Raw genomic sequence first — 144,179 nt, 5'->3', positions numbered from 1 at the left:
AATATTGGAATTCTTGATGTTAAGTCACGTATATTAAAAACACAGAAACGTATCAATATTTACCAATCACTAGTTCACATCCAAAACACACATAAATTTAAGAGTATTAATTTACAGTGTGTGAATAATATAAGAAATAATAGTGACATCAATGAATTAAATAAATATTTAATTAGCTTACAAGATAACTTAATTGATAGAGAAAACTGTATAAAGGAAACAGTAAAAGTTGTAAAAAATGTGTATTAACGAATAGTCTTTTAATATTTTACTTGTTTTATTTTCATTTGAAACAGATTTTTTTTATCTGATTTGTCAAAATGACAAGTATGCATAATGATTTTATTGTTATAAATCAAATCCCAAAGCCCACTATAACTCATTATGTAGAAGCCAAAGCACTATTTTTTTTAAATATCTCTTTGTGAATATCTAGACACAGATGTTTGATACCATATGCATATGTCGTTATAATTAAATCTTGACCATTTATCTTTCACTTGTTTATCAAAGGGTACAACTGTCAACTTTGCTCAAGTCAGTAAACCCTTGCAATGCATAAAATGTAGCTTTACAATAAATATACCCTCAGGGGTTCACGCAAAAAACGGTGTATAACACGCCTATTTCCATTCGTATTAGTCCTTCCAAGTAGGTCAACCTTAAATTACTGTCGACATACGTGGAAGGCCTGTTACGAATGATTCCGACAATAGAAATAGGCGTGTTATATACCATTTTGTAGATAATTTAATGTAGATTTACTTCATAGCAAATTCCAGTGGGATAGACAACTGCAGAATCGAAATAGAACTGAAGTTCGCGACCTGGTGACATTTCCCAAATATACGAGTTAGGTACCTCCTGTTAAATTAAAGTGTAGATGTAATTTTTTTCAGAGACAAGTGCCTGTGATACGGACATCGAGGAAAATAACCTTTCCTGGTATTAATACTTTTGAATATTAATTTTTCATGAACACCATAATTGTATATTTTTAAATACAGGGAAATTTTGCTCTTTTCTTTTCTTGGATTGACAATAATTTAATGTGATATCGGTGACTTTTCTTTTATTGAGAGACAGTAATCTTACTATTTTAAAATGAATAATTGGTCTTTACATATATTCTATATTTAAACGTATTCTCATAAAAACTAATGTGTATAAGCTGGTGCGCTTAAGTGTAGTGGAAAAAGTTTCTATTTTTACAACGTACTATCCTAAGCTGGGATAATTTATTCCCGTTGCACGTTATGTCGAACCCTATCTGTGTCCCGACCCCGGCCGGCAGAGGCACTTTTTCTGTTTACTTTATCATACTACGGCCGGCGCAGGCACTTGGTCTCTGAACAAAATTTCCTATATTATTTAATATCGACTCCTTTAAGATCCCCCAAAGGCGACTGGGGTATAGAAATATGGTCACTACTATTCTTCTTCTAATCAACAATAAAACCCTTGCAATGTGGGGCGTCCGTTAGGCGGTGCGGGATGTACAAGTACACAGCCACGTGCGGTCAGAATGGGGATGTTATATCCGATGACTCGTGTAGAGAGAGCGCCGCGCTCTCTGCACGTTAAGAACCCCTGCAACAACTCTTTGAGGGGTCATGTTGCAAGGCTAAATACTGTCACTATCCAATATACCTTCATTTTCCAGTGTTTATCTAAATTTTCCCAACCTACGGCCTCTATTACAGGACCTACCTGGAATTAATTGATTATTTGTTCTCGTCCTGAATGTGCATGAAATATTTGCCATTGGACGTTAAGCAACCAACAACCACCACTCTATACGACATACGATATAGAGACGCACACACAAGGACAATCTTGAATATTATACAGATCCTGTTTTATAAAATAATTATCATGTCAAAAATAAAATCTCCACAATCAGTGTAAAATATAGCATTGCAGCTAATTTGATTTAGGAACAAGGACTGTTCCCATGTGCAAGTGTTTTTAATTTTTCACTTTATAGATACACAGGAGGACACAAGTCTTACCAACAAAAAACTTAAATATTGGACTTGCCTGTAATACAGTCTGTGCCAAACTCTTTTGATTTCTTTCGTTTAGACAGTGTTGTAGGTTTTGTCTGACGAAACAGATGTTTCTTTGTCCGAAAAAAAAATCTATTAATTAAGCTTATTGTGTTGTTTATGTTTTTAAATGTACCGTGTTTTTATGATGACATTCATGGTAAAATTTGTATTTTAAGAAAGCAGTTGATAAATTTTATTAAATAATTATAATTGTTATAGTATACCTGTATTTTCTTATTGATTTACCAGCTTCTGACAGTTTAATTTCAGCTGGTGTTCTTGATTTTGCTGATATTATTCCTGCTGCAATCACATGGGACATACACTTTCGTGATCTGTTACTGCAGACATTCTAAAATTAGAGCAGCCTGTGATGAAAGTGTTTTGAATTCTCGAATTTTGAGATACATTTGCGCTGTTTATATCATAATGACTTGTGCAAACTTCACATGACGTCAGGTTCCTTATGTCGTCGAACTTCAGCTATGGTCTATTGACCTTCCATTCATTATTGAATTTTCTCTGGTCTGTGCTCCTCATATTTGTGTCATGATTGCTTCCTTGTTCAGTCAAGTTACGATTCAAGGCCTTAATGGGGATAGCTCCTTGAAAATACTTCAGAATAAACATTTTACCCGGAAGTTTTCATTTCTATCGATCTGTGCGCACGCATATCAAAATACAATAATAAGTCACAGAACCGAGACGATGAAAACACCGGACATACGGACTGGAATTGACATACGATTTGGCGGACCGACGGCGTATGGCACAGACTGCTGTAATATGTGTATTTCTTTAATTTTACAGATGAAATTACTGCTGTTTCGAATAAGCAGTAACTTTATTTGTCGTTTCTGCTTCTATCACATTATTGTGTTGTTCAAATCATCATGTTGTTTTGTTGTTATCTTGATTTATATTTAAACAAAAACTCCTTAAATATATCAGGCATTTTATTTTGAACACCAGACGCGCGTTTCGACTACAAGTACTATTAGTGAACCTCGAATCAAAAATTGTAAAAGGCCAAACAAAGTACCAAATTGCAGACAGAGCATTGAGAACAAAATGCCGAAAGGTTTATTTATATTAATAAAAAAAAATTACCACAGATACGAGGCTAATAATTTTGCACGTCAGACGCTCGTTTCGTTTTCAAAAGACCCATTAGTGACGCTCGAATAAAAAAAGTGCAAAGGCCAATTCAATTATGAAGCTGAAGGACCCAACATTCTGAATGGTTTTGCCATATACAGCTTAAGTAATATATTTCTGCGGTAGAAAATAATTTGTATTTCGAACAAGTCAAAGTTTTGTAAACAGTTATAAATATGGCCATGCATATTAATGATGTGTCGTGTCAAAACAGCAGTGCTGATTACCGGGCTGGTGATACCCTTGGATGGAAACTTTCACCAGCAGTGGTATCGTCCATTGTATAGTTTCCAATTCAGTTTTGTTCTCACAAAAATACATATGAAATTGATTGATGGTTGTTGATTTTTAACGTCCAGTGTCAAATATTTCATACACGTTCAGGACGATATATGAAATTGAAATAAACGCTAAATGTCTGTACGATATTGTGGTGATATGCATCTGTTCGGTAGAAGAAATCAAGCATACTCATTTCATTGTTAATGATCAAAATAGATTGAGCTGGAATATATACTGTGCACCAAAATGCCGGTTATAAGTCTTTATTGTTCTTTGTATTCTTAATGCAAGATAATCCTAATCAGGAAGAAAAGCATACCAATAACATGAACATATAAGATTTTTCTTTTCCTATTGTTAATTTACCTTTTGTAGGACGGTGATGTTCCTTTGGCGCCGTCTTGTGGTATTTATATATCCCAATTCGTTTGCTATTCCCGTGTCTGTAGTGACCTTTTGGATTTCAATTTCAATGAGCGTAATATATGTATTACTAGTAAATTATAAAGTCAGTGATTTCGTAAATATAAACTACTATAAACCTTTACTTTATTCTCCCATAGATGCAAAGATTTGGTTTGTAAGTTTGGCTGTGCCAGTAGAAAACTAATTTCAAACGAAATAGCTAATCACAATTTTTGGGGTGATATTAACGAACCCGGAAATTTAGATCCTGTTTAGCTTATCAATTCTTCAAATAAACTTATTCTTAAAGGTTACTAAGGCAACACTGCAATTAGATCTTTGAATATTGTTTAATTGGTATACATATTGATTTTGTTATCAGTAAATTAAGACCATACTAAATATTATTGTTGTACACACATTCACGGTATTTCAGTCTGTTGATACCCATATTTTAACATTGCACAAGGTCAAGTTTTACTCTGACTGTTAATGACGTCTTTACACTAAATCCATTGGATGTTGGATGTGTACTAATTGATATTTTAGTCTTAAGATACATGATTTTTTTATTAGTTTTTATTGGCTTTGAGCTAGCTGTCAGTAACACTGGTAGTGTCTATCTTGTTGTGAGGAATGAATAAATACTCTGCCACGTCCGGTCTGTGTTTTTTGGTAGATGTTTTTCTCCTTTTTATCGATCTATCGAGTTAAGCCCTTTTCAACTGATTTTTATTTGTTCTTATGTTGTACTTTTATACCACTATCCCAGGTAAGGGGATGGTTAGCGCCTTAAAACATTTTAAACCCCGCCACATTATATATGTGCATTTCCCAAGTCAGGACCATGTAGTTCAGTGGGTGTCGTTGGCTCATGTCTGCTATATTAGTTTTTCGTTATTTGTTTTATTATACATTAGCCCATTAGTTTTCTCAATTGAACTGTTTCATATTGTTAAATCCTGGGCCTTTTAAAGCCATACGGTTGCCTATAACTGCTTGCATTTGCTTCATTTAAACTTTGGTGTATAGTTGTCTCATAAACAATCATACCACACCTCCTTATTATACGCCAGTTTGCGGTACGTATTATGGTATACCGTCCGTCCGTCAACATGTCGGATAATAACTCACAAACGATTTAACCAATATTCATGGAACTTTTATGAATTGTTTATATCTATTCTGATTTTACATTTTGGAGTAGTGGGACTTTAATCATAAAAAGGGGGAGGGGTTCCAGTTTTCGGACAATAACTCAAAAATGTTTTGAGCAGTTTTCATGAAACGTTGGTGACTGGTTTATATCTGTTATCTGTTAAGCTCCCTTTAGTTTTTTTTTATAAATTTATATGAAATTGAGGAGTTATAGAACTTTTTTTCGTTGAAACGGAAACGAACGTGCGTATCATGGCGCAGCTTTTTACTTTGATAATGAAATATGACAAGATAGATGAAGTTATAATACTAGTTTGTTATTAGTTAGTACCAGTTGGTATTACTACGTAAAAATATTATTCTCTCGCCTATTCAAGGAAACTCATCCCGTTTCAGAATAAAACCTATAATGTCGCATCAGTTGTGCTTTGTTGGATGTACAAATACTAAGCCACGTCCAACATACCCTCATTTTCCAGTGGCAGTCCTAATTCCCGTCCTTCACCCTGGTCGGCTCCTGTAGAACTTACCTATGACATACGTTGGTAATTTGTTCTCGTCCTTAATATGATTCACACTCATTACACAGGTTTTCCACACTTTGAACTTGATAACTTTAAGGGTAACTACGGGTTTCTTCCGACCGGCAGTAAAACCCTTCTAATCTGTTCTGGATGTAGAAGTATGCAGCCACGTTCGGTCAGAACGGGGTCGTTAAATGCGATGCATCGTGAAGAGACAGTGCCACGCTCTTTGCACGTATAGAACCCTTGCAACAGTTCTTTGAGGGGGTGACCTGCTGCAAACACCCTCATTTTCAAGTGGAAGTCCAAATTTGTTCGTATTGATTTATATTGTTGTTGTCGTTTGAACTAGAGTTTTTACTAGAAGTGTGTATTTTCTTGTGTCTGGAACCCTTTCCGAAACACTGAACTTTTGCAAAAATACTTTGACGTTAATTGTACTGGATTCCTTTACCAGTTACATAAATAAAATACAGTTCTTAGAATTATGTTTTACTATGTGAACAGAATATTGAAGTTAAACTGGCGTAAAATTGTTTGAACAAATGAAACCGCAAAATCGGCTTCGGCACAGTGCTTCTGCAAAATGCAACAATGTACTAATTTTCTGAACTAGATAAATATTTGTACTTTCGTTGGTTTATGTAGATATAGAACCATCATTATTGGTTTACCCTTGTCTGTACGTCCGTCTCGTACGTCCCCAAAATTGGTTTCCGTTCTCTAACTGTAGTTTGCCTCAACCTAATGTTATAAAACTTATACACAATTCTTATTACCACAAAACACAGATCAAGTTCGAAATCGGGTGGCGTCACTTTTACCGTTCATGAGTTATGCTCCTTTATAAACATAAAAACTGCTGACCGTTCTCTAACTTTAGTTTGCCTCAACCAAATGTTATGAAACTTATAACAATGCTTATTACCACAAATAAAATCAAGTTTAAAATTGGGTGACGTCACTTTTACCGTTCTTGAATTATGCCCCTTTATAAATGGAAAAATTGCTAAATCTGTCGTTTCCGTTCTCTAACTTTAGTTTGCCTCAACAAAATGTTATGAAACTTATACACAATGATTATAATCACAAAACGGTCTTAACTACGCGATTCCTGCATCTGTATGTGGAAGTTGACATGCATATTTACACGCGAGGGCATATATGGCCCATAGACACATTCTCCATTTATTTTACATTTTAGATATTGAAACCTTTACCAAATGTAAAGTAAATTATCATTATGCTTACCTTCTAAAGAGTAAATCCTTGATTTTAGGAACGTCTTGGCACAAAATGTCGTAAACTCGATCATTTTCGACCTTAATACTTGTACTTGAAATTTTCAACCACACAAGCAAATGCAAGTTTATACAATAACGCAATTGAAATCATTAGCGAATTTTTGACTTCCGTCGCTCTGAAATGGTGATTTAATTAAAAAAAAAAGATCAAAATCACTCTAAGTAATTAAATATTTCATGTAAATTTTTATCCATATGTGAAATAAAATATTAAATTCTTTACAATAAGCTAAAAATAATCTTGACCTTCAGGAAATGAGCAGCTATTCATAGCAGGTGCTTGCCGGTCAACGAATTTATTAACAAATTATGCGGTAAATGACCAATACAATCTTATTTTTATTAAAATATTAAAAATCATTAACATTATAGTTTGTCATATATCAATTATATGTACAGAATAAAAGTCATAAAAATAATCCTGAACCTTCAACTCATTGTTGAATGAAATTGGCATACAAATACCAGTTTAGAATATGAAGAAAAGGTTAACAAACTGGTATCCGTCTAAATATCCCCTTTGTAGAATGTGTGTCCATAGAAATTGATAATGGTGAGACAAAAAAAAACAATTGTATTTGTGAAAAAAAATAATGCATTAAAAATATAACATTGAATTTTTTTGTTTTACTCAATATCCATCCAAAATCAAATCATTACCTGACTTGCAATTTTTCAAGAAAAATATTGAATTGACATTATCTTACATTAACAAGGATTCAGAATAATTTACGTTACCTATGTTTTTTATATTGAGGATAAATTTACAATGTTTACTAAATACGAACTAATGTTCAATCCTTTTCGGAACCGTGTTTTGACATCGGGGTAACACTTCTATTTCTGGATTCTGCACTGGAGGGAAATTAAACGTTACGGGTATTGGTACGGGATGCGGATGCATGGAGAAGACGGATGTCCTGGCTGCGGTCGTGAACACCTGAACGTAGCTCAGCTACTTATCTTGTCAGCCGTTTAATTTCCTGACTCATGCCCTCCATCTGCTCGGAAACTTAAGCTGAGTAAATGGAAACATGTGCGGACAGTCAAATAGTAGCTTGTGTGAACACTCGCATGAAATGTTGATGATTTAGACGCCGCCTTCCCAGCTGCCAGTTTTGGCACCACAGTCCACTTCTCTGACGGATAGTTAGTGTTCTGTTGATCATGTTGATCTCCCGAATCAAACAGAAACTCATCGGACTCAGCATCGCTGGTTTTTTTTTCAACGGCCTTATCTCATTCTACAATTCGGCGAACCGGAGAACAAATATCTGTTGACTATAGAGGATCTTCCATCAGGTATTGGCTTGTGGCTTGGGCAGGCCACCACTTGCTCTTCATATTCCTGTACAACAACTGTGTATTGATGGCGTGGGCCTAAGAGTTGGTTGATTAGTCACCTTGGTAACACTGCTCATCGGTTTTGTTCTTTAAAGGGATTCCCGGCGGGTTATCTTTTCTAGGTCTAGACCTTGTTTTGTCTGGTATGGCAGGAGGCTGTCCTTTATATAGAACTTGTCTGCTTGGTACATACCCCTGCGCACCATTTCATCTTTTTGTAGTTGTGGTCTGAAATGTAGTACGTGCCTGAGTATGTCACTCTCCTTTCCACATATATATTTAAACACGGGGTGCAATACAATAGTATCACCTTTAATGGGACGTTGAGCTTCCAGATATGTCCTTTAATCCTTTGCCTCTGACGCACGTATCCTTCATCATTATACTTAAAACATCGGTATAAACTTCTGATTAGCTTATTCTGTAGATCATAAAAAGTATGTAGCAATGCACTGTATAAAAAATCTTTCTGGGATTATGTACCTAACATATAAGGTTCCAAATATAATGTTTTGACCCGTCCGTCAGTCCTGTTCTTGTCATCTCAACTCCTCTGAAACCACACAACAGAATTTTATGAAACTTTGTAGATAATAAGGACATACTATGAAGATGTGCATATCAACAGGAAATTATGATTCTTTTTTTTTTCTTTCTAAGAGTTGAGCCACTTTGAACTTAGAATTTTTGCCTAAATATTCTACTGCAACAGTTTGTCATAGCAACTTCTCTGAAACTTAAACAACAGAATTTTATGAAACTTTGTAGATAATTGGGACATTATATGAAGATCTGCATATCCACATGAAATTTTTATCATTTGACTTTAGTAGAAATTCTGATAATAATTTAACTTAGGAATCTAGTGAGATTGTGTTTGCCCAGTGACAATGTGGGGGCGTGGGGAATGTGAGCGTGCTCACAAAGGTTCTTTAATTCTTTTTAAGATTGTATCGTTTATAATTTATGACCGAAATTGCGTATTTCTTTACTTTCATCTGCTTGTTTTCCATCCCAAAAACAAAAACATCTTTGTTGAGACTGTGTTTTAGCTTGCTTTGGATAAAAACGAGTGTCTCAAAATGTGACCAATAGAAATTTACAACAGTTGGCAACTAACAAACATAATTATTTTCCTATATTAACAAATATTTAATGTTTTATTTATAGTTTTTTTTATGCTACTAACAATAACTTTAATGTTGTTCTAGTTCAAATTGATTTATTTGTATTTTTGTTGTTTATTGAAAAAGAGTGTACTAGTTTCCTTCACTAGTACATTTGTATTTTTAATGAGTCTGAAACCGTTACTTTAACGCTGATTTTCCTGATTGAAAAACCGATATAGCTAGATAATACTATTAATTATCTAATTACTACCACATTTTATATTAATTAGCATTGTAATTTTCATTGTTATTAATAAATGTTATATGAGTATTATAAACCAAATCTTGAATTCTATCCTAATTATATCCTATTTTGGGGAAATTTCAGAAATTCAAATGTGACGTCACTTTTTTTGCGTTGATCACTTTGGCTAACTCGGCTGTGGAGTTTTATGTGCTGGTTTATGTTGTTTTATGTATCCGTTTTTATTCTGTAGTTAGTCACCACTTCGGTGTTATCATGTATTATCATGTATATCTATTATATAGTCATTTTTATAAATTTACTGTTTGCAAAAGTATGAATTATTCTAAATACTAAGGATTTTCTTATCCCAGACATACAACCTTAGCCGTATTTGGCACAACTTTTTGGAACTTTTGGTCCTCAATGCTATTCAACTTTGTACTTGTTTTGGCTTTCGTACTTTTTTTATCTGAGCGTCACTGGTTAGTCTTGTGTGGACGAAACGCGTGTCTTACATTTATTTGTATTGTAGTCCTGTCATGTAATGTTGTCATTTTAATGTTATATTTAACATTGCCATAAAAGCGGGAGGTTTGCCTAGCCACAAAACCAGGTTCAACCCACCATTTTTTTCTTAAAATGTCCTGTACCAAGTCAGGAAAATGGCCATTGTTATATTATAGTTCGTTTGTGTGTGTGTTACATTTTAATGTTGTGTTTCTGTTGTGTCGTACAAATGTAGTTCTCCTCTTATATTTGATGTGTTTCCCTCAGTTTTAGTTTGTAACCCGGATTTGTTTTTTTCTCAATCGATTTATGAATTTCAAACAGCGGTAAACTACTGTTGGCTTTATATTTGGCAAAATTAAGTTGATATTTTTTCTGACATTGTCTTAATATGGTTTTCATACTGCAGCTAAAATTTGCTATAAATATAGTTTTGAAAATATTAACACAAAGAGAAAACTCATTCCTAAGTGAATCAAAATTGTGAAGTAAAGTGTCGTGATATGAAAACGGCATTGCACAAAATATCCCTTTGTGACTATATTTGGTAGATAGAGGCAGCAGGAATTGTTAAGCTCCAGTTTAAAAAATTAACAGTAATTCGGACATATCCCAAACCATTTGGTCCTGCCATTTTTTCCTTAGTTCTCAAATGGAAGCTGTAAATTAATAAATAAATTAAAGATTCTTATTAACCCTGTGTCTCGCCGGATAATTCTGCTGTCAGTGTAAAAGCGTAAATTAGATGTTGACTGACTGTACATTAACCGGTACACTTAACGGAAGAAACATGTTTTTCTGTAGATGCTTTTATTTTGATCTTGAAGAATAACTCCTATACAAGTTTTATAACAATTCATGGAGGTTTACAAATTTATCATGTCAAAACAGTTTAATTCGGTAATATTTAATGCATTAAAACAACCTTATATAGAAATAAAGAAATGTGGTGTGATTGCCAATGAGACAACTCTCAACCACGTGCACATACCAAATTTCGAGTTGAACTTCGAGTTTTAGTCACATTTAAAGATAGAGTTCCGAATTACAATTGGAGTTCAACTTTAAATTTGAGCCACCTTTTGAAGTAGAGTTCGAGGTAAACCCTTATTTGAGTCTCATTTAGATTAAGATTAAGAGTTGAAATTCGAGTTATCTAATATGAGTTCTATTTTTTTTTATTGTGGATCAAGGGCTTTTGCTCGAGCTTTCGAAAAGAGGGTTCAGGGGTAGGTATGCGTACAAAAGATAAACAATTTTACAGCATACAAAACACAATATAGAAATTGAAATAAAGTTAGATGTGGTGTGATTGCCAATGAGAAAATTACCCACCACAGTTTAAATGCAGTGGATGTAAGCAATCATAGGCAACCGTACAGCCTTCAACACACCGTATAGTCGGCTACAAAAGGCCACCACGTCAAAATGTAAAACATTTCAAACGAGAAAACTAACGGTCTAGTTTATAGCTAAACAATCTACGAATAAACATGAGCGCATGATACGCACGTCGTCTTGTGTTTGATTTTTTATGCAATAATCATAAATAGTTTCTGACATACGGCGCGACATGCGAAACATCCCCCTTTTTTTTTACAAAAAACTCAATATTTCTAAACTAAAATTTTGAAAAAAAACCAAAAAGTATACAGATCTTTAGATTAATATAACTAAGAAGTGTGTAAAATTTTAAGCAATAATCATAAATCGTTTTTGAGATACGGCGCGACATGTGAAAACCCCCCTTTTAAAAAAAAAGTCAATATCTCTAAAATAAAATTTTGAATCAAAACCAAGAAGTATACAGATCTTTAGAATAATATAAATAAAAAGTGTATAAAATTTTAAGCAATAATCATAAATCGTTTTTGAGATATGGCGCGACATGTGAAAAACCCATCCCCCTTTGTTTTTACAAAATACTCAATAACTCAAAAATAAAATTTTGAATCATCACCAAAAAGTATACAGATCTTAAGATTAATATAACTAAGAAGTGTATAAAATTTTAAGCAATAATCATAAATTGTTTTTGAGATACCGCGCGACATGTGAAAATAACCACACACACCTGTTTTAGTTACTAAGTCCCGTAACTCAAAAAGTTTTAATCTTATTTTCACCAAAAAGTATACAGATCGTTTGACCATCATTAGAAACAACTATGTTAAGTTTCATGAAATTTGGATAAGTCGTTCTCAAGTTACGGTGCGACATGTTTACGCCGGACAGACAGACGGAAAGACGGATAGACGACATTTGTATACCATAATACGTCCCGTCAAAATTTTGACGGGCGTATAAAAACAAATATGACACACATGAAACAACGACAACCATTGAACTACAGGTTCCTGACTTTGGGCAGGCATTTAAAGAAAGTGCACGCGGCGGAGTTTAACATGTATGTAAGCGCTAATCCCTATCCTAACCTATAGTGTATCATAGCACAGCAAAAGAAGAAAATGTAAAGACAGTTTTGATTGGCTCAACTAAATAGATCCGTATGACTGGGTAACATAAATCCATCAGCGTGATCTCGGGTGCTTTGGAAGGGTAAGCGGATTCTGCTTAACTTGTGGCACCCGTCGTGTTATTCGTGAAAGTACAAACCCAGTGATTTGGTTTTATTTGGTAGTTTACATTCTAGGAAAAGATGACGGGATTGTGGTTACGACAACTGGAACCTATTCGTCGTCACCTGTTAAACAGATATTTCAAAAAGTTTTTTTTGTTTTTTTTTAATTAGTGCATGGTATTTTAGAAACTGCAATTAAATAAACAAAGTTTAATATTCGTATGTTCAAATGAACATACACACTTAAAAATCTTGAGAATTCCTATTTCATAGAATTGATGCTTTGTTGCTTAGCCCCCACCCCCATTTCCCTTTAACTTTAGTGCAAGTTGATTTAAAGTGTCTCATTTGTTGAAAATACAATACAAGTCTTTTGATTTGTGTCGTACCTGCGACAATAATGTAGTGACAGTGAGATACAACAATCCTATATGCCGTCGTCGGTAGTATCGTCGGCGTCTTCATCATTTAGGTTTCTAGTTTGAACTGTTTTTATATTCTTAATTTCGAGACCTTTTTAAACTTACTATGTGGTATGAATTTTGCTCATTCTTAAAGACCATACAGTCACACATATATGTTAACTTCTACGTCATTTGGTATGTGGTTGAGAGTTGTCTCATTGGCAATCATACCACATTTTTTTTTATTTCTATGTAAGGTGTTTTTTTTTGCATTGAATATTACCGAATTAAACTATTTTGACATGATAAGTTTGTAAACCTCCATGAATTGTTATAAAACTTGTATAGGAGTTATTCTTCAAGACCAAGATAAAGCAGTGTTCCTTGGAATCATTTACGAATTTATTATAATACTGCTTCCATTTGAGAACTAAGGAAAAACCGGCAAGTGGTTTTGGGATATCACCCTTAAGTCCGAATTACTGTAAATGTTTTAGTACTTTTTTTCTCAATTTTGTCTGTCGTTCCCCTTTTTCATACCAAATAACTATAAACAACAACTTGAACTTTAATTTGAACTTTAACTTAATGAATAGGGTACTCATCCAAAGCGCATTACACAAATGACATATTGAAATCGGTCTAAAAATAGAATATATTTTTTCCAAAATGGTCACGTGGTTTTACCTCGTAGTAGTAATGGGATAACCACAACAAAGAATGACATGACCACATCAAATACTGAAACAAACACATCATGTAGTGTAAAATCGTCAAATTTTGAAACATCATTACGTAATGTTAAAACCATATAAAGAATTGGCAAATCATCATTACGAAATAACAAACCCACATCATGTAATGAAACAACTACATTACGTCAAGTCACATACACATCAAGTAATGTTAAAACCAAAAAATGACACAACCACATTAAATAATGGTGAAACCACATCGAGAAATGACAAAACCATATTAAGTAATGACAAAACTATATCAAGTCAATACGAAACCATATCATGTAATATCGGAATATCATTAAGTAATGACTTTTCCATATTGAGTTATATCAAAACATCATTACGTAATGTCAAAATCATATTATATAAAGACAAACTATCATCAAGTAATAATAGAACAACATAGCGTAATATCAGAGTTCAACATAAGACAGCTGTGGCGTTCCATACCCAATGTATTTGTTTACGCAAAATGGTTAACATGAGAATACCTTCGTATAAGAATATCTTTTTTGAGGTTGGGTTGTGCTCTACATTTTATATTAAGTACGTGTTATACCATTTCGTTTCCGTGTTATTTCGACATAATTTTTAATTCATGTACAGCAAGAATTGTATACACGTTTTTCATGCGGAAAACAGGCTTTCATGCATGTAAGAAACGTATAAATTACGCATGTTAACACACTTAAAACGTGCGTTAAATGATCATGTATAACGCCTGCTAATTTATGAAAATCATTTGTTTACTGTTATTTGTTTGTTGTTGTTTTATTTTTTGTCCCCAAACACATGTTATATGTTTATTTGTTATTCCTCATTACCCGTTTTACGTAAGATTTTGTGTTCTTATTTACATATGTTTGTTTGTCCACACCGTTATACCTATGGGTTTTTGGTGTTTTTGGAAACTACAAACTGACAATTTACACCCAACCACAGTACTGTTATTTGGTTTCTTTTGCAAGGGAATTTGAAATCACTATAGCTCAAATGTTAAATCCTTTCACATTAGCTTAACTCAATTTCAACAGCATTTTCTTTTCTTCTTCAAAATATGTTACTGGGTTCCTTTCCAATATATAGAAAGAAATCATCCACTTGAAAATGAAGGAAACAAAGAAAAGGTTACATCCATAAGGATTTCATATGTAATGTCTCAATTGAAAGTAATTATTTCTTATGTGTTTTTGAAATAGTTCTTGAAACTATTTGTAGATGCTAGTTGATATACATTAAATATTGCTTTTAAACTTATTAATTTGTATTACTGCTTTATCTTTTGTACTGATGTTATTTGTAGTATCAACAGTTATCCTCTTTTATAAACATGTCAATACTTAATGTGACTTATACTGGATTTGTATTGACATTGATTAACATGACAGTAATATTATTATTTTTGGGCCTACAAACCTTTCTGTCTTGTTATTCTTTAGTCAAGGGCGCTCAGAGTTTCCCATTTATCATATTTTGAGCTTATCTGAATTTTAAACTCCTCATAATAATCTTTTAAAAAATCCAGAAGTCTACAGTCATTTCCAACGTGATACTATTTTGTGATTACATGCCTTTTGCTAATAAAAAAAAAATGATCGCTGTAAAATTAAAAACAATTATTTGTTGATATAGTAATAAAAAATAATATTGAAAAAAAGACTATCAAATCATAAATACTTAAACGATGTTACACATTGTGCATAAAAATATTACAATAACATAATCTATTATTACCAGAAGTACAATTTGTGTATAGTCCAGAAAAGTTTGTATGTTTGAATATAATAGATTTCATAGCAAAAAGATAACTTGCTACCCTCTACATGCGTAAAACCCCAATAGTAGAAAATTTTGTTATGTTAATATCCCACATTACCATGGAGCCCATTATATATAATGGTTGTTGTTGATTGCTGTTTATAAATTACTTGATTTTTGTTTATTGTTTCAGCATTAATTAGTACTATTTTTCATTTATGAACTGTTTTTTATGTTGTGATCTAAGTACACTTTATAGCTTATTAATTACTATAGGTTTACTCATTGTTCAAGGTCGTATGTTGACCTTTGTAATCAAGCTGTACAATGTTCTTCTAATAGCAATGATCCTAAAAAGTATAGCTCCAAATTTAAAATATTTTCTACCTTTAAAATGTATTGAGATAATACCATGATATCATGTTGTAATTAGGTCCTGCATTGGGATAATACTGTTGGCGTTGTTCAAATCCTTTCGTGTAAGGTTGTCTAACTGGTATTCATACCACATGTCCGACTTTTTTTCCGTTACGTTCAGCAATACTGCAAGCAAAAATTTAATTTGACAAAACAATTTTAAATTATTTCTATTTTCTAAACTTGATAATTTTCAATTTCAAGGTACTAAACATACCTTGTGTTTTTCAGTCGAGTAGAGTTGGTATGCCATAATGCAATAAGCATACATCATTGATCTTGCCTCGGGAATAGCATTTAACATATTATCGATGATCTTTCATTCTTAAGGAAGTTTCTGTGGTTCATTTTTGCAATAATTTCTTAGAATTGCCATCCGTTATCTTAAATAGTACATGATAAAATGACCTACACTATATAAATAATAAACTCACTGAAAAATGTTCTTTTATTATCGTTAATCTAACTAGTAAAAAGGCACAGCTCTATCCGCTCTATTGTATTGACCTCGACACCAAACCTGCAGCACCACATGATACATTTGCCATACTACTGCTAAATCTTGTTTTTTTTTTCATTTCTGGAACAATAAAAAAAACAAAAAAAATCAGAAAACCAATGATTAATCCTGTCTTGAAATTCTGCGGTGTTGATTTCTGTTATCTATATATCTCCCTGAAGACAAGGTGATTACTTGCTTGAAAGCCATTGTATCGGTTGTATATACATCTGCATTTAAATGTCTGTTTAATTCAATCTATACAGTGACAATAAAATACAAATGCAAAAAATATATTTGTTTAAGTAACTTAAAATAAATGAATATATGCTATGTCTGATCATACATACAATGTATATTCATTATTTAAGCTGCACAATCAACTTTTTCAATCAATCAATCTTATTGTTTTCTTATTGGTTCACAACTTCATATACTTGTAGACTTTAAATCAAAATAATATATTTTTTTAATTGTAAGGATATTTGGCTGCTAACATACTGGAATCTATGTTCCTATTTTACAACTCTAGTGTACACATAATTGTATTCCTTACTAAGGTCAATGTATCTTAACACTGTGATTAGACAAAAAAGACAGCATCTCGGAATATATTTTTCCAAGCTGAGGGATGAATCAAGTATAGAAAAATATACAAAAAATTAACATACAGGTAAAAATGAATTTTTGAGACTTTTGCATTCACTGCCTGTTAAAAGGCAGTAAAGCACCAATGACCTTGGGTGTATAGAAAATTCAGAAAAAGAGGACGGTCATCATGCAAATTCACATTTATTTCTGAATATTAAAATGTAAGTGCTTCAGTTAACTGTGTGAGTAGGTTCTGGGTCAGTGGTAGAATGTGGTGAAAATTCTAAATAAAAAGGCTAACATTTTTCCTATGGGCAAAGGCATACAGTCTGTCCAACCTTTCAGATACAAGCATTTCTTTTTGCGAAAACTGGAATGTTTGTTTGGAAAAGAATTGTACACATTCTAAGTAACCTAGCTGTTCTAAGTGAAATTGTTCCCCCCAAAATATATTTGAGATAATCAATGTATAGTTATTCAATTTCAAAAATATAAATAAACTGCTGACAGAGATATGTCTCACTTTTTGATATTTTGATAGTATAATGCAAATGTTGAATCTAAATGACATTATTTAAACATGTGGAAATAAAATCAAGTCAATGAACCATTACTAAAGGTCCAAGGCCAAATGACCCGATACATGTGTAACTGCATGGAAATGTGAACTGTCAAATCTTCAGAATCTGCATACCAAATACCATCGACAATAAACCATGACAAGGAGCATATAATATCCATGGAAATTAGACTTGCAAATGTTAACACAACTGCAAACCAAATATGAGTGTTTCATCTTAAACTGTAATAATATCAAACTTTAACATATAAACTAGTTAAAATATTCAAAGTCAATAGATCATGTCTGAAGGGGGGAGCAAATAATTCCCATGTAATAGCATTGTTGAATAAGCCATAGTAAGGAAATACTGTAACGAATCTACTAAACACTCGACTGTTCTCGTAATGGAATATTCTTTCGTTCCTGACGTCATCTTGTTTTTTTTTTCATATATGTCACTATTTTTTATGAATTATTCCTTTATGTTTGTTTCAAGATACTTCCTTAATTTACTATGTCTTCATAAATATGATAGCCTGGTCAGGTTCACATTCAACTGATGATTGTGTTTACTCATTGAACTGCTCGAAAGGTTTATTTCTCACAAAAGTCGTTATAAATGAAGAAATTTACAGATACAGGCTTAAAATATTGTTTGTTCAATTATGAGTTTTATAAATATAAATAAATAGGGTTAAAACTAATTCATTGACGTTTTCAACATATTCACCAGAAAGGGTCATCAATGATTTTCACGTATTATATCAACGTTTTACTTACCTTTTCAGATTATTTCTTTAATTTGATGATCCGAAGAACACACAGTCATAATTTTTCAGCGTGGTATTTCATCTGTATTAATTGTTACTACTCATAAATATCTATCTTGATAGTATTGGCCATATTTTCACTGAGTCACAACTGTTGACGTCAATAGACATGATGTGTACATTAATTTTACTTTACTGCCCTTATATGCCTTTAATGTTGTTTAAGTAGTATAAATAGGGCCGATTTCATAACTTGTATGACTCCCGAGGATATTCATCCTCTTTTCAGGACTTTTTGCCCGGGTCCTCCACCAAAATTATCAGGACTTTATTTGTCTCGTAAGTTTTAGACGGACCTGTTAATTTTTGCCGTAGTTTGGCTTAGGGTGGGACTGGCTTGGCTGTTAAGAATAGAAACGAAGTTACTGATGTGATTTTTATAAAATATTTGCCTCAACACCGAAGTCATATAATACAATTTACAATACATAATGATATATACAAACATAGAAAATATAGTCAAAGAATAATTGAAGAGCTCTTCATTAATATTAGATAAATACGCGCTTGACCTTATGAGGTTAATATCCTGAATTATGTAAATAAGTTGTCTATTTAAACTTGATAATAGAAAGACAATTTCTGTCGTGTTTATATCATTAAACATTACATTAATTTATTGTTTATTACACTGCCACAACTTTGCGTAAACATTTAAACCAAGTAATTTTATGATTTGAATTAACTTGGCTTTTGAATGAATAATATTATACAAATACTTTATCTTTATAGAGTAAATAAAAAATGTAATAAAAAATACTATACCTTCATGTGCTACTTTTAGAGATAAATGAGGTCGAAATTTTAGACATTTACTGGACATTTCGGTTTCTTGGACATTTCTTTTCTTTGAAAAGACACAACTAACTTTTTTGTTTAAAACGATAAACGCAAGCGGATTTTTGTAAAAACATTTGGAATATCTTCTCTAGATAAGTGTGTTTTGAATTTGTGTAACAATTCTTTGGAAATAACTCATGTTTTCACATTTTCATTATTGAAGTAAAAAAATTTATCTAATTTAAAAAAATTTCCGATCGGTGAAATGTTCATAAAAATTAGCATACACAATCAAGCCAAGTTTCATATTTAAAAAGAGGGGTCCATGAACTCGTTTTTAAGTTAAATCAGTTGAAAAATGCATCTTTTCTCGATATGTAACAGTTTGACGTCGCGAAAAAAAACATTTTACGTTAGCAACGTCCCTACCTCCCCTGTAACTGTATCGTATGCCATTAAAGCGAGTTGCGACGTATGATCAATTCCGTTCGGACATCAACGTTTTGAGCAGAAATGATAGATATACAAATCTTGGTTCAACAATAACAAATTGAGAAGACGACCTTACGCTTTTGGGGTCATTACATATAGGTCAAATGTTATTACAACAAGTATAATTGATATTGACGGAAATTTTAGCATAAGTCTGGTTTTCTGATAATAATGTTTGAACCACATGTTCAACTTGCACCAAACTTGGTTTCCAAAATCAAAAATTGTTTTAGAATTTCAAAAACATAAATTTAGGCGACAGTGGTGTACCGATGTTTAAATTTTGTAAATTGTTTGAGAAGAGACAAATCAAGGTAGACATAAAAACTGAGGTAATCGCATGAACTTTTAGAAGGTTCTGTGTGAATATTGCTTCATATGAGTGCAAAAAGAAATCTGCCAGTAGTTCTGCACATTGAAAAACCGACCGTCTGCCGTCAATCCACCTAACCCAACAAATATGTTGTCGATCAAAAAGTCTAGCATTTTGATGATATAAGCTTTGGTGTATTTGTTGTTGGAATCAGTGTGGTTCTTCACATAGTAAGATTTTTCATGACCCAAACAATATCTGCAATATCTCGCCTCCTATCTGCCTTATCTTTGAAACCCGTATTATCTACGGTTATACATTATTTCCATTTAATCTGTTTTGAATAAGAAAGAAAAAAAATGTTTGCTTTCTGTGTTAAGCACGTCATGGTAACACTTCTGCAGATGTGTCATTGCTGAAACTATAACTGTGATATCCAATATATTATATATATTCATAAATATATAGCAACCTTGTTAAAAAAAAATATGACATGGTTCTATGTGTAAACTATCAAATAAATAAAATATGTAAGATAGAACACGACATAGGTAGGCAAACTGCAAATACTTTTATGAATCGAAAATATATTACCTGATGCCGAATATTGCATTCTGGAATAACTCGTTAATATGTTCTGAAATGTAATGAAGGGCCTGAGTGGATATCTTGATACTGCCGTTAAGTAAACCCTAATCGTTCTTTTTATCATTGTATAATATTTAAGAGATACAAAAAGAGTGAACTTTACCAATATACATGATTTGTTTACAAATACTCCCAGGTACATTTACTTTAATATATTGAAATAGGACAAATGTCCTCGCCTAATGCGCAATGATAAGTGTTTTAATTGTATATGTCAGAAACTGTTCTAATAATTGCTGCAAGCTTTTGATCTTAGATATAGTCTTTATCTTTTCACATTCTCAACAGTATTGACATAAAATGTATGACAGAACAGAGTTCTAATGTCCGCCGCGTTGCACCTACTTTATCTATCCAAGGGCAATAACTAATAAAACTTTTTTTTTTGGTCTTTAAAAACGTTTTACAACTATCTTAAAGAAAAGAAAGCTTAAGAGCTAATACAATGCAATTTCGAAAATAATTTAGATTCCCAAAGGCATAACTCTTTTAAAAATATTAGATCAGCACTGATTTTTTAAATTATCCGAGACATTGTTGATATAAACCTTTGATATTTAAAATCTTGCAAGAATTGTACACATGAGAGCGCTAACAAAGCAATTTTCCATATAAACAATATTTCCAAGGGGCATAACTCTTTTAAAAATAATTTATCGACACTGATTTTCGAACTAGCCCGAAACATTCCTGATATATACAATGAAATTTTCCATACCATTTCTATTTCCAAGGGGCATCACTCTTTTAAAAATATTTGATCGGCACTGATTTTCAAACTTGTTGGAGACATTGCTGATATTAACCTAAAATATAAGTTTTATAAAAATACGACAAGAATTGTACTCATGAGAGCACTAACAAGACCGGATGGACCGATAGACAGACGCGTCGCGCGGGGGACAAAAAAAACTCAATTCAACAGTACACAACTTTAAAACGGATATGTTTTGATTTTTTGATTGTATTGCCTCCTTCATGGACAATTTCATGAGTACAGCTTGCATTACATGATTTCTCGGGAGCTTAAACTTCAAACCATTCTATGACTGCAAATATTTTTTCCACTCAATTATTTTCTCTTTTAATCGGAATTTAGTATACATAGTGCTCTTAACAGAGCATTGTTATTAACATCTGAAGAAACAAATGTTTCATCCATAAATACACATATTACATAAAAACAACAAACATTACATGCTAGCAATAGAAAATAACGGCCGGAAAACACATTATTTCTTTAGAAAATGTATGTCGTTCTTATATTTATGTATTATACATGAACATCTAAAACTTAAATATAATTTAATGACACAGATTTCATGTTTTTAATCTATTCATTGAAAATGAGATTTTACATGTTAAAACAATGTTTGAATAGAATCATCTATTTCGTAGATTTAAAAGGAAGAGGATTCCAAACCTTCAATTAAATTTCAATCGAAAAAACAAAAACAACACACTTTATAAATGTCATGCGTCTGGAGCACTTTTTTGGGATTTACCTTCATCAGGAACGCTCCAAGCAGAATATTTGAAAGCCAATGATGTGTAAGAACAGAAACAGTTGGAGAAGAATGGCCAACGTAGATATAAATATCTTAGGGAGGGACAAATCGTACTTTGTAAAAAATCAATCTGATTCCAACAAAAAATTCTCTGAAACTGACATTATCAAAATACTTGATTTCTTGTTTGACAACATATTTGTTCTTGTTTGACAACATATGTGTTATGTAATGAGGACGTGTTTTTCAACAGACACTCGAAATTCCCATGGGAACCAACTATGTTTCTCTTCTTGTCGACTTGTTCCTTTATTTGTATGGGACTGATTTCATGAGTATTTGGCACTACTTTTTTGAACTTTTGGTCTTCAATGCTCTTCAACTTTGTACTTGTTTTGGCTTTCGAACTTTTTTGATCTGAGCGTCACTGGTTAGTCTTGTTCGGACGAAACGCGCGTCTTGCGTATTAAATTTTAAACCTGGTACCTTTTGTTAGCTAATATGCGTCTGTTTCTCTGTCCTATATGTTCTCCCATTTATTTGTATTGTAGTCCTGTCATGTAATGTTGTTATTGTGATGTTATATTTAACATTGCCATAAAAGCGGGAGGTTTGGCTAGCCACAAAACAAGGTTCAACCCACCATTTTGTTCTTTAAATGTCCTGTACCAAGTCAGGAAAATGGCCATTGTTATATTATAGTTCGTTTCTGTGTGTGTTACATTTTAATGTTGTGTTTCTGTTGTGTCGTAGTTCTCTTATATTTGATGTGTTTCCCTCGGTTTTAGTTGTAACCCGGATTTGTTTTTTTCTCAATCGATTTATGAATTTCGAACAGCGGTTTACTACTGTTGCCTTTATTTATTCATACAGGAGCTCCTAAAGAAGAAAAAAATAGAAGTAAGCATTATCCTTTAACTTCCCTTTCCGCTATATAGATTATGTTCTCTCACTAAATAATTCAAAGTTTAGTGACTATGCTGAACGCATCTATCTCATCGAATTTGAGATAAAGGACTACAGGTTCCAATTGTCGTAACCACAATCCCGTCCTCTTTTTTCCGAATTTGACCTACCGAATTACACCGAATTAGACTTATCACCAGGTTTTTACTTACATGAGCAACACGACGGGTGCCACATGTGGAGCACCTGAGATCACACCCTGTTTTGGTGGGGTTCGTGCTCAGTCTTTAGTTTTCTATGTTGTGTTTTGTGTAATGTTTGTCTTTTTGGTCTCTTTCTTATATGCCATGGCGTTGTCAGTTTATTTTCGACTTATGAGTTTGAATATCCCTTTGGTATCTTTTGCCTCGCTTGAAGAGCTATATGACCAAAAAGCCCCTTAAATAATAGCAAAATCCATCTAAGGTCAACTTTGGTTGAAGGAGTTGAAACCTTAGTTTACTAATTATTTATAAACGGACAATTTAAGCTCGTTTTTTATCGAGAGTAAGTATATATATTGCCGTTCCAATAAAATTAATTCATTTTGAGTCTCAATGCAAGGTTTTTCAGCAATACTTTTAAGAAAAAGCATTATTTTATCGAAATCGTGTTAAAAGCATTACATTAGGGAGCTGAGCAGATCTTAATTATTATTGGTATTTATAAAAAAATATAACAAAAATACCGATCTCCAATGTAAATTCAAAAAGGAGAAGTCCATAAAAAATGACAAAATCAAACAATGTAATTAACGGAACGAGTTGAAATCAACTGTCATATTCCTGGCTTGGTACAGGCATTTTTCGAAGAAAATGGTGGCTTAACCCTGGTTTTATAGCTAGCTAAATCTCCAACTTGTATGGCAGTTGTTTATAGTTCCGTTATATTGACAAAATTGGGTGAGCAACCCAAACAGACATAAAAGTGTTTGTAGTTGATATTACATACCGTATAGAGTATATACTTTTTTGGATAAATAGTATACCGCTGTTCAATAGTCATAATTCGATTAAGCAAAAACAAATCCGGGTAACTATCTAAAACCGAGGGAAGCACATCAACTATAAGAGGAAATAAACGGAACAATAGAAACACTGAACTACAACAAAAGCAAACGCCAACATACATGACTTGGTACAGGACATTTTAAGAAAAAATGGTGGATTGAACCTGGTTTTATGGCTAGCCAAATCTCCCGCTTATATGGCAATATTAAAAATACCGCTAAAATGACAACACTATGTGACAGGAATACAGTACAAACAAAAGCAAGAACACTCAGCACAGAGAAATACATAAATAAATAATATAATAGTACATTACAACATGTAAACCACAGAATAACAACAAACGAAATATACACGCGCGTCACATGAATGGATCAACGCCACAAAAAGTGATGTAGTTTTTGTGACGTTTATATTATCACAGGTGAATTCTAAAAATAACATAGATTTGTTTTATTAATAGACACGTATAAGAATATTAAATTGGGATTGAGTTTGTAATGGTGTTATTTTATGTATATTCTAACCATGACGCTAATATTAAAATGGAATTGTGTTTGTAATGGTGTTATTATTTGTATTCTCTAACCATGTCGGTTTTTCTTCTAAATCAAAACTGTGTATAAACAAACAAATCTTGTGCATATAGTTGCTTTAAATCTAAAATCATATAAATGAAGTAGCTGATGTTTTATCTGAACTTTTACATACATATAGAAAATAAAAATAAAATAACTGTAATATAAGGCAAGATCATGTAGCCCCAAACTGTAAACACACATGAAAACAATCAACATAAAACAAAAACCCTGTAGACGTTAAAAGTAAAAGTACAAATTAGGTAAAATTTAAATACAAGGCTAAACAAAATGAAACAAATCTGTTAAAACTTCTTGCGTCCGAATCGCACCCCAGAACCCTCCTGCACCAGGAACGCCCAAAGTCAAAAATCCGATAGTGGGATGCATAAATACCGAGTCACGTCAAAAGTCATACAATCAAAAGAAACATAATTGCACGAAGACAAATAAAGGGAAAATTATAAAGTAAATAAAAAGATACACAAATTCAGCACCCAGAATCGATAACTAAGGTTCATTTTGAAGTAGACACTGAATATTTATCTATTTAGGCTTGGTTCTTTCCGATGAACCTTTTAAGAAAAAGAACGAGACGTTCTTTGACAAAACCTTGCCTCATTCATTTTTGCGGAGACACTATTGACGTTTTACAAAGTCCGCGTAGCAGCTGCAAGCTCTTGTGTATCGTATGAATTGAGAAATGTATTCTCCATATGCAGGTGAAGTGAACATATTGCTGCTAAGATGAGGAAAATTTTTAACTTCAAAATTGAAATCCCCTGTTTGTCATTGATTCTGGTACTGAGATGACCGCTGTTGTCAAATTCGAGGTAAATACTAGTATCTAGAAATGAGGCGGAGGAAACTGCATCTGTGTTTTCTTTAATCTCTAGTTTAGGAGGATATATTGATCGGACCCAATCATATTTGGATTGTTAATGGAGAGAACATCATCAATGTACCTGTATGTGAAATTAAATTATCTAGCTTATTTAATCTTCTTGTTTTTTACAAGTGTCTTCAGTAACTCCGACTCGTATGAAAATAAGAAAAGATCGGCCAGGAGAAGTGCACAGCTGGTTCCCACAGGAATGCCGACAACCTGCTGGGAAGTTCTACTTTCAAATTCAACAAATATGTTGTCAATGATAACCTCCAGCATACTGATCAGTTGTTTTTCGGTGTAGCATGTTTTATTTTCGGGCTCATATTTAACCAAATATGTAGAATTATATCCCAAAACAATAAATTTGTACCATTCTATTGGAGGAAAGCATTGTGGATTATTTCTTTTAAGACGGGTTTTCAATTTTTGTATAGTGGTGTAAAGGGTTGAAAATCGAGGGTTTCGATAGAATTTAGTTCAGAGAAAATGACAGATTTTAAAGTTTAGGTTCCAGAAGTTTTATGAGTTCTTGAGAATCCACAATATCCCCAAAGCGCGGGTAAACAGTGTCACAGTATTTCTGTAATCCCTCTTTCACTGCGGACAAAATTTTGGTTCAACTAACGGACAATTATTTGGTAGAAAATGCAGATGAACCGACAATGTACCGTTTTTTAAGACACTCGTAGTTATAGGATTTACAGACAAAAACATCCTATGGCATTTTTCTTTTTTTTTTTTTTAATTATACTACTGAAATTTCAATTGGTTTCGAAAAAGAAAATGACTCCTTGAGCGCAAGAAAACGAGAATGTCATACGAAGGCGTTCTCAATATATTATTAAGTTTGCAACTAAAAATTGACATTTGATTTCGCTTCAGTGATGCTCGAGGTCAAAATGTTTGATACCAATCCCCCCCCCCCCCCCCCCCCCTCAAAGAAAAAGAAACACCAAACGTAAGTTCAAAACCAGTAAAAGTACTGATATTAAGATCAGAATTGTAATATTTTGCTTATTTTGAAATAAAGCAATATATGTACTATATTATATCTTGGCACTCGTATACAATTTTTATGTCGCCTATTTATAAATGCAAGTTCTGACAAAATCAAATATAATTAATAAATTAACTAAACAAGATATCATAAACTCCATGTTAGACAAAACAAATTGTAATGAAATAGTAAAAGCTCTTTTGGCATTTCTTTTATATCTTGATAGCAATAATATTTTAAAGCGAGGCAAACTTAGATTCTATTTTTCTACTGAAATGCAGTTGCTTTTGTGTCAGAAAATTTATTGAAAATTGAATTCTGAGACATTAGTGTTTTTATATCGTCTGAAGGTTCGTGTTATATTTTGATATGGTTCTTTATAACGTGAATTGAAAAGGGCAACTCAATGGTTATCAATAGCGATACAGAAGATAAACGTGTCCTGTTCTTATTGGATTACTTTGATATTTTCAGTGTATCTTAATTGAAACTGTCAGTTCAATTTACTTAACTGAAGTTTAGTAACATAAAATTCCATCATCCATAAAATAATAACAGATGAATAAATACAAGTTATTAAAAACTGCAGCACATACGAATGGTTTTCTTTGTAAACTGATTACTAGGACATTGGGTAATTTGGAGCTTGATATCTTACGAAAAATTTCTTTCTACGAAACCGTCACTTTCTTAAGGCCCTTGATTTCGAAAAATTTGGTGATATTTTAGTAGAAATGTTTTGTGACCAAGATGAAAGAGTTCAAAAATAATCCTTTATGTGGTAATTAAGACACACAGAAGATGTCAACATACAGCCTAAGTTATAAGTCAAACTTTAAACATCCCGAAGATTATACAAATTAAGTGAGTTGGGCATGAGTAAGATTTGGGGTATTCAGAATAAAATAATTAAAACTCACTTCATATGTATAAAGCGTGATTTATCTGCTTTTATCAAAGAAAAACAGTAATTCAAAGAGATTATGGATAAATTACCATAGTTTTATACTTACACCTATGCGTAGGAACTATTTTCTTTTGAGTCTGTACTACTTTCCAGTATGTTCTTTTTTGACCGGGCACGATTTGGTGGTGTTGCATCTTACAAAGTCTATTCAAATTATTTTTGCAAAGAATTCCGCTCAAGCCGGTGCTAGGGGTCGTCATAAACTTGCAGGTTAGGTGAGATTTTTTTCTTTTTTGTTCCGTGTTGAAGGACTCGATGTGACTTTAAGATGAATAACAGCAACAAAAGCGCTGTTCCTTTGCTTTTTGTGTGTTTTTTGCTGTGCATGTACTGATTTTGTGTCATGGATGGATACCCCATATTCTTTGTTTTTCTATTATCAGATTCCAATTTTACTAGTCATGATTGGATGTTCAAAATATTCGTTGTCATTCAAATGTATATAATTATTTTAGTAAAATGTATATATATCGTCTTTTTTTTTGTAACCATACCAATATTATCAAGCATTCTGTCGAATTCAGCATGATTTTTTTGGCTGAGTTGCATGTTGCTGTCAATATCTGTTTTTTAATTTTTTATGATTATTTTTATGTATGTATATGGTCTAGTTTCCAAATCATAATAATCGTACAGGATACATCCGTAAATAACCTAGCAGAACAAGATTTCACTGTACATCTCCATCTTATTTCTCCAATTTTTACTAAATGCCTGGAGGAATTTGTGATCTTCTACAAAGATGGTAAGTGCCCCCTTTTAAACACAATTTCTTTAACGATATATCAGTCATCCTGATTAAACGTTCAAAACTAATCTATTGCTGAAAAATTTACTAATTGGTATGTATTCGTAATTTTGATGAGTGGGAAGTTAATTTCAAAGTCGTAACATAGGTTAATTATAGTACATATTTCATGTATACAGGTAAGTAATATACATGTAAATATAGCAAAATTGGATTCCATGTCCGGTTGATTATGAATGATGTATGTATAAATAATCAAATCAGATTCGTGTCTCATCCTCTTCTGTCCGTTAAAGACTATCTCTGAATAATGTAGCCATTTCTCGTGTTTGAATACAAACTTTCTTATACCAGGCGCTGTCAGAAAAGAGATGAAGTGCTGTTGTTTAAAAAGTTTGTTTATAAAGTAATAAAGTGTGTTTTGCATTTTGAGAAGAAAAATTACACACGTACTTTATTTTGTTTATTTTTTAATTTCCACTAAATTCTAAATTTTGTTGTCATATAAATCAACTTATATGATTTGTGACACAATACACAAATTAAACATAACGTAACAAAAATGTATATAAATGACAAGAACAAACTTATAATTATATATATATTGATTTAGTTTATCTGTATTTAGACCCCTCTACCAAGAAATTTGTTTTACATGCACACGTATAAAAATTGCGGTTTGTATCCAACGCAATCATAGGTTTGAATGTTGTTTTCAATTTAGACTTGTTTTGATTTAGTTTATCATATACTTAGCATTACTACAATAGTTTTTTGCATAAGTATAACGAGCGAAAGTAAATTAGCCATAAATTCACACTCATGCTGATAACCCATATTAGCCATATGTGACGTCACGTGGTCGAACTGATATGGGGTTATCAGCCTGGGTGCGTTTGTACATCGATAGTATATGATTAAAAGATTTATGATATACTGGAGTTATTTTTTTACAGAATGATAATAGCATTAAATTTACGTGAATTTCATATTTTCCCTCGACTGACATAATCGATTTCCACTCAGAATTTGTAAGTGTCACCCTTTTTCAATCAATAAATAGTGACCACGTTATCCATGTTTTGTGATTTTACATTTATTTTCAAATATATTTGAATTTAAATCTGTTTCTATTTTATCATTTTGTTGCAGTTTCTTATATAAAAGAAGTTTACTATTACTATCTATTTTCTCGCCAATTTCTGTTCATATAATTTTTATTTTGTGTTATTACATTCTTCTTTACTGACAAGTAGCTGCCTCATTGACTGTTACCAACAATATTTATTTGGTTTATATCATTATGCATACCATGATAGAAAGAACGCGAGTCTGAAGACTATCGCCGACGCCAAATGGTATTACAGTAAGGATCAGTTGTTTAAGTGGCTGTAAACTAAACTGGTTAGAAGAAATATGAATAAATTATAAGGTTAACAAATTAAACGTTCTTTTTTGTCGAAAGAAAGGAATGTTTGGGCATCGAAACAAGTTGTATGTATTAAGCATGCAGTATTTAATCCTAAATGTTGTCATATTAACTTTATGTTATAAAAATAGGGACACACCCTTCTCCTCTTGCCCATGGTATTTCACACTGCCTCTTTTCAGCCTCCCTGCCAACGCTTGATGTGTTTGACTGGCGTCTCATATCAGGTTAGGATACACCCGAAGGATACAGCGGCCGAATAGAACATAAGGCAATGTTAGATCTAATTGAAACAAAGACAGATTTTGGAAACTAATAATAAAAATAAGAAGATGTGGTATAATTGCCAATGAGACAACTCTCCGCCCCGAAATGGCAAATGTAAAACAATCCAAACGAGAAAACTAACCACCATTTATTAAATATACATGTATTTATAATTCAATTATACAATTATTGAACATAATGCTAAATGAATTGAGGCATATAAGTCATGCATGAATACAAAATAAATAAATGATGTGTATTAAAAACTGTGATTCTCTAACAACCTAAATTAAGTACACCAAATACAATGTTATAGTAAATAATAAAAAAAAAATTAAATTACATAATACAAACTTAAAATCAGTTCATGAACATATAAAAAAAAGAAAATTGTCCCTACAGATATAGGTTGGGTGGGTGGGAATAAAAATATTTCACTTCAAGTGTAAAAACAATGTTTACTGCTGCATAATTTTGAATACTAAAACTGTGGATGCTGACACACGATGATAATTTTAATTAATCTTACTGGCTCATGCCTACGCCGGGAAATTTGAATACAAGCTCTTTATTGGTTGACATGAATACCAGACATATCAAAGAGACAGATGCTGCATCCTGATTGGTCAATATGAACAACGTATTGATAAATAGGTGCAGGAGATGTTAACATAGTAACCAAAACAAAGTTATTGAAATGCAATCACTGTCCTACGATTTGACACCTTGATTAATAATATACATGTTTTGTATTTAAATAAAATATCCACATATGTCAAAGGGTGGGAGATAATTCATTACCAATTATATATGGTTTTTGTATTCAGCGTGGCAATACACTTGAATAAGAATTATTGATCATGCGATAATTGGTTTTTTTTTTCAAATTAAGTCTTTTTGAAGACGACGTTTTTATCAAGATTATAACACAAGGTTGACTGATGTACCCCAATTTTTGACATTTTAACCTTTTATGTCGATTTGTTTTACTCGCACATTGTTGTCAATATAATGGAATTATATACGACTGTCATACAAGTGCGAGATTTAGCTAGTTATAAAACCAGGTCTAATCCACCAGTTTCTACACAAGGAAATGCCTGTACCAAGTCAGGAATATGACACTGGTTGTTTTCCATTCGTTTAATGTGTTTGAGCTTTTGATTTTGCCATTTCAAAAAAAAGGACTTTCCGTTTTGAACTTTCCTTGGAGTTCGGTATTTTGTTATTTTACTTTTTTTTCAAATAGTATGGTTCCATCAACTTTGAGTTATATCAGCGTTAGTGGACAATAGTACAATACAGTCAATTGCAAGATGTAAAAAAACAACCTTCAAAAGAATGGTTAGAGAAACAAAATATTTTAGGAAAGTATCTTGACTGCCTGAAGAATGGGTGGCATATCAAATAGAACCTGAAATTTTTAACAAATCTTTGTTGACATCTCTTAAGATATGAAACATGAATGTATCTGCGTTAAACTTTTACATGTATTTATTCCTGGGCAGAAATAAGTACATCAGCATGTCAACGTTCTTACGAGAATGATCTTCTAGTTACTTTGATGTAAACGATTAAGTTATATTTGAAGACGTATAACGACAGTATTCAGATTAAAGCCGACTCTTAATTAGATAGATTACCTTTATAGTTTACTAGATAAAATCTTATCTTAACACCCACGAAAGGAAACAAAGACAAAAACTAAAGTATAAACATAAAGATACGACATGAAATCCTTATTCTGTATCAACGCCTCATTAAGAAGGAACGGTACATCTAAATCAACATTACTTTTCAAATTAAATTCAATATTTGTCATCTATAGAGCTATGATAAACGACGCGAGAAACTGAAAACATCTTTCTAAATAGATTATGTAATATAGATTTAACAAGTAACAATTATTGCCCACTGATTTACTCTCGTAGATATTAATGCTTTTTGGTTTTACATCAATTAAGGTGTGAATTAAAACCTGTATCTGCAAGACAAAATATCAAGTTATCGACATTGGTGAAAACACTGGAACCACATATAATAAAGTAAATGGAAAATAATAGGAAAACGTGTAACAAATACAAAAAAGCTCGCTATGTCTCGACTTAGTTTTTTTACTTTACAGATGTGTCATATTCGGTCAGTTTTCTATTGCGATACATTGATACAGCAATTACACCTGAAAACCCTCCTAATGAGTGCATTGGTTAACTTGTTTATTTCTGTAATAAAGATTGAAAGCCAGAGCTAAATGCTGACGTTACCTAGCTCTTGGTACATTTACTTCCTTTAGAATAAATAAAAACATTTGAAAAAAACAAACAAACTTGTCAGATTTACCAGGGACAAAAGAAAATAGACTTATTGTTTACTTTTTGTTAAAACCATGAACTGAAATATGGACACCCGTGTACTTTTAAGAAGACATTGAGAAGTGTTATTATTATACTAGTAGTATAGTTTCATACCTTGCATACCAATGGCAAGTATCACGTGTTAATGGTTATTCAAGGGGTAGCTTAGGCAAGCAACATACGGACCATGTCGTACCATATTATACCAATGGCAAGTATCACGTATTAATGTTTATTCAAGGGGTAGCTTAGGCAAGCAACATACGGACCATGTCTTACCATATTATACCAATGGCAAGTATCACGTATTAATGTTTATTCAAGGGGTAACTTAGGCAAGCAACATACGGACCATGTCGTACTACAAATGTATATTATGAGTAGGTGGAAAGGGTATTGGGAGACAGGGAGAAAGGAGAGAAAGGGCGGGAGAAAGGAGGGAGAACTATCAAAGGGAGACGAACTTTTATGTTGAAAAAAAAAATAAAGAGGTAAAAAAAACGAAAAAACTGGATACTAAATGTTCTAATAAATGGACAAATCTTTGAAAAAACACTCTGTTTGTTATAGACTCTGGATCGAAAAATATCAGACTTGTAACGTTTTTGTCACCAATGCACAAATATCTGTCTGTACTCCGTGATATTTACAAGTCATTTTCTGTGCATACCGAAATATTGGGAAGTGGTCATAGCGATGATATCAGGATGTCAATTTCTAAGTTAAAAGACGTTGAAAGTTTCTTTGAAAACTGCACATCTAAAGCCAAGACACTTCTACATTTGAAAATTAACTGCTTGCAAGGACCTCATGGCGTACCAGCCTCTAAAACAATACAGTCAGTTCATATGCTTCGAACAATGTTGGAGTCTCTTTCCGAGCAAGTTACTGGTATAGAATCAAAATACTTGGAGAAAGTTGATATTAATTCAGCTCTTACGTTAGTTAATGAACAATTGCACAGTATGTTGCAGTTAAAAACAGAAACACCATCAGTTCTTGACTGTGCAAGGGATTTTCTCAGAGGTGTCGTTGAGTGTGTTAAGAGAGTATCGCTTTGTGGATATCATTATTTCACATCAAAGAAAACGTCAGGGTATGAGAGTCCAAAACAGTATCTATCCCTTGAACAGTTTCCAAAGTTTCAACGTGACAAGCCGTCCAGTGTCTCTAAAGAAGACGTGAAACTATTGTTTGAATTTAGGGAGAGATATGGAGAAGGAGTACGACAGCGAAGCGTAAGAGCCGATACAACGAAGTTAGCGAGACGTTTGAGGAAGAGGAAATTGTACTGACTGTACTGAGCAGTGAAAGGACGAGACGTGGGAGAACTGTTAAAAAACCAAGACACTTGATGGATTTCTATTAATTCTGTACATATTATATTATAGTTGTAACACTCAGAGAAACGTGTCCATCACCCCAAACGTGTCCGATTCCCCCAAACGTGTCCATATGACGTCGCTGAATTCAAAACATGTCCAGTTGCAAAAGGGCGCCGAAACGTGTCAGTATTATGAACGCACAAACGTGTTCATTCCCCCAAACGTGTCCATATCAAGTCAAAACGTTTCCTTTTATGAACCCTCAATCTTGTCCATATTTTCAAATGCCCATGCAATTAATCTAATTTTTGACCTTCAAGTAACAATTAAATGTCCACCAATATTAAAATTTATAATTTTGTTTAATAATAAATTTTGGTTATTGTTCTTCTATTGACGTATATTCCTTTAATTTACTCTTTCATCTATATTGTCCTACCTCCAAGCGTGAATGGAGAATAGAAACATGGTTAATTAGGTCTTCTTCCAACCGACAGTTAAATCCTTGCCAAAGTTGGGCGTCCATTTGGCTGTGTGGGATGTAAAAGTACGCAGTCATGTCCCTCGTGTAGGAAGAGATAGATCTACCTTATGTATTATTTATGTTGTCGTTCTGAATATGCATGAAATATTTGTAACTGGACTATAAGCAATCAACAATGAAGAGTAAATTCATATGTTGCAAATCAAACTTGCAATTTTACTAATATAAACAGCCGGCGTTGAACAAACAAATGCTAACAAATTTAGGATTTTCTTCTTTAAACTCTGTTCCTTTTTTAATTTCCAGTAATTGTGCTAAAATACTTCAGCATTTATGTCTTTTTAATACGGCTTTAATCTTTTTTATAGGATCTGATCGAAACCCGACATCTTAAATCGTGTCCCCGAAAAATTAATTGCCATAGACGTTATTAACGTCACTGAGAACATAATAGCGCTAAAAGTTTTGAGACGTTCAGGCGTCCCAAAGTGGACACGTTTTGGCGAATAACAATTATCAGACACGTTTGGGAATGCGAAATTGGACACGTATGGGCGATTTGGGATTTTAAGGACACGTTTGGGCGAAATAGACACGTTTGGGGGAATCGGACACGTTTGGGGGGATGGACACGTTTGGGAGTGTTACATATTTTATAGCAAAACTTAGACAAATATTTAAGGCCAGATATATGTACACAGGTTCATTAGTTTTCTTGTCATATGCCTTCACATGTGGGTATCTGTTTCCTCTAAGTATTTGGCGATCTTCTACAAATTTAAAAAGAAGGGATGCTGACAATGTCAGAGAGATACACTCCCTCCTCTAAACAATATTACATGTACTAAACGCGTTTTCCAGGTCACCTTAAAATATTTACGTTATCCACTTGACCATACAAAGTAAGGTGTTCTCGAGGACAGGGAAAAATAGAGATGACACAATAAAAAACTATGTCTAATTTCATGATCCTCATACATGACCATACCTATCAAAAATGAGGTTCTTGACATTGGGGCATGCACAATGCACCATTGACAACATTCCAACATTGTGTATTAATTTGCGTAAAGTCGGAGGCAGGCCTTGTTCGTAAAATCAGTATATGCTTTAATAAAGACCTATGCCACCTATATATGGTCATATATTAATTCAAATTTGTATTAAAATCAATTGATCTGAAAAAAGACGGTTGTTAAGGTGGGAGATGGAAGCGGGAGAAAGGAGAAAGGTACCCCCCTTTCCACTCCCTCTATTATACCAATGGCAAGTATCACGTGTTAATGTTTATTCAAGGGGTAGCTTAGACAAGCAACATACGGACCATGTCGTACCATATTATACCAATGGCATTTATCATTCATAAATTATCATTGTTAAACGTCGAAATTGAATGAAGGAGATTATATAAATAAATATATATACGTTAATTAGCCGAAAGCAACCCAAAAAAATTCCTTATTTTAGTTCTTGGAAGATGGCGTTATTTCTGCGTAAATGTTTAAAATCAAATGTGACACTTGTTCATCGATTCAATATTTTATACGATAATTAAAAAGACTTTGATTGTAGCATTTTATAACTTTACATACTCATATCAGTTTATATATCAATGGCGACATCTTGTTTCATCGACCGTCTGTAATGAAAATGTAACAAAAACAAAAAAATTAACCTTGTTTTTATCTTATTTTTTAGCAGTAATCAATCCATGACAGATACAATTATACATTGGGGTATCGTGATTTCGGTCACAGCTGGTGGCAGTGATCAATCCTCGTTATTTGACTGGCCACGGCGAAACAGTAGGTAAAAAAACTTTCTTCTTTATAAGTTTTGCATATTTTAATTGCATCAGAATAATTGAAATATATGTTCAGATATATATATATATATATATATATATATATATATATATATATATATAAATATTGGTCACTGGACACTGTGCAGGCGGTGTCGCCACGAGGTCACGTAAGCACGGGCCAAAATTCCGCTGAAAGTTAATTGTTTAAACTTAAGTTGTTAAGCTTGAAATCGTTTTCCCCCGTGTTTTCATACAGGCATCTCGTATTAATGAACTCATTTTAAATGATATGCCCCTTTTCCAGTATAGAATATGTCTTTACCATGTTTAACATTTAGATTCAATAAATTTTGAATTATTTATTGCATAATCAGATATATTCTGCAAGTAGACATCTGTTAACCCCCCTCCCCGATTAATACAACATGTTAACAATATTTTATAATATAAGTATTAATTGAAAAACGATTAAATTTTTCCTCCTTAATTTTTTTTACTAGTATATAAAGCCTTGCGGATTGTCGATAAACTCTTTGCAATATTATAAGGGTTCAACTAGTTGGCGGAATAACCAGTCAATGGTTTTTAAAGTCTGTTCGTTGTTTTAATTTGTTTTTAAAGAATTTTATGTCATTCGTATACTTTGAGGTTCGGTTCGATTTTGATTTTTTTTGTTAGTAACATCCATTCAGATAAATCCGATAATTCATACCACCAGGTTTCCAAAAAAATCTAATTGCCACTTGGTATGGTCCGAACTTTTCAATACATGTTAGGTAAATATAAAAATAAGTAGATGTGATATACTTCCAAAGGACAAAGATGTTACCAACAATTGATCACTGTACGACTTTCAGCATTGAGCAAAACCCATAAATCAGATTAAAACTGCATTATCGAAACAGTTTTAATTGAGTATAAGAAATAATTGGCTCCCTGAATTTGGAAAAGGAACTTCCTGTTACAGTAGGAATTTTGATTGTACAGAAATGATTTTGGACAGCTCAGAAATTGCATACCTTTGCAATTATTCAATAAATATGCATATGAAAATCATCCAAAAATACATATGATACGAGGTATGATGATATATCTTTCGCGTTTAAAAGATATACAAAAAAGTTCTCTATTCATGATTGTTCTAAAAACGGACCGTCTTGTCAGCAACTCTACACCTTCTGGAAGTATTAGATACATAACAGAAGGAACACCTGTATACTTTTGTCTTCCAATTATTTCCAAAGCGTAACAATGTACACTATATATATATATATGACCGCTACCTAAAAGGAAAGACAATTGCTATGTCATTAGAGCACTATAAATGTAAAAAGAGATAAAGATTAGAGTTAAAGATAGACTCAATTACACATATCAGGTTTGTAGATTTAGGTTAACTGTTTTCGGAGAATTTCATGTCTATCAGTATTTCATTTTGGTTATAAAATAGATAACATTTCATCATTTGGAATACAATACATAGTTACTGCTATCATAAAATGGTATCACAATCCTGTATTTGAAACATGACATGCTTAATTTAGATATGTTTTACAAGTGGGCACAGTTTTTAGATAATTGCGTTTGATCTTGGAAAAACGATAATTAACTAAATCATCATAGAAGATTGTTCATGAAATTTACAGTTTAAAGAAACTATTTCTTTTGAAATTATCTTTTAAATATATCGTAAACTGAAACGTACCGGTAGTATTAAACTTATATCAACGGAGGATTGACATTACACAGTTTATCCAAATGCCACTAAAATAACAGAACACTCTTTGCATTTGTATAAAAATGGAATTAAATTTGGTGAGTCAAAAGTGCTTCTCGGGATCTACTTTGATAAAATTGAAATAAAAAAGGGGTACATTTCCATATAGCGCTTATACAACAAACATAAAAGTGAAGACGCATAACTTCTGTATCAACTGTTTATTTCATTGGACTTACTGTTAGTAAATGCGAGCATTTTTTATGGGTTATTTTTTTAGTATTGGTGTTGTTGTCCTTTCTGAATTTTATTTTTATGGCAGATCTTTGAACAATGTAGATTGCGTACATTTATTCATAACTTGTATAAAATCTGTACAGTTTGATCTCAATATAGCATAGACATTACAATGTAGTTGAAGACTGTATTTTCATTTGAGGAGGCTTTCATAGTTTTATTTTGTCTTATTGACGTAAAATAACATATCTTTTGATTCATTAAGAAAGGGATGAAAACAATGATTGGGATCTAGAAACAGCAGGCGCATCAACACGAACTGCATCTGCAGTTGTGCATGCATCAGATGTCGTGCGATTGGAAATAATGTTCAAGCAAGTTTCAAGACGTGAAATATGTCAAGGTTGTTTACAAGCGGACGATAATGAACAAATGGGATTCTATCGAACAGTAAAATATCTCTGAACTTCAGAAACAAGGGCCGCTATGATGATGTCATTCGTATAAAATAAAAACAACTAATTTATATACAGAAAGCGAAAAATCGTATATGGAAATTTTTGGGGACGGTTTAATTATATTAAAGTGTACATGTAATGACGACTTCGTGTAAAGTAAACTTTAAAGTACAATACAATGATTCAGTACTGTTTGTTGTTACTGCATAATTTTTATCAAATACAACTTTTACCTATGATCATATGTATTATTAATTTAAGGGAAGCATGCATGTGGTATTCAGTACGTAGGTGAAACTGGACGCTATTTATCTAAACGCACGCAAAAACACCTTTTTTTAAAAGACCAAATACATTCAAAAGTATCATTTATCAACACCTTAAGAAGCACAATCATCCTATTAAATATTTAACAGTTCAACCTTTAGAAGTAGTAAATAAGCAGCCTGGTGAATCTCATTCAAAGTTTGTACGATCACGGAAAATAATTGAATTAAATTGGATTAAAAAATAACAGACAGTCTATCCTCTCGGTCTTAATGATAATATCATGGGAATTGGTAATATATGAAGAACCGATTCTGTTAACATTTTGGATATAGTTTCTAAAACTGTTCGTAAAATCCGTTCTCATGGGCGTAGAATAAATCGCAATCAAAGAAAATTTCGAACCAACAATACAAATATTTCGGACATAATTTTTATTTAAAAAAACAACGGCAGACATTGTCTGTTAACCAAGCTCTGTTCTTTACCTGTAAATAAATTACATAAAATTTTAGAGGATTGCAACACAATTCCATATTGCAGTCTTAAGTATGAAATCGTTCAAATTATAATGGCATATTGTTATTCTAAACTGTTTTCCAAAATTGATCGCCCTGAAGATCGTAAAAAACATTTTATTAAAATCAAATATGTCAATAAAGGTTTTGATTTTGTAAATATTGCCGGTATTTTTAATGATCATTCTGTTAAAGAACAAATTCCTGGATATTTGGATAATACTGAACTCCCTCTTATTTGTTATGTTTACAAAAATCTACCCGGAAATATGTGTTTACTTATAGCCAAGTGTGTAAAGATGTAAATATCAGTGACAATACACCTACGTCATGTAATTGCAGTAAATCCGAATACATTTATGGCTCTAGTTCCCATGTTATAACAGGAGACCTTAACATCGTTCGTGACCGAGAGTTGAAATCATTCCTTAGTAAAGGACCTAAATATCGTCCCCCGTCAATTATTAATTGGAATGAGTGTCGTAATATCATCCACGACTCTCACTCCGAACTTACTGCTTAAAATGGATAAAACGAGAAAAAGCTGATAAGAAATCTTTGGACTCTTTTTTTAATTCAGTAATGAACATAGTTGATATACATATACAACATTTTAAAGAACATTTTACTCCTAACAACAACCATTATAACCCTATTTCTCGTATCAAACATAAACTAAAAGAACTCGCCAAGGAATTTGTTTTTGTCCCGGCTGATAAAGCTGCTAATAATATCATTATTGTTTGACGTAAATTTTACATTGAGGTTCTGCAAAAGGAAATCACGAATTCACCAACATTCCAACTGATAGATATAGAAGATGTGGTATAAGTGCCAATGAGACAACTCTCCATCCAAGTCAAAATTTATAAAAGTAAACCATTATAGGTCAAAGTACGGTCTTCAACACGGAGCCTTGGCTCACACCGAACAGCAAGCTATAAAGGGCTCCAAAATTACTAGTGTGAAACCATTCAAACGGGAAAACCAACGGTCTAATCTATATAAAAAAACGAGAAACGAGAAACACTTATGAACCACATCAACAAACGACAACTACTGAACATCAGATTCCTGACTTAGGACCGGTGCAAACGTTTTAATGGTACCACCTTTACCCTTATCTGAAGCAATAGTGTAACACCACAAAATAGAAAGACACATTATAAAATATCAATAGAAATGGCTTAACTCAATCAAAAGACATATTAACACCAGTGAACATACACTGAACAAATAAGTTTGATCTATGATACAATGTAAATACAAAAAAAATAAACTAAGGGAAGAATAATACTCCATTTTCGGAAAATGACATCTGTAACAAACATAAACTTTTAGCTACTTCTTTACAAGCAGAACCAAATACAATGAAAGTTCCAACTATGTACTGGCTTCCGAAGCTGCACAAAACACCTTACAAATATAGATTGATTTCGTCTTCAAGCCATTGGTCCACTACTAAACTGTCTATTCTACCACTAGTACACTTGGTACAATCAAAAACCTGATAATGAATTGTTCAAATAAGGCTTTTGAAAATAGTGGAATTAATTACTTTTGGAGTGTAAAAAATTCGTTGGAAGTACTTGATAAATTGCATGCTTATATTGGTGATTTTGAATCTGTTCAAAGTTTTGATTTTTCTACCCTATATACCACTTTGCCTCATATTGTTATTAAGAAAAAGTTCACACACCTAATTAAATGGGCATTTAAAAAGTCAGAATGCAAATATATATGTTCAAACTCTTTTAGGTCATTTTTTAGTAACAACAAACAAAAGAACTATGTCAATTGAACATGCTTTGATACTATAACTGCCCTTGAATTTTTACTAGATAACATTTTTGTTCGCTTTGGAGATTCCGTATATCGTCAAGTTATCGGAATTCCAATGGGGACTAACTGTGCACCACTTATTGCGGACATGTTTCTGTATTGTTATGAGTTACAATTTATGACTAAAATCAGCAAAGACCCATCGAAACAACATCTGATACAAAAATTTAATAATACTTTTAGATATTTGGATGATATATTGGCTCTCAATAATGACGACTTCAGTATGTACACTAAAGAGATTTATCCTATTGAACTAACTTTAAATAAACATAATACTAACAATGAACACTTCCCTTTCCTGGATCTTGATATCTATATCAGTAACGGGAAGCTGAATACCAAAATTTATGATAAAAGAGATGATTTTTCATTTCCTATTGTTAATTATCCATTTTTAGATGATGACGTTCCCTTGTCACCATCTTATGGTGTTTATATATCTCAACTTGTACGATTCGCTCGTGTATGTAACAATGTATTAGATTTTAGCGAAAGAAATCTATGTATTACTGAAAAATTATTACACCAAGGTTTTCGATATCACAAACTAGTCAAAACATTTACTAAATTATATCAACGGTACAAGGACATCATTCGTAAATATAAATCAACATGCAGACATCTTATACGTTCAGGTATTTCACATCCAATCTTTTATGGTAATATTCTTTACAAAGCACAAAAATGTCGGCATTCACCTCTAAAGCTAACAAAACCATTAAACAGACTTATTAAGAAGGGATATAGTAACGATACTGTTGTCAAGTCATTAAAGATGGCATATTTTGGCTTTAATATTGATTCACTCATAGGGTCTTTGCATCGGGAATAAACACATTTATTCCAAAACCAGTTGTTGGCATGATACGGGTTATGTTCTTCTCATATATTTTATGATGATATGATACTAAACCCCTAACGGGAGGGATTGTGCTTGATATTCATATGATGAAGACATGATCTTTCAATTAGTTTAATTGAGTTCTGGAGCTGGCATGTCAGTAACTGCTAGTAGTCCTTTGTTAATTTATGTATCATTGTAATTTTGTTTAGTTTCTTTTGTTACCTATTCGGACTCTGACTTCTTTTAAACTGAGTTTACTGTGCGTATTGCTGTGTGTTTGTTTTTTTCTACATTGGCTAGAGGTATAGGGGGAGGGTTGAGATCTAAAAAAAACATGTTTAACCCCGCCGCATTTTTGCGCCTGTCCCAAGTCAGGAGCCTCTGGCCTTTGTTAGTCTTGTATGATTTTTAATTTTAGTTTCTTTTATACATTTCGGAGTTTAGTATTACGTCCATGATCACTGAACTAGTACATATTTTGTTTAGGGGCCAGCTGAAGCACGCCGTCGGGTGCGGGATTTTCTCGCTGTATTGAAGACCCATTGGTGGCCTTCGGCTGTTTTCACTGCTCTTTGGTCGGGTTGTTGTCTCTTTGACACATTCCCCATTTCAATTCTCAATTTTATCTTATATATTGAATCACTTTCAGATCTCTGTATTACTGTGGTACTCTTACACTGTTGGGTAATGCAGTAGGATAATTGTATGCTACTACTCAAGAATATGAAAATTGAGTAGAAGGGGGTTAAATATGGCTTTGGAAAAATACACCCAAAAAAATGTTCACACCAAGAACTAAAAAAAAAGGTTTTTGTTCTGGGTGAAAAAAAAACAATGGCTTGGTACTATTCCCTGCCTTCCACGAGAGAATACAATGATTGCTCCTTCTTATACGGTATGGCTGTTGCTTATGTTGAAGGCTGTGTATTGTCCTATAATTCTAGTCATCTGGTCTCTTGTGGATAGAAGTCTCAATTGTAATCAAATCATATCTCCTTAATTTTTACAACAACAAAGAAAACAGTTACATTTTAGAGGTATTTAATTATTGTTCACACTCTCCATAAAGCCATAAACCGCCCAAGTCTAGACAAAACAAACGGAATGGATATAAGGAAGATAATTATTTTTGTGAATGATTTTGCTGTTATCCTAGAATGCTCCTTTTTTATATAAAATTAGAAGCTCTGTCTGAGAGCATTCTATTGTTCTCATTTGAGTTCTTTTTAATAAAAAAAAAACAACATGGAATTGAACACCACAGAAGGTTTTGTTTGTGCCAAAATAAAAGTTAACATTAGAATGTTTCTTTTTCGATATATAAAAGTTATTCAGCATCATCGAGAATTAACAAGAATGAAGCCATATATCCTTTGAACTAGGAGTTCTGTAAGCGTGTGTTTCTTTTTAATGTCCATGTTGCACACTTGCCACTTCAATAACATCACCAAACAAAATGAGAATGTTAAAATTATGAGTCACCATTAGACAAAATGCTCACAAATGTTTTATTTGAATGGATTGCAATCTAAACTTCCTTCCCAAAAGAAATTCGTTGAGTATCTATTTGGCGTGCAGGAAATGATTTATTTTGATTATCTCGTTCGTGTTACGTTGTTGTCAAAAAGGGACATTTAATAAACATGAAAAAGTTTAAACGAATCGAAGATTCCATCACACAATGATAATGTTAAAATAGAAAAGATAAAAATCCTTTCTTAAAATATAAAAACAAACTGTAAAGTATAATCCCTAATCTTATCATCATCCAGCATGATATTTAAATGAAGCATATGAAAATTAACATGAAAACAATTAAACTATAAAAAAGATTAATTACTTAAAACCTATTAAATGTTTTACTTTCATGTATGCCTATGACCACGCATTCAACAGAAATAGTTGTAATCAGGTACTGCCAATTGTGGTAAGTACAGTACAGTACAGTAACTGACGAAAACACGGGGTCATACAATATAAAACCAGGTGATCCTGTAATGCCGTGCAAAAATAGTGTTGTACAACTGGTTTTGATAAATAAAAATAGATATTTCAAGTAAAAATTAAAACTTAATCTTATCACGTTCAGTTATCTCCCTCAATGTATGCAGTCGATTCTAAATTAAGCAAGTGAAATTGAAAATGGCCACTACGTGATTATTTTCATCTATGTTTACACTGGTAATTTGGGACTTTCTAATCCAATGGTATCCATAATAACTTCTTCAAAAGAGCTGAAAATCAACATCAGGAATTTTGGGTCCTCAATGCTTTTCAACTTCGTACTTTAATTGAACCTTTAAACTTTTTCGATTTGTGCGTCACTGCTCGGTCTTCTGTAGAAGAATCGCGCGTCTGGCGTAGAAAAGCTGTGATTAGTTTATATACTAATTCATTAGATTTAAAATTGTAAAAAAAACTTTACGAATTACACTAAGCCGTATTTGGCATAACTTTTCGGAATTTTCGGTTTGTAATGCCCTTCAAATTCCAAATTATATGCCTTGTATCTATGATTAGTTTTTATTTACGTTAAGAGGGATTCCGATACAAGCGAATCTAATCACATCTCTTTATCTTCACTGCCTTTTCTTAACTAGTGTCAAGCTATCCAGCAATTCTCATCCTGCAATTCTCTTTATAAAAAGCTATCCTGCAATTCGTCATCCCGCAATTGCGTTTGGAAAACTACGTGAGCGACAATTTTCTTTTTCTTTAAAATCATAGTTTTTGACTTTTTTGTTCGAAAACAGGATTAATATAGAAAATAAAAGATTTGTATATCCGATTAACAAAATATTAACTTTAGTTTTGCAGATTTCTAACTCATATTTACGGTTTTGTAATAAGCATTTACAATAAAAAAATCATTATGACGATTCAATTAAGTATTATCTGTTAAGTCCAGGATGTGATTCGTATTTACGCATGTTTAATCAACATTTGCAATTTTTTCAAAACTCATATTAACGACTAAAAAAAAAGAATTTTGAAGTAAAATAATTTGTTCATGGCATACCGACTTAAAAACTTCTATTTGAAACTGGGCCACCTACCTTCCAACCTATTGCCTCGGCAGTTCTGTACGGCTAGGGATTATAGACTCTGCTCTAATAAATAGCTATTGGATAGTACTACAGCGGGAGGGTAAAGAATTTCTTGGGTAAGAATTTTTAGAGGTAGAAAATTTCGCTCGAAACATAGAAATAAAGCCAAATTCGATAAAATACGCGTTGGGGACACCCACTTTCCGACCCATTGTCCCGGTTGTTCTTTATTGCTAGGGATTATAGACGCTGCCCTAAAGAATAGCTATTGGATAGTACTACAACGTGAGGATGAAGAATTTCTGGGGTAAGCATTCTGAAAGGCCGAAAATTTCGTCCGTAACACGGAAAAAAGTCAAATTTGTTAAAATACGTATTGGGCACTTTCCAACCTATTGTCTCGGCAGTTCTGTATGGCTAGGGGTTATAGACTCTGCTCTAATAAATAGCTATTGGATAGTACTACAGCGGGATGGTAAAGAATTTCTGGGGTAAGCATTCTTAAAGGCCGAAAATTTCGCTCGAAACAGAAATAAAGCCAAATTCGATAAAATACGCGTTCGGTCACCCACTTTCCGACCCCTTGTCTCGGTTGTTCTTTATGGCTAGGGATTATAGACGCTGCCCTAAGGAATAGCTATTAGATAGTACTACAACGTGAGGATAAAGAATTTCTGGGGTAAGCATTCTGAAAGGCCGAAAATTTCGTCCGTAACACGGAAAAAAGTCAAATTTGATAAAATACGCATTGGGCACTTTCCAACCTATTGCTTCGGCAGTTCTGTATGGCTAGGGATTATAGACTCTGCTCTAATAAACAGCTATTGGATAGTACTACAGCGGGTGGGTAAAGAATTTCTGGGGTAAGCATTCTTAAAGGCCGAAAATTTCACTCGAAACATAGAAATAAAGCCAAATTCCATAAAATACGCGTTGGGGACACCCACTTTCCGACCCATTGTCTCGGTTGTTCTTTATGGCTAGGGATTATAGACGCTGCCCTAAAGAATAGCTATTGGATAGTACTACAACGTGAGGATAAAGAATTTCTGGGGTAAGCATTCTGAAAGGCCGAAAATTTCGTCCGTAACACGGAAAAAAGTCAAATTTGATAAAATACGCATTGGGCACTTTCCAACCTATTGCCTCGGCAGTTCTGTATGGCTAGGGATTATAGACTCTGCTCTAATAAATAGCTATTGGATAGTACTACAGCGGGAGGGTAAAGAATTTCTGGGGTAAGCATTCTTAAAGGCCGAAAATTTCGTCCGTAACACGGAAAAAAGTCATATTTGATAAAAATACGCATTGGGCACTTTCCAACCTATTGCCTCTGCAGTTCTGTATGGCTAGGGATTATAGACTCTGCTCTAATAAATAGCTATTGGATAGTACTACAGCGGGAGGGTAAAGAATTTCTGGGGTAAGCATTCTTAAAGGCCGAAAATTTCGCTCGAAACATAGAAATAAAGCCAAATTCGATAAAATACGCGTTCACATTATGACTGCCAAAACAATTATCATTAAAAAGTTATTAGATAATACTACATTCAGATATTAGAGATTTTTTGGCGTAAATATCCTAAGATGCGAACATTCGAATCTTTGAAATATAGTATGTGCTTGATGAAGATCTACCACACAAAAGACATTAAAGTACAGATATGGGATGTACGATCGGTCTTGTAAAGTAGTTCCTAAAAATATGTCTAAGTTAAATGAGCAACTGATATTATCTGTATTATAGCAAATGTCTCGTAAAACAAATCTGAACGAGTGTATTACGCATGTTTTGTGTAAGTGGCTTGCGCTTGAATTTAATAAGATAGCGGGTTTATTTTTTTGTAATCAATGTATGGCAAGCAAAGAAATCATAGATTAATCTTATTTCCGTTGCAATTGACAATGGTTGACCCTTATGCTTATTTTATCGAATTTGGCTTTATTTCTATTTTTCGGACGAAATTTTCGGCCTTTAAGAAGCTATAATTCCTAGCCATAAAAAACTACCGAGACAATGGGTCGGAAAGTGGGTGTCCAGAACGCGTATTTTATCGTATTTGACCTTATTTCAATGTTTCGGACGAAATTTTCGACCTTTAAGGATGCTTACCCCAGAAATTCTTTACCCCCACGCTGTAGTACTATCCAATAGCTATTTATTAGATCAGAGTCTATCTATAATCCCTAGCCATACAGAACTGTCGAGGCAATGGGTTGGAAGCTGGGTAACCGCACTGCGTATTTTATCAAATTTGACGCCCTTTTAAAATGCTTTACCCCAGAAATTCGTTACCCTCATGGTGTAGAACTATTCAATAGCTATTCCTTAGGACTGCGTCTATAATCCCTAGCCATAAAGAACTCCAGTGACAAAGGGTCGGAAAGTGGGTGTCCCAAATGGGAATTTTATCGAATTTGGCCTCATTTCTATGTTTCGAACGAAATTTACGATCTTTCAGGATGCTTACCTCAGAAATTCTTTACCCCCAATCTTTAGTACTATCCAATAGGTATTTATTATATCAGAGTCTATAATCGCTAGCCATACAGAACTATCGAGGCAATGTTGGAAGATGGGTGACCCCACTGCATATTTGATCAAATTTGACTTTTTTCCCCCGTGTTACGGACGAAGTTGTCGGCCTTTTAAATTGCTTTCCCAAAAAATTCTTTACTATCATGGTGTAGTACTATCCAAAAGCTATTCCTTAGGGCATCGTCTATAATCCCTAGCCATAAAGAATAACCGCGACAATGGGTCGAAAAGTGGGTGTCCCCAACGCGTATTTTATCGAATTTGGCCTTATTTCTATGTTTCGAGCGAAAGTTTCGGCCTTTAAGAATGCTTACCCCAGAAATCCTGCACCTTTACGCTGTAGAACTATCCAATAGCTATTTATTAGAGCAGAGTCTATAATCCCTAGCCATACAGAACTGCCAAGGCAATGGGCTGGAAGGTGGGTGACCCCACTGCGTATTTTATCAAATTTAACTTTTTTCCCCCGTGTTACGGACGAAGTTTTCGGCCTTTTAAAATGCTTAACTTAGAAATTCTTTAACCTCATATGGTAGTACTATCCAATAGTTATTCCTTAGGACAGCGTCTATAATCCCGAGGCATAAAAAACTCCAGCGACAATGGGTCGGAAAGTGGGTGTCCCAAATGAGTATTTTATCGAATTTGGCCTTATTTCCATGTTTCGGACGAAATTTTCGACCTTTCAGGATGCTTACCCCAGAAATTCTTTACCTCCACGCTGTAGTACTAACCAATAGCTATTCATTGGATCAGAGTCTATAATCCCCAGCCATACAGAACTATCGAGGTAATGGGTTGGAAGGTGGGTGACCCCACTGCATATTTTATCAAATTTGACTTTTTTTGCCCCGTGTTACGGAGAAGTTGTCGGCCTTTTGAAATGCTTACCCCAGAAATATTTACCCTCACGCTGTAGTACTATCCAATAGCTATTTATTAAAGCAGAGTCTATCTATAATCCCTAGCAATACAGAACTGCCTGGACAATGGGTTGGAAGGTGGGTAACCCCACTGCATATTTTATCAAATTTGACTTTTTTTCCCCGTGTTACGGACGAAGGTTTCGGCCTTTTGAAATGCCTACCCCAGAAATTCTTTACCCTCATGGTGTAGAACTATCCAATAGCTATTTATTAGAGCAGAGTCTATAATCCCTAGCCATAAGGAACTTCAGCGACAATGGGTCGGAAAGTGGGTGTCCCAAATGCGAATTTTATCGAATTTGGCCTTATTTCCATGTTTCGGACGAAATGTTCGACTTTTCAGGATGCTTACCCCAGAAATTCTTTACCCTCACGTTGTAGAAATATCCAAATGCTATTTATTAGAATATAGTCTATAATCCTTTGCCATTCAGAACTGCCGAGGCAATGGATTGGAAAGTGCCCAATGCGTAATTTATCAAATATGACTTTTTTTCCGTGTTACGGAGGAAGTTTTCGGCCTTTAAGAATGCTTACCCCAGAAATTCTTTACCCTCACGTTGTAGTATTATCCAATAACTATTCATTAGGGCAGCGTCTATAATCCCTAGCCATACAGAACAACCGAGACAATGGGTTGGAAAGTGGGTGTCGCCAATGCGTATTTTATCGAATTAGGCTTTATTTCCATGTTTCGGACGAAATTTTCGGCCTTTAAGAATGCTTACCCTAGAAATTCTTTACCCTTCCACTGTAGTACTACTCAATAGCTATTTACTAGAGCATAGTATATAAACCAATGCCATACAGAACTGCCGAGGCAATGGGTCGGAAAGTGCCCAATGCGTATTTTATCAAATTTGACTTTTTTTTCGTGTTACGGGCGAAATTTTCAGCCTTTAAGAATGCTTACCCCAGAAATTCTTTACCTTCACGTTGTAGTACTATCCGATAGCTAATAATTAGGGCAGCGTTTATAATCCCTAGCCATGAAGAACTACATAGACAATGAGTCGGAAAGATGGTGTCGCCAATGCGTATTTTATCGAATTTGGCTTTATTTCCATGTTTCGGACGAAATTTTCGACCTTTAAGAATGCTTACCCCAGAAATGCTTTACCTTCACGTTGTAGTACTATCCAATAGCTATTCATTAGGGCAGCGTCTATAATCCCTAGCTATAAAGAACTACCGAGGCAATGAGTTGGAAAGTGGGTGACCCCAATGCGTATTTTATTAAATTTGACTTTTTTTCCGTGTTGCGGACGAATTTTTAGGCCTTTAATAATGCTTAACTTAGAAATTCTTTACCTTCACGTTGTTACTACTGGAAGTGTTTAACGACCTTGACTGGCTGTTCAGCCCTCGCACGGTCGGTATTCAAGTTGTAGTACTATCCGATAGCTAATAATTAGGGCAGCGTTTATAATCCCTAGCCATGAAGAACTACCGAAACAATGAGTCGGAAAGTGGGTGTCGCCAATGCGTATTTTATCGAATTGGGCTTTATTTCCATGTTTTGGACGAAATTTTCGGCCTTTAAGAATGCTTATCCCAGAAATTCTTTACCCTCCCGCTGTAGTACTATCCATTAGCTATTCATTAAAGCGGAGTCTATAATCCCAAGCCATACAGAACTGCCGAGGCAACGGGTTGGAAAGTGCGTGACCAAGTTTCAAATAGAAGTTGTATTGTCGGTATACCATGAAAAATTTCATTTACATCAAAATTCTATATTTTTAGTCGATCGTTAATATGAGTTGTGAAAATCGCAAATATGGGTTGAACATGCGTTTATACGAATCACATCCTGGACCTAACAGATAATTCTTTGTTTGAATCGTCATCATGATTTTTTTTTATTGTAAATATTAATTACAAAACCGTAAATATGAGTTAGAAATCTGCAAACTAAAGTTAGAATTTTGTTAATGGAATATAAAAATCTTGTTTTCGAACAAAAAAGTCAAAAACTATGATTTTAAAGAAAAATGAAATTGTCGCTCAAGTAGTTTTCCAAACGCAATTGCAGGATGACGAATTGCAGGATAGCTTTTTATAAAGAGAATTGCTGGATAGCTTGACACCATAGTATTTTTTCTGTTACGAATGGCACGATGAAGCTACGGCTTCTTAGGCATGATCACTTGAACTAGCTTGACTTGCACAGCAATAATTTTTAGTTGACATATTAATCGGTTATTAATTACCAGAAAAAAACCCGTTTCGACCACATTGAATACATATATGTTTATTCGTAATTGGTAAATCAATTTACATGAACAACTGTAATGTATATGCCCCACATAGGCCACAAAATTACAATACTTATATTCCACTCATAACAACGGCGGGTTCATCTTCTTTGACATTGAATAATCTTATCCAATTTAAATGTGCATTCAATTAATCAGAGTCTTGAAATATTAGGCTAAATATATTCTAAGAATCCTAGATGAAAAGCTAACAAAATGACTTATCAAAAAGATCATAATTAATGGACAATTAAGTAAAATAATTGGCCATTTTGGTTTTCAACATCTATACTAACTAGATATGTATGCTTAGATGGTTCTATTGAACATGTTTTCTTATATAACATTAAAACGTACAATTGACGTAGATCACAACCTAATGATACACTGGCGTAATGTAATTGTAGTGTTTCCCAAGAAAAAAATCTGTGGATGGTTGATATTTAAAGAACATAAAGAGATTTAACGTTCTTATTGATTTGTTAAATTGTTTCCTACTTAAAAGTAATGCTTATTTTCCTGGTGTTTTCATTCTTAATATCCTTTGACTTATCCAGCATTTCTTCAGAGTTTTGTTTATGTCCTTGTAAAAATAAGATTTATTTGCCTTATCAAATTGCACTTCAGTGACTGAATAATATTTTGCAGGAACATAACCACTTCGGATGATTTCACCCTCTGTATACAAAGAACTTTAACCATCCGGATAAGTTCACCTCTTTATACCAAGGACATTTAACATCCGGATGATTTTACCCTCGTATCTCCGGATTATATTACGGATACCATAGACATTTACTGTGTCAAAACTGTTGTAAACAGCTTAATTCGCTGCGAAATTTAACAAAAATACTCATACTTAGGCTTTTTATCAACTTTGAAGAGGAGTTATAAATAAACATTTTACTATCTTTTTTGTATATATAGGTTTAAAACTTTTTTGCAAGACCAGTGGCAAACTATTTAATATTCATATATGTATCTTGTTATATACTTGCATTTAAGCGAGTACAATGCAGGGGTAAAACAAACTGGTTAAAGTTGCATACTATCCAAAGAAAGGGACAGACATATTACGATTATATTATTAATAAGAATTCATTAGTAATTTAATCAGCATAGAGGTATTAAGACCTCTGCATTGTCCTCGCAGTGGTTTTCCATTCGTTTGATGTGTTTGGGCTTTAGATTTGGGACTTTCCGTTTTGAATTTTCTTGGAGTTCGGTATTTTTGTTATTTTACTTTTTACATATAATGCATAGGAATCTCGTCTTTCCAAATAAGCGAGAGGTTTTGCTAGCCATAAAACCATTTTCAACCAACCATTTTTTCTTTAAATGTCATGTATTAAGTCAGGAATAGGGCAGTTGTTATCAAATAGTTCGTTTCTATGTATGTTTGCGTTTGTTTTGTTGCACTTCAGTGTTTCGTGTTCCGTTGTTTTCCTCTTATAGTTGATGTGTTTCCCTCGGTTTTAGTTTGTAACCCGGGTTTGTTTTCTCTCAATCGATTTATGACTTTTGAACAGTGGTATACTACTTTATTCCTACAAAAATATTTGTTATAAAAAGATTACGCACAAAACATTGGACAACATGTCTATAGTTCTTATGACAAGAGTTTTGGTTGCCCCAGTGCTTCTTTTCTGGGTTTTACGTCCAATGAAAAAACTTATTGTTTTGAATTTTTAATATTCCTGTGAGAAGGAGACAAATGCATGTGTTGAAATACTAGATGGACTTGTTGATGGTCTGTTCCTTTATTGAACCTACTGGAAGTAATTTTGGAACTGCTTTCCTGATCAACAGAAATGTTTTCATTTGTGCTACCTAAATTTGGTCTGACGAGTTAATAAAGATGAGACGGTTTCTTTTTTAATATGCATTTAAAAATTAATCTTATTTTAAGTTGATTTACACCAGATCTCCACTTGCTCCGGTTTACTGTGTCACATAATGAAGTGATCTACATTTTATGTTTAAATTACCCAGACCTCTCTTTAGTGATTAATGGCTAAGACGTTTTTGTCCAATGGGAAGTTGTTCTTAATATTTGGACTCAGTGTTGATACCGCTTCAGTGTACTATGGGAAAATACACTCCTTTACCGAAGCAATCATACTTATGAATATATGAGAAAAAAGTAACATAATACACCAGTGGCAATCAGGACCACAAGGACACGAAATAGAGACAGTAGTGTGACCAAAAGATAAAATACAAAACAGGCAATCAGAACCACAAGTCAAAGAAAGAGAAACAGTAGTATGACAAAAAGGGAAAAGTACACGGGGACCATCAGAACCACAAGTCAAAAAAAGAGAAACAGTAGTATGACAAAGAGGGAAAAGTACACGGGGACCATCAGAACCACAATTAAACGAAAGAGAAACAGTAGTATGGCAAAAAGGGAAAACATAAAAGAGCAATCAGAACCACAAATAGAAGAAAGAGAGACAGTAGTATGACAACAGGGATATATACAAAGGGGACAGTCAGAACCAATAGTAGACGAAAGAGAGACAGTTCTATGACCAAAAGATAAAATCATAACGAATAATAAGGTCCCCACAAGTTACAGAAAGAGAGACATTAGCATGACCAAATGGAAATATACAAAATGGGACTATCAGAACCACAGGTAACGAAAGAGAGACAGTACTATGACCAAAAGGGAAGATGCAAAGCTGAAAATCTGAACCACAAGTAGACGAAAGAGAGACGGTACAATGACCATAAGGAAAAATACAAGGGGGACAATCAGAACCACAAGTAGACGAAAAAAAAAGTTGTATAACCAAAAATTAAAGTGATAAGGGACAATTAGGTCCACAAGTCACAGAAAGAGAGACAGTAGTCTGACCAAAAGGAAAAAATGCTGACAATTAGAACCACACGTCAAAGAATGAGATACAGAACTATGATATAAAGAAAAATACGAAAAGACAATAATATCCACAAGTCAAAGAAAGAGATACAGTGACATGCCCAAACAGGAAAAGAAGAAAGAGGTAACCAGAACTTTCAGTCGAAGAAAGAGGGACAGTACCATTTCGATCGTATTTAATTAAAGTTGGATCGTACCTGATTACAGTTGAGATTTATATCAGAAAAACATGTCACACGCACTATAATCAGTGGCATGCGTTAATTTTGATATAGAAGAGTCGATAATAAACACCCTCGCAAATTTGCAGTTTCTCTCGCTATCTGAAGACTGCTGTTCAAAAGAAAACGCTCAAAGCCAAGGATGTATAAGCACAGAAACACGTGATGGGCTATATGAACAAAAGGGACATACAAATTCGTAAACTTAAAGGTAAACCTTGTCAAACTTTTGAAACAACTGTCTTAACATGCATGCTTAGGACAAACCAAAACTAACAAAAACAATGACTTGTATGACTTTGCTTCTATACTGATGGAAATCAAAACTAACAAAAACAGTGACTTGTATGATGTTGCATATATACTGCTGCATTATTGCAAAATCATTACCAATGCGATTCTTCTTGCAAGTGTTTCTTTATTTTTATTATACTCTTTGTTTATGAAAAATCCATCATGTGTAAATGAATTGCTGACAATATAATGGTAATGTTAAGCATGACTCTGAAGCCACATAAGTATCTGCAGTGTCATGAAAATACGTTCATAAATGAAAGTCACTCTAAAAATTTCCCTTAGGGAACCGACAAGTTTTTCATTTGCATGCGTAATACTGAAAAATACTTGAACGATGTATACTAATTCAATTACAATTGTACTAAATATCAAGGATCTTCCAAGAATATTGTTCCTTTTACAAAAATATAACATGTTTGTAGAACCGAAATTAACAAGGATTAAACCTTGATCGACGTCTGGTTTATTTTAGATGTCTACTGACTTGACAATATAACTGATATAAAAATAAGAATGTGGTATGATTGGCAATGAGACAACTCCCCACAAGAGACCAAATGACACATAAATTAACAGCTATAGTTCACCGTACGGCCTTCAACAATGAGCAAAGCCCTAACCGCATAGTCAGCTATGAACAATTTTGTGGAATCGGACATGTTTATGATCCTGGTTCCCTACAGGTAAACCTAAATTCACCAAACACAATAATGACTTATCAATAGAGTCTCAAAATGTCAATTGAATATTGAATGGAAATGTTTTGGCCAATTATTAAAGAACATTTCCGACAGGCTAATTGGCAAAAATTGCCATAAAAAGAATCACGTCAATATTTTGATTTATAACAAACGTTGTTCACACATGGCATGACCTGTTGATGAGCCTACAATTGATATATATATATAACTTAGTCTGTTTTATATATATTTCATCATTATTTTTTTAATTTTAAAAACTTTCATCCGCAACAAATGATACACGAACAATACATTTCCGTGTCTGTCTGTATACGTTTGTAGATTCAATAGACAAGATAACGTTTAAATATTCTCATGCTTTTGTAGTTAACAATATCAAACTCCTTGGAGAATTTGTCTGAAGAAGTCACTAAAGCTTGCAATCAAATTGAAAACCGATGAACACATTTAATATTTTAAATTGAAGAATAGACGGATGGGAAGAGTGATGCCATGAGTGAAAACTTGCTACCTAAGCCAGGCACTAAAAAGTCAAAAGCTTACAATATACTATTAGTTACGGTAACCCAAAGATTCTGGTATGAAATGAAGAATATTAGAAAATACTTAAAAATAGACAACATGCATGTATATGTTTCGCCGGGGTTAGAATCGGGATAGTCATTACAGTTCAAACAGCAATCCTTAAAATAAATATAACTATAAATTGGTTGAGACTCTGAAAAATAAACTGTCTTTATCTGTTTTATCTTTCAAATTTTCGTTGCGCCAGAAACTCGTAACATGTCAACCTAAACGCATTGACTACTTAGCTGTTTGAGTGGTACCGACACTGATCTCAATCATTATTACTGGATACTAGTACATTGCATAACTTGCTGTGACAGAAACCGTCTTCTGTACTGAAAACTATCTATTTAATTAAGTAATTACTGTAACTGAAAAGTGGAAATCAGATTAGATCATAAAGGATTAAGATCACAAGTAACAAACTAGTACAGACGTTATTACATTATAAAAATCTTAATTTAATTCTCTTCCTACTTTCTATCTCTCACAATTATATTTTGAATAGATTTACAAGTTATATTAAAGACAATCTTTATATTTGATTAATATTACAGTAGTGGAGTTGAATCGATCCCACCAAGCGATTACCAATCAGTGTTATAGAATGACCGATACATGTCCAACCCTCTCTCCCACGGGTAAACATACAATGTATACCAAACACCAATCAGCATCTTGACGAACAATTGGATGTAATTGTTAGTATCTTATTTTGTTTTACCTAAGCTACTTAACTAATGGAATTGTTACAATCCATACCAATTAAAATAAAAATAACTTTGATTATTTTCAGGTATTTTACTGTTGTGAAGGGAAGCTGCTTCCTCATTTAACTTAAGCAATTGAACTGTACACATCTCAATATACCAAACCATTGATGATCATATCAGAGGTGGATTACAAAGGAAAGACATGTGTTACTATCACATTAACTATTATCATTTTGTTCTGCTTAATTTGTAATCACTAAAGAAGAAAGTGTTATAACAGAAAATGATCTTCAAGACTGAAGATTTCCGGTATTTGAATATACAACAGATCTGAATTAGTCTCAGCAGCTCTTAAAATGTCAAATAATATATCTACTGCCGGAAATTTTTCGTCCAGTGTCACGGAGATGATGTCTCAAAATACAGTTCAGAATGGAACAATGTGTTATCTGAATTACTGTGGTGAACAATTGGATGGCATCAGAGAAGAAATGGAGAATTATATTAAACCAGCTTGGTATGAGTGGATTGTAATTATCATTTATATAATAACATTTATAGTCGGACTGACCGGAAATGTTTTAGTATGCTTTGCAGTATGGAGAAACCGACAGATGCGGACTGTTACTAATATGTTTATTGTGAACCTTTCCGTCGCCGATTTGGGTATTATAATAATATGTTTACCTCCGACGTTACTGGTGGACGTTACTGAAACCTGGTTTATGGGTCTTGTAATGTGTAAACTAGTTTATTTCCTTATGGTGAGTATGACTTTAGTTTAGATTAGTTCAAAAACATTATCTCATCTAAAATATATTTTGTAAATGCTATTTACTGGCGCTATTGCCATGGCGTTGTCAGTTTAATTCCGAATTATGAGTTTGAATGTCCATTTGGTATCCTTCGCCTCTCTTTTTCAAACCAACCTACAGTAACAGTTTTCTTTTTGCGTCTATTTATCAAGGAAATAAGGAAGAATCCAATGCATATTTTATTGTTAATTGATTGCATTTTTCTGTAAATATAAATTGAACCAAATTAAAAAGAGAATACATTTAAATTTAAATGACTAACAGCAAAGTAATCATACTAGAAATATAATGAAGTTTTAAATATCACAACCTTCGCGTGTTAATATTGAAATAGCAATAACATATTGTATTAGAAATACAATAAAAACACGATCATTGAAGACTATATAGCCTATCATATAGATATCAACTTAAAAAGTCATTTTATATTAAAGGCCTAGAACTGTTTAGTATTAGCTATATTTTTATAATTAAGTCTACTAATCTAGTATTATGTTTGGCAAGTGATTCCTCAATATACTCACTACTATCGTTTACATGTATCAGAGCATCATTCACCATATAACGTCACACATTAACGAAAACCGGTATATCGTAAAATGTGCAAGGTTCTATTCTATCAAACATCCTTTCAATCATTTTGATTTTTTTTTAGTTTCTGAAAGAAAAATGCTAGCTGTCAGCTTACCAAGCCATGATTTTGTTGGTTTTTCGTTTATTTTAATTTCGAGTAACTAAATGGTACATAAAATTAAGAAATAGGAAGTCTGTGGTTATTTTTTTGAACGGAAATTGCTTCTGAAAAGTAAAAATTGTCATTAAAATCTTAAAATGATCTTTAGTTTAAACTAAAACGTTCATCATTAATACAAGTATTTTCCCGATTCCCGAATGTCGTTCTAAAGATTTTAAAGAAAACAAAAGTTTTCCATAGATTTTGGGGTTCTTTTAAAGATTTTTCATAATAAATTAGTTATATTATATTCTCACTAAATTATTAAAATAGTGGTATGTAGATTAGAATGATATATTTTTCTAAAAATCACATATACACAGCACGATATTTAAAATTTTGTTCATAAATATCTACTGCTAGCTGGATAATTGTAGTAATTATGATAAGAATTTACATGTAATCTTGTGTAAGGTGATCTAAACTAAAGAATTTTCATATAAATAGCAATGTATTCATTATCAAAAGTCGTCGTAAAATAAACGAGTTCATGAAATGCATGTCACAGGTTACAGATCTTCACTAAAAAAATCTGATCTGCATTCTACACAAGTTTAAAACCTTTGCTGAACTGTCACATTTTTAGGACTGAAATAGTAACTGTTCTTCGACGAAAGAATGAAAAATAAACACTTAATGCAGATTATTGGTGTGTTAAATGTCTGTGTTCCTAATCAAACTCACGAGCTCTGACCCTGTGCAACTGGATTGGTATGTATCAACAGAAGCTCTTTTAAAACTCACGAGCTCCGCCCCTGCGCTACAGGACTGGTATAGATCAGAGTAGAACGTCTCATACTCACTAGCTATGCCCCCGTGTTACACAACTGGTATGTACCAGATTAGCTCGTGTCAATTTCACGAGCTCTGTTAATGCTATATAGGAATGGTATGTATCACAGTAGCTCATATCAATCTCGCAGCCCTACACGAATGACATGTGTCAGAGAAAGTCAAGCCAAACTGACGGGCCTGTCCATGCGCTGCAGGACAAGTATGTATCAGAATAGCTCGTTTCAGCTCCTGCGCGCTACAAGAATGGCATGTACCTTATAAGCTCGTGTCAAACTCACAAGCTCTGATTCTGCCCTACAACTAGCTCTTGTCCCTGCGCTTCGGGATATGATAAATACCAACTGATAATTAAATACTTTCAAAATCAAGCTACATGTATACTCCATCTTTTTAGTCTTATTCTTTGCGTCAGTTATGTAAAGTTTTAGTATGCTTTCAGGTATCAATAATTCAAAACAACAAAATTGTATACATATATATATTTGCTACCCCAATTATGATTTTGACGGTTTGCCTCACCATTCTGCATATATATTTGTCTTCTGATTTTGAAGAATAACATGAATTAACTTTTCGATGTTTGTCCTGCTAAAAACAAATTGAAATTGTGGAAAAAAAATCTAATATATATTTTAAAGAATTATTTTAGAAGAAAAAATTCTGGCCTGTTGGGGAAGACATTTATTGTTCACTAGGGAACACGTGTGCAAAGCTAATACAATAGATGTAATTATTATCTGTTTTATACTAATCTGTCAATACTCATATATAGATATATATATATATATATATATATATATATATATTATATATCGATCATGTTGAATATATACAATTGTTATTTTTTTTTAAACTGGGGATTCGTAGAATGTACAATGATGTCTGCGAAACTAGCTTTCACCTAGTACATTGTACTAGACATCAAATAACTATACCTTATTTGGATACATAAAATCGATTTGTACAAGACTTAGAAAACGGTAGAATGCAAGGCTTTGGTACTGTCCGGTTAAAATTTAATTGTAATAGTGCACTCTTTTGACAGTTGGGCAAAATCGCTGTTTCTGTTGCTGAAATAAATTGCATTTACGTTGTTTGTATTTTCAAGACAGGATGAAAATTTAAATATAGTTAAAACATGCTGTTAGCTTTTAATTAAATACGTAATGGAATGCTGCTATTCAACAAATTGTAGCCATACATTGGACAAATGAGTGCATTTCTCAAACCATTTCTGAACAAGTAAATTGATTTGGGCATATAATAACATTAATTGGTTAGGCTTAGAATTACAATTATAATACTAATTAGTTATATGTGAATGAGGATGGTTTCGTTAAGTGTAATACGGGCTACTACAAGAGTTGACGGCAAGAACGGCTCGGTTTAAATATTCAACAGACAGAAGGATTCACATTATATGAATGTCTTCTGAGGGGAGTGTGTGGTCACAATTCACTTGAAAACCCAACATATACTTCAACAACCCTTAATACAAAGAAAATAATGGACAATCATAGATCTAATGTATGTTTATTAGTACTTTAAAACAAAGATGAAGAACGGGTTCGCCTTTCACTTTAATGGGTACTAAAATTTCAAAAGTGTGTTTATCTACAACGATATCTGTGTGGTTTGCAAATGCACTAAGAGAAGTCTTTCAAAATTTCTAACATAAGTTCGGCATTAAAACGGCTCGAAAATGTTTCTGTGAAACTACCTACCCTAAAGATGGTAGAAATATGTATATACTAAGCTATGAACCAAGATTGTTGAATAGTAAGGTTAAATCATATCTTATAAGAGCGCCATCACGACTTTGCCGAACTTATAATCTCGAATTTTATTATATTTTTTATATCTATAATGTCTTCTTTTTTCCCTCGTTTTTTTAATCGAAGTATGTTAATTTATTATTAGCAACGGATGCCACTAGTTAAACATTAACCGATTACTTTACCAAGTATCTGAATTCACCCGGTTTTGATGAGACTCGTTACTTATTTAGTTTCGATAGGGTTTTGTGGACTGTTGTTTTTTTCCTTTCGCCGTATGTAGTGTCTGTATTTGATTAATGGTTGGAACCCCCCCCCCCCCCCCCCCCTCCCTTTTTTTTTAAAATGGCTGGATCCGCCCTGTAAGCTGTGCAACTTGCTGGAGGATGAAACATACTTCCTCCTTGTATGTAAATTAACGAAAATCTTATTAAAAATTTATTTTGAATTTTACTTACTGATAATTGTATAAGTCTGTATATGTCTCTCAACAAAGAATAAAATAATAAAGATATACTCAACCCATCTACTATGGAACATGTCAAAGTTATTGACTCCCAGTTATTAGAACTGTGGGCAGAAGTCTCATACTTTTTCATGCGTTTATTTGTTATCAGTTGAAATATTATTTTTTTATATATTTGTTTCTATTCCATGTCACAAATAATTATAAGTTTATATGATAATAAAGTGTTAATTAATCTAAAAAAAAATATCTCATCAAAAAATGGTGTCGATTTTTTATCATAATTTCGATGATTAAAAACATTCTTAAAGTTACATTTGTTCGTACATACAAGACATAATATGTATGCAAGAACTTTTTAGCCCATTTAATTTTTTTATTGGTCTGACATCTTCGATACGTTCAGTTTTTAGATATTTGATTTCGGGCACCAATGAGAAGCAATGAGTTTGGTAAATGCGCATATGGTTAAAACATTAACGTTTATTCTATAATTGTCTCTTATTTCAATCGTCAGAAACTTATGATTGTACTCAAAAGGTGTTTTAAAATTGCAACTGCGGAATCAATGAGTTATCAGTAAAATGTTGCCATGATTTTGATAACATACTTTATTCCTTATGTGACCACTTTTATTTGCCGTTGTTGCATTTTCATAACGCCATCTAAGATAATAGCAACATACGTGCAATCAGTGTACTTGAGACCATTTAAATTTTACATTCTTCAAATGATTTTTTTAAAAGTATTTGAGCTTTTGGAACATTATTAATCAGAATAGTTTTGTACAAGCATCTGGTTATTTTCATTACTAGAACAGCTGCTATATGTCACTCGATAGTTATGAGGTACTTTATTTCTAGTAACTATATTGTTCGATTTGAAATTTTTCTCTGTTCATATGAGTTTTTAGAAGTACTGTTTACCCATTCTCAGATCAATACATGCAGTAATACAGAATTCCATCAGATGGTGTTTTTAAAGATAAAAAGATGGCTGTAGAACCTTATGTTAAAAAAACTTCACGCTACAGGGTTCTTTTAGAGTCCAACATTCGGCCTTACGTTCACTAAAACAGAGAAAGAATAAAAATCCACTTGAAAAGGGTTAATTACAAGATTGCAAGATTGTTTGGAAACAATACTGCTTCAACTTTCTGTTCTTTTGATGCCTCCAACTATTTTACTCTATCTACGTATTTGTATAAAAACAGCATCATTGCACACATATAGAAGTTGTGTACCTAGTATCTTGGAATTGTATTATGCATTTTTTCCTGTTTATAGATTTCTTTCAGCAAAAATGTTCATATAATGTCACCATTTTATGAGTAGTCAACTCTTCCTTCTATTTTTCTTATCAGATTCTTCAAAAATTCATGGAACATTTTACACGTTTTGAAATTTTGAACCTGCTATAACAGAATTGTTTGAAGATATTTTGTTTGTATTTGTCCTGACTTTGGAACTTATTTGTCCTGACTTTGGAACTTTAGAAGTTTTTCATTTCCATTTTCAAATGTTCAATCAACTTCTCCTGCAGGTTCAAACCAAATCCTCGAAACTTCATAGAATTTAGTGTTACCCCTGTTAATGTTTACCCTACTTTGTTTGCATTTTATGTTTTTTATTTTTTAAGATGTTCTCAATGGGTCATTTTCCAATTGCGTAAGAAACAACATGTGAAACCAGGCCATTTTAGTCTTTGGTCTATTTTATCATATATGCATCATGTTTAGTTATATTATCTGAACGCCTCTGGTTGTCATAGATCTTCCAACTATTGTCTTGTCTTATAACCGAAGTCATTATGGTTTTATTTTAGTTTAATAACGATGTTGTAATTTTTGCTCTTTAGCTTTGTAAAATATTTAATGACATACATTACAGTTATTACATAATGCACTTATGTATAGTGTTACTTCGTGTCGACGTCACTGTATGTTTATGTCTTGGAATTATTCTTTGTTCTTTTAAATAAGTATCAATATTTTTATTTTATAATCCTACTTGAAAATGCATTTAAAGCTATATATGGCTATTTATAAAAAAAATTAATTGTAAGAAACAAAAGAGTAATTTTCGAAGCATATACAGATTCAAAGGCAGTAGAAACTAATAGAATAGACATGTAACATTATATTTCAATTTGCCAAGAAAAGCCAAAAATCACCGTTATTTACTTTAATGTGCACTGTATTTAAAAACTATTTCTTCTATGAGTTCCTACAATGGTTCATTGATTATAAGTGTATTGAGAATTAATCAAGTGCCATGAATGCAAGCCGCATCGCTTATTTCAAGCATTGACATTTTCTGTGCTTTGTATAGATGTCCTATATCACTTAAATTTATGTAATGTTAACATTTTTTAATAACTTTTTTATGTTGAAAAAATTTTCTTTTCTTCTTACGTCATCTTTTGTCAACCATTTTGTATTCTTACACATGGACAATTGTTATAAGTTTAGAACAGTTCGAATGAAATGACGTTTATTTGAAAGACTTTGCAACTTTTTGTTATTTTTTAATGAATTAATAGCCAGGATTTCATGGCGTTTAAGTTCAGTCTAGCTCCATGTTTCTCTTTCAGTTTCCGTTTTCAAAACTAAAATACTGAAATAGTCGCATTAGGCACACATACTGAATTAAACCAAATACAATGTATAAGAGTACATTATAATCTTGTTTTTCAAGACAGATGCTCCTGTCTATAGGTGTAAAAAGTAGAGATAGGTATGAATAAATCAGCTGATTTGAAGCTGATAAATAAATCAAAGTAGATCATGCTCAAAGCTTTACTATTTCCTTAGCTCAACATTGTTATAAGTGTCAGTTTCCATTCAAACATTCAAATGACGAATCATTTAATCTGAATATTTTTAAAAACATTTATGTTAAGCTAACATATTGATTCTTCCTGGAAAAATGCAGTGGGCAATTATTTGTTTTTAATTCTAGTAAGAATTAGCAGTAATGTCCAGTGATGAGAGTGCCAAATTCGAATTGTGTATCAATTAAGCTGTGCTTTAACAATTTTTATCTCTGTGGAATGACGAAAATTGTGAAATTCAGTCATTAATTTAAACAGCTTTGATTACACACTTGAAAATCAATGTAAGTTATGACTACATTTATTCTATGTTTGAACAAACCTATGTTATGAATAACATTGTATTGCCAAACTCTGTTAATATCGTTAAATAATCTAGAATTCTCTAAAGATGCTGCTGAAATTCACTGAAAGGAACTTACTTTAAATAAATCAAATATAAACACTATAACAACTGTCCTTTCTTAGAATTAGATATTTCAGTTTCACACGAGAAACTCTTAAATAAAAATATACGACGAAAGGGAGGATTTTTTGTTTTGTTTTTATCGGTACAAATATTAATTTTGTTATCAATTAATCAATACATAACCAAATATTATTGCTATAACGCAATGAACATCTACCGTCCGACTTTCTGTCGATACTTATATTTTGGCATTGCACAAGATCATGTTTTCTCTAACTGTTGATGACGTCTTTATACTAAATCCATTGAATGTGTACTGATTGATATTTGAGACTTGGATACAGGATTTTTATAAGTTGCTATTGGCTCTGAAGTAGTTTATATAATCTGCAAGTACTCTCAGTTTGGTTCGTTGTGTCTTAAGTCTTTTAGTTATTTGTTTTAGCTTTGTATCGATCTGATGAGTCAAGCTTTTTAAAATCATTTTCATAGTTTTTTCTTAAATTGTGCTGTTACACCACTGTCTCAGGTTAGGTGATGGTTTGGCGCCCATAAGCATATTTAACCCCGCCACTTTCTGTATGTGCTGTCCCTAGTCAGGAAACCTGTAATTCGAAGGTTGTTGTTTGCTGCTATATATGATATTTATTTTTCGTTTATTGTTTGGACATAAATCAGGCCGTTAGTTTTTTCGTTTGCATTGTTTTACATTTGTCGTGTTAGGGCTGTATAACTTTCTATACGATATCTTTTTATGGCCATTGTTGAAGGTCCAATCGGTGACGTGTAGTTGCTAACTTTAACATCATTTTATCTCTATTGGAAAGATGCATCATTGGCAATCACACCACATCACCTTATATTTATACTAATGTACGAAGAATACATAGACTTTTCATTTTCTTTTTAATTTGTAATTTTCTTCTGTTGGTTTTTGGATTTGATCTTACCAAGAACAGGATAACAAGGTACTCATAAAATTATGAATAAAGGCTTTACTTATGTTTTATTTTCAAAAGAATATCCGATTGTTATTTGCAGAGAAATACAATCGGTTTTAAATATATAGAATGTATATACATATTACAATTATGACCATTATACGTACTAAAACTAAACCTAAACTGTTAATATAAAAATACAAATGTTTGATTTAAAGCTTATAACAATATATCAATAATGGATTTAAATTGAGTGAAGATTTATGCCTCCAGTTTTGTCTACGACATACTCCAAGTGTGAAGAATGGAGCAGGATCTTCTTATCCTTTTCGGGTATCTGAAGTTATTCCTGTTTGGTGCGGTTCGTGTTGCACAATCTGTATTATAGTGTAGTTTCTGTATATTTACGTTTGAGTTTTCTTTTTACACGACTTAGCACTAAGAAGTCTTAAGTAGACGAAACGCGAATCTAGCGTGCAATTTTATAGGCCAGGGGCCTGTTTATCGAAACTGTCCTAAGATCGGTCCTAAGTATTTCTTAGGACAGAAATTAGGATAAAGTAAGGACCGACTTACGACATGTCTCAGCATGCACATCGAAGCTATCTTAGGATTATCTTAGCTAAGATATCCTAACCGCTGTCCTAAGTATTGGCGTTAGAGAAAATAACAAATTAAAAATGAAAAGATGAAAATATTGTATCAAATTTAACCAATAACTATAATTTAAAAAAAAGATAAATAATTAGAAAATAATTATTAGTTTTAAGTTAAAGGTGATAAATACTTTTTATATTGTAATTGCACATTTAAACTCACAAAACAAAACATAAGACAAAAAATATAACTACGTGTTATATAAGAATTGAAACGAACGAATTGTAAATAGTTAAAATAAAATATATAATCGGTAAAATCATTATATGCTTTGAGTGAGCTGAATTCGAAGTGTCACGGTTTCATACTTAAAAATTCAAAGGCAAATATCGTGCATCTTTCATATAAATACAAAGTACTTCAACTATTTTATTACTGCAAATAACATGCGATGATACGTGTGAATATAAGAGACGAAATTCGAATTCTACCGATGCAAAACTACAGACTCTCCTGGACGACGTAGACAAGAGTAACACTTTGCTTTTTGGTAAATTGTCAAATTTTGCAACAAATGGTGCTGAAAAGAGGGATAGGGATTTAATATGCATTAAGGGAACAACCATTTGATTTTTATGGGGGACTAGGTTTAAATTTGAAAAAAAGGCAGGACAGGAGTTTGGAGTAAAAAAAAAAGGCAGGATGAGCAACTTTGCAAAAAAAAGCAAGATGACAATTTATTTAAAAAAAAGTCAGAATAAATAATAAAATAAAGGCAGGATGAGGAACTTTGCCAAAAAAAAGCAGAATGACAATTTAGATGTACGTACAAAAAAGTCAGGGTAAACTAATAAAAAAAAAGGTAGGACCGAATAGAGTGAAAAATAAAAATGAAGGACAGAGTTTACAACAACAACAAAAAGCAGAAGAACATTTTTCATCCTACACCCTAGCCCCCCCCCCCCCCCCCCCCTTCCCCAATCATAAAAATCTAATGGTAGTTCTCTAAAGTAAATGCAACCAATACAGGCCATATTTGTTTATAAAACAACCATCCTAAATATATCCTAAAGTTAGGACCATCCTAAGACCATCTTAAGACACCTAAATTGGTATCCTAAAGTTAGGACAATTCCTAGGATTTTCCTAAGTTACGACATGTTTGATAAACCCACTTAGGATTAAGATATGTCCTAAGTTGGTCCTAATCCTAAGACTGCTTCGATAAACAGGCCCCTGGTATATTTGATTATTTTCAATACACTGGATTTAATGAAATATAATATTTATGCTATTCATAGTATAAATGTAAATTACACTTTATTAGTTCATGCGTCAGAAGCGTTTACCTCATCTGGAACGCTAAAGTCGAATATTTGAAATTGGATTAGTTGAAGGTCAAAAAGGACCTAAAAATAATAACCAAATCCATCTAAGGTCAACTTTGCCTGAGGGGGTTTAAAACTTAGTTAAGTAACAATAATATTTAATCATAGGCATGAACACTATATGATTTACTGGAATAATGTACAACAAGCTAGTTTCATTGAAAGAACAATGCATTAAGAGGCCTCCACCCCACCCATTACACACCAAGAAAATGAAAACATAGCATAATAGCTAAAATTATCGATCTTAACTGCAATTTTAGCAGATGAAGATATTGCAGGTATTATTTTATGTTGCTTTGTCATCAGATTGAATTGTATCATTACGTTATATAGGTATTTTATTCTAGTTTTTATGGACATCAGTTAGGAATAGTATTTTATTATAGTTTTTATGACATGGTTAAGAATAGTGTTTTATTTTAGTTTTTAAGGACATCAGTGGAGTATAATAGATTTTAAACTGGAGTTATTGCAAATATGTTAATAAATCATCTACTTGGGGAACGCTTTAATAATTGTAACGAAATATTCCCTGAGTGGTATTTACTAGTAATGCTTCATCGATGCATGTCTATCGACTATATACAACGGAAATATTTCTTGTTTGTTACATATCGAGTACAGTTACACTCCCTTTGGTGCCGGTCAACTAACACCTATTTTGTAGCGTGTGGCTTGGTTTTTTTTTCTCTCTTTCACTTTTTTTATATGATATATGGAGAAACATCGTTTTATCAAAAACTGTTCAAACTAGTTGAAACCAAATATGACAAAATTATTTTCGAAAGTTTTACACTTTCTGCTGATCGGGGAATCGAATCACAGGAAAAATCTAAAGAAAAGACTTTGAGAAGCGTCCAACTAATTGAAACTAAACATGAATTGAATGAGGTTTTTGACTGTTCATCCAGTATGGTCGACATAGAAGAGCTTAGATTTACATTCGAATCGATGGAAAATGTTTACACAAGTTTTATAGAGAACTGGTTAACAAAATATTTCGATGTTGTGTTTAAGATACTGTTGGTTGCCTTTTGGTCGTTCTTGGTTCTTTTTTTTTTTTTTTTTTTTTTTTTTGCCGTGGCATTCTCAGTTCGTTTTCGACTTATGAGTTTGAATATCCCTGTGGTATCTTTCTCCTCCATTTTGGAAGGATCTTTTTGAGAAACGTTTTAATGTTATTATTTTTGTACTGATCCACAACTAATTATATACTTAAATAAAGACTACGTTTTACAATGTTACCGTTAGAAATATATAATCAAGAGACACACGATACTAAAGGGACAATAAAAATCATAAGTCGAAGAGAAACGACAAGGCCATGGCCAAAAAACGGAAAACGCCGAAAAGAAAAACAACAGTCTACAAACATTAAGCAACCCGAACCCATGTTTTTTAAGCAACCCGAACCCATATTTTGTAAGCAACCCGAACCCAAGTTTTGTAAGCAACCCGAACCCATGTTTTGTAAGCAACCCGAACCCGACAAAGAACCGAGGTTGATTGTTCTCTGGTGTTCAACAAGGTAAGTAGTTCCTTCTCTACATGTGGCACCCGTCGTGTTGCACATGGTAAACACAATTTCGGTGACAAGTTTCATACGGTAATGGAACAGTCGAAGAAAAGTAAACAGAATTTTGGCTCCGACAATTAAAACGTAATCGCGAACATCTGTGCTCCAGATATAACGGTAAACCAAATCATGATGGGTCCGTAACTCATTCGAAGGCATGCTTCAACTTTACCACTAGAAACCCTGGTTTCATATATTCCTTGTAAGTATACCAACCATCTTTTTAAGAAATCACGATAGGAAACGCAACTATCAACAAGATAAGATCTACATATAAGTCAAAATTTCCGAAATTGTCAATCAATTCCTTGTAGGAGTTATATTTACCTTGCGTGAACATTTTATTTGGCAATGATCTACAACTCATAGAAAAAAAACTATGAACAGCAAGAATGAGCAGCAAAATAAGATCTTCAGATAGGTGAACAGTGGCGAACTTGTAGATCGACTTCATACATGAAGACCTACAAGAAAATGAAATTCTGGAAATCTTCAATTAACTTCTTACTTGTGTCTTTTCCTTGAATGACTTACTAAGTGTGTTAATGATTTTTATATTTCATGTTTTACCATGCAAGCTATTCAGGCTTATTGGAGCCTCCAAGTTTAGTTTATCTCGCTGTTTCTGAACAGTTCATTGTTTCTTATTTTTTTATGTCCTTTTTGGTCATATAGCTCTCCAAATGTTTCGGTTCTTATACATCCTTGGGCTTCAAATAGTCGGCTTCGAGAAATCAAGAAAAGCGCTTCGGATGCTTGAAATTTACAACGTGCCGTTTTCATTTTTTCTAAAGTATGATCTTTTAATTTTAAGTCATCTGAATTTTGCTTTTTATTTGGAAAAATCTTGAATACATTTCGATTATTTCTTGCTTGAATATTTACATATTCTATACTCACATTTTCCAAAGATACAGTAAATGCCAGTTATTCACTACTAAATATTTTTTGTTTATTAGTACATGTACTTTTATATACAAACTACTTAGTAACATAATAGACAAGTTATTGTAGCCGGTTATTACACTCATTGTCTATCTCTTTATATCAATGTTGTTTTCTAAGATTTATTTCGTGCACTTTTCACCAATAAAGCTTTGTTTGCGGATAACGTCGCCGATGGACAGGTCATTTATTTTATCGCATCTTTTCCGGCTGAACTTTAATAATTTAGATCAGTTTGACGGTACATATACACGAACGTGGTATTTTTTAATTAATTAACTAATTTGTAGAAGATGACGAACAGCAGTGACAGCTTTGTTCGTTAATGTCTTAATTATACCTGCATAGGACGAAATGAGACTTCTGTTTTCTGTACACCCACTATATTTATTTTTCTAGGTTTATACATTGTTAATGTAATTAGTTCAGTACATACTATTTACACATTCATTTGACGAGCACAAAAGACTAGAATATAGTTGTCCGCTAGACAAGTCGGAAATTAAAAAACATATGTATACTGGCGTTAGATCATTTTAAAAAAAATGAGGATGCTTATTATACTTTATCTTATTGTCGATTTTCGATGATTTCCCAATTTTATTAGAGCATTCCTGATGTAGGTAAATCAAGAAAAGCGCTTCGAACTCACCTTTGTAAAGTGTAACATGTATTTTCATTTTCTATTTGTCCTTCCGGGAAAATTCATGAAATAACTGAACCTTTATATACTTGATGCAATTCAATTTCACCAGTTTTAAAATAAAAGTATCGGAAGTAAATGAATTTCTCCGTAAGAAGTAGAGAACTTTGTATTTAAAAGATATTTTGCAAAAATGAGCAAACGCAATCAGATCAAAACAAAAAGGCATTTCCTGGGAACCTTTTAATTATTTGGTGAACATGTTTTTATTAAATCATGAATTACTAACATTAGGAATAGGTAAAGTTATTTTTTTTTGTCAAATAGCTCCGTCCTAAATTATTTGTTACTAAACAAACGGTTGTTGTAAATTGTCTCAGAAAAAGTGCTATAAAACATATATATGTTAAAACTACATGCATTTGTATTTTTCACAATCTACTGTGACAATAACACTTCCTGCATATTCAAATTTTATCTCTTTAATTTATTTAAAATAATGTATTCTTTTCTTAAATATTAACAGTTCGCTATCGTCAGTTTTAAAATTGTAATACGTCAATTAAATGCTTCATCACGATGCCTAGACTTTATACGGTTTTATTGTTTTCTCCTTTCAATTAGCAGTTTTTACCATTCATAAAATCTTAAACTTCAATAGAATTTACAATATTTTACTGTCGTAAACAGCCATATCAATTTCTTCAGATGTCTTTCTAAATACAGAGATATATTGTAGCGTTATATCCAATTAACCGAGGTTTCCGCTTTTATAACAGATATTGAAGAAAGGCCTGTCACAGTTAATATAAGCAAAACTTTGAAAAGAGAAATTCGATTATCCTAATAAGGTTGCTTACCGTACAAGTAAATGCATTATGAAACTTTAAATCAAATATATAATTTACTTTGATTCTACAAAGTTTCCGTTTTGTGATGTTAAACTTCAAAATTTGACTTAAGCATGCGAGTTTGTGTACTTTGTTGGCTATGTGTCACATTAATATAAAGGATATCAGAGAAACAGAAAAGTTAACCTCCTATCGTGACTTACAACTCCCTCAGTCAAAGTTGATTTAGGCACATATTGCTTTCTCTTCGGTGCTTTTTGGTAACATAGCTCTTCAAGTATCAGAGTATTTCTACATACTTTGCTTTAAAAGATATTTGTTTAAGATGGATCATCTGTATTTATTTCCTCAGATAGAGTTTTCTTATACTTTTGCCAAAATGAAGATTTTACCATGCGTTTTTAAAACAATATAATAAAAAGTATTGGATACCGTGCTATTTTTCAAACTACAAGTCGTGCAAAATTGCCCAAATTTGCATAGATTGTTCTTGAAAAAAAAAACACATTTTTGTGATAAAAAGAAATTCATGAGATAGAATTATGAAATAAAATATGAGAAGATAGGTTTTAGAATATGCTTCAAGAAAATAAAAAGAAAAAAAAGTATTACCGAACTTGTTTTTTTTTTTGTTACAAGTAAAAAATGAAAATTACTTTAACATTCCTTTATGAATATTTTACTATTTGAGTTACCACCCCTTAAATGGCCAAGTTGAAAAATTGATTCGAAAAAAAAACAACAAATATTTGGTATTTGTTTAAAGACATTCAAACTAATAAGTAGAAATAAACTGACAACGCCATGGCTAAAAAAAGAAAACGACAAACAAACAACAGTACACAAAATACAACATAGAAACTTAAGACTGAGCAACACGAACCCCACCAAAAACTGGGGGTGATCTAATATTCCAATACCGCCTGCATATGGAGTATATATTTCACAGTAAAAACTTTATTTCAGGACCTGCATTTTACTATGAGTATTTCTTCAATAAAGGGTTGCTACTTAGAAGGACGCTAGTTCCTACTAGTATAGTTGAAATCATCCCTTCGAAAGTTTTCGGACCTCATCATGATTTGGTTGGTCGTAATTGAATAGGTCTGTGTAACAGTTGACCACGAATGTGTTCCACTTATCATATCCACACTCTTGTTTTCCTCGATTGTGAGGTCAGCGAATGTGACATATCACCACATTTGGTATGCCATAAGCAAAATGACGGGTGCCACATGTAGAGCAGGAACTGTTTACTCATCCAGACCACTTTACGCGCCCCTGGTGAAATAGCGAAAATGCATTATTTAATTTAGGCACAAGTGCATGATATTATTTGTGTATCATAAAACCTTAAATTGTAAAGAAAATAATTCAGACTAAGAAATATCCTAAACTAATTTCTTTAATGCTATACTTGATTCTATTTTTTTTTCCTTATTAACTATTGAATTCTTCAAGAAGTTTTCTAAAACCGAAAAAAAACAAAAAACCGTATGATGATATTAAAGTCTTGTCAATTTGAATACAAGATTCGTAATTCATTTGGTACAAAAAATGTATAACAAATGTACCCAGATATAATTCTCATATCCAGTACCAAGAGAGGGTATTACCTTTTGACATCTTAGAGGTAGAAATATACCCAGATATAATTCTCATATCCAGTACCAAGAGAGGGTATTACCTTTTGACATCTTAGAGGTACAAATGTACCCAGATATAATTCTCATATCCAGTACCAAGAGAGAGTATAATCTTTTTACATCTTAGAGGTACAAATGTACCCAGATATAATTCTCATATCCAGTACCAAGAGAGAGTGTATAACCTTTTGACATCTTAGAGGTACAAATGTACCCAGATATAATTCTCATATTCAGTACCAAGAGAGGGTGGACGTGGGCCCTATTTCCCCAAATCAAAATCAAAATCAAAATCAAATACTGTATGCATAAAAATAAGAAGATGTGGTATAATTGCCAATGAGACAACTCTCCACCAGAGACCAAATGACGTAAAAGTTTTAACAACTATAGATCACCGTACGGCCTTCTGAATAATGAGCAAAACCCATACCGTATAGTATGTGTTTGACGATAGATTTATCTTTACGGTTAGCATTTCTAATATTTCATAAATGTTCACATGTTGTCCTCCATGTTTCAAATATTTACATTAAATGTAGGTACAAAATAACTTATTTCTATGTTTCATTTAGGCCAGGTGTAACTTATTTTTGCAGGAGAAACAGATCTTCGCATAATGTCATTAAACAAGATCTTGGAAAGAGTAATGTTAACTCTCTTACAAAAGTATACAAACTTCAGTACAATAAAAACAAATAGCGCACTTCAAATAATCTAAATTGTTATGTTTGTTATTAAATTTTGGCACTGGTAAACTATTTTTATGATTATGCTGACATAGGTTAGCCATTCATAGTTAAATATAGGGTGCACATGCACACCAGTCGGAAATAAATGTAAATAGTGATTTAAGATATTACACAAAAAGGACCTAATTGTCGATGCTGAAATAAACTATTTATTTACCTTAACTGTCTTTTCAAAAAGTTGACATTTACATACGCATTTTTTTTTTTATTTCGAAACGATATCATTCACCGATCTGTAAAAAGCAGGAATATTCCCAGGAAGTAAAAGCAAATGTGAAAATCCTTTTATAGTTGAATCTGATAAAATTGTGCTTATTCCCTAGTTGCGTGTAACTCACCTAGGAGACATGTCATTATATTATTATCACACACCAGAACACAAAAATGATGTTAATTTTGTTTGATTAGTTCGATTCTCACGAAAGCTAAACAAATATCAAACATTTTACAATAACTAATTCCACCGACTGAAGCTAATTTCTTACAACCGAACTAATTCCTTATGTAATACACAAATCGTTGTTGAATCCCTTTTACATTCCATTTTTCATAAAAACGATTACTTCAAATATTTTCTTCAATCAAAACATTTACAATTGTTATTTTGACTAACACATATATTTGGTAGGTTCTTGTATATACGAAACAAAAACACTTACATATTTATATTTTCTTGCAAAGGATTCTTCATAGGTGTTGAACATACAATTAATTCAGATGGTTTTTATATGCAAATTTTGTTTTTCTTTTCTATATGTTTCTTAACTTTGTACAAATAAAAGATGGAGCTAATACGTGTATAATGTTGTCTTGAATCTAGGTTCCTGTGACTCATTAGCATTTACGCTGCCTAAATGCAGGAGAGACATTTGTAGAAAATATGTCTGCTTATAATTGGTTCACAACCATCTAAATTTTAATGCGTTCTACTACACTATTTTCTGAGTTGAAGATCAAACTTGTTATCATAGTCGAGTAGGAGGGAAAGTGCTTAGGAGAATTGTACAAATGTTGTATGTACCTCAGAGGTATTTGTGAAGATACTGTATAAAACATAAAAATTGGAATTATGATGAATTTCAAGGCGGTGAAAATTAACTATTTCAACCAAGTAACATTTTTAGGCGAAATTATAGCAGAATATCATTTTTGTAAGTGGTATATGTCGAAAGGTTGTGAATATCTGTCAGCTCTTTAACCGTTCTATCTTCCTGAATGCGCATGAAATATTTGCCACTGGACGTTAAGCAACCAACAATAAATCAATCAATCGTTAAACATTTTACCGTAGTAGGGATTTGTGATGCCTAGCAGTATATCATAAAACCTCTGATGATGTTCACTGCCCTGATAAATTAAACGAAACTACTGTTTTGGCTCCTTTTTTAACATTTGCTTAAGGGGCTGATTGGGTTTAATTAGTTCAACTACTGTATCACTAGCCTGCCAACACTCAGGTTGTGAGTTCGAACCCTGCATGTGGCAGGTGAGTTCGACTCCAATCTCAATTGACAACGGTTGGCAGTTTTCCTACCTAAGGGTGGTGGTTCTGTCTGGCTTCTTCCACTAATAAAAAATAACCGCCACAAAATAGCCAATAGTGCTGAAAGTGGTGATAAACACCAAAAGTCAATCAATTAACATTTTTCATATCAGAAGAAAACGGGAGAAGTTTATAAATTGTATTAGTTTATTATATAATTTATAGTATTAAAACAACAAAGCAGGATTAATTGTAGTTGGTTCAGCTAAGTGGAAAAAGTTGTTTTGAATCTAATCTACAATATGCAAAAAAAATTAATAGCGATAATTCTTTATTTGGAATAACATTTCAGTGTACCATAAGTGCAAACACTATTTTTAAAAGATTGCACACGATTATTTCTTGTCTCTTGCAATTTTCTATTTGTTATGCTACCACTTTTTGCTGCCAATGACGGCAACCAAGAGAACTTTATATATCAAATATATCAATATATAGGATCAATATTCTGATATATATTGTATTCTGCACTCAACTCTCATGCAGATAATGCACTTTAAGTTGGCAAATATAGTCTAGAGTTAATAGAAGTAATGAAGGTCATAAATTCTCTTGCATTTAGATCTCTTTTTTTTTATTTTGGGAACGATGCCTTAATTTCTTGTGCAAGGAATATTTGACTACACTTTACACTTCAATCCCACACATGATTAATCAAATTGAACATATTGAACGCTAGTTGTCAACTTTGTGCGTCCGAAATACTTTCTTTCTTTTTCTTGGATTTTCATCCGCAAAACATGAAAGCCGTTGAAGTATAAATTCCTGAATACTACAAGAACTATATGTATACATAATTCAAATCGGCAAACGTCAGCAGGGTAAGCATTTTATATATGCATCACATCAATTAGTACGTGTCAAAACCATATATTATCAACTGAGATATTAAACGCCTTAGGCCAAACAGATGTAGTTTTACTTCTCACGAATGGGAAGTTTACCATTTGAAAACTATAATCATGTCGTTTGGAAAATCGTGTCAAAACCAGGAACATATATTATCAACTGAGATATGTAAACGCCTTAGGCCAAAAAGATGTGGTTTTACTTCTCACGAATGGGAAGTTTACCATTTGAAAACCATAATCATGTCGTTTGTGATACATCCTTTAATTTTCAGATGCCCATCGGCGTCAATTTTAAATGTAGTATGTAGATATAAAGCAGATATTTTTGTCTCTGTAGTGTTATTAATTTCAATTTTACATGGATATGAGAATGAAAGCATTCGCTGAAAAATATTGTTGGGTGAGAGTACATTATTTATGTATCTGAAACCAAAATTACAAAATTTGCAATATATTGCTTATCATATACATGTGCAAAGTTTTAACGCAGTAAAATATGGGGAAAATACACTGTTCTATTCTTAGATCCGTCATGTGTTTAGATACTGAATTATGTTCTGATTCGTTGTATAAATTAAAAGTACAAGTATGAATTAAGGAGATGTGGTTTAAAAGCCAACTAGACAGTTACCAAACGACACTTTATACCAAACGATATCTAATGTCGTTCTTTTCTCTAGTACTATGACTATTTACTGCTCATTGAAACGTGCTGGTTTTGGTAACAAGAAATTTTGACATGTGCTGTATGCTTAACTTATCATGGCGCCTAATTTTATTCTCGGTTTTAATGGTAGTTCATTTTCCAAAATCTTTTTCGCATCTGTCTGGAGTTCAAATGTGTACATTGGAACGAAAACTGTTGATAACACATAGCAAAAATTGTGGCAATATACTAGTTGGCTTAATCTACAATATTGTACAAGAGAATTCAGACTTTTTATTTTTTATTCATGTTATTCTAATAAATAGAACAAGATATTGGTTTATGATGAATGAAACCAAATTATAACTCATGAAACTGAATATTAAAGTTCAAAAAAGCAAGCTCTCTGTTGCCAAAACTATTAATGCTTATGAGTATGTAAGTATGTATGTTAAATGTGGATAAAAATAAAACGAATTATATTCTGGAACAAGTATATGTTTATCGTTTAACATCATAAAAAGTTATATAGAAGTTGGGATTTCACTTTATAAGCTATTAGAAGATACATAAATGTCATGATTAGTAAACGTATAATAAAACTACAACACTTTTTCTCGTGCAACTATTTAAGGAATCATAAATTGCGAAAAATAAAACAAAATTGACAATAAAATGTAAATGGTCATGTCTGTTAAATGATCATCATTGCTAGAAGTCGTGTTCTACTTTTAACATTTATTATAGAAAAAAGATAATTTGCAGACATATAAACGAATGTGTTTGGAATTAAAAGCTGGTTTGAACTTGGATCCCTATTGACTTTTGGGGTCAATAGATCAGAGGTTAAATCTAAAATCTAATGTGTATATTAAACCCAATGTGGGAATCTACATGTACAAAACCCTATGTGATTTCACTAAGTGACATCACAAATGACATTTCTCTACCAAAATTACCATCTATATCACAATTTAAATGTATCATTTGAAACTAGCATAACATTGCAAACAGGTGTTAAAAATAAAGTATTTGACATTATTGTGTTTTGCATATTAGCACTTTGTGATTGATGGCCACATCTGACTTTACTGGCGGCGCAAGTACCGGATATATGCAAACATCAAATCAAAAATTGATGCCTCGGTGGTCTCGTGGGAGCATGTTCTACTCAGGTGTGAGATGTCGTGGGTTGGACTCCGGCTGGATTAAACAAAGGCCTTAAAATTTTGTTTTACGGAGCATTTAGGAGTAAGAGCAAACTTATGGCTGGCCGGCGCGAAATAAGAATGATGTGGCTTGGTAAGTAGAATGACATGCAAGCACATATAATGCCTGAATAAGTGTGTCGATCTAGTACAAAGCAGAGTTTATATCAATATTCCATTATCAATTTCTCGTACTGATATGCCTGTAATATTTGCCATTGGACGTCATCATCAATTATAATGTAACTCAGAGAAACCACTGTTAAAATATATATTTTAAAAATAAATACACGACGAATCTTCTGCGTTAGCGCGCACAATTTCAGATCATTAATCGTAGAAGTGATATCGTGCAGTGTTTCGCTTTATGGCAATAAAAATGAAAGTCTTTTAAGTTATAAACATAATCTTCCAAAAAATGACTCTTATCATACCCCTCCTTGTAGCATCTTGACTTGTATAGTTCAATGACTGGCAGATCAATATAAGTTGTTTTAGAACGAATGAACGGAAGGAAAGACGTATCGTTTTTCACGCAACCATTTTTACCATATGTTCGTAGTTTTCTGTCAACAAATTAACAATAGATCTAATTATCGGATGTTTGTATAATGATTTAGCGTTGAACAAGGAAAAGCTTTAACTACTTTAGGTTTTATGTTACTTAATTTATGTCAATCTTTTTGTACTTTTTTCTTAAAAACACGATAGTTACGTTACAGCTTGGTACAAAATTTATTAAGCGTTTATCGGTAGAATAGTGTTTGTTTGTTACTTTACATAAATAATTATTTGCTGCTATAATGGTGTGAATAAGTCACTTAGATTTGGTTGCAATCGTTTAACAGTGGTTCTTGTGTTCAAATTGTCTTTGGAAATTAAAAACAAATACTATTTACCAATTATAACACTTAGTAGCCACTTTTGTATTTAAACTGAATGAAATTGCTACAAATAAGACAAATAAACTGAGCAATACAATGAAAACACTATTACTTTTTTCAACGATTTCACTTAGCATATCGGTAGATGACTTCACTATTCTCTATTATGTATCTTCGCCTCCAATGCCGGAGATTATGAATCAACTTAATGATATGGGGTTCTCTTTTGAGTAAGTTACTTGAAATAAGACGTGAACAACAAAAAGTTAAACACACAAATTTGTTTCAAACGTTAACTTCGGGTTTCAAGAAATCGCTGGACTTTTTAGATCTTATTGTTGTCAACTTCCTGTGCAAGTCTCATAATCAGTAAAATGTGCAACTTATGAAGGCGTTATCTGCATTTACATTTTGATATTTTCTGTATACATAGTTTCTCGCATTGAATCCTGATTCAGTGATACTACAATGGCTTACTCAAATTGACTTGCATATAATACAGAGTTTCTCTAAATTGTATACATTTTTACAGCTCGTGGTTAATTTCTTGGTTATAGTGGCCTGGTTTGTAGTTTTCAATAATCATATTCTTAAACACAAAATTTATCAAGTCTTTATCGTCTTCTCTTTACAATAAAGTTATGTATGCCCTCTCTACCTATTCACTTTCAGATATGTGAAACTGGTAAGAACAGCTTTTAAGAATGTCTGATATTTCAGTCTCTCGCGAAGAATGCATATAATTCTCTCTTTGTTTTTATCTATTTGATTTAGGCTTAACATTGAATATATCATTCGCACCTGTTTAAAATTAATATAAGGGGTGATTTTTTTTGATTTTTTTTTTTGGAAAGAGCAATTAATTATGATCATTCAAAAATGTCATATATTCACAAAAATTTAAATTACTATTTAAAATCAAAGGATATTTTCCAAACTGGATCTAATAAACCATAATTGTAGTATGTCCACCATTTAGAAAATTTATCATTTTCTTGCAATTATTTATCGTCAAAAATGAAAACACATAGACAAAAAGGGATTGTTTTGATAACTTCATTTGGTCTCTAGTGCACATGCAAAATTATAACCAGTCATAATAAAGTCCTGGAACTTGAAATAGATGTCATATGTAAAACAGAAACGGTATTTTATCTTGAATCGGTCATCTTTTTCTTTGATAGCTGGTAATATACATCAAAACAGATGCTGAGAAAGTTGGACATGCATGATGTATGTGGCTTCATATATGGCTTCATTTACAATGAAACAAGTTTAACATAAAATAAGAAGATGTGGTATTATTGCCAATGAGACAACTATCCAACAGAGAACAAATGACGTAGATGTTGGCAACTCGGTACGTACGCCGATATGACAACGGAAATGTAAGCTACGGTTAATTCAGGATTCATTTGACAGTGTCCTGTAAAATACTTAGAAAGCCTTGAATGTTTTGCTGTTGTCACGTTATTATGTTGTCGTGCAACAAAACGCAGTCTTTGTAAGAAGGTTTTAGCAGTTGTTAATTAAGGTAATTTACAGACGACTCCGAAATAGGTTGACTAACAACTGCAGTTATTGTAGATAAATATATAGGAGAGTATTGCTCATTAATTGAGTTCATTTATTTTTTGTTGAAAACGTTTTAAATGATTTTCCAGATTACGAACAGAAAATGGTGTCTCCTTCCTTTGATGGATTCTTTCTTTAGTATGTATTTGCATTGTGTCATTGATCAGATTTATTCGTTCAGTGTATGTTTAACTGTTTTTGTCAATATGTCTTTTGATTGAGTTAAGCCATTTCAATTGATATTTTATAGTGTGTCTCTCTATGTTGTGATGTTACACTATTATTTGAGGTTAGGGTGAAGGTTGGCGCCTGTTAAAACGTTTAAACCCGCTGCATTTGTTTGCACCTGTATTAAGTCAGGAACCTGTTGTTCAGTGGTTGTCGTTTGTTGATGTGGTTCATGAGTGTTTCTCGTTTCTCGTTTTTTATATAGATTAGACCGTTGGTTTTCTTGTTTGAATGGTTTTACACTAGTCCTTTTGGTTTTTTTTTTATTTTGCTGTTTGGTTTGAACCAAGGCTCCGTGTTGAAGAGCGTACTTTGACCTATAATGGTTTACTTTTACAAATTGTGACTTGGATGGAGAGTTGTCTCATTAGCACTCATGCCACATCTTCTTATATCTATGTACGATTGCTGTAAATTGTATATCTAGCTTACTTTCATTTTTCCCACTCAATTCATAGAGTTGATCAATGTGAATCGTATCGTTAATGTGTTTGAGGATGACAATACCCTTAATTGAATTGAACAGGATTGTGACAGTAATCCGTTCCAAAGTCAGTTATAAAAGTAGACTCTTAATACTCATGATGTAGCGATCGTAAACTCTAAATAATAATGATCACATGCTGATATATAAGAAATTATCTTGCATCTTATCTGATATTAGCTTAAAACAATTGATGTGTGTAAGATAATCTTTGTTGTTGAAAAATACTTTCTCGAAAACAAGATGTATGATACAAAACGTCTGTTGTTTAAAGAATTCATGCTTGAAAGCTAAAGTTATAGAGGAAAACAGATTATACAGTTTCCTTTCTTAATTTAGCATATGAATGGACCTGTGCTATGATCCTTTGTCTTGAAACGAAAATATAACTATTTTTACATAATGCAGAAACTATATTTACATTTGTTAATCTATAGATTATGAATAAATCTAATGTAGCATTAAATTGTTTTGAGTAAAGATTTGTTTCATAGGTGGTCCTTCTTCTTAATATTCTATCTTATAAGAAACATTTTAATTTGAAGAGGAGGAAATAAATGGATTGAGATGTTTTACAAGTCAGTACAATACTGTGTAATAGCTGTAAAATATCTAATTTTATTTGATAATTATGGTTTATGTATATATAATAACTTACATAAAATATTTAAATATTGATCCGATTTTATATTTCAAGTAGCCATAGGCATCTTTTTTAGCATTGCACAAGTTCATCTACTGTCGTCAAGCTTTTAATATTTTAATGTCTGCTCAATTAAATGTTATACTTATCGCCCACAGAAACACAACACATACACGTTTTTCCATTAAATTAAACTTGAAACCGGCAGGTTTTTCTCAAGGCCATAAGTTTTTTTATAGAGTTTGATACTGATGCACAGCATATGGAAGTGAATATGGATGACAACTTCACATTTATCCGAGAAAAGCCGAAATACACAAGACATTTCACACATATATTAAAAAGAGGCCCACAAACTCGTTTGTGAATCAATTGTACCCGTAAGAATTAATAATGATAGTAAGAATAATAATCATGATGCTCTCTATTAGCTTCAACTTAAAAAAATATAGCTTAACCTTAAAGCTTAAACTTAACAAATCCATAAGGGTAAACGAAAATCCTAATTCGTCGTGAATTCTACCCTTGGGATTTATTTCGCACATATGCAGTGGCATTTCTTGTGAATGACAGGGGAAAGATTGTTGAAATGTTTAATTTTTTTAAAATTTTTTACATTTTTGAAAAAGAACGAAATGGAAGAATTGAATAGAGAATGGAAACGGAGAATGTGTCAAAGAGACAAAAACCCGACCTAAAGACAGAAATCAGCCCAAGGCCACCAATAATTATAGGTCTTCAAAGCAGCGAGGAAATCCCGGAGGCGGGCTTCAACTGAACCCTTACCAATAATGTGAACTAGTTCAGCGAAATGGACGCAACACTAAACTCCGAAATATACAAATGAAACAAAATTAAAAAAAAAACACTAGACTGGCAATGGCTAGAAGTCCCGGACTTGAGACAGGCGCAAAAAAACGGCTGGGTTAAAATTAATAATTGTATCGATGATGAGTTTATTTATTTCGTTTTTTATAAAAACTGAAGGCTTTCTTTCATTCTAGCTGTTTATGCACAGTGATATGTAAAAAAAAAACATATATTATCGGTGTTACAGTTTGAGCACAACATAAATATATTTTAAAATCATTTATAAATATTATCAAATTAATCCATGCATTTTTACTGAATTATTTTGCGTAAGTTTACATTTCCAATTACAAGAAACACTTATTAAGTTCAACAACTCTCAAAAATAACAAAATTTAATCTAATATTTAGAAATGACGTAATTTATATAAAGTTACATATTATTACGCAATATAAAGGCATTTAAATATTTGATTTGAGAGCACATCTTGTATTTCATTTATTAACTATTGCTATCCATGCCAAGGTTATTTAATAACGACAAATGAACGATTTTTTGTTCAAATATATTAAATCATTACATTCGTGATGATATGAGGGATTTATGGATCCGTACAATACAAAGCTAATTAAGCCAGTTTAATCAAGCATTCTCTAACTGTGAAATGATATTTATAAAAAGTGTTAAATATAGTCCTTTGAGACAGAAATCTATAGGACACTCTATTACTGTACATTCCGATTCACAAGAAAATGTATTAAGTTGCTTTGAAGAATCGATTGCAAAATCTTGTTAATACTCATATTTCGGATAATTTCAAATGATGGTATTAATAATTTCCTTTTCAAATTCAGCAGTTTGTTTCGCCATTGTTTGTTTTCAATCTGGTGCCTGTCGTTTTTATGACATTGTGGTGACCTTTCAATATTAATTCTGTTTGTTGTATATGGTTTGGTAGGTTTCTCGTGTTCCCTAATAATTCTGTTTGTCGTATATGATTGGGTTGGTTTCTCGGGTTCCCCAATAATTCTGTTTGTCGTATGTGGTTGGGTAGGTTTATCGGGTTCCCCAATAATTCTGCTTGTCGTATATGGTTTGGTAGATTTCTCGGGTTCCCCAATAATTCTGTTTGTTGTATATGATTGGGTAGGTTTCTCGGGTTCCCCAATAATTCTGTTTGTCGTATATGGTTTGGTAGGTTTCTCGGGTTCCCCAATAATTCTGTTTGTCGTATGTGGCTGGGTAGGTTTCTCGTGTTCCCCAATAATTCTGTTTGTCGTATGTGGTTGGGTAGGTTTCTCGTGTTCCCCAATAATTCTGTTTGTCGTATGTGGTTGGGTAGGTTTCTCGGGTTCCCCAATGATTCTGTTTGTCGTATGTGGTTGGGTAGGTTTTTCTAGGTTCCCGACTAATTCTTTTTATTCATACTGTTATTTTCAAAGAGAATGACGATGTTAAGATAATAACTGATCAAAACAAGTTTGCCAAAACTATATACATTTACCGATTTTAAACTACAAAAAAGTATCAACATGGCAACCATCTGTTTAAAACGGTCAGCATTGATAATTGATTACCATCAGTAATCAGTGTGTATTCACTACGTGTACGTTGAATTCACTAAGGGAGCTTGTATCAAACTTTAAACGGGAGCTACATGTATGTTTTTTCAATGGGAAGGCCATTTTTAGCGAAACAAGTAAAATTACTTATTTTTTGTAGTCTTTAAACCAGCCCAACCCATTTTTAATTTTGACAAAAATAACAATAAAAAAAAGTAGTAATGAAGGCATGACACCTTATGAATATCTTTAACAGCACTTTTAAACAATAGAAGTTTGCCACGGTATAGTCTAGCGATTTAGATGATAAAAGGAAACGTCGCAATATTACTGCTTCCATCTTATTTCACGAACTGTTGACTTTTGATTCCTTTCGTACTAAGATATTATATTAGTCTAAAAGCATAGCACTTTACATAGAATTAATACGACATGTAAAGGAAATTATGACCAACATACAATCAATGGGGAAAAAGAAAAATGTCATCTGGAAAATAAATTGTATATATCACAAATGTGTTAGCGGTGTATTACAAGAAGTGTGTTACGTGTATAAGTAAATTAAATATTATTTTTTCATATCAAATTAGTTTACCATAAAAATATGGTAGAAATCAATTTAATGTTTGATTCTGTTGTTAATTAGTTGACAATGCGTGGTCAGGTAGTAATTTGAAGCTGTAGGGAAATCGACAATGGTCTTGTGTGACATTCTAACGTGTATTTAAGACAGATTGTCCCTGTAACAGAATAGATTTTGTTGCATTAAATATATTCGGTCGACAAGGTCATATTTTAATTCTTATTTTGAAACGTTAAGTCTAAAAAAATAGCAAATTATGACTAAATCTGACTGGCAAATATCTTTAAATATGCAATGAACTAATTAGACATTGTGTCGTGTTTTGTGGGGGTTTTCTTCATTTTGTTGGGGTGGGGGGTATTCCACTTGCTATTTGTTTTTGGTGTTTAATTGTTCGTTCTTGTTTTCATATTTACTCAATAATTTAATTGATACACTACTTTTTTTGTATATTTGAAAATTTGCACAACAAAAAATCAATAAATATTAGAATAAGGAGAAGTGGCATGATTGTCAATGAGATAACTACACATACATACCAAATGACAATGATGTGAACAAGTCACAGTGGACCTAGAAGAAGAAAAACTCAAAACGTATAGTAACCAAAGTACCCAAGTATGACATACTATAGAAAAACCAAATAGAGGAAAACCAACGGCCTGATTAATACTTCAACTATAACAACCACACGATTACAGATTCCTGGTTTGGGACAGTGGCATGAAGAATGTGGGTGGGTTCAAAATGTTTGTGAGTGCTCAACCTCTATCCTGGGACAGTGATTAAGCAACTCAACATAAGAGTAAACTATATCTGTTGGAAAATTCTGGATTCATAAGATCGGTACTAAACACAATTATAAAAAGACAAATGGCACAAGGAACAATCAAAAAGTGATGGCAGTTAATGAAAGCTAGCTCAACACCGAATTTCAACTGAAAAATGATCTATATTATCAGTGTGCTAAGCGAAGCTCGAGCCCCATATTGAACTTACTGACCCCGTATAAATCGTGTAAGGTCACTAGCACACTGTGTAACGAATTTATTTTACCGACTATCCTAATATGGGATATTTAGACGTAGTTGTAAACCTTGATATCACATTTTAGCACAACATTAATCAGATCATTCAATTATGTATAGTGAGACAGTCAGCGTCTCTTAAAGTCATGTTTTTGTCTAAAAGCATGACCAACATAAAATTATGTATATTAACAATGCAGGCTAATTTGAGAACAACACCGTGTTGAATTTCCAAAAGGAACATAACTCTACTAGTAACCGTATATCTAAAATAACCCTAGCCCATTGACAGTGTATTTAAAATAAAGCACACCAACTCGTACTAAATATACACGGGGCCACCACGTGTCCGCTTTTAACCAATGATATTCCTAGAAGTGTATAGGAGGTATGATAAACACAAATATACAAAGTTTATGCCGTACGTCCTCTTGTACACATAGAAGTGTTAAAGGTCAATGAAATTGTTATTGTTACAAAAAGCAATAACATTAGTATACATAAGTTTAAATAAGATTTAGTTAAAGTGTATTGTAGAGAGTCGAAAAGTCATATTATTGTGAACCAAATCTAAAGGACCATAACAATTTATCTTCAAACCAAAAGAGTTGTTTAAACCAAATAAAATAATTCCACTATTTTCTATATGGTTTATTAACAAAACCTTATAGTATGTTCTTAATTAGTAGTTTGGGGAACTAGGACAGACAGATTAAATTTGGCAGACTTATACATGCTTTCTTCTTTCCATTTGCACTACTAACATTGGTGGCTTGATTGTGGTCTTTTTACAACAGTTTGGCAAAATGCTTTTACCTGCTGAACATTTTATTTGACGAAACCAATAGAATGGTCAACATTTTGAATGGACTGTAGTATGTGGAGAGAAACACTTACAATCAATCAGTATCATTGAATTGTTTATGTTTTAAATATAAATAAACACATAAAATTTAATAACAAAAACATTGCAGTGTCAGATTCACTACAAACAAACACCTGTTAAAACCTTATTCACTAGAATACAATGAAAACTAATGCAATTCTCATGAAAGGCATTAATGCAAAGCAGATGATCTTCATCATTTGTGTAACACATTGTTTATTTTGAATTGATAGTGGAAATATCAAATAGCTGTGGACTTTTATTCTAACCAGTGGCACTCTTTGTATAAGACGAAAGTCCTTCATTGCTTTTAATCGATCTTCAAGGGGACGGGTTTCGTATTATATTATTGTATTTATTTTTACTTGAATAAAATAAGATATACGCCAATAAGAGACTTATATTTTTCTAAATATATAAGTGTTTAAAGAAACAATGGTCTATTTTTTTAAATGCTGGATAATCAAACTATTACTGAAGTTATCCTCACAAGATGATTTATATAAACATGATGACCTTTTCTTTCGTTAGTCATCGTATACTTTTCGTTGGCGTCTCTTTGTTGAGTATGTCTACTTTTTTCACACAGAAAAGAGTTAAATCGAAACTGTTTTTGCAGTGACATTATTTTATGTGTACTTGTACATTCATGATAGGTCTTGATAATTAGTTTATTTTCATTTTTGTTACGGTGTTGTTAATAAAAGTACTATTGGACACCTAAAGATCACGATTCTTAAAAATAGCCAAACTATACTATACGATACCATCAAAGACCTTCGACCAAAACTCCCTGCAAAAAAACAAAAATATATAACCAAAGACCACCACTTACGGATTCCTAGGGGTGGGGGGATGGGCATGATTTTTTAACAAGTTTATTTGCGCAGTCAACACTTCAGATATTGTACAGTCAGCAAAACATATCTACAAAATTACATAACTAAAAGAAATGTTTTTCGTTATGCCCAAGAGGCGTATTAAAACAAAATGATAAATTATCTTCGTGTGTTCCGCTCGAAATTAAAATCTTACATGAAATATAACTTAATATAGATACTTTAATGTAAAATTAATCAGCTATTTATGGGGTTAATCTCAATTTAAAGGTGATCATGTCAATAAAAATCGACAAATAGAGAAGGCGATCAGTAGATAAAGCGCTAAAAGTTGTTTTTATTAACTGATAGCAATTTTAATATCATATCATCTTATCATCTAGTTGGGTTTTTCTAGTGCATTGTCTTCTTTGTTATTCCACTGATCGATATACTAGTGACTAAGTGCGCTAGCACTGAAAATAATTTTGACCTTATCACATATTGACTATGTTATGTGACTCTCCCGACATCGGAATCCTCTCTGATACTTTACATGTTTATTTATGTCTTTTTGTTCATGTTAGGGATTTGATGAACTCCGGTCACTAAATGAGTTATTTATCCAGGAGGTTACAAGTGAACGATACAAAAATTTGAAAGAAACTGCATTTATGTTATTATTGAAATCCGATTCCGACTGATTTCACTTCCAATATACCTGAACATATTGATTTAAAATCGGTATACATCCAGTATATTTTCACTGTTCCGCCTACTTTGCATACAACTACCGAATTGGTTTCGACTGGTGGCAAGTTTGTGTTAGTGGTTTGGATGATTCACTATAGTTGATGACTCATGCTGAACTATCCTACTTCGAATATAAACCAGTTGTAATACTCTATGAATTGTAACGAGTTTACAGTTGATGGTTGATGATTATATGGTTACTTTTTTACACACTAGTGTTATGAGTGTGTTTCTTGAATGTATGGCCTATATTTACCTTACATCTCCATTCATTTTAAAGAGGATAATGTTCCCTTATATAAGGTTTTTACCACGTACCTTGGTGAAAAGAGTACTATTTTAAATAATATATTGATAATTTTGTAACAAGTGAAGCCGTTGCTTTAAATTGGATTAACTTATTCCCGTTTGTATCTGTACTAATCACAAGTTGATATAGACCGTGGCAATCGCTCTTTCTCTCTCTCAAATCAAACAAAAACGTAGGATGCCGATTTTCATGTGTACACTACATTTTTAAGTTTAAAACCAAACGTTTGGCCTGGGGGTTAAGTTAAAGTATCGTGCATATTTAATTTTGTGGTTTCGCAAGAGTGTGTATACAAGCCTATAGAGAAATTATACCTCGTTGAACATTTAAAGTTGTTCTCCTATACCCACGAAATCAACGAAAAGTGGTACCCAGCAAATACTAATGACTTTAAGATAACTCTATACTTGTGAGAATTTCTATAAAATGAGGCCAACAATTTATTGAATTTTCCTTGGAGTTCGGTATTTTTGTTATTTTACTTTTATTACGGTAGGAAAATTAAAAGATTGCAGTTCCAGAGGTAGCAAATTTAAAAAACAACTTTCCATATTTAAAAAAATCATTTAACACTTTCAGCAGCGTTTTCTCTATGCAAATGGCAAGTTTGTTTTTCTTTGTGGAACGAACAAATGATAGGTAAATGTTTCAGTTGCCAATATTTCAGTAATATTTTAGAATAATTACTATCTTTAATGAGTATTAACATGTTTTTATATGATACGATAATAAAACTTGCTGTAACCTAGTTAAACACTGAGTTATTAAAGTCGAGAAACAAATTCCCAAAGTTTCAAAATATAAAGATGTAACAGAAGTCCGCCACTGACTAGATCCATTACTAAGGACCGTCACATAAGCACCTTGTGAGTTTAAACTAGGTTTTATAAACCTCGTCCGTTCTCTTTCAATCTTGATCAGGGGAAAACCCAAAGTTACGCAGAAATTATTTCGGATGAAGCACTGGACTCTTTGATATCAATATTAAAGACAGCAGAAATACAGGTACAAGTAAACTAGATTACTAGTATGATACACTGATTGCAATGAAACACCGTGATCTTCTAGTTAAATAAAAACCGATATTTCACGCATGAAAAAAATTAAGTAACTCAACTTTTTTTTGGTCAATCAACAATAGGTGTTAACAAGACTCTGTCATTGAAGCTGAATCAAACCAAAGTGAAAACGCATAGAAAATGACAAATACTAGCATTTTCCTCTTTATATAAATTTAAAAGAATATATTAATAATGTAATTATGTGAAACGTTTATCCAAGAATGAAATTTCATAAAATATTCAGCGCGTCTCTGACAACATTGATTATAATTCTTGAATTAATTTGTTGTTCGGTCACTCGTTTAATAAGTTTTGGACATTCTATTTCTGAGATAAGGTAGTCTTTAATGTTAAATAATTCCGTATGAAAAATACTGACAATTACTGAAAGCTCAGAGTACTTAACATTTTATATAGAAATCATGACGCCCTACACTAATATCAGGTGGCATGATTGCTATATTAGCTGGTCCTGCTTGCTTGCTTTCAGTCACTGTGAGTAATAATGTACTTGTAGTTTAGAAATGATTATTTTCTCTGTGTGTACATCGGGACTAGAAATGCTTTAATATGTATTTGATAAACATCCATAAGAAGGAGGAAATACTAAAGGGACATTCAAACTTATAATTCTAAAATAAACTGACAACGCCATGGCAAAAAATTGAAAAAGACTAAAGGAGAAACAACAGTACACAAAACACAACATAGAAAGCTAAAGACTGAGCAATACGAACCCTACAAAAAACCGAGGGATCTCAAGTTGCTTTCTGATGTAAATGTTGAAAATCACGTTGCAAACTCATTAGATTTTGATTATTTGAGTTTCTCTTCTTTTTTTTTAAGTTGATGAAATATGCATATATCAAGTTTTTTTCGGAGTAAAATGAATTGATGGTTGCTACCTGCATCAATGTTAATAAGCAGTTTCAGCGTTACTGATCATCAATCGTATGTGCAATAAATAAATCCAATCAGTTTGTAGTTGTGTGCCAGAATGTCATAGATGTGTATATTGACATTAATTCTATGTCTGTGCTCAGATATGTGGGCTTACCATAATAAAATAGATTCTCATGATCAGTTACTTTTGCACGTTTCATATTTTTTTTCTGTTTTTGCAAATTACTTTTTTAAAAGCAATTTGTCCATTAATTCTTTTTTTGTGTTACATAATTTGCATTTAATTATCTTTTAAGATGTTATTTTTTCCTCGATCAAAGACTAATAATGGGCAAAATAAGAAAGTAAATGATTTTGCGGATTATTACACCTGCTTAGTAGTAATAATTTATAGTTACTTCCTGGTAGTATTGTTATTTAATTACTGATTATTGCCCTTGTTGTGTTTCGAAATCTTCTCAAGATTAAACAGTTAAATGACTGAAAGCTTATTACACTACAAAGCTTTACAAAGATGAAAAGATACCATTAACGAATTTGGAGTTTTAAGTATCTGCGGTCGTCTGCGTCAAATCTATTCACAATTTTGTTAAAACTTTTCGCAATTGTTTTGTCTTATGGACAATTTTCATTAGTATATGACTGGTGCTGACATCTTTACTCATATATGAAAGTAAAATAAGCGAATATTTATTTGAATAATATTGATTTTAAGTTATTTTGACAATCATTTTAAATTAAATCAGTTTTCTTAGATGACCATTTTGAAACATAAGTATGAATCATACATGTATTTATGATTTAAGACGGATTATTGGTGTTTATGGTCTTAAATGGCGAATATTTTTGATTTCCAAACAATTGATCTCGAGTGTATCTAATTAAGGTTATTTCAGAAACCAGAAATACGTGTTATGCGAGCGAAAATCATTTCATTTCAATTTTAATAGTGTTTTTGTTGTTTATTTCAGAACTACTATAAAACTTCTCATGTTCATTGCTGCCAAAATGATATGATGTCTTTCAGAACTACTTCTTAAATTGATGACTGTTATCATGACATCATGAGTATGATAACAAATAATTGCCCTAATCATGGATGTTCATCAAGTAGGCAGAAAACTTGTGTTATCCACCACCTTGATATCGTGGATGTCGTTTAGGCTAACGTCTAACAGCCATCTTACAAAAAAAACCTATTTTTTGGTGAAAGAGAATTATAAAGAATATTATAAGTTTTTCCAATAGTAGATTTCCTCAACTACGTACAGTGGAAAAGTATAGACAAAAAACTAACAAAACCCCTCTCCCCTTAAATAACAAAAAAAAATATTATAAAACAAAACAAACAACCGAAAGGAGATGAAGCATATCTAGTAGATGGACAAATGCAACTAAAAAACAGAGGACCTGAACTGGAAAATAACAATCTCCTGAAGGCAATTAGAATTATATTATGCAATAGTGGTTTCTATCTATTACTTTAGAGTTGATCGGAGAACTGTATTTATTGTATCAATAATAGTTTAGTACATGCTCTCCATTATTACTTGCATTCGTAGTCTGTTGGTTTCTCCATAGCTTTTCATGTAAAACATAAATAAACCATTCTTGGATTCAAAGTCGAAATCATAAACAACAAATTTAATAACCAGGATATTAGGTTTTAATTATTTTTGTGTTTTTCATTTATTGTCTATCAATAACATGTCATCATCTTAAAGATGGGCTTCAAATATTTAGTGCACATGATAATTAAATAGAAAATAGAAAACTAAATCTAGTTTAATTCCTGACTGTTTATTTCATTGCAGAATGGCAACGTCCTGAATAGATTTAACGTATCTTTAATTCTATCAAAGTCTAAAGCATAAAAATCGCAAACATGTTTTTTGTTTGTTTTTTGTTTTTTTTTATTAAGAACGTGTTCAACATCAAAAAGGAGATATTAATGAAAAAAGTACTAAGTCTTATTCCGTCATTTTTTATGAATCGTTTAAGAAGACTTTTTTTGTTATGTAAAGATAAGAATATAGAAGTAACTCTGACAAAAATAAATTCATAGACAGAGAATCCAAAACGTCCTTGGGACAAAACAAGACAGACAAATAAAATGTTAGATTTGGCGATCTAGTCTGTTAAGTTATACTTGTCCTGATAATGTCAAATTGTGCTGCTCCAATGGCATATTTGTCGGTTTACTGTTTTGAATCGCGTAGCCTAACCTCATGTGAAGCAAACTAACTATCACTTCATATAATGTTTGAACAAAACATTCTGACATTTATCAGACATATTGCCTTGAAATAATAATCTCGATACTTCTAGATAAATAAGTATATATAAACTGACATTTATTCACCTTTGATTTTAATTGTCTACACGATGGAGTTCCATTTACTCCTGTCAGTATATCGTTTGTCATTGAGTTTGCCATTTAAGCCAGTATGTGATTCAATTGGATCATTTTGTTTTCGAATAACAAATCTTTCTTTATAATAACCATTTACGTCATTTTTGAACTCAATTTGTACGAAAGTATGATCCTTTTTTAAAACATTACTACTGGTGCACGATTTAAGAAGCGTATAAAAGGAATAAATAATTCATTAACGTAAAGTATAGCGAATCCATTTTAGAGCCCCTCAAACTGTGTAGGTATGAATGTACCTATTGTCATAGAAAATAATTGGAAAAAGTAGAATATAATACTAATATTTCAAGTAAAATAACAAATTATATATATTACTTATCGTTTTCAAGATTTTAAACAAAATTTAAATCTTCTCCATTTATCCTCTCTGTTTAAGAAAAAAAAAGATTAGCATGAACAACTAGGCATGGGTGTTTTGTATAAAACAAACACTTTTTCTTATTCATTTGCTGTCTTATAAAAATACAGAAATTACAACCCCTTACCCCGACCCTCGAAGTTGTACCAAATACAAAGTTTTCATCCTTTGCTGGACCCAAGAAAATGGTCGAACATTTTAAGGGTTAATAAAAATATTAATAAGAAAAGGAAACGAAACAAACACAATAAGTCTTCGGTTTCGTTGAATTTTAAAAATATAAATATTTGCTACCAACAAAGCAGTATATGAAAAAAAATGGTTATTGGAACTGGTACATGTTTTCCTTTAAAAAATAATCCATGCCAAATAGTATTTAGGAACTTGAACATTAAACAATGCGCATCTGACGGATGATTCTTATGCTTTTTAAGTTCTAAAGGTACAACATGTCATTTGAAATTTAAAACAATATTGTTCAATATTCGGCGTGATTTAAACACATAGAGGGAATACTGATTGAATACTACAGTAAAAAAACGGACGCAAATGAAGACTAATCTTGCAGTTCAATTACAGTTGTAAACACTTTATATTTTTTTTTTAAGAACAGGTGTGCGTTTTATTTTGCATTTGCATCACATATCACAATATAAAACAAAGGTTAAGAAGGACAAAAGGTAATTACTGCTGATTTAAATGCATAGTAGGAAGTTAAAGCAAAGGAAACAAATGATGAACTCCTTAATGTTTTCATAGTTAACTTCCTATCATATAGACAACATGAGAAAGAACAATAAAAGCTATTACAGCAAATATCGTTTACTGAGGCAATCTCATTTAGTAATGCAGTCATTGGCTAATGAACAATAATAAACAATCTCTCCATTATGGTAAATTCTAAAAGTATACTTGGGACTTAACTTAAACTCAGAAAATTATGAGTTGATCACAACCTGTAATGAAATGATGTCAATTATGGAGGCATTAGTATTGACTAGTTTCTTCCTGTGGTTATAATGCTGAACAGTTAACATAAAAGAAACGCACTCGATATAAGATTTTTGCATATACAAAATGGTAAAAGTGGAAAAATAATTATCCAACATTTACAAAAACCCTTATTAGACCAACAAACACTCATGTAAAGCAGATGGTGAATTTAAAATTGTGTAAAAATACAGCTATAAAGTTTACAGTTTTTTTATAATACTAATACTAGAAGATGCATTTTGCATATTGGTAATCTGAATTAAGAAAATAAAACGGAACAGTTTTGTTTCAATTCTGGACGAGATATTTTATATTATAAATGTCCACATAATAAAAATTGTCACAAGTTTTCATTATATTGTTTGACTTTGATTTTCTGTAGTAGCAAAACAAAACTAAGAAAACAATTTCATTTATGACAATGATATTTAAAACTTCTGACTTTGGTATTCAAACTAAGTTTGCTCTACTCAAGCAAACTAGATCTTAGCTTAAAAAGTAAAACAACAATACCGAACTCCAACGCAAATTCAAAAAGGGGAAGTCCATAAAAATTGACAAAACCAAAAGCCATTAATCAACAGGACAGGTGAATTAAATTAGCTTCACTGTGTGTAGACTTTATGAAAACATATAAAATTTTGATGTTACAAAGATGAAAAGATACCATTAACGAATTTTATGTTTTAAGTATCTGCGGTCGTCTGCGTCGAATTTATTCACAATTTTGTAAAAACATTTCGCAATTGTTTTGTTTTATGGACAATTTTCATTAGTATATGACTGGTGCTGACACCTTTACTCATATATTAAAGTAAAATAAGCGAATATTTATTTGATTAATATTGATTTTAAAGTGGCTGGGGTGGCTTCCTCCATCTTGGATTTTGAAGTAGCAGATAACAATCGGTCTAGATCTTTAATGAAATGTGCAAATTTTGAGAGTAGTATGTAATTCATGTGTAAAACTTTTCATGTTAATTTAGAAAATTATGTGTTTTATCATATTTACGGCTGTATTTTCTAAAAAAACACAATATTTGTGTTTGATTAGTGTTGTGAATTTACCTATTTTAATATGTAGCAAGAAAACCAGTCCGGTGACCCCATTTTTCCTTTTTCTTATATGAAAGCATGTTATAAGAGCTATCTTCTCACATTTTATCTTAAAATTCTATGGTGGAGTTTTCTTTTTATCACTCAAAACTGGATTTTCCATGCATAATCTATACAAAATCTTACAATTTTGCTCAACCTGTAGCGTGAACAAATGTCCGGTGACCCATACTTTTTATTATATTTTGGAATAAAGCATGATAAAAACTACATTTTGACAAATTATTAAAAAAATCTATGGATTTTAATTAAGACCCCCATCCCCCATAAGTTATTTTGACAATTATTTTAAATTTAAACTAGTTTTCTTAGATGACCGTTTTGAAACACAAGTATGAATCATACATGTATTTATGATTTAAGACGGATTATTTAAGGTGTGCGTTTTATTTTGCATTTGCATCAAATATCACAAAATAACACAAAGGTTAAGAAGGACAAAAGGTAATTACTACTTATTTAAATGCATAGTAGGAAGTTGAAACAAATGATGAACTCCTTAATGTTTTCAAGTTAACTTCCTATCATATCGACAACATGAGAAAGAACAATAAAAGCTATTACAGCAAATATCGTTTACTGAGGCAATTTCATTCAGAAATGTAGTCATTGGCTAATGAACAATAATTAACAATCTCTCCATTATGGTAATTTTAAAAGTATACTTGGGACTTAACTTAAACTCAGAATATTATGATTTGATCACAACCTGTAATGAAATGATGTCAATTATGGAGGCATTAATATTGACTAGTTTCTTCCTGTGGTTATAATAGTGAACAGTTTACATAAAAGAAACGCACTCGATATAAGATTTTTTTACATATACAAAATGGTAAAAGTGGAAAAATAATTATCCACATTTACAAAAACCCTTATTAGACCAACAAACACTCATATAAAGCAGATGGTTAATTTAAAATTGTGTAAAAATACAGCTATAAAGTTTACAGGTTTTTTTCATAATACTAAGGTGCATTTTGCATATTGGTAATCTGAATTAAGAAAATAGAACGGAACAGTTTTAGGTCAATTCTGGACGAGATATTTTGTATATAAATGTCCACATAATAAATATTGTCACAAGTTTTCATTATATTGTTTGACTTTGATTTTCTGTAGTAGCAAAACAAAACTAAGAAAACAATTTCATTTATGACAATGATATTAAAAACTTCTGACTTTGGTATTCAAACTAAGTTTGCTCTACCTCAAGCAAACTAGATCTTAGCTTAAAAAGTATAACAACAATACCGAACTCCAACGCAAATTCAAAAAGGGGAAGTCCATAAAAATTGACAAAACCAAAAGCCATTAATCAACAGGACAAGTGAATTAAATTAGCTTCACTGTGTGTAGACCTTTTTGTTTTGAATGTGTTTGCCTATTTTTATTTGTCTATACGTTTGCATTGTTGCAAAACGAGCATACAGATGTTTAGTCTAGAAACGTGTCACGTATGTTCACTGGAATCTATATCATACATTATTAGAAACTTAGAACTCGAGATTGATCAGAAAAGAACATAATACTTTAAGTTCTGAGTTTGAAAACTTATGAAAACACGTGAAATATATATTATGTATATACTTATAATTTAAAATGTTTTTCAACTAAATATTTTAAACATGCATTTTAATTTACTGAAACATGCAAATTATGTCTACTGTATATTTTATTTTTTTAAGAGTTGTAGCTATGAATGTTTACATTGTTCACAGGTGTCCATCGGAAATGAGATTAATGAAGTCATCGAAAAAGAAATATAAGCATTTAAGTTGAGCTAAAACGAGAAATAGTTTTAAAGACATTACGATTGTTCACTTTTGTTTTTGTATAGCGTGTTATGTAACTGTTTCGTATGTTTATATTTTATAAAAATGTATTAATGTAAATTATCTATCTACTGTCACAGTACACTGAAAATGCGAATAATATTCAACAGTGTTTTTCAGTACAAACTACAAATATTTCAGAACACCATAGTTTGCACTTGATAACAAGATAAACAACATATGTTATAGGATATTTACCAGTATTTTAATATTGTTTCCTCTTTTTTCTTCTTTCTACTATACTTTTTAATGAACATATTGCAGTATTGTTTTCTGTTTCTACTTTCAGACTGTATCAATATCTGTCTCAGTATTGACTTTGGCCGCCATTGCTGTAGAACGATGGTATGCTATCTGCCGTCCATTGGCGTTTAAAAGTACACGAAAGAGGGCAAGGATTATGATCATTGTGATATGGTTGGTGTCCGGTTGTTTGGCACTTCCAGACATTTTATTCATGCAACTGGATAGTTTGGTACCTGATTTTGTGTCTTCATTGTTGATATCATGTCGTCCAGGATGGGACCAAGACAAACAGACATTTTATCAGGTTGCCTTAATTGTCCTATTGTATTTCTTACCAATGATTTTTATTGGATTTGCCTACATACAGATTGCCTTTGTTCTTTGGAAAGGTGATATACCTGGTGAAAGTAAAATGAGAACAGGTAATATACTTATTTTGTTTACTCAAAACATATCAAATATTGCAAAATTATAGTGCTCTTTAGTATATTATTAGTTTATTATATATCCTGCAGAACAACAGACAAATTAAAATACCAGGAGATAAAGGGACGGTTTTGTTTATATTAAAGTATCAAAGTTAAATACACGGTTGTTTAACTATTGGATAAACTGGGTAATTTGAAAATTTAAATTGTACTGCAAATCTAAGAAATAAATTTGATATTTTAAGGAAGAAAGATTATATTTTCAAAAGCCTACAAAAAATCAGTACATAATGCAATTGCACATAAAACTGTTGGCATTTCATCCTTGAAAGCTATGGTGGTTAGTGGAAACTATGCATATAACAGCTTTATAGATGATGCTAAGTATTATCATGAAAACAACTTAAACATGATGTTAATACAATAGCTGAAAATAAAACAAATTCAACTTTGATACAAATGTACATACTTCCATTGGTTAGCGCTTTTGTACATCGCTCAGCAAGTTGGATAAAATAATAATAAATCTGTAATTTTAGGTTTTGAATTAAATTGAATTAGTTTATTTGCAAAAATACATATACATGCTATAGCAATCAAAACATACATTACAAATATGACACAATGATAAATAGTAGAAAACAACACACATGATACAATGTTAATTAATAATAGTTTTGTAATTGGTAGCTTATGTCGTAACGTTATTTGTAGCTTCGTTTGCAACAGCGCAATTGTTTTAGTTCAATTCTCTTACGTTTTTTTTTTCACTGAAAAGACTGAAATACATACATGTATGAGAAACAAATTATCCTCTTGCTTGCTCTTTAGTTACAATATTCCTGAAATCTCGTCAGTTAAATTTTAGATATTTACATGGTCGCTTGCATTGTGTGATTGAAACGTAAAACTTTGATATCTTGAGCGGAGAAATGGCATAACTACTCGTAACTACATTTCTACAATTGCGTCCAGTAAAAAACAGTATTTGCACATAAAATATTTTCAAAATAAAAACTGAACTAGATCCAGTATTATTATCTCTTTTTTTTTCTAGTTTCCTGATGAAAATTACATTTTCTTTGGCGTTCTTTTCTTTTATCTGAAAACTGTATTCTTTCTGCGTGTCGTCAAGTATTGTAATTTTTTGGATGAAGCTACCTGAACCAATTTCAAAATTAAACAGCGACACACTAATTTGACATCATTACTATGTCCAGAATTCTTTTTAATACTCTTCAACTTTAAATAGGCCTTCCAATTGTTTTTATTCGAACACCTCCAATGTAGACGAAACGCGTTAGGCATACCAAATTATAAGCCTGACATCGTTTAGTTTATACAACATTTGTCCACTTGTCATTGCTGGTGGACGTTTCGTCCACGAGGTTATCACCAGCTCAGTAGTCAACACTTTTGTTTGGACATGCAATTTACTGTTTATAAATATTGAATTATTCGAAAAACGTTTTTCAACAACAACCACTCTCCCCCTGCAGGGAATCGATTACCTTAGCTGGATTTTGCACAACTTTTGGAATTTTCGGTTTTTACTGATCTACAACTGCGTATTTGATTCGTCCTTCCGTCTGTTTTGATTCTAATGACACTAATGTGTAGACGAAACGTGCCTAGTACCAAAAAGTAAAATAACAAAAATATCGAACTCAAAGGAAAATTCAAAACGGAAAGTCCCTTATCAAATGGCAAAATCAAAAGCTCAATCACATCCAATGAATGGAAAACAACTGTCATTTTGCTGACTTGGTACAGGCATTTCCTTATGAAGAAAATGGTGGATTAAACCTGGTTTTATAGCTAGCTAAATTAAAAGCATGGTTTTTTTATGAAAAAATCGAGAGCAATCGAACCGCACATGATAAGAAGAAGTGTTAACAACTGGTCATGATAATCAAAGTTAAATCCTTTAAAATGTATATTGAGAGTTTCTGTGTTGCTTTTCAGCTCATTGTCCGTAAAGGTATCTTGACAAAGGCTTCGTATCTATACTTCAGCCTTTATTATCAGTGAAATATTATAATTGTAAGGGGGAACAGAGAAACGAAGGACGGTGATTAGAAACTTATAAATGTTGTTTAAAATGCTAAAGTAATTACCACTGAAAAAGTAGGACGCTGAAATATTCAAAAATTCTTCAGACACAGCCAAACTTCAAAAACCAAATTGTATCTTTGAAATAATTAAGTAAAGTTTTTACGTTATTCGTATTAAACCAATTCCCTGACTTAATTATTTACAATTATACATAGGTTACGTTCATAAAAATCTACAACATCACTACTGTCACGGGCAATGACAACGTGTTCGTAATAAAGGGGCAAAGGCGTAAGCCAGGGCCGACCGTGCGAGACCCTGATGGGTAGTCAATGTCGTTAAATTCCCCCTAGTAGTACTTTATTGACGGTGATGTTCCTTTGGTCCTTTATTTGACATATACACAAATATCTAATGTTGGTGATATTCTTGGTTCAGACTGTGATGTTATTCAAAAAGATTTTATCAATCAAAATTTCTGGTATTTTATGATATCTTAATCGAATCTGCTGCTGAGTGTTTATAAACAAATTAAGATTCCCATTTTAGGAAGATATTGCTTAATAAAAACATGTTCTAGAAGTGCAGAGTGAGGAACAATCAAACGTTATATGATATTATTGATGATAAGTCCCAATAAGAACAGAAATGGGAGCTGCTGTTGAAGATTCCTATGTTTCCAATAGGTAATAGCTTCTAAAATTAAATAAAACACCTTAGAAAACCATTCTTATATATACGTTTAATTGATATGGAAAAAATATTATTTATTCAGTTAGATATTTTTGTTCTTATGCATTACAACCGTTAATGAACTCGGTATCAAATTGTGCTACCAAATTTTTGTTAATAGCTGTTTCTGTAGTGTTGCGATTTGTTTTAATTGTAAGATTGTCTAGGTTCTATGAGGATCAGTTGACAATTTGGTTTGAATTTTCTTGTCTATTTATGACATGAACCCATGCATTTGGTCTATTAGCATACACTTATATATAAATCAGAATGCCTCCTGTTCTCAATTTGGTGTAACTGTATCTATTGTATCCGTTTCAATTCCTTAAGCTTATAAACTATACAATCATTGGTCATACAAAGAAAAGATTAAAACCATTAGATTTTATGCTTGATAATATATATGTTCGCATTGGAGGTTAAGTGATTGTCAGACGATTAGTATTTTGTTCTTTGTTCTCGGCCCCCTTTAATTTTTGCTGTATATAAATGATATTGGCGAAAATTTAATTTCACTGACTAGACATTTTGCTGATGATACGTCGCTGGGATATTCCACCGCAAGCATTACGACTTAGAGGTAGTAGTTAATCATGATTTAAACAAACTCAATGATTGGTCCAAAAATTGGTTAATGTCTTTTAAACCAGATAAAACGGAAATAATGATTTGCTCAAATACTAAGATTCCAGGTAATTTAGGTTTTTCTCTCAATGGAAGATCAATATCTAACACATCAAGTCATAGACACTTAGGTGTAACTCTATCCCAGGACGCAAAGTGGAATGAGCACGTAGAAAATATTTCCAAAAATATCACAAAGCATTTAGGAGTCTTAAGAAAATTAAAATTTAAGATGAAAAGACAAAACTTAGAAAAAATATATCTGGTATATATTCGTCCTATATTTGAGTATGCTTGCGAAGTGTGGAACAATTGTGGTATTTGCTATTCAAACAAATTAGATAAACTTCAGCTGCTAGCTGCGAGGATTGTAACAGGACTACCAATCTTTACTAAAACCGAATATTTATATTTAGAGACTGGCTGGGAACCCCTACACAGTAGGAGGCACAGAAGAAAACTGCAACTATTTTATAAGATGTACAATGGTCTCGCTCAATATTTATGTGATTTATTTCCCCAACTATACAAAGTACAACTGTTTATCAACTGCGTAATGGCAATGACTTAATGGAAATTTCAGAAATTCAAATGTGACGTCACTTTTTTGCGTTGATCTCTTTGGCTAACTCGGCTGTGAATTTTTTCGTGCTGGTTTATGTTGTTTTATGTATCCGTTTTTATTCTGTAGTTAGTCACCACTTTGGTGTTATCATGTATATCTATTATATAGTCATTTTTATTAACTTACTGTTTGCAAAAGTTTGAATTATTCTAAATACTAAGGATTTTCTTATCCCAGACATATATCCTTAGCCGTATTTGGCACAACTGTTTGGAACTTTTGGTCCTCAGTACTCTTAAACTTTGTATTTGTTTTGGCTTTCGAACTTTTTGGTCTGAACGTCACTGATTAGTCTTGTGTGGACAAAGCGCGCGTCTTGTGTATTAAATTTTAAACCTGGTACCTTTTGTTAGCTATTATTGGTATGTTTCTCTGTCCTATATGTTCTCCCATTTATTTGTATTGTGGTCCTGTCATGTAATGTTGTCATTTTAATGTTATATTTAACATTGCCATAAAAGCGGGAGGTTTGACTAGCCACAAAACCAGGTTCAACCCACCACTTTTTTCTTAAAATGTCCTGTACCAAGTCATGAAAATGGCCATTGTTATATTATAGTTCGTTTCTGTGTGTGTTACATTTAATGTTGTGTTTCTGTTGTGTCGTAGTTCTCCTCTTATATTTGATGTGTTTCCCTCAGTTTTAGTTTGTAACCCGGATTTGTATTTTTCTCAATCGATTTATGAATTTCGAACAGCGGTATACTACTGTTGCCTTTATTTAATAGCCCCCTTTTGTCGACTCTCCTTAACAAATTCTGCATTTATTCCCTCGTCCATCAGAGAATGGAACAAACTTGATAATTCTATCCGTACACTTGATACCCTATCTAAGTTCAAACGCTCTTTGTTGAATAATACATACAAAGCAAAGACTGTACCTAAGCATTTTATGTATGGTCCGCGGAAATTGAGTGTAATTTTAACACAGCTGCGATGTTCAGCCTCATTTCTAAATAACGACCTATTTGAATCAAATATAATACAAAGTCCATATTGTGCTTGTGGCGCTCCGCGTGAAGATTCATTTCATTTTTTCTTTAATGCAATAAATACACCGATATAAGGAACGATCTATTAACCAACATTCATCGTTTTCAAGTGACAATAAATCTACAGTTGCTCACTGAGGGTAGCCAAACTTTAACGTACGAGGAAAACTGTGAAATCTTTAAAGAAGTCTTTAAATATATAAAAAAATCAAAAAGATTCCTTGTAGTATAATTAAATAAGATATGAATAAACAAAAACACCGTGTCCACAGAATTCCATTGATTTATTATTATTATTTTTTTTTTTTTTTTTCATATTTGTATTATTTCTTATTTTTTCTTTTTTTTTTTTCTTTTATATCTATTTTTTTTTTTTTTTTTTCTAAATTCTCTATCCTTTTCCTTGTTAATTGTGTTAGGCTTTTTTATTTTCTCATCTCAGACTGTGCAAATGCCTCATTTTAGTATTACCTTTAATATATATCTACTGAACTGTGCATGCTCTGTATAATTGTTATTATTATACCTTACATATATTTCAAACAATTCTATTGGGTAAAACGTTATCACGTGACATGGAATAATTCAGTTAATTTTCATTCAATTGCAAGGAAGAACGAATAACCCTAAAAATTTACACCAGCGTTGAATAACCCTATTATTCACCGGCGAATAACCTTTTTAGTTTGTTGATTTGTACTCATGAAAATGTCGTCACAGACGTAAATAAACAAAATTGCAACGTTTAAGGTAATTACAGGAAGCCCATTGATCTAGAGAAGAGGAAATAAGGCTTTTGACGTGCATCTTGTGCCGATGATATCTCTAATAACGGTCCTTTTCAGGGCCATCAATATTTTACAAAAAGAATCTACCTTTGTTGTACATACGAGAATTCTAAGACACAAATTACATGTATTTTTGAACGTCAACTTGTGTTTGTTACTGACTCAAGTAAGGGTAAGTGCTTTTACAATGATTCAAAATGCCCTTCCACTGTTAGTTCGGTATAATAAAACAATTGTGGCCCCTTAGAAGCGATGAATATCCAAAATTGTCAACCCTTAAAAGTTATTTCACTTCATAAGTTGGTTAAACTTGTGTCCGATCCTTTTTGTATCTTTGAGCAAATTAAATTGTTATAAACTAAACTAGTATTTTGTTAGGGATTTATTATGCCCGTTTTGTCTCGAATTTTTTCATGCTGTGAGCACTTCTGATTTGGTTTGATACGAATGTGTTTGCAGTACTAGTGACGTCGCAACATTTCGTGTAACGTACTATTTTGATTTATATTAGTTAATTTACTTATACAAGTATGTATTGTGGAAGTAAAACTCCGCTTGAAAGAGTTCATATCATGTTTTTCATGGTCATATTATTGACAATCTAACAAGTACATTTGTAAAAACTGTCCATCATTTTTGGGGGGTCTAAATAGACGTATTGACTATGGTTATAAACATGTTTTAGTATAAGTGTTTAAATATTAATTCGTTTCTTTACGTCATGATTAAAATGGTTGCTTAATTTTTTCTGTTTTATTAATTCCGTATTTATTTACTTGCATGGAGCATAACAATTTTTCACACTGTCTTTCAGTACAGTGGCCTCTCTATGGGTTGCAATTAAATTTTTTTTATGATTTTTACAATCTATACGATGGTTAATTAACTTGAAATAAACTGGTCGAGTTTCAAAGGGGACGACTTATGTGCTCTCAAACGAATTAAAACCCATCACATATAAATAAGAAAAATAAAGACATGTGGTATGATTGCTAATGAGACAACCATCCACAAGATATCAAAGAACGTGGATGTCAATAAATATAAAGCACTGTTTGGCATAAAAAAAACTTTAGATAACATGACAAATGTTAAACAAATCAAAAGAGAACAGAAAACGGCTCGGTATATACTAAAACTAACAAACGAAGAGCAAATAAGACAGACAGCAACCAACGATAACCACTAAAAACATTACTTGATATGGGTCTGGTACATACAGAATGACGCGGGGTTAACCACATACAAGAAGTCTCAACCTTCTCCATATTCTTGAACAGTAGTTTAACAGCACAACATAAGACTGGTTATGATGCTCATTTCTTCATGCATTAAATAGCAAGAAGGGGGATGATATTACACTGTAACAATTTGGATCATAAAATTAAAGATAATGTTAATTCAGAAAGTGAAAAATGAGTATAGATGAAGCTGATGTTGAATTGAATTCAAGACCCCTTTAATATAAAGTTGTCCACATATTGAGTTTCATGTAATGTTCTAAAGAAATGCATTACGAAATAACTGTGTTATCTGGCCTAATGAGAATCCGAATTTTAAGGGTATTTTCATCGGACCCGTTTCCTGTCTGAAAGTTCATGTAACAATTCACAGTTGGGAGTGTGGTTTCGCGTTGTAGCCCGGTGATTTGTTTCTTCAAACTTTAAAGTTACTAAGTATTGTACAATCAAATTCATATTGAGATAGCTGAAAAATAACATAGACTTCATAATGGGCTTCACTGCATTTGAATACACCTGTCCTAAGCCAGGAGCCTGTTGTTCAGTGGTTGTCGTTTGTTGATGTGGTTCATAAGTGTTTCTCGTTTCTCGTTTTATATATAGATTAGACCGTTGGTTTTCCTGTTTGAATTGTTTTACACTAGTCATTTTGGGGCCCTTTGTAGCTTGATGTTCGGTGTGAGCCAGGCTCCGTATTGAAGGCCGTACTTTAACCTATAATTATTTACTTTTTACACATTGTGACTTGGATGGAGAGTTGTCTCATTGGCACTCATACCACATCTTCTTATCTGTATATATTATATGTATTTCAAGATTGTTCTATTATTTCAAGATTGTTTTATGTATTTTGATATTGTTGAGCTTTTGATTTTGCCATTTGTTAAGGGACTTTCCGTTTTGAATGTTCCTTGGATTTCGGTATTTTTGTTATTTTACTTTTTATGTATGAGTTATAGGATATTTTCTGTCAGGCCGTCCGTATGTTGCTGTCAATTCCTGATTTACATGATATAGGTCTAAAAAATATTGAAATGGGCACTTGCACTTTGTTTTGACCGATTTTATTAAAGCAATTTTTTTCAATAAAAATATGATGAAAAGGCAAGAAATGTTGATTTGATCTCTTGATAGATAAATGACAATTGTTTTCGAAAGGGCATTACTCAAAGGATTGAAATATTTATTTGAATCGAATGTGAGGACACATGTAACATTTTCATGCCCCTTTTTGCAACGTTTTGTTTTGGCAAATGATTGCAGAATGTCGTCATGTGTACACATTATATAAATAACACATAGCTGAGAGGGTGATAGAGCAGATTGTTACCCCGAGAAAACATTGTCAACTGAGGCGAAGCCAAGTTTGACAATGTCTTTTCGAGGGGTATGTGTTATTTAATTTATTATACTGAATGTTCTGTTATTACTGTCTATTAAATTTCAAATTCAAAGTAATAAACTCTGATGTCTTGTACATAACAATCATCCATATTTAAAAAAGCGCACACTTGATCAAGCGTCTCCGTGAAGGGTAATATAGTATTTACCATAGGATAGAGTAAATTTTCTCCCTCGTATTAACCAATCAAAATCTGGCATTTTTACATGAAGTATAATTAAGTATAATATTTCACCTTTTAACTTTTGGAATTCAAATCTTTGAATGATATGCTGATTACATGCATATGCACGTGTATTACACAACTAATTAGTTTAATTTGTTAGAAAGATAGGAAAAGAAGTTTGTTGAAAATTATGAGGGCCACTTTAGATTTTATTTCGTATCTTTGCTTTGCTTCCTCTTTTTTCTTATTGATAGCATAACCTTATTACTCTTCTCATTGATAAATAATATAGATAAAGAATTTTTGAAGTAAGATATCGACAACTAATCGGTCCCAACGTATGCAGTGTATACTACTGTTGGTTATAATTTGTGGAGAAGATTTCTCCATTTTTCACAATTCAATTCAATTCAATATTTTATTTACGTCTCACCTTATGCATAAAATTACACAATACATTTATAAAAGATACATTTTATACATACGCCAATCTGTACAGATTTATGAGAGACGATAATCAACTAAAACAATATGTTTGTACATAATAAAAATTTAACATGAATGGTAAAATTATACAACATAATTATTCAATAAATTTTTACAATATAAAACTTCTCGGCGTCTTTTCAGAATAAAACAGTGAAGAATTAGTTTTAGTGAAATGCACTTATATTTGATACTGTACAAATTGATTTGTAATATTGGAATATTTTTATTAGCAGCGATCATAATTATGCATTATTTCATTCTTCTAGAGATATAAGTAAAAAATTAGGATTCCATTTGAGTTATGATAATAGTCAAAATTACTTAAAGATGTTCTCTGCGTATATAACAGATTAACAAGCCAGTGGTTACCATTATAACTAATTACTTATGATAACGAAATGGGATATTTTCTTGATCACCCCTGATTATTACACAATAAACATAACTTACTTTACTTGTAATAGACACAACAAGCGCTAAACAGCACTCAAATACCATAACGTTTCTGTGATAACATCTTCATTTTTACTGATCTGTATAAATAAATACAATGTAACACGCGACCATTCAAAAAAGATATAATATTTTTCAAGATTATGAAGGTTGTTTCTGTACAATTAAGCGTAATTTCCATATTTATTGTGTGTTGACTGTTGATATGCATAACCAATTGCAACAGTAGATTATTCATGGAATTTTCCAAGTTTATTTTCGAAAACATTTAAATAGATTGTCAGACGTTCACTTTTTGACACGGTTTTTTTTTCGAATATTTAGTTTCTTATTGGCAATTCATTTTATCAGTGTATTCTTATATTGCAACCTTTCAGCTAGATATTGATTTTCTTCACTGAAAGATGACGAAAGTTTCCCTGTCTGTTTTAAATTCCTAAACTTCATAGTTTCACAGTAAAAACTATGATGATTTTGATAGTTTATTATATAGAAGTTGTACATAATAAAAAAAGATTAAAAAGCCTTATAATCGAGTACATTTGTAAATGAAAAGGCTAATTCTTTAAAAGTTAATGATCTCAATACAGATATTTCATGTACTTTGTTCAGGGAGGCGTGTAAACCAATTAAGTTCCAAATACAATATTTTTTTGACAATTTCTATTGATAGGGACGATGGTCATATTGATTCCATAGCTAGACTCGTCCTTAATATAACATGATAATGCATTACCTAAGAACTAATTCACCACATATAAATATGTGTTCAGTTTTATTGGCATGACACCTGTAAATTTAGTATGATTAAAATTGATGTTTTACTCTTTCTTATCGTTATCAATGCTGTTGTTCAAATTTTCTTGTCAATAGTTACAGCATCCTCCAGACCAATGATGGATAGTAAGAAGATGAATATTGCTAATGACCAGCTTGCAGCAAGACGTAAAGCGGCACAAATGTTGATTTCAGTTGTTGTGGCTTTTGCTGTTTGTTACTTTCCAGTTCATTTGCTAAATATACTCAGGTGGGTAATTCTTGGGCATGCAAGTTGTGAGACAGCAATAGTTTTTATATAATTATGTTAATATTGTATAATTTATTTTTATATATACTCGATTAGCTTAATACTGCGATTAAATTCTCCATACGTTTGAGATTGCAGTCAACCGATAGACTGACATTTAATATTCTAATTACCATTTTATACGATAAATACCAAGACCTACTCGCTATTGAAAGAAAATGAATGTTCTTCGATTTCTGTGAATTTAAAAAATAAATCGTACTGAATTATTAAGATATCGTTTTATTTAAAACAACAACGTTGTTTTTCAGTGTAGTCTTACCATTTATTTAGTCATCAATACGAGATATAATTACAATTTACAGCTTACATTAAGAGAAATTAAAGGCTCATGTTAAAAGCTTAGCAAGCCATAGAACAAGTTTCTGACTCCTTCTAACAGACAAGCTTTTTAGTAAACAAGAAATTCAGAAAAGTGCATATTTTTTTACAACATGATAAAATCCTTTTCTGAAGTTTGCCAGCAATTATTAAGACATGTTTTTGAACATTTGACAACTTAAATTTACTTCAATAATAACACAAATCCAAACATCTGTCAACAATAAAAAAAATCCTGATAGTTATTGTTGACTTTCTAATAAGTATCAGGTCTTTGCAAGTTGTGTAAGACAAACCCTTTGAGTAACTATAAACTATGAAATTTTATTCACTAAAAATAAAAGAAATATAGATAAGGAAATATATACCTTACATCAATTAGAAAATGTCGTTGATTAAAAAAGGCTGATTTCAAAAGAATGCTGGGTTTGATGGTTGTTTACCGTCCAGTGGCAAAATAAATGCATATGTAGGAGAAACATAATAATATCATTAATATTGACCCTGCTTTGTACTAGACCGACACACTGAGCCGGATTTTTAACGTTCTATAGTTCACAAGATCGATAAAAGTCAGGAGGAAAAAATAGACACATTATTCTAACTTCGAGCCGATCAGTCTTTACTCTTACTTCTAAATGTCGCGTGCTTAGCGGAGAAACAGCAAACACAAATTTACAAGTCTTTAATTTGACTCGGCCGGGGATTAAACCCAGAATATCCGATTCCAGCAAAAAGCCACATGTATCTGAAAGCAAAAGTCGTTGTATTTATTGTTTTGCGATTTACTTTCACTTCAAAGCATTTATAATTAATATCGAACCGAAATTGTAAATTAAATGTAAATGAAATGTATAGATATTCAAGTGGTAAACTATGATTGATTTGTTACGATCTCTTGTCGTTGGGTTCCTTAAACGTATATAGAGACTACAAATATGTTCATTCTCCCAACCAATTTCATAATCTGAACGTTTCTAGTATGAACGAATATCTATACATACCACTAGGCCCAGACAGAAAAGAATAATCGACCTACACAAGAAGTACAGGTAGTGCTATATTTACTGTAAAATTGAGAATGGAAATGGGGAATGTGTCAAAGAGACAACAACCCGACCATAGAACAGACAACAGCAGAAGGTCACCAATAGGTCTTCAATGCAGCGAGAAATTCCCGCACCCGGAGGCGTCCTTCAGCTGGCCCCTAAACAAATATATATACTAGTTCAGTGATAATGAACGCCATACTAAACTCCAAATTGTACACAAGAAACTAAAATTAAAAATAATACAAGACTAACAAAGGCTAGAGGCTCCTGACTTGGGACAGGCGCAAAAATGCGGCGGGGTTAAACATGTTTATGAGATCTCAACCCTCCCCCTATACCTCTAGCCAATGTAGAAAAGTAAACGCATAACAATACGCACATTAAAATTCAGTTCAAGAGAAGTCCGAGTCTGATGTCAGAAGATGTAACCAAAGAAAATAAACAAAATGACAATAATACATAAATAACAACAGACTACTAGCAGTTAACTGACATGCCAGCTCCAGACTTCAATTAAACTGATTGAAAGATTATGTCTTCATCATATGAATATCAGGCACAATCCTTCCCGTTAGGGGTTTAGTATCATACCATCATAACATATATGAGAAGAACATAACCCGTGTCATGCCAACAACTGGTTTTTAAATAAATGTGTTTAGTGCCGATGCAAAGACCCTATAAGTGAATCAATATTAACGCCAAAATATGCAATCTTTAATGACCTGACAACAGTATCGTAACTATATCCCTTCTTAATAAGTCTATTTAAAGGTTTTGTTAGCTTCAGAGGTGAATACTGACATTTTTGTGCTTTATAAAGAATATTTCCATAAAAAATTGGATGTGAAATACCTGAACGTATAAGAAGTCTGCATGTTGAGCTATATTTACGAATGATGTCCTTATACCGATGATAAAATTTAGTAAATGTTTTGACTAGTTTGTGATATCGAAAACCCTGGTGTAATAATTTTTCAGTAATACATAAATTTCTCTCGTTAAAATCTAAAACATTGTTACATACACGAGCGAATCGTACAAGTTGAGATATATAAACACCGTAAGATGGTGACAAGGGAACGTCACCATCTAAAAATGGATAATTAACGATAGGAAATGAAAAATCATCTCTTTTATCATATATTTTAGTATTAAGCTTTCCGTTAATGATATAGATATCAAGATCGAGGAAAGGGCAGTGGTCATTGTTAGTATTAGCTTTATTTAAAGTAAGTTCAACAGGATAAATTTCTTTAGTATACATACTGAAGTCGTCATTATTGAGAGCCAAAATATCATCCAAATATCTAAAAGTATTATTAAATTTGTGTATCAGATGTTGTTTCGATGGGTCTTTGCTGATTTTTGTCATAAATTGTAACTCATAGCAATACAAAAAAAGGTCCGCAATAAGTGGTGCACAGTTAGTCCCCATTGGAATTCCGATAACCTGACGATATACGGAATCTCCAAAGCGAACAAAAATGTTATCTAGTAAAAATTCAAGGGCATATATAGTATCAAAGCATGTCCAATTGACATAGTTTTTTTGTTTATTGCTACTAAAAAATGACCTAAAAGAGTTTGAACATATATATTCACATTCTGACTTTTTAAATGCCCATTTAATTAGGTGTGTGAATTTTTTCTTAATGAGAATATGAGGCAATGTGGTATATAGGGTAGAAAAATCAAAACTTTGAACAGATTCAAAATCACCAATATATGCATGCAATTTATCAAGTACTTCCAACGAGTTCTTGACACTCCAAAAGTAATTAATTCCACTATTTTCGAAGGCCTTATTTGAACAATTTATTATCAGGTTTTTGATTGTACCAAGTGTACTGGTAAGAAGAATAGACAATTTAGTAGTGGAACAATGGCTTGTAACTGTTTTACGATATATTATTCTTGATAGATTTGAAAGTAAGAACAGAACTTGACAGGTCAAATTACCCTGACAGCGTCATACATCATAATACATCAACTTCAGGTGTTCTAGCTACACTCTTAATTTTAACAATGGTAAGCTTCAGAATACAGTAAACCTGTTTTGCTGTCAACTTAGGTTATGGGATTGGACTGCAATTTCATTTATACCCACACATTACTAGTATCCTTTTGATTTACTTTGCTGCTGGTTTTATTGGGAGAAAAACTGAACAATTAATCATGTTTTGTTTTTGTCATCACTGTTTTATATATTAAGGTTGGTTTGACTATGTTACGCCTGTTTTCAAATTCGCGCACCTGTTATAATTGATGTTCCGACAAAACGATTGGCATGATGAGTTTTAAATATGGCAAACTGCTTCAGTAATGATATAACCATTTGTCTTTTATTAAGGCGCTGCAATCGATCAATAATGGGGAAAGATCTATTTCTTTCAGGATATTCAGATAGCTTTAATATTATTGTGTTTTTTTTATTTCTTGGTAGTAATCAAATATAATCAAAGAAAATAGAGAAACAAAAATGTTTATAATTATATATATATATATATGTCTAGTTACTTCAATGCAATAAGTTTTATGACATTGTTAATTGAAAACTATGAGTCATCATAGAATGAATTTTCCCAAAAAAATGCCTTTTATTCCCTCCTATTAATGCATAGAAAGCACATTTAACAACATACGTAGAATACTAATTGCTTTCGGATAAGATTTTCATTTTGCTCTTTCGTGATTGCAGATAAAAAAAAATCCTAATATCCTGTACAAGTATCTGTTTCAGTCGTAATTACCAACAAATAAGATGTTCTAAAAAGTATGTTATACATGAACACCTCTTGTCAAATATATTCCTCTAACAATCGATCTTCTAATCTGCATTCTTAAAACAGGCGGACGATATTTTGGTCAAATGTCCGTAAAAAAGTTAATTGAATATTTACGAATTATAACAGTCAGTCTTCTTCTCTGTGTTCATTACTTTGCAAAGATATTTTAAGAAACGATAATTGAATACGTTTTTGTTCGTTTGGTAATATTTGCAATTTAATTAGAAAAAGTGCTTCCTACTTAAATGCAAGAAAACCTGCTAGTTTAGAAATACTATACTATATTCTACAATATTTAATTTTGTTTCATTATCTTAGCCATGATGAAAATGTGTAATACTTGAAAAAAATAAAATCAACGCGTTATAAATTTTATGCCTCCGAAGTGCTGTCCTGAATTTACCTTCATCAGGAATGCTCAAAACCGAATATTTGAAGGCCAAGGATGTATAAGAACGGAAACATTTAAAGAGCTATATTACCAAAAAGGACTCAAAAAAATCCAAATAGCGAGAAACAGTTTTAAGAATGCAGATTAGAAGATCGTTTGTTAGAGGAATATATCTGACAAGAGGTGTTCATGTATAACATACTTTTTAGAACATCTTATTTGTTGGTAATTACGACTGAAACAGATACTTCTACAGAATATTAGGATTTTTTTTATCTGCAATCACGAAAGAGCAAAATGAAAATCTTATCCGAAAGCAATTTGTATTCTACGTATGTTGTTTAACGTGCTTAAATAAGGGAAATATATTCAATCGTTTCTGTAATGAATGGAGAGTAATGCGCGTATATCTTAGTTAAATCTTCCCTTTTCGTTTATTTTGAAAAAAGAATTTATATTTTATTATGTTTTCTAATACATGACATTTAAACAAATGTGTGGGACCTTCGTCGTCGTCGCCCGACGTGAACTTAAATAAAAATTCTCCTCTGATACCTCTTAGCCGAATGACTTGAAACGTGACAATGGTGGTGTTAATCATTCTTTACATATCATGCTCATTTCGTTCCGAACAGAAAAAAATGATCAATAGTTGAAGATCTATCTACCCTGATATCTTTAGAAGAATCGGAGTTATTGTCTCTGAAATGTTCCCTGATTAACCAATTTTGCCTTTTTCGCAATTACTTTGAAAACTATTAAAGATAGAAACTAACAGTAAAAAATATTCTAGAAATGATCTACAAATGAATCTGACGAAAAAATCGTCAGTCAACTCATTATAGAATAGTTGAATGTGATTACAATGCTCTTAAATGCCGATGTGTCTCCATTTCATGTGCGTTTTGATTATACTCATGAAAACTACAATGGATGGAGAAAAACTTTAAAAAAAAATAAAGATGATCCGCTCGACAATACCTACAAATAGATCAACACGATCGAAATCGTCAGTTGACTCCTTATAGTAGCTATTGCCTTTCATCAGGATTTTTATCCATCCTTAGTATTTTTGATGAAAACTAAAGAAGATAGATAGAATCTGTAAATAGCAACAATGATCAGCACAGTAGCATCTACAAAGAAATAAAAATCATTGTAATCGTGTCGACTCCTTATAGGTGTTGTTGTCCTTTAATGACAATTTTCACCCATTTTTGCGCTTTTGGCTACAATCTCGAAAAAAATAACAGATATAGAGAAACTGTACACCACAAAAATAATCAGCTAGACGTGATCTATGATATGTCAAAAATCTCTTTTTAGGAGTTATTGCCCTTTAAAAAAATGTATACCCATTTAACACGTTATTTGCAATAATAATTTTATAGAAAATTTAATTAATTATAAGTTGTCTTAAGATCTTTAAATTTTTAAACAAAACTGATTTTGTGGATCAACTTCTTATAAATGTAGGAGTCACTCCCCGCAGAAGACACTATTCGACCAATTTAAGCATTTGTATTCAATTATCAGCAATACATAGAAATTGTTAAGTGTAAAACTGATCAGCAAGACAACATCTACAAGAAAATCGGAAATTGAATTATATGAAGATGGCTTTTACTGTTGCATATTTTACGAGGTGGGCGATTCGGGTTCCTGCGACCTCTAGTTTGCTGTTTTTTTAGTAAGTTCGCATATGCAATATTTGTTTACGTCAAACTGCAATTGCAAATTTCTAATACAATATATGATTTTCAAATATTTTTTGTCAGACTGCCAATACATTGGTTTTTTTTTTAAACAAATAACATAATTTAGAAACTATACATATAAATAATCCCGAAATACTTTCTTTTTGAATTATAATAATCGACATTAAATGATTTAGATATTTGGTATTATAGGATATTCAGGTGAAATTTTTTTTACATGTGTAAAAGCATACAATATGTTGTAGGTATGCAGGGGTTCACAAGTCCATACCAGATAATGGCTTTAGAGCTTACAACTACATTGCACATTGGTTGCCTTATCTGAACAGTTCGACAAATCCAATCATTTATAACTTTATGAGTGGTGAGTACAGTTTTAAAATTTTCTTATTTCGTTACTTCGACTTGAGACGTTTTAGTTGGGGTTTTTTACAACATCATTGTTATGAAAATGTCTAATTCTATAACTTTCAGTAAAAATATATCATAACTTTTCAAAATGTCATGCATATTTGACAGATTTTTGAACTTCATCATTAAATGTCAATCTAAATGAAAGTTATATTTCAACTGATAAATACTTTAACACAATTAGAGCTTCCTTTTTCAAACAGGTTTGAGTATTCTTCCTATCATTGAACATAAATAAAGACCAGAAAACAGAAGAACTAATCAAATATTACATAATTTTATTATTCCCAATGCAAATAAAATATCTAAACACAAATTAAAATGACGTATATCCATTATTTTAAATTTTATTGTATTTTATTATTTATAAATCAAGTTTTTATGTGACAACAGGCATATCTTGTGTATATTTGTTTTAACTAAACTTTAAGTTTTCTCGTTTGAATCGTTTTACGTTTGTCATTTCGGGGCCTTATATATATGACTATGCGGTATGGATTTTGCTCATTGATGAAGACGTCCGATGACCTATAATAGTTGTTAACTTCTTTATCATTTGGTCTGTAGCGGAGACTTGTCTCATTGGCAATCATACCATATCTTCTTATTTCTATATTAAAGAAGAACCAATATTTTGGCATTGCGCAAGGTCATGTTTTTCTCTGACTGTAAATGATGTTTTTACACTAAATCTATTGTATATTGGATGTGTACTGATTGCTATTTCAGTCTAAGATGCATGATTGTTTTATTAGTTGTTTTTGTCTTTAAATTAGTTTTCAGCTACTGCGAATACTCTCATATCAGTACTTTGTTTCTTTGTGTTTTGTATCGATCTCATGAGTTAGGCCCTTTTCAATCGTGTTTTTAAAGGTTGTTCTTATGTTGTGCTGTCACGCCACTGTCCCAGGTTAGGGGGATTGGTCGCTCGCAAACATGCTTAACCCTGCACATTCTATATTTACCTGTCCCAAGTCCGAAGCCTGTAATTGAGTGGTTCTCGTTTGTTGCTGTTTATCATATCTTTTTTTCGTTTATTGTTTTGTACAACTTGTTCTTGTGTTGTTCTGTGTTCCCCACTGTCTCGGATAAGGGGAGGGTTGGGCGCCAGCTAATAATTTAAACCCTCCACATTTTTCTGTGTCTATCCCAAGTCAGGAGCCTCTAATTCAGTGGTTGCCATTTGTTGCTGTATAGTATATTTGTTTTTCGTTTTTTTGTTTTGTACATAATTCAGGCCGTTAGTTTTCTCGTTTGAATTTGTCATTTTGGAGCCTTTTATAACTTACTATGCGATGTGCGGTATGGGTTTTTTTCATTGTTGAACGCTGTAGAATGACTGATAGTCGCTAACTTCTACGTCATTTTGTCTCTGGGGGAGAGTTTCTCATTGGCAATAATATAAAATCTTCTTATTTTTATACTAAACATTCATATTTCGTTTAGTGTATTCCAATGTATAGAAAAGTTCAAATAGGTGATGTCTTGTGCCCTCAAATACTGGTTGAAATTCTTTTAAAATATCATTGCAACCAATTCACACTAATCTGAAAGATTGCAGGCATAGAAAGACGGACAAGGTTCCAAATTCCAGACTTGCTAAATCAAAATGAAAAAATAGCAATTGTCAATCACGAAAACCTGTACTGATTATTAAATTAGTTTGGGGATTTTTAAACAAATACATGATTTAATTTGATAAATTCTATTGCAGAACAATCATAATTATAGATCGCGTCATATTGTATTTAAACATTTCTATTTTATTACATATATACAAGTCGAAATGAAATATGATTATACAATGATATTGGATACAATTATATAAATCCCTCAAGTTTCTTGAATCAATTTGCTATCTAAGGATTTGCGAATCTATACAGGTACGGACTGACACTCAAAACAATGAGCGTTTGTATAATATTAGCATGTGACCTGACCACCTTCAGGAACCCTTCTAATCCTAAAAACAAAATAGATATAAAAATAAGGATATCATATGGTATGATTGCCAATGAGAAAACTATCCACCAAAGTTCAAATGAAGTGGATGTAAGCAATTATAGGCAACCGTACGGCCTTCAACAATGAGAAAACCCCATAATGTATAGTTGGGTTTATATCAACTCCATTTTTCCATTAAAAAAGCTTAAAACAGATTTATTTCTGAAATTAGATTGTACTGGTATCCTTGAACTCTATTTACTCGTAGATAGATAAAAACCATAGTTTGTGAACTGTTTCGTGTGTTTCTTTGTCTTTTGTGTTTAGCCATAATGGTTTGTTGATTTGTTTTAGCCATTATGTGGTCGATTCTTTGATTTCAATTATATCTTGAAACTGCAAAACTCGTGTTTTTATCGTTATAATGGAAATCAGATAGGAATTGTCATGAAGTTTCAACTTCACTAGAATTGTCGCCCCATTAATTTTTTTTATTTTGTAATAGATAAAAATATAACCATTGTAGATAAGTCACGCAGTCATGATAGTTCTTGAAATGTTAGTAAAATTTGATCATTACTGAATCATTAAAGACACCAATTGTATAATCTCGTCTATACAAGACACGTCAAAGGTATTCCAATAAATATATTTAGAAGGACAAATCAATTCTGAAGTAAAGAGCTTTGAAACCCACCGGGGAAGGGGGAGATTTTGGATGGTTTTAAAGTTTTATGAACAGGGCATTTACAAAAATTACTAAAATCATATTTCATGGCTAACCACTTGGCTGGTGATATCATCTGGGACGAACCGCCCAACAGCAATGGCATCTTTCCATCACAGATAACAGGCATATTATTTAGTAGATTAGAAACGCGTTTCTGCTTCACAAATCTCATCAATGGCCTCTGAATCAAATGCAGTTGAAAAGGCACCTCAAGTATAAAGTAGAAGAGCACTGAAACCCCTATATTCCAAAACGTTATGCCAAATATGGGCATGCAATGTATGCATGAGGTTGAAAACTCTTGAAAAACACATGTTTCTTTTACCTAATTATCACTATTTAATGTATATTAATGTTTTCAATGCTTACACATATCGTACGGTTGGTAAAAAAGAGAGAAGGAAGATCCCAAGGGATAGTCAAATCCATAAGTAGCGTTCAATTAAATGTTTAAAGTGGATAGGGACAGTCTACATATTTTCTGGATAATTAAAAAAGAACAAAAAACAGGATGCATGCATTTTCAAAATCCACAATTATAAGTTTGTCGTCAAAGATGTTCAGCAGAAACTTTGGAGGTTGTCACAGACATGTCAGAATCCAGTTCACGTAAGATCAACAATAAATATCAACATCAGATTAGTAGTAGTAGCTGCTGTGCTTCATGGAGTTTGTCGCCTCCAGATTAATGACCTTGCATGCTTTCCGCTACTAAAATGGCAAGAATGAAAGATTTGGTTCAAATATTTCACTTTAAAATCCATCCAGGACATTTGTTCTAATTACACTGCTTTAAATAAACGATATTTTACAATATGAACTTCTCTTGAAGTGGAACGGTTAAAACATGCATTTAGAATCATTTCTAAATATCATTGAAAGAAACAACGTTATATTGCTCCATCTCACGAAAGTTTTATCATGATAAATATGTAAATACCCGATGATTCTGTATGTTAGATAATAGTACTAAAAAGGTTCTATGGATAAAAGTTAATTTCAAACACATTAAAAGTGCAAATTAGACAAATCTGTGGCGGCTTTTTTATGTAGAGAATTGTACATTTGTCTGAAGAGGCGACGAGAAACAGACATCTGTATTACTGAGTAGGCGCTTCAATATCTTATTTCATTTTTACGAAGGATCCGCTGACATTTTACAATTGCTTATTGTTCATTTATAACTATCACAAGTATTTTATCTGACATTTAATTTCTTCGTTAAAACAATAATATGTCACAACAGTGCAAATGGTTTCTTGTAGGTAAACAATGGTCGCTTCGATTAAATATCTTATATTATGAATTTATCAAAACTGTTCTTATTTTGGCGCTATTGTTTTTTTTCTGAAAACTTTGTAATCATGATTTTAAAGTTGTAATGGCATTTCAATAGTTCAAGACCATGCATACCGGGAACAAAACATGTCTGTCAGGGAGGGAACAAAGGGTTTTGATCTGAAAAAATACTAGTTTTAACCCGCCACATGTGCACAGTTTCAGGAACCTCGTTAGTGGTTATCTTTCAATAAAAGTATGTCACACTTTTTTAAGTTAATTGCAGAATTGGATTTTGATGGCAAATGTGTTTTTAGACTAGGTACAATTCGGAGCTTGACAGATTGTACGTTCATTTCTTGAATTCGTTAGGATGTTGTCTCATTGACGTATATACTCCTAATTTTCTTTTATATACAAATAGTAATTTGAGAAGTCACAAAAATATTTTGGAACTTCTGGAAGTGATAGTGTCCGTTCTGTATACCCTAACAACAGTTGGGAAATCTTAAATCCAATTTGAATTTGGTTAACCCTGTCACAAGACAGTCGCTCGTTGAATTGTTCAAAATACTAAGGATTTTCTCCCCCAGGCATAGATTATCTTAGATGTATTTGACAAAACATTTCGGAATTTCGAATCCTCAATGCTGTTCAACTTCGTACTTTGTTTGGCCTTTGATAAATTTGATTCGAACGTCACTGATGAGCCTTTTGTAGACAAAACGCGCTTCTGGTGTACATAGTTATAAGCCGTGTAAATTTAATGAGGCTTTTTTATACTTTATGTTATGAAATACTTGTAATATATATATATCCCCACTCAAAGGGAGGGGCATATTGGTTAACCACTGTCCATCAATGCATTCGTCCGTCTATATATTTCTTTTGTATGTTTCTCAGCAACTAGTCAAAGCTTCATGCATATGGCACCAAGCTTCATCTGGTAATGACATTACCGGATGCGACGTATCATCAATTGTTTTAATGACATGTCAAGTCTTCTTGATATATGATGCCAAGTTTCGTTTTGTTACTTAGTAATTCTTACCGTGTAACATGTTTTCAGTCCTTTAATGAGCTACTACCTCTTATTCGAAAATTTCATCTTTTTTAATTAAAACGTCATGTTAAGATATGAAATATTTATCAGTTTTACGATAATTCCAAATTATACCTTTTTTAATATATGCAGAGTTATAATTAGTAAGCAATTATAGATCACACTACATCTTGTTTTTTTTTTATATAGCACTTAATTTCTCAGCCTAAGATAAATTTGAACCGTAAGACTGTATATAATATATTTAAATTGAAGAAACTATTTAATCTGTATATAGGGTTCCTAAGACAGGTGTCTTCTGGCTATTCCTACATTTTGTATTTTACTATTCTGGCTATTCATACATGGGAGATTAGTGGAAGAACATTAGATGTTGTTATTGCAAGATATGTTGTTTTAGTCATTAGTGTCTAATTGGGTCAAAGGGAAATTTACATGTGGAAATTAAATAAAAATTATTATTTATATGTAAAAAAATTGATTCTTTTTTTTTTGAAAACATGCATCAAGTATTAAAATTAAGTGTTTCTAATATTATGGAATTTCTAGAAAATAAAATTATTCAAAAGAAAAGGAAGTAAAAGCATTTGATGCGTGAATAAAACAAACAGACATAATAGGTAAAAATGTAAAAATAGGGTACAGCAGTCAACACCGTGTCACAATCTTAATCACAACAAAAACAAACAAATATTTAACAAAGAAGCACAAAAAAGCATATATCTCATTTAACAACCTCGTTCATTGCTTACTTATTTTAACCAACACTTTCAACTTCAGCCTCAAAGAATTTATTAATTTCATTATTTTAATAAATTATGATTTTATTAAAATGAATATAATATCAAAAGTAATGCTAAAAGTGCTCAATTATTATAGACAAGTGTATAAATTTGCCTAATAGATCAAGCCAAGCTAAGAAACTTTGAACTCTGATTAGCTTTGAACACTATTAACTTGTGCTCAGTGTCTTAACTGAACACCACAAGTTATACCAAACAAATAAGTATTATTATAAATAGCCGGATTTTTCCTGTGATGTTCATTCTCAGTTCATCATGGCTAATGCACAGTTAGATATCAGATTTACAACAAATAGATTAGGCAACCAGAACTTGGTACACAATTCCTACAAGTTCCAGATAAAGGCAAGACGTGGAGACAGATGTTATTGGAAATGCTCTACCCGTAACTGCCCTGCCACTATCAACACACACAACAACATACCAACCAAAGTGGATGCTAATCACAAGACACTCAGACAGAATGCAACTCAGAGTAGACGATGTACTAGAACTACGTGACCGGGAATGGAATGATGACACACACCAACTAGTTTAACACATACCAACCTTCTACTCATGCAAAGATCAGCTTTACAACGAGAGACACAAGCTATTACCAGCACTACCAACATCAGTAGCAGATATCACAGTAGATGGTGAATGGGCTGAAACTACTACTGGACAACCTTTCCTACTTGCAGATGATAACACCAATGATCGAATGCTTGTATTCAATACCCAAGAGAACCTCAAACATCTAGCAGCAGCAGACACCATCTACTGTGATGGAACACAGCTGTACACTTTCCACGCCAAAGTTGATGGTACTATGTTTCCACTGGTTTACAGTCTCCTACCCGGTAAAGATCAGCAGATATACACAAGGCTACTCACTTTTCTTCAAGATCTATGTAACCAATTCAACATACAACTACAACCAGCCACGATGTTCCTCGACTACGAAATAGCCATCAGAAACGCAGCCACTTCAATCTTCCCAGGAATCAACATTAAAGGGTGCTTTTTCTACTACACTCAGTGTATCTGGCGAGAGGCACAGAAACATGGTTTGCAGACTGAATACAGTGAAAAAGGCGACATTCACCAACTCATTCGAAGAGCTGCAGTTCTGCCACTTTTACCACCCAATACAGTTGAAGATGTTTGGTTTAACGCACTGGAGGACATCGATGATGCAGATACTAACACACCAACCCTTATCTTTACAGACTATGTAACCAGCTACTGGGTAGAAAACAACCAAAGCCTATGGAACCACTACGCAACAGAAGGTCCTAGAACAACAAATCATTTAGAATGTTGGCATAGTAAACTAAAGAAGTTAGTAAAGGCACCTCACCCAAACATCTTCAGCATGATCAAGTTGTTGAGACAAGAAAAAGCCTTCCATGCTCTCACACTTATTTAATACAGAGCTGGCGGGAAACGTACTCCAAGAAAGAGAAAATACAGGGAAATAGATGACAGACTGCAAACACTGAAAACAAGGTTACAGAATGATGAGCTTACTCCAGTTGAGTATGGATATGCTGCTTCTCATCTCCTGCACATTGATTAAGACTTTGTATTCTCTTGTATGTTCAATTAAGTGCAATGTATTACTGTGTGAGTGCTATGTTTAATGTCAATTTAGTGTACTTTTCGGTGCTTTGTTTAGTGTAACTCAAAATTTAGTGCTTTGATTCAAAGAATAAAAATTTAACATATATATATTTCTATCATGCCTATAAATTGATATTGTGCTTTTGAATATTATTTACACAAAATGTGCTATGAAATTATTAAATAAAATATTGTAATATAAACTATTCTTTTTCTTTATTTTCCACAATAATTACCTGGATTTACCTTGGTTCATTAGTTTAGTGTTGTTACAACATAATCCTACATAATCCCATTGTTTACATAAAAATTCTTGGAACTCCTACATAAAATTTTACTATTTTAACTATAACATTCAAAATGTAGAGATAGCCAGAATGAACCCTAAGACAGTGTCAAAAGGTAAAATCAAAGAGATGAAAATGCTCTCAGATACAAAACAACATAAACTGACCAACAAGCAAGAAAGTAATTACAAAGCAAGTCATTTGTAACATGGTTAAATGTCACATCTGGCTATGATTCACTTTAAATAAAAATGTTTTTCATCATCTACCATGGTCTGTAAGATGGACAACCATTTACATGACGGTGACTATAAAACATTGTATTTCTTTACAACCTTTAAACGGGTTTTCGCTGTTGGTTATAAAACATGAACTTAATGAAATTTTTTATATGAATAATTTTCCAGAAATGGACAATCGGAACAAGAGTTTCTGTATATCTGATAATTGTTTTTATCTTTTTTATTTTAGCTAAATTCAGAAAAGAGTTCTTTCTAGCATGTCGGTGTTCGTACAGAATAACAGAGAGACATTCAAGTAGACCAGGAATGACCTTCTCGAGTACACATTACAGTAACCATGAAGGTCAACGACACAGTTGTCATACTGAGCAGATCTCCTTGACAACAGTCAGATAAAACAATGTATAATCATACACCATTTCGTATCAAGCATATCATAATGAGGAGGTCCTATTAATACAAATATGTCCGATGATGCACATCCTCACCTCGAAATTGGATCTTTTTGCGAAAAAAACAAAATATTTCTCTATTGTCATCAGCCCAAGTTTCATCATCATAACGACAGCATGTTTCGCAATAGCCTAGCTGATCAAAAGTAAATTCAGTAATATTTAGCCACAAGTGATTATAAGATGACTACGTAGAAACATGCGCGAAACCGATCGTGAACTGATAACTTATATCCCTCACTTATAACCCATAAAAGAAGTAAGAAAGCAACAAAAAAAAAACAATCGAGGAACATTGTATTCATAGTTCATGAGTTCCTGTCCTTTTTTTTCATAGAAAGATTGAAAATTCTTAATAATGATCAGAGATTTTTTTTCTCTAGAGAGAACTCCACGTTACAACACTGTGACAAATGATTATTGATACCGGATAATGATCAAACTTAATGTGAATCAGTATCTTTATGATTCACCATTAAAATGATTTTTTTCTAGCAATAACAAATTTGATAAAGACAATGCATATGATATAATGATGAGTTATATATCATAGTTAATATATTATGGATGAAGTTTGGGAACACTGGTAATTCCGCGTCTCGGTTCCCTGAGTAGTTCCGCAATATACACATTCCAAACAATAGGCCAAACAAGTCAATGTCATAATATATAGTGCTTTTAAAAATTACATATCACATCTGATCAATTTCCGGTGAAAATACTTTTTTTAAATGAAACTGAGGGTGTATTCCTTTTTCGTCTGTACCATAAACATTGTACGATAAACTGAGGGTGTATTCCTTTTTCGTCTGTACCATAAACATTGTACGATAAACTGAGGGTGTATTCCTTTTTTGTCTGTACCATAAACATTGTACAATACAAACCTTTCCTATTATCTGTGAGCATATATTATTCTTTTCAAATGATTTTGGAAATTGAATGATTTATTCTTAATATTAGTTTTATTTATTATTCCAGACTGTAAAAATCACATGGTTTATTTCCGAACGTTTTGTTTGTAAAATATTCTGCACTTGGTTATTTAGAATGATTGTATTGTGTTAATTTATCATACCAACATGATCTCCATCCACTTTTGAACTCTTCAACATTTCAAGTGTAGGTCACTGGTTTGGAAGATTATGTTACTGTTTTGAATTTCTTTTGTGTTCTTCCGTTATTGTCAGAATCTATTCAGACTATGTGTACAAAATTTGCAGACGATATCGCCTGTTCCTCAATCTAATCAGATTTGGGAGTTCCCTAGTAAATTTGAGAAAGCCTTCGACTGCTATGAACACAACTAATAATTAATTGACTTTTATGGATTTAACTTAATGTACGTAAATGAGACAACAATTCTATAACAACAAAAAATAAAAAGACACTGATCTAGAGATTAACATATAAAGGTATTCAACAAAAGACGAGTGTCTAAACAAAATGCAAATTTCGTAGTTAGTTTCTTTCACATTCAAATTCAACACGGTTTCATCAACACTTCTAAATTGAGTTACTACTAAGTGCAAGTTGAAATGTTCATCCTTCTATCTCAAAATAAGTTTTTAACTTCAATTTGACGATTGTCGTATTATAGTTTTATGTAAGACCAATATAGGAAGTATATAAAAGGAATTAAATAGATTGAACGACGGTAATTGTATATTTTGTTATTGTTTGGTGGCTGTCTACAATACTATGTTACATATATTTACATTGTAAATACTTCCTTTGGTAACCGTTTGATAGATAAATCATTTAATGGGGTTTTGTTTTACCTATTTGGATATTGAGCCACATAATGTCCAATAGTAAATTCAATGCTGTACGTTTTAAGATCAGCGATTACTGGACTTTATAAACATCAATGTTAAATAATTTTCCTTTTTCCCAGTTCGACTCTGATTGTGATATACATGTAGTAAGTGTTGTAAATGTGACAAGATTACAATAAAGTAGCTGTTATTTTATGACTTAATGTGTTTTAATGTATAAGTATATGAATTAAAAGACATTTGATGATACAGGAACCATAAACCTAACTAAAACAAGGGTTACGCAACCTTATTGTTTATACAAAAGGAAAATACGACGAAATTTGATGGTCAAACTAAACGAATACTATGATTAATAATATTGGGTTATTTCATGAATATTGGAGAATACTGTCCCGAGTAGATTTGTTATAATGCACGAGCTTGAGAGTGCAATATATATTCTACGAGGGATAATATTCACCATTATTCCATATTGGTAATATTTTAGAAGGTTTTCATCTGAAGAAAAGTGATATTCAACGCGCTAAACGTCACGTACTTTTACATGTATAATGATGATAACATGTTTGGTGAACAATAGTTTTCGTTGAATAATTGTCATGTAATAAACATTTTCCTTGGAATATGGAATAAAAAAAAATGACTGTATTTTGTTTCGGTGAATATGTGGTTTAATTGACTTTTTAAAAACTGATATTCACTTCGACGAAATATGTGATTTAATTGACTTTTAAAAATCTTATATTCACTTAGGCTGTTGACCTCATTGAATATCAGTTTTTTCAAAAGTCAATTAAACCACATATTTATCTCATCAAATGACAAGAATTGTATAAATATGACATTGTTCTACATTAAACAAAATATTGTTCTCGTAACTGCGAAGGCCTAATCCAAATACAATGTTTAAGCTAATATTTATAGTTGATAAACAGGTTTCTGTCCAATTATTGACCGAGTAATTTCCATTTTTCTTGTCCGCAAAACTTTTATTGTATAAAGGATAACATTGATGTCTGTGACTTGACCAGATACGGCTGTTATCGAGCTATTCGCCATATATTTATATATGTAGTTCTGTCATAGTAATTGTAGTCAGCTGATATCAAATACTGAAGGATTGATTGTTGTTTGCTTAACATCCAGCAGGAAATATTTAGAGATTAGAGTAGCATGGAATAGAAAAGATATTAAAGATGCGATATTAAACTGTAAGGCGATTACATTTGAGACAAAATTTGTGTTTATATGTGAAGTGAAAAAGATAAGTAAGGACATTTTAAACGTTGTTAAACTTAAGGATATGACAAGACCAAATAAGGAGTTAGGATCATAAGCATGGAAGGGAAAGTTTATGTGGAGAGAATTCATATACTTTTGCTTGCAATCATCTTTTTTGTCGTAAAATTTAGTACTCAACCGAAACTCAATGTCAATTCTAGATGAAATCTGAGATATTAAGCTGGACAATTATAAAACTGGGTATCAACTAGAAAAGAGGAAGATCATGTTCTACCTTAGAGAGTGGCAATTTAAAACTTGGGAATCTTGGTGCTAAGAGTGTTTTAATATTGTCAATATAATGTGCGAGGTTTAGCTAACTATAAAACCAGGTTTAATCCATCATTTTCTTCTTAAGGAAAAGCAGTAATATGACAGTTTTTTTCCATTCGTTTGATGTGTTTGAGCTTTAATTTTTGCCATTTGACAAAGGCCTTTCCGTTTTGAATTTTCCTTGGAGTTTGGTATTTTTATTATTTTACTTTTTCTTTTATAAGATTTAGATATTCACTAATTTTCCAAGTAAATTTTCAATACCTAATTCTATTATCAAGCATGTCCTGAAAATATTGTGATTTTGACACTTAGTCTAGCAAAAAGGATATTGTACGGGGCTTTGTCTAGAGGGACAAAAACATGAAACGTATGGATACATGTAGGTAATATTTTTAACAAGTCATTGAAATAGATAAAAAGATCGCAAAAAATACTGCACAGCACAACAGAGCATATTAATCCCCAACACGCGACTATTCCTACCCCCAAACAAACAGGCATACAAAAAGAAGACAAACAACAACGAAGAACTTTAAGTCCAGAATTCCTGACTTGGTACAGGCACACGCGGTAGTGGGGTTAAACTAGTTCAACGTTCGCACAAACTTCCCCCTTTTGCTATCTAGACCATATGTCGTAAAACTAAAACACACAATAAAAATGATACAGTATTCTCAAATTGATAATTAAAATGTAAAACCGTGTTTAAAGGATGATTAAAATGTAAGACACAATAAGAAGTTACATTATAGATTTATCTGTATAATGCAATTTCTTTCAATTATATGTTCAAAGCGTTAAAGACGTCGCGTACGGTGTTGGTGAAATAAGGGTTTTGCTTTCCAGTTCACCTTTATTGTATTTGTTCGAAGTTTCGGAAATGATAACTATATAAATGTATATATCAAAATGTGAATAATTTAAAGTAGAAATGGAATATGCCTTAAAATCAATACTTTTTTCATTTTGTAACTCGAATGATCCCTAATAACACTGATTTTACGCGTGTGGACAAGTAACACCACAAAATATGACCAGCGTTGTTTTATGCTATTCTCGTCTTTGTTTAAACTTTTTTTTATAAAAAGAAGTATTCCTAGAAAGAGCAGTCATTGGTGTTAATGGTGTATGTTTTACTTATGACGTCATCATTAACTAGACGCGTCTGACCAGCACGAAAAAATCACTTTGTTTTGTGGACAAGCAGAAAAAGGTAAAACATTATGGATAGGGGAAAAGTAAGAGTAATATCAAAAAATGATTCAAATAGGTTATTCTGAAAATGATATATCATTTTATTCCGTATATGACAAGGAAAATAAATAAAAGCTTTGTTACAATATTTCAAAAGATCGTCGCAGTATTTACGATTATTTTAATTTTTTATTTCTGTCACAAAACACAAATCTCTCATTTTATAACGAGCTCTTCAAAATTCGAACGAATGCTGCAGACACAAATCACAATTTACAGATATATCCACCCTTCCTGTGTCAAAATTATACAATAAATATAAAACTTTTAAGTCTCCAATTAGTAAATAATGTTTAAATAACGTTCTCTATTGTTCATTTTATTAAATCCGTTGAAATGTCACACTTGCCGTTTTTGACGTTTTCGGCGTATTTGTTAAGTGTTTAATGAAAAGCAATTAGCATTTGCGGTCTTTTTTACGATCTGAAATTTTATTTAAACGTAAAGATGTTTTTTGAAGTGTATGAAATATTAAAAAGAAAATAAACACGATCTTTTGTTTATGTCTAGTCATAATGTCACAAAACGCCATTTTTTATATTTTATTTAAAAGTATGATTATTATCATAAAACAGTTTTGGAATTGAATTGGAAAACAATTGAAATAATAGCACAAAAAATAAAATACTATATCATAAAAATTTACATTTAAGAGATTTATTTGAACCCATTTTCGACTATATGTCGAAAATATTAACGATATAATCAGCGACTACTTTTGTCTAGTCATAATGTCACACACCATGGTTTTTTACTCGTTTTGACATTACGTTCTGTATAACCTGACACGTTATTTATACTATGCATAAGAAATAACGTCAAATTAAGGTTAACCAAACTTACACCAACACCGTACGCAACGTCTATTTAAGACTGTTATATTTTTTCTGTCTATGTAGAAATAACATCAAAAATGTGGTGCACATTGAATAACTCGCGTAGCGGGTTATTAAAAAGTGTGCACCACATTTTTTAGGTTATTTCGAATAGACAGAAAAAAATATGACAGTCATTCCTTATAATTTAATTCTAAAAAGGAGTAAATCATGATAAAAACGTTGATGACGTCACGGTCACATGACAAAATTATGTCTATGAGCTGATAAACAAAACACTTTCAGCCAATCAGAAGACGTGTTACATCCAAAATTAAATTATTAAGTGTTATTTGACTTGACAGTTACTCACCACGTCGTCAGAATTGACCATGGCCGATAATGGCCGTCGCTAGCTTAGTTTTTTCTGTGTTTTTTTTCCCGTTTTGTTTGAATGAAAGGAGATGTGAAGTTTTTGTTAATGATTCAGAAACCTAACGACAAAAAATAACGAAAAGACATATAGAAGGCAACAAACAGTCTTCAATATTAGACAGATATCTATACCCGGGTATATACAAGTTGTAAATATATTTAACAGAAACAATCGAGCATCATCACTCAATTCTCCATATACAGAAAAACATTAATGATATGGCGTATTGATTAACATGATTTTGAGATTTTTCATCGACAATCGATAATCAAATTATTTATCATACCGCACGTTCTTTAAACATTAAAATAAAATTTCACTAGCTTCAAAAGTAGTAATGAATATTTAAGCAATAACCTTTTTCGGACTTAAAAGCGATTTTACAATTGCCGCTTTCTAAAATTTGTACTGGCTCTTCGTATCTATTAACTTTTATCTTGTCTATAAGTGTTCAATTTCAGAACGAATGCATGATAACTTTAAATCGTGGTGCAATTGAAAAAAAAAATTAAAAAATATATTTTCGTAAGGTCTTTTTCGTACTTGCAAAATATTAGACAGTAAAAAGCTACATGTATTTGGACCTAGCTTAATACAATTTGCATTAATTTATGAAATAGTAATCTTTAAATCTATTATAAATATAATTAATTTTAATAAATTTATTTACTGAAAACTTAGAATTAGTTCGTTTCTTATTAACATACAGGAACAATATTTTCTAATCTCAGTGTCATATTTCTTTTTATCCCTAATTCTAAATTGATATGAATTAGCTTTTTCACTTTTTTTTTCCTGAATGATTGAGGATCGCTTAAAAAGTATGTATTCCTTCGAAACATAAATGCATTTAATCAGGACGGGTACACTCTCATTCATTGGCATACTAACATTCTCGCTAATACAATTGTTTGATTGCATAATAAGCAATATTTATTGACTTAGAGAATTGACCAATCCATTGAATGGACTACTACGTACTTTATCGAGAACACGCGCGTTTTTCAGTGACCTACAACTCACTTTTTCTTCTTTTATGTCTACTTATAGGTTAGACAATACTTGGTCATGTTTTATGAAGATTTAAAGACAGAGCGTAGCCGAGGGCTTTAAATCTTCATAAAACATGACCAAGTATTCTCTGACCAATTTAGAACATATTCACACTTTCGAGTGACTTTACAAAATTATCCTTTCCCATTGTAATATTCAAACCTAAATAAGAGTTCACTTTTTATAATGAAGTGAATGCATAACATAGGTAATGATCATTTCAATGGATGGAATGAAATAGCACTGACATAGTTTGTGAGGACAAAAAGGATAAATTATTCAAACATTTGAATTTTCTTCTGCTTCAGGTAAAATTTAATACTTATATAACTTCATTTTTTTTATTTTAAAAAGTACACAATGTTATATAAATCCACTTTTTGAAATTTGATTTTTTTTTTATAATTATAAAACTCACTGTATAAATATTTGAATTCAGACCATTCAACATTAGATGCTTACTTTTTATTGATAAATGTACATGTATTGGGTTTTTCGAAAAAAAAACCTTTGCTTTATATATCAGCAGTCTGACATTGTTTTCTTGAAAGAAAAAAAAATTGACTCGAATGACAGGTATATAAATTGAATAAATATTATTTTACCTACATCTTAACCCCAATTTCATTTTTTGTTTATTATATATATGTGTACCATTACAAAATGTATAAACATAAATTTTGCAAAATTCAAAATGTTTTTTTTTTTATTCTTTTCTCTTTCATCTTTAATCAGTAGGCTATTTTTCCTTCATAATTAATCTACAATGAAAAGTCATTCATGTATAGCATTTTATAGTGCATGGAAAGCCATGTACTATGAAAATTAGAGGGGAAAACACTGACTTTTCATTGGACGAGAAGGGGTGAGTATGTTCTAAAATTAATAAAGCATTAGTTTTATGCTCAGATTAGAATAACAAACGGAGAGTTGATGAACTGTAACACCTGATAATTTGTAGTTTATAAGACAAACAAAACCCTGTAACAGTGTTACAACCTATGTGTTACAATTTATCAGTTTAGTATGAGGCTTTTGGTTAATTATTCTACTACCAAGATATTATGAACACATTATTTAGTTTTATGGAGCTTCATACATGGTTAATGCATATACTTTTTACATGTCCTACTGCTAACGTTGTCTAGTTTGCCCCCTCCCCCCTTTTCGGAATACTGGATATGTATCTGATTTCCTTATACGGATATGCAATATTTAGCATTCCAATGCTTCCGCCAACACATGTATCAGTGTTTGTTTACAAATAATGCATTTTTTCTGGGCAACTGACCGACCGATCCACAGAATGAGTTGCAATGCATGATGGACTTCTATGTGTTTACAATTGTTTATAACTGCATGACATACAACACAAATTTTAACACATTGCCGAAAAAAGAATTCATCTTTATACCTTTTCTTCATTTGTGTTTACATTTATGTGGTACAAAATAAAAATAGACATGTTTTGCATTTAATATTTTTTTCTATAATTTAATCATATTAGCTCTGCACATTTATTGTTATTTCAAGTGAAACTGTTGGGTGTGATGATAAAAGAATGTTTAAAACAAATTCCTGTTAAATTTTGTTGAAAGAAAGTTTAATTTTATGTATCGAAATGTGAAACAAGCGATTATTTAAATCCCCACTGGAAGGCCTCTGACAGACTGAGTGAGCGTAAAATCATTGTTATCGATAGCCGATGACAATCAAGTTAAAGGTAAATGATTCACATAATCATTACGGTTGTCCACGCTGTTATGGGACTACCGCTATATAAAAATAAGATGTGGTATGATTGCCAATGAGACAACTAATCACCAAAGTTCAAATGAAGTGGATGTAAGCAATTATAGGCAACCGTACGGCTATCAACAATGAGAAAAACCCATACAGTATGGTCGGCTATAAAAGGCCCCGACATGAAAAATATAAAACAATTCAATTCAGACGAACAGCCTAATTTATAACAGAACAATTTACAAAGACAAATATGACAGACATGGACCAACGACAATCACTGAACTACAGGCTCCTGACTTGGGACAGGCACGTAAAACGAAATTTTAACGAACGTAATCAATGCATCACAAGTGAATTATTAAGTCAGGGATTTCGTTACCATAAATAACTTAAAACATTTACTAAATTCTTTCATAGATACAAAGATTTGATTAGTAAAATTGGCTGTACCTGTAGAAAACTTATTAAAAACACTATTTCACATCCTAACTTTTACGGTAATATTGTACTAAAAGCTCGGAAATCACTATCCATGTAAACTCATCGAACCTTTAAACAAACTTATTGGTAAAGGTTATCTTATTAATGTTGTAATAGAGATTTCCAATAAAATGACTTTACTCGGCATTACCGACCTAACTCAACCTATTTCGTCCTATTGCATCGAAGCATGACGGAGGGGAGCATACACTGCATGCATATTTTGCTCTTTGAACATGCATTTTTGGCTGATATAGACTTAATGAAAAAATCAATCCAACAACTTTTTTTAATCTTTAAATATTTTGTTATAAAATTTTGAATGATTTTATTGACAAAAATATTTTAATGGAATAAGTAAGCTAGCTTCTTGTAATCAAATACACCCATCATTCTTTTTCGTTTCACTTGACCCATATTTCAGTTTTTCTCAAAATATAAATTTTAAAAACTACCAAGTAAAAATTTAGCATGAAAATATTAAAATAATGAAAGCCGAAGTGAGAAGGTTATCTCTTTTTTTGTTTTTATAAGTTTTAACGTATAAAAAGTAGATTCCAACACACCCAAATATAAAAGGTGTACGCGACTAACTTTTTTTTTTTCAATTATTTTTCTATAATTTAATTGAAAATAATTTGACGTGGCAGAAATTCATATCATTGATACATTTATCAAGTAGTACTTTTTCGTTAACTATAATAATGCATGGGACGAGGTTTTTGTCCATTTATACCTAAACGTGCATTCGCGGATACAGGGGAAGAGGGCGTACATCCCTCTTTCGATCGCCAAATAATTTTGAAAATCTCACATTTTCCACGTTAACTATACAAATTTTTAGTATAAAACCGTCGAAATTTTTTTTCGCATCGGTCCGCTCGGCAGTATAAATTCAATTATCGGAACTACTATACGCCCTCTTTCAATTAACTAGAATCCGGCCATAATCACAAATTGTATAGCTCAAAAAAAAATAATTTAATGATTGTCGTTTGTCTATGATAAATAAGTTTTAGGAAAAACAATGTTTGAACATTATAGACATCTCGCACGAGATTTGAAATTTAAAAACTACATAATACTGATTTGGATTTTTTCCTGGATTTAGAGCTCACTTTACACGGAAATGTGATACTGACGTGAAATCTAATGGACACATATTCTTGTTTCTGATGTTTCTTTTAATATAAATATTTATTTATTTAGTTATATATAATTCCACTAACAAATCATCATGTATCTTTTGCCGATAAATTATCATTACATTTTATAGAAACTACCGTACGGCCTTCAACAATTAGCAAAGCCCATACCGCATAGTCAGCTATAAGAGGCCCAAGATGACAAATGTAAAACAACTAAAACGATTAAACTAACGGCCAAATTAATGTACAAAAAAAAAGAACGAAAGCACAGCAACAAACGATGACTTGGGACAGGCAAATCCATATATAATGTGGCGGGGTTAAACATGCTAGCGGGCCCACTTACCTGGGACAGTGGTGTAACAGTACGAAATAATTGATTAATATTCCAGACTGAATAATTATTCTGCATTTATTAGTTGTAGTTGTTTTTAAGATAGTGTTCAGTAGCTGTGAAAACTCTGAGATCTGTACATGGAGATTATTTGGTAATTCTCGTTAACTTATTGCTGTTTTTGTGCTTCGTTTTAGTCGAACGAGTCAACCTTTTTTTACTGTTTTAATTGTGAGTAAACATGATCATTTGATAAACATACTTCTGTGATCTCTATTGGCTTTACCTTACACATTTATAAAAACTATGTAGCAAAGAGCTGCATGCGTAAAATAAGTTCTCGACATAAATTGACAAAAATATCAGATAAGAATTTAGCCTCAAGCTATAATACTTACGACGAAGAAGCCTCAAGCTATAATACATACGACGAAAATTTAACCTCAAGCTATAATTATACTTACAAGAACACACCCGCAAAATCGCGGGCATTTAGAGCTTGGTTGAAAGTATGAAAACTGTTGTTGGGTGAAATTGTGTAAAAGATTTTATGACTGGAGAATTTTCGGAAAGGTATCAAAAGTCAAAGGTACTTGGTGGCAGAGTAATTTATTTTAGCCCTCCCCCTTTTTTAAGTTGGATCAAATAAACATATAATAAGTAGCCAAATAGAAAGTAAAAGTTAAGCATGTAATATATGACCGCCGTTGATGGTAAACTTGGAATTGATAGTAAATAGCAAATACAATGTACTCTTTATTTATAGTATTCATGTATGTATGTTCATAGTATATAGATAAAGCGAGAAAAAAAATATGTCCTGTCCCCCAAGCACCTATGAACTTGAAGATTCATGAAAACTATGTGTAATTTTAAACGGAAGTCTAGTCTATTACTTAAAAGTCCAACCGATGTCGGAAACAATATCCGGACGCCTTTATTATCGTTTTTCTCCCAAAATAACCCTAACGGAATAATCATAAGCGAGGATGACAAATGCGACTATGCATGGTACCTATTGGAAACAAAGGCATGATGATTAATTTATTGTGGAAGGAAGAGAAGCGACACACAAAATGAGGTCTTCTCGTTTAATAGTATAGAAGATGATGATGATAATGATACTGATGTATGTCTTATATCCAGCGACAAATATTACATATATATTAAGGATGATGAAATGATAATGATAAATGAATATACCTTTTTGTTCATGACCAACGTACACTAAGAGTCGCATTTTTATATGCTAGGTAACAAGATAGCGTACCCGATACAAAGACACACTTTGGGACAGGACACTTTTTTTTAGCTAACTACTATGTTCTATAAATTGATAGTTTACTATCCACAGCGGTCGATGTTTATATGCAGATTAGTCATTAATTGCTAATCAAGTACACCTTCCAAATTACAATCTATATAACGAATTGGTGTACACATTTATTTACATATATCATTATCAATGACAAAATTATTTTTTTTTATGTTAGTTGACTTTCATTTGAAACACATTTGTATGTCAACTATTAAGATTTAAAGAAGTACAAGACTTGCATTAATTTTTTTTAAATATACACATCCCTTTGTCGTACGTTTTCCCCGAAAAAAAAGAGTCGGAGATTGTAAATAAAGAAGATTAACTGCAGAAAAAGAGAACGTTTGAAATGATGCTAAATAAATTATGATGCAATCCCAAATATCAACTATAGGTTGCAATTCTGTAAATACAGACAATGCAATTTCCCATAGGAACTCCCTTTGCGGCTAAAACTGTGACACTTTTACTATGAAGTTTCGTGAAAAATAATATCACAGAACGGAAAGTTTATATGCACTACTATTTTATTCAAAGGTCAAAATATAGGGCTGTGCGGCATACTTTCAACATTTATATGCCCTGAACTTCTAAGAGTTTAAACTTATACTAAAATTCTATACTACCCTTACCTCCATTTTTGGACCTCCTAAGAATTAAAATTTAGCCGCTACCATGTTTTTCTATACTGGTTACATTCCCAAGTGATGTCTCTATGAGATGAAACACAGAGATCATCAATGGGAACCAGTACGTTAACAAATTAACATACCTATGAATATTAAATATCTCCCCAAAAGAGGCGTGGTTTGAGAAACAGCTGTATTTACAAAGTGCAACCTATACTAACATTTATTCAAACAGAAAACTCTCTAAAAACACTTTTTCTCACAACAATATTTATTTATCAGAATTATAGCCTTAAAGAAATCACTGCATATACTCTAAGTCTCCTTTTACAGTACATTTTATACCCCTACCCCTGTTTCAATTTTTTAAAGATTTTGAAAACAAGACTCTAATTATTGCCAGCTTACCCTATGTGCATGTTTTCTGACATGAACTGTCTAAAACCTGTTTGAAACTATTCTGATAACAAATTGAAAGCATTTTAGAATACTATAAATGTATTGTTTAGTAGTTAAGCATTCCAACATTCAAGATTATACAAAGTATCCAATCCTGCCTGTGTCTCCAGTCCACATCTTACTGTATGCCTATTTGTCAATGAAAGTTCACAATTTCTGCCTCAAATGGTCAGTTTAGAATTCTTGCCACAACAGTATCATCCCTAACCATATATCTAACATAAGTTAGTTAATATATGTCCTAGAAGTGTTTAAACAAAGCCATATTTGCAAAAGTTGTATTTATGAAGATATCAGTCTGGTGCATAAATTCACTAAAAGTTTGATTGAAATGACTGCTTACATCTGATTTTTGCATAACTTCCTAGCACAGTTATTGTTTACTTTATAAAAGACCTTTAAAATAAAAAAATCATAGCATTTACAAGTTAAATTATCTGTTTTATGACTCAGGGGTAGGCATTTTTCTCTGTGTTTTACCCCTGGGGCCTCACATTTCCTAATTTTTTTCCCTGTTTCTAGCAATGTGGAATATTTACTACATATTTAGGATAGAACACACTATTGTAAGTTTTACTGAGGTCTTTTTGTAATTCTAGCTTGTACTTTTTTATGCCGCAGTCACAAAAAAGCACATTTAGGTGTTACGGCTTACTTTTGGGTTATCGACAGGACAAAAACACCCCACCAGAAATTTTTAGGAAGGATCAATGAGTTGCAATTACTGCGAAGAGTAAATATAAGCACTTCTAAACAATTTAAATTACAAATAGGCATATATTATGAATTTATTTTGAATTCAGGGCTTTAAGTAAACCATGCATACTGTAAACTGTGAATTTATGCTGAGTCATCATAGTTAAGGCCCAGGATTTTCTCAATCTTCATGAAATATTTATAAAACTTCATATTTGAGTTAAATTCTTTAAAATCTCTGAGATAAACCAGATTTTGTGAAATTCTGTATGTTCTATTTTTTAACCCTATATAGGTTGCAATTCTGTAAATACAGACAATGCAATTTCCCATAGGAACTCCCTTTGCGGCTAAAACTGTGACACTTTTACTATGAAGTTTCGTGAAAAATAATATCACAGAACGGAAAGTTTATATGCACTACTATTTTATTCAAAGGTCAAAATATAGGGCTGTGCGGCATACTTTCAACATTTATATGCCCTGAACTTCTAAGAGTTTAAACTTATACTAAAATTCTATACTACCCTTACCTCCATTTTTGGACCTCCTAAGAATTAAAATTTAGCCGCTACCATGTTTTTCTATACTGGTTACATTCCCAAGTGATGTCTCTATGAGATGAAACACAGAGATCATCAATGGGAACCAGTACGTTAACAAATTAACATACCTATGAATATTAAATATCTCCCCAAAAGAGGCGTGGTTTGAGAAACAGCTGTATTTACAAAGTGCAACCTATACTAACATTTATTCAAACAGAAAACTCTCTAAAAACACTTTTTCTCACAACAATATTTATTTATCAGAATTATAGCCTTAAAGAAATCACTGCATATACTCTAAGTCTCCTTTTACAGTACATTTTATACCCCTACCCCTGTTTCAATTTTTTAAAGATTTTGAAAACAAGACTCTAATTATTGCCAGCTTACCCTATGTGCATGTTTTCTGACATGAACTGTCTAAAACCTGTTTGAAACTATTCTGATAACAAATTGAAAGCATTTTAGAATACTATAAATGTATTGTTTAGTAGTTAAGCATTCCAACATTCAAGATTATACAAAGTATCCAATCCTGCCTGTGTCTCCAGTCCACATCTTACTGTATGCCTATTTGTCAATGAAAGTTCACAATTTCTGCCTCAAATGGTCAGTTTAGAATTCTTGCCACAACAGTATCATCCCTAACCATATATCTAACATAAGTTAGTTAATATATGTCCTAGAAGTGTTTAAACAAAGCCATATTTGCAAAAGTTGTATTTATGAAAATATCAGTCTGGTGCATAAATTCACTAAAAGTTTGATTGAAATGACTGCTTACATCTGATTTTTGCATAACTTCCTAGCACAGTTATTGTTTACTTTATAAAAGACCTTTAAAATAAAAAAATCATAGCATTTACAAGTTAAATTATCTGTTTTATGACTCAGGGGTAGGCATTTTTCTCTGTGTTATACCCCTGGGGCCTCACATTTCCTAATTTTTTTCCCTGTTTCTAGCAATGTGGAATATTTACTACATATTTAGGATAGAACACACTATTGTAAGTTTTACTGAGGTCTTTTTGTAATTCTAGCTTGTACTTTTTTATGCCGCAGTCACAAAAAAGCACATTTAGGTGTTACGGCTTACTTTTGGGTTATCGACAGGACAAAAACACCCCACCAGAAATTTTTAGGAAGGATCAATGAGTTGCAATTACTGCGAAGAGTAAATATAAGCACTTCTAAACAATTTAAATTACAAATAGGCATATATTATGAATTTATTTTGAATTCAGGGCTTTAAGTAAACCATGCATACTGTAAACTGTGAATTTATGCTGAGTCATCATAGTTAAGGCCCAGGATTTTCTCAATCTTCATGAAATATTTATAAAACTTCATATTTGAGTTAAATTCTTTAAAATCTCTGAGATAAACCAGATTTTGTGAAATTCTGTATGTTCTATTTTTTAACCCTATATAGGTTGCAATTCTGTAAATACAGACAATGCAATTTCCCATAGGAACTCCCTTTGCGGCTAAAACTGTGACACTTTTACTATGAAGTTTCGTGAAAAATAATATCACAGACGGAAAGTTTATATGCACTACTATTTTATTCAAAGGTCAAAATATAGGGCTGTGCGGCATACTTTCAACATTTATATGCCCTGAACTTCTAAGAGTTTAAACTTATACTAAAATTCTATACTACCCTTACCTCCATTTTTGGACCTCCTAAGAATTAAAATTTAGCCGCTACCATGTTTTTCTATACTGGTTACATTCCCAAGTGATGTCTCTATGAGATGAAACACAGAGATCATCAATAGGAACCAGTACGTTAACAAATTAACATACCTATGAATATTAAATATCTCCCCAAAAGAGGCGTGGTTTGAGAAACAGCTGTATTTACAAAGTGCAACCTTTAACATAGACAAATTTTGAGAACACTTTGAATTCGATATTTCTGAAATTGCTAGAAAAATCTCTGTCTAAAAATAAATACCCACGGAAATTAAATATTATAAAACAGTAAGAGACGAAACTTGAGGAAAAGGGGACACCAATCTGATAACGACAAATAAAAGCATGTCAAATATTAGATAATAAAAGGTTCATTTGCAAAGTATATCGAAAAACAAAGTCATGGTCAAAACCATGTAAGACAACTCATGTCAATCGTATGATAGGTAAAGATACGTGTATATACGTGGCTTATGACAGTGAAGTTTTGGCGGGAATCTCAATAATCACGTGTTTTATAAAAATCATGATTTCTTTCGTTTTTCATCATCTTAGAAATACTTGATATTGATAAAATTTATCATGAATGGGCTGAATAGTTTAGAAATACTTAGTTAAAACTTGAAAGACGCATTTAACAAAATTAATAGGTTAGCAATAACCGGTCCCGTTACGTGCGTACGTCGAGTTAGGTACGTATGTCATTTTATTGGAAATCTCTAGTAAGATCTTTGTATATTGCTTACATCGGCACTATCATCGACTTTGTCATCAACAAATTAAAACATAACTAACTTTTGTATTCTTTTCGAATGTTTTTTCGAGATGTATAAATACACATCCACATTTATTTTCTATTTAGAGATTGCTTTATCTATATATAACATGATACATATTTATGATAAGGTTAAGTCCTAATTATTCTACTACCTGTCGATACTTTTATTTTGGCATTGCACAAGTATGTCTTCTTTGACTGTTCATGGCGTTAAACCACTAAATCCCTGGCCGGCCTGGGATGTGTTTTAATTATTTTAGTCTCTGATGCATGATTTTTTATTATTGTTTTTGGCTTTTAACTAGCTTTCAGTACTGTGAGTACTCTCAAATCGTGCTTTCATGTTAATTTGACCTGTTGACACAATTTGTAATGCATTTCTGTAATTCAATGTTTACTTATTTTGTGTTATATCTCGTCTCACTATTTTTAATATGTACCACCTTGATAAGTATTTAGTATGACGATAAATTTTCACTTCTGTACTCGTACTGTGAACAACAAATGTATTAATTTTGAAAAACATGTTTCCGAACTCCTAACAACAAAATTATTATATTTAAATTTACCTGTGTACGTTATTTTACCTAACGCCGTTTTGTATCAGGTTAGAGTTGTCTTTTTGACACTGTTGCTACATCTTTTTTATTAATATTGTATTTATATTGTGTCATAGATCAAACTTATTTGTTCAATGTATGTTTACTTGTTTTTGTTTATATGTCTTTTTGATCTAGTTAAGCCATTTTAATTGATATTTTATAGTTTGTCTTTTTTATGTTGTAATGTTACACTACTATTTCAGGTTAGGGTGAAGGTTGGCACCTGTTAGAACGTTTAAACCCGCTACATTTGTGTGCACCTGTCCTAAGTCAGGAGTGTGTGTTCAGTGGTTGTTGTTTGATGGTGTGGTTCATAAGTGTTTCTCGTTTTTTATATAGATTATACCGTTGGTTTTCCTGTTTGAATTATATTACACTAGTCATTTTGGGGTCCTTTATAGCTTGCTGTTCGGTGTGAGCCAAGGCTCTCTGTTAAAGGCCGTACTTTGAACTATAATTGTTTACTTTTTATACATTGTGACTTAGATGGAGAGTTGGCTCATTTGCATTCATACACATCTTCTTATTCATACATAAAGAATGTGGCGGGGTTAAACATGTTTGTGAGTGCTCAATCCTTCCCCCAACCTGGGACAGTGGTGTAACAGTACAACATAAGAACAAACTATAAAAATCAGTTGAAAAAGCCTAACTCATCAGATGGATACAAATAGAAATACATCTAACAAAAACACAGAGTGGACGTGGAATAGTACTTATACATCTCCACAACAAAAAGACAGATCTGAGAGTACTCGCAGTTACTGACAGCTAGTTCAAAGCCAATAACAACTAATGAAAAAAAATCATGTACCTAAGACTAAAATATCAATCAGTACACATCCAACATTCAATGGATTTAGTGTAGAGACGTATTAACAGTCAGAGAAAAACATGACCTTGTGCAATGCCAAACTATAAGTATCGACAGATTGTAGTACCGTGAAAGTACATATGTGTAATATTTAGTATGATTTATAATTTACTGAAAACAAAATCAATATTTATACCAATAAAAACAATATTCAAAGATCTAATTACAGTGTTGAATAGGTAACCTTTTAGAATAAGTTTATTTAAAGGATTGATAAGTTTACCCGGATCGTATCTAAATTTCCGGGCTCGGTTTACAACATCAACGTAAAATTTAGGATGTCCTATACGTTTTAACAAGCGCCAACCTTCATCCTAACCTGAGACAGTAGTGTAACATTACAACATAAAAAGACGCACTATAAAATATCAATTGAAATGGCTTAACTCGTATAAAAAGACATTTAAACAAAAACAAGTTAAGATACACTGAACGAATAAGTTTGATCTATGACACAATATAAATACAATATTAAAACGTAGGTGCCTATATGACATAGTCGTTACAGGTAGTGATAAAAAAGAAGTAGGAACAGTGTCAAAAAGACAACTCTAACCTGGGACAAAATGGTGTTAAATAAAACAACGTACTCAGGTAAATTTAAATATAATAATTTTGTTGTTAGGAGTACGGAAGTAAACATTTTTTACAAAATTAATAAATTAGTTGTTCAGAGTACGAGTATAGAAGTGAACATTTATGTGACTTACCGAATTAGACTATTTACCGGATTTGTAATAACATAAGCAACACGACGGGTGCCACATGTGGAGCAGGATCTGCTTACCCTTCCGGAGCACCTGAGATCACCCCCAGTTTTTGGTGGGGTTCGTGTTGCTTAGTCTATAGTTTTCTATGTTGTTTCATCTGTACTATTATTTGTCTGTTTGTCTTTTTATTTTTGGCCATGGCGTTGTCAGTTTGTTTTCGATCTATGAGTTTGACTGTCCCTCTGGTATCTTTCGTCCCTCTTTTATTGTCATACTAAATACTAATCAAAGGTGGTACATATTAAAAATAGTGAGACGAGATACAACACAAAATAATCAAACATTGAATTAAAGAAATGCATTACAAAGTTCATTTGGATAAATTTCAGCAGTATATTTCGAGAATTCTTGATTATTCAACGAAAAAATATCATCATGATAACGGTAAGTGTTGTGGAAGTGATCAATTAAATGGAATTTTGACGGTTCTTTACTGAATTGGCCAAAAACTGTGATTCGTAACAGTAAAGGAACTAGTCTGCTAATAGAGGGGCAAAATTGGTGCCCATAGGAATATCTACAACCTGTCGATAAACTTTATTGCCGAAACGTACATAAATGTTGTCAAGGAGAAAATTTAGTGCTTTAATCATCTCATCACACCTCCAGTAAGTATATCTAGCATATTTACCTTTCTTTTCTCACATTGCATATGTTAAATGATTTCCAGTTTTGACGCATACGACTTGTTCGCGAGGTGTTCTTCAAACAATCCGAATATAGTTTATGTAAAGCAGACATATGTTTTAGGTGATCGCTTAACAGCTTGTAGCAGCTTACATCACAAAATCGCACATTTTTTTTTATTTTGAATGTTTTTATGTAGTACGTATGACATCTCTTTCTGTAATTATTACCTCATGTATGTTGTTTTGCAAATTTTTATCAACCCTGAGTACGATTTTTTTAATTTATGTACTCATTCTTGTAATTTTTCAGTTCCATTTTTTTTTATCTTTTTTTTTTCTTTGAAAATGTCAACCTACTTCTACGACCCGTTTACATATTACTGTATTGATGTCATCTGTGTAATTCATGTCTGGAAGATAAGACAGCAATTAGTGAGACTGTCAAGGCTTTTACCACATATTCTTCATATTTCCAATATATAGAATGGCTGTCAATCAGATTAAATTTAATTCTTCGCTCAACTCATTACTTTCATTTATCATATAATTTCTCTCGACAAGTAGAAATTAAAAATCGGATGTATTTGCAGATACTCTTTTGGACTTGACAGATAGTTTACATTAATTAAACGCTTTGTCTCTATGTGTAAACGTCGTTAACACGTAGAGTATTAAAGTACTTGTTACAGTGTAGCAGATAAAACTTGTTCATATCTTATTTATACAGAGATTGCCATAATGAGACTTCAAAATTCATCCCGTTCTTGCACCACTATATATGATTGTTTGGGAAAAGTTTTGAAGGATGTCTCAAAATCAGTATGTCTACAAAGTGTGTTAGTGACCTACTGCTAGGTAAACATATTACAATTTCAAATCGATTAGGTATGGTTCCTACCTTTAGACTTCGGATGCATATGGCTATTTCAAGGATATTGGTTGATAGCTTGCTATATATGTAAACTCAACTGAACATAGAGTAAACGAGCAGTCTGAAGAGGAGCAAGATTGTTAAAAATAAAGGTTTTGCGCATTTAAGTATGAGTTCAAGGGTAGGACAACATATTGATATTAATAAAAAAGTAAAAAAGAGAATAATTTACTTCGAAAATGCAGATATTCACATTTCCAATTTCAGTACAGTTTATTTGATAGCAATTATGTACTAGGGTCATCCTGGCATTGATTCGTGTGGTTTGTCGCAAGCCTGATACTTTAATGACCTTTACGGGTCTTTACAAAATAAGAATTGCAATAAAACATATTTGTCAGTTTGAAAATACAGTTTAGTTCTCCTTCCACATCATCGCATTTAGTTTTGATTTTATCATTAGATAAATCGCGAAAGCTTCCGTTCTTGCACTAAGATTTTATCAGTTCCAAAACTTTGTGTCCTTTAAACATGCTGTTGATATAAAAATGGCACCTT

At 32.2% G+C, this 144,179-nt stretch overlaps 1 protein-coding gene across 1 annotated transcript; it reads left to right on the top strand.

Moving 5' to 3' along the window:
- The first annotated feature begins 35,916 nt into the window (after positions 1-35,916).
- Positions 35,917-125,121, top strand: LOC127732404 (orexin receptor type 2-like). The gene is made up of 6 exons (XM_052241451.1): positions 35,917-36,014; positions 56,135-56,815; positions 97,021-97,399; positions 107,846-107,999; positions 114,576-114,694; positions 122,923-125,121. Exons 2-6 carry the CDS (start codon positions 56,408-56,410, stop codon positions 123,087-123,089), a joined length of 1,227 nt encoding a protein of 408 aa, XP_052097411.1. The 5' UTR covers positions 35,917-36,014; positions 56,135-56,407; the 3' UTR covers positions 123,090-125,121.
- Positions 125,122-144,179: the final 19,058 nt, after the last annotated feature.

Source organism: Mytilus californianus, unplaced genomic scaffold (genome assembly GCF_021869535.1).
Source record: "Mytilus californianus isolate M0D057914Y unplaced genomic scaffold, xbMytCali1.0.p SCAF_1, whole genome shotgun sequence".
NCBI lineage: Eukaryota > Metazoa > Mollusca > Bivalvia > Mytilida > Mytilidae > Mytilus > Mytilus californianus.
This window is presented reverse-complemented; position numbering and strand designations above follow the sequence as displayed.

What these genes read in the sequence shown, in the direction of transcription:
- LOC127732404 (XM_052241451.1), top strand. Translation starts at nt 56,408, where the DNA reads ATGTCAAATAATATATCTACTGCCGGAAATTTTTCGTCCAGTGTCACG. An exon ending in TGAAAGTAAAATGAGAACAG is followed by an intron (nt 97,400 to 107,845) that starts GTAATATACTTA and finishes TCTTGTCAATAG; the next exon opens with TTACAGCATCCTCCAGACCA. An exon ending in CATTTGCTAAATATACTCAG is followed by an intron (nt 108,000 to 114,575) that starts GTGGGTAATTCT and finishes AATATGTTGTAG; the next exon opens with GTATGCAGGGGTTCACAAGT.